The sequence below is a fragment of the Myotis yumanensis genome, unplaced genomic scaffold, assembly GCF_028538775.1.
Source record: "Myotis yumanensis isolate MYYU_CA2020_CCGP unplaced genomic scaffold, mMyoYum1.0.hap1 SCAF_2, whole genome shotgun sequence".
In the NCBI taxonomy this organism is placed as follows: domain Eukaryota; kingdom Metazoa; phylum Chordata; class Mammalia; order Chiroptera; family Vespertilionidae; genus Myotis; species Myotis yumanensis.
Genome location: NW_027223753.1, coordinates 215,078,294 through 215,219,798, shown reverse-complemented (window position 1 = coordinate 215,219,798; position 141,505 = coordinate 215,078,294). Strand labels below are relative to the sequence as shown.

General features: G+C 51.9%; 2 protein-coding genes across 3 annotated transcripts; both read left to right on the top strand.

The window, feature by feature from the left end:
* The first annotated feature begins 74,707 nt into the window (after positions 1 to 74,707).
* Positions 74,708 to 109,393, top strand: SLC5A3 (solute carrier family 5 member 3). Of its 2 annotated transcripts, none has more exons than XM_070407241.1 (2): positions 74,708 to 74,794; positions 97,512 to 108,897. In XM_070407241.1, the coding sequence occupies exon 2, from the start codon at positions 97,840 to 97,842 to the stop codon at positions 99,994 to 99,996; it is 2,157 nt and encodes a 718-aa protein (XP_070263342.1). In that variant the 5' UTR covers positions 74,708 to 74,794; positions 97,512 to 97,839; the 3' UTR covers positions 99,997 to 108,897. The 2 variants fall into 2 exon arrangements, with proteins under 2 accessions (XP_070263342.1, XP_070263343.1); XM_070407242.1 differs by lacking the exon at positions 74,708 to 74,794 and adding an exon at positions 96,000 to 96,161 and having other exon boundaries at positions 97,512 to 109,393.
* MRPS6 (mitochondrial ribosomal protein S6) lies at positions 74,710 to 131,957 on the top strand. Its single transcript, XM_070407243.1, has 3 exons — positions 74,710 to 74,794; positions 117,748 to 117,887; positions 131,405 to 131,957. The coding sequence occupies exons 1-3, from the start codon at positions 74,750 to 74,752 to the stop codon at positions 131,592 to 131,594; spliced, it is 375 nt and encodes a 124-aa protein (XP_070263344.1). The 5' UTR covers positions 74,710 to 74,749; the 3' UTR covers positions 131,595 to 131,957.
* Positions 131,958 to 141,505: the final 9,548 nt, after the last annotated feature.

The following is a 141,505-nucleotide window of genomic DNA, read 5'->3' as shown; positions in this document are numbered from 1 at the left end:
GCCAGCAAGGATCAGAGGATTGTCCGATTGACAAACCACATGCTCCAATCAGATGCCCCAACCCAGGCTCCTTGCGTTTCGGGGCCACACAGGTTGGGTTTCTCGTTCCTGCTACACAGACACCACTGCCCCCTTCTCACCCCCAAGTTGCAACATTCTTCCATCGCCCTGGGCTCAGCCCTCGCCCTGCCCCTGCCCGCAGCCAGGTGGGCAGCCACCGCCTTGGGCTTTGGCCGCAGGCTCCGTGGGGACCGCTCCGTTGTGGGGGGCAGGGGGGGAGCGGACCTCAGCTTTCCCTGCCCGAGGCCCCCTTCCTGGGCCTGGCAGTTCTGGGAGAAGCCATGCCCAAGTGGGCGCCCTGCCCGGGAGATGGGCGAAGCGGGAAGGGCGGATGCGCAGGACAGAGCCTCCGGGGCTGCTGGTTAGATCCACGTGCTGACTGTAAACTGAGGACAGTCACAGCCTTTCCCGGGCCCTGGGCCTGGCTCCTGGGCACCGGCCCCTCCTGGGCGCCCGGGGTCTGGGGGCCTGCGGGGGGTAGGGGGTGGGGGTGGGGAGAAGACGCGTGGGGGGGGTGCGGGGGGGGGGGGGTCATGACCGGCTTCCCTGCAGAGAGGAGCGGCCTTGCGGCCCAGCTCCGGTTAGAGTCCCAGCCCCGGTTAGAGTCCCAGCCTGCCCTCGCCAGCTGTGTGGCTTGGGGGAGTTCCCGACGCCCCGTGCCTCAGTTTCCCCGCTGGGAACAGAACTGGGGCAGTAGACCACGTGTTAACACCTGCAGGGGCTCAGCTCGGTGCTGGCTCCAGCCCGGGGTGAACGAGCTGTCCTTTCCACTCGGACGGTGGGTCCCTCCACCGTGAGGCACGGTGAGCCCCGGCCATGCTTCCTGTGGGGTTTGGTTCTGGCTCCCACTCCTTGCTGAGCGGCTCGGAGCCTGCAGGGAGCTTCGTCGGCCTCCGGAAGGTTCTGGTCCGCACCAGCCGTTTCCGGGGCACGAGCTGCAGGGGGACCGGGGGGGGGGGGCGGCCCCATCTGGAACTTGACTGAGGAAGACAGTGGTGACGTCGGAGCAGTCAGCTCCCAGGACGCACCGGCAGCAGCAAGCACTGAGCACCGTCCACTTAGAAATAAATGAAGTGCGGCCGGCGGGGCTCAGCTGTGAGCATCGACCTAGGAACCAGGAGGTCACGTTCGATTCCCGGTCAGGGCACAGGCCTGGGTTGCGGGCTCCATCCCCAGTTGGGGGCGTGCAGGAGGCAGCCGATCAGTGACTCTCTCTCATCATTGATGTTTCTATCTCTCTCCCTCTCCCTTCCTCTCTGAAATCAGTAAAAATACATTTAAAAAAATAAAAAAGGGAGCACAGTAAAGGTTGTAGAGGAGTTTGGTGGGAAAAGGAAATTAAGTGGTAAAAAAGGGAGAAGGAAATGATACATTTTTCTCTTTTATACAATTATTTGGTTTTAGCAAAGGCAAAAGCAACAGACAGGACAGGGGGCGCTCCCAGAGCGTGGGGAGCATGTGAAGCGTGGGAAATGTCCCACGGAGCCAGGGGCCCCACAGAGGGGGCACCGAGAATCACCTAGAATGTCTGGGGCCGAGCCCGCCTTCCGTTGTTTCCATCAGCGGGGAAATGGAGAGAGGCACCTGCCTGGAGGCCCCTGGTGACCCGCTGGGCTCTGTTTGGGGCGCCGCAGGCCAGTGCGGGGAAGATGGGGGGGGCAGCGGGGACCCAGTGGCCCAGCCCACAGGGCAGAGCCCAAAGGCTGGCCCAGAGGGGACAGGGGACTTGAGAATAAAGGAGGCTCTTTCGACCCAAGTTTACAAGCAGCCCCAGCCTCTGTAGCAAATGCACTTGTGTGACCTTGAAGACGGCCTGGTGACCTCACAGACGGCCCTGGTGACCTCGAAGATGGCCTGGTGACCTCACAGACGGCCTGGTGACCTCGCAGACGGCCTGGTGACCTCGCAGACGGCCCTGGTGACCTCGCAGACGGCCTGGTGACCTCGCAGACGGCCCTGGTGACCTCGCAGATGGCCTGGTGACCTCACAGACGGCCTGGTGACCTCATAGACGGCCTGGTGACCTCGGAGACGGCCTGGTGACCTCACAGACGGCCTGGTGACCTCATAGATGGCCCTGGTGACCCAAAATCGAGGAACCCAGGCCTTTCGTTTTGCTGAGCGCTCATGGGGAGATGGCTGTGGCATTTCTCACATAGGATTGCAAGGCCGGAGAAAACCCGATTTTGCGTTTTTAATCAAAGAGGAGTTCTGCGCGAGGTGGTCCCGGGAGACTGAGGCCACATCTGCGGGAAGCCGAATAGCTTAGACCCTGCGCATCGCATGGCTCGCCAGGGGACGGATGGCCACCCCTTGTTCGTCCCTGGGGCACCCAGTCCCTTAGCTCACACCCGTGTCGGACACCGCGCTGGCCGCCGCAGGAGGGACCGGTCCCTCCGAATCAGGCTTTAACTTTCAAACATCACTTTCCTTTGCTCGGTTCACAGAGAATGTTGGCTCATCTAAAAAGTCAACTAGGTTGCACGCAGTTCTCTAAACCCGGGGCTCTCTCTGATCTCCAAAGCTTTACATTTGTAGGAACTGCTTCTACCTCTGAGCCCCAAAGGGAGAGACAGTTCGCTCCTCCGTCCTGTCTCGCAGCTGATTGCGACGACGAAAGGGACAGAGATGAGCAGGGAACTCCCGCCGCGGCAGAGCGTTGCTGTATGGAAAGAGGGTGGTGTCCTATGGATTTCATTCAGAAGCATTTGAATAAAAATGTGAGTAATTTTACATCAGAAAACATTCTGTGAAATACAAACTTTTTTCCCACAGAATGTTTTCTGTTGTGAGATTATTATTTAACTTCAACCTTCTAAGCAGCGTCCTTCATGGTCCCAGCCAGCACAAAGTTAACACGGTTGATAAAATGCGTCAAACACGCCGGCCGCTGGTTCCGACCACGGTGTCAGCCAGGCCACGTTCTCCCGAAACACGCCTCCTGGGGGCAAAGCGGTTAGAGAGCTTCCCCCGCCGCCGGGGCCCGGCCCGCTGACCCGGGACGTGGGGCACTCAGGAGGCCGCCGGGCAGTGGGGGCGCGGAGGCTTCCGAGAAGCTGGCCGGGGCCTGGGTGCCAGGAACTTACACCTTTTTTGCTCAGTAGCAACACTCATGTCAGAAAGAAAACCTACCTTGTTTTCTTCTCTCTCTCTCTCTCTCTCTCTCTCTCTCTCTCTCTGTAATACGATGATCTCCTATTATTATTTCCATTTTTAAAATGTTATTGAGCTATAATTCATATACCACAAAGTTCATGTCCCCCTTTAAAAATACATTTCCGTGGTTTGTAGTACAGCCTCCATTGTCAGCACTGTCTAATTCAAGAACATGTTCATCAGCCGGCCGGTGTGGCTCAGTGGTTAAGCATCCACGTATCAACCAGGAGGTCACAGTTCAATTCCCAGTCAGGGCACGTGCCCGGGTTTTGGGCTCGATGTCCGGTAGGGGGCATGTAGAAGGCAGCGACCAATCATTCTCTCTCATCATTGATGTTTCTATCTCTCTCTCCCACTCCATACCTCTCTGAAATCAATCAATCTATCTATCTATCTATCTATCTATCATCTATCTATCTATCTATCTATCTATTTTTTTAAAAGAACATTTTCATCAGACCAAAAAGGAACTCCACGCCCACTGGCAGTCACTCCCATTCTCCCCCACCCCACAGCCCCGGCAAGTTGGGACGATGTTCACTGGCCCCATCTTCTCTGTGATTAGACTCCTGGAGCCCATGACACCCCGCCCTCTCCTGCAGACAGTGGGTGCGCGGTGAACGGTTCGTCTGGTGACTAAGCTCTCAAGCTGAAGGCCCCGATTCCTTCCTGGTCAGTTTGATGATTTAAAAATTATCTTCAAGGACGGGAAGGAGGAAGCACGCATCTGAGTCCCCCCGCCCCGCCCCGCCCCCCGCCCCCTTAGGAAGACTGGCTGCAGGGAGTCACCTCAGCAGATACACGGTGCTTTTTAAACTTCCGTTTTCTTTCTTTTTTAAAAAATATATTTTATTGATTTCAGAGAAGAAGGGAGAGGGAGAGAGAGATAGATTCACCAACTATGAGAATCATGGATGGGCTGCCTCCTGCACGCCCCACACTGGGGATGGAGCCCACAACCCGGGCCTGTGCCCTGACCGGGAGTCGAACCTTGACCTCACCCGCGGAGCCACGCTGGCCGGGCCAGAAAAATGTTGTGTTAACCTTGTTTCTAATTCAGTTTGGTTTTGGGGAAGACGGGGGCAGCTTGGGTCTGACAGGGTCACCGGAACGTGGACAGTGCAGGGACCTCTCCCAGCCCAGGAGGCGACGGTGAGGAAATCTCCTGGTGGACGGGGGAAAGCAGGCGCGGTGCCGGGACCGACACGCGTGGGGGGTCTGAGTCGGCTGCTTACCGAGGGCAAGGCGGGCCCCACGGCTCAGCCTGGGAATCTGCGACCTCCATCCCTTCTCTTGGCAGGACCTGAAAGCAGGACAGTTCCCCAATCCTGCGGCCTTTCTTAATCCCGGACGGGCTCTGCAGCGCAACGTTTCTCACTGGGCATCACACACACACCCCGCCCCTGGGAAATAGATGCACATATTTTGCTCCTGAGAGTCTGTCCGTGGAAAAGCTTGTTGGGAGAATGTCCCCCGTGGCTGCCGCCGAGGAGGACAGCTTGGTGCCCACATGCCCACGTTTCCTCCACCCCATGTCCACTTATTTTTATTATTTTAAAAAATACATGTTTTCATCATTGATTTCAGTGCAGAAGGAAGAGGGGGAGAGAGAAACATCAACGATGAGAGAGAATTACTGATCGGCTGCCTCCTGCATGCCCCCACTGGGGATCAAGCCCACAACCCGGGCATGTTCCCTGATTGGGAATTGAACCGTGACCTCCTGGTTCATAGGTCGATCTCAACCACTGAGCCACACCGGCCGGGCTTCAAAGCGTCCTTTTAAATGTGGAAGTCAGGTCGCCAATCTGCTGAGATCTGGGGACAAAAGCCACAGGCGGCGCTGCGAGGACTCTCAGGGCACAAGCTCTGCCCGGCTCCACGGAGGCCCCCGCGTCCCCTGCGGTTCTGGGCAGAGTGGCCCCGGGCCCTGGAACCCACGGGCCCGTAAGTACGTGGAGGCCAGGGAGGACCTGGGCAGACTCCCCGGAGCTGCCCCGGGAAGGAGGCGGCAGCACAGGCCGCACCTGAGCTCCCGGGGACGGCTGATGTTCCGGTGGCGGGCGGGGCCCCTCCAGGCCCAGGGCCTCCCAGTCTCGTCCGCTGAAGCTGGTCAGAGGAAACACAGAGAATGTGCTGGAAAACAAACACAATGCCCACAGAGAGGCAAAGCCCGCGACGGAAAGCAGATTAGTGGTTGCCAAGGGCTGGGGGGCGGGGGCGGGGGGGGGGAGAAAGGGGAGAGAGGGGAGAGACTGCTCATGGTGCAGGGGGTGATGAGAACATTCAGGAATGAGACAGTGGTGGTGGCTGCACAGCTTGGAGAATACGCGAAACCCCGCCGAGTTGAGTGCCTTAAAGGGCCAGTGTTATGGGACACGAGCATGATCTCAGGGGAGAAGAAGGCTTGCCGCCAAGCCCCCCGAGGGGTTAAAATCAGATGCCAGGTCCTGCTGACAAGGGCGGTGCTGTCGCTCGGTCCCCAGGGAGGCGGTCGCTGGAGTGAGACCATCCCTGTTCCCACCACGGCCACGGCCATGGCCACACGTGGTTTCAGGCCTTCGTCCTTCTTGCCTGGATCCAGGCACTAAAGAATGTTGGCAACTGGAAGGGACGTTAGCGGTTCCAGCCCAGCCCTCTCATTGGTCAGGTGAGGAGCGGAGTCCAGGGAGAAGCCATGTGTTCAAAGCTGCCCGGTGTGTAGCCAGGCCAGAAACCCCGTTTTCACTGGACATTTTCGGCCCAAGCTCCCCTCCGTTCTCTCCCTCTTCTCTCCCTCTCCTCCACCCCTCCCTCTTCTCCACCCCTCCCTCCCTCTCCTCTGCCTCTCCCTCTCCTCCACCCCTCCCTCTCCACCCCTCCCTCCCTCTCCTCTGCCTCTCCCTCTCCTCCACCCCTCCCTCTCCACCCCTCCCTCCCTCTCCTCTGCCTCTCCCTCTCCTCCACCCCTCCCTCTCCACCCCTCCCTCCCTCTCCTCTGCCTCTCCCTCTCCTCCACCCCTCCCTCTCCACCCCTCCCTCCCTCTCCTCTGCCTCTCCCTCTCCTCTGCCTTTCCCTGCCCACAGTCCACGTGTCCTGAAAGGGATCAGGCGTCACCTCCTGCTGAAGCCTCCGTGGCCCGGTCTCCTAGCTGCCACGCTGACGCACAGCGGACTTCGCCGCATCACGCCCTGGCGCGTTTGTTGCTAAGCTTGGTATATGTTGTGCCTTCCCTCCTCGGCGAACCCCCGGTTCTGGAAGACCGAGATCACATCCTGCCGCACCTTTGGCCTTGGGTGGGGACACAGGGCCGTCCTTGAACTTGACAGGGCTCCGGACATATCTGTAGACCCGTTGATTCCATTCAAGGCTATAGCTGGCCTTTGACCGGATGATTCCAAGGAATAGCCTAGTTGTGGCTGTTTTGTGCCTCATCTGTTGGAAGTCGAGGGTTAAATTTGGGGTGGAATCTGGACAAGAAGATCCTAGAAACCTCTCGAGATTAGATTTAACCTCAAAAAGGCACAGCTTTGGGAGGAAGGTGGTCAGTAGGTTCACACGTCCAGTTCTGAGGTGAATAAGATCTCGGGACGTGGTGTGCCACGTGCTGGCCACAGGCAACTGCCGGGGGGGACGGAGAGACGTCGCAAAGAGGTGAATCCTGAGGTCTCATTGCACGGAGGAACATTCTCTCTTTCTTCCCCTTCTCTGTGCCTGTGGGAGATGATGGGTGTTAGCGGGACCTACTGTGACAATCGCCTCGCAGATATGTAAAGCTTTTTAATATATATATATATATATATATATATATATATATATATATATAATTGATTTCAGAGAGGAAGGGAGAGGGAGAGAGGGAGACAGAAACATCAATGATGAGAGAGAATCACTGATCAGCTGCCTCCTGCACACCCCCGACTGGGGATCGAGCCCTCAAGCTGGGCATGTGCCCTGACCGGGAATTGAACCGTGACCTCCTGGTTCCTAGGTCACTCTACCATTGAGCCACACCGGCCGGGCAAGATATGTAAGTTTTAAACGTATACAGTGATGCATGTTGATTATGCCTCAATAAAACTGGAAAAACAAGACAAAACAAAACGGCAAAACTCACTGACTCAAAAACAAAGAACCGAACACTATTTTTGAAATAACCTTCTTACTTATTACAGAAGTAATTTGGGTTCGTTGTAGGAGCGTCAGGAAATTCTGAGAAAGTTCCAGGAACACGAAGAAGAAGAAGAAAATCGCCCACTGTCCCGGCCCTGGCCCTCGGTGTCTGCGGGCCTCTGTGCAGCCACGGTCCCGTGCACATGCAGCTGTGGTCCCGCGCACAGGCGGCCACAGACGCCGGGTGCAGAAGGGGCTCCTCTGCTGCTTCGGAACCTGCGTTTCCATGAACCGAGAAGCGAAAACTCCCAGCCCTGCATCAGGCGGGAAGAAGCCATGGCCTCCGCTGCGTGACTCATGCTGACGACACGGGAAGAGCAGCTCGTGTTTGTTCTGCTGCTTTGCTTTTCTGGGTGCAGGAAAGGGGGGAGCAGGCGAGGAGGAAGAGTTCTGAGAGCGAAGGCACACGCCTTCCGGCCCCCACTCTCGGGGGTGGCGTGGGGGCCGCAGCTCGGCGTGCTGGGTCTGGCTCCTCACCTGCCCCAGGGGGGTTGAGGGGTCGCAGAGGCGTCCATTCCTGTCCGTCCCCAGCCCTGGAGTTTTGTGAGCTTTGTTGGAAGGCGCTCCCTGTCCCTCCCTTGTCCTTGGGTGTTTCCGAGCCCTCCTCGTGCCCACGAAGGCAGAGGCTGTGGCGCCTTGCCCTGGGGTATGCCCGCACACCGCCCGGCAAGGAGCTGCCATCCCCCGGCCGGCCTGGCTCAGTGGGTGAGCGTCGACCTATGAACCAGGAGGTCACGGTTTGATTCCCGGTCAGGGCACATGCCCCGGTTGTGGGCTCCATCCCCAGTGTGGCAGGTGCAGGAGGCAGCTGATCCATGATTCTCTCTCACCATGGATGTTTCTACCTCTCTCTCCCTCTCCATTCCTCCCTGAAATTAAAACAACAACATTTTTAAAAAAGAATTGGCATTCAATCAATATTTGCTAGTGAATGAATGGATGAGACGCATCGGATAGGAATTCTCCGTGGAGGTGCTGGGACTGGGATAAAAACACAAGGAAGTGACATGGAGCATTGATGGGTGAATGGCAGTGTTTCCCACCCTCAGGCTCTCATCCGGGTCTTTCTGTGGCCGTGAGGGAGGTCTTCCCAGTTTGGGTTCCGCAGGTAACGGACGGCCAGGCCCCACTCTGGCCTGGCTCCAGGTCCTGGTCCCTCCGCTGCGGCTCCCCACTATCCGGTTATGTCAGACACCCCGTTTTCTCCCTGGTTGGGCCAGTCCCCGCACAACCAGCCAGGCGAGCCTGCAGCAGTTCCCAGACCTCAGTGCTCTTCAGAGCTGCCTGGGGCTCAGCGACCGCCGCTGTAAGTCATCATCAGGGCGATTTTGCTGCAGGTGGTCTGACAGGCAACGTGGAGGAACATCAGCTTAAAACATCCCAAGTTCCGTATTTTGTTAAGCAGAGGAGGTGGCCCGGGAAGGCCACTGGGCATCGCCAAGCATCCGCTTGCCCAAGCTTCGGTTTCCAAGGAGACCAGGGGCTGCCAATACACAGTCCGTGCTCATCGCGGTTTCCCGGGCGGGAGCTCTTCCCGAGCTTCACATACATTGTCTTCTTTTTTTAAAAAAAAAATTTAAATTGATTTCAGAGAGGCAGGGAGAGGGAGAGACAGAAACATCAGTGATGAGAGAGGATCATGGATCGGCTGCCTCCTGCACGCCCCTCACTGGGGATGGAGCCCACAACCAAGGCATGTGCCCTGACCGGGAACTGAACTGTGACCTCCTGGTTCATAGGTCGATGCTCAGCCACTGAGCCACGCTAGCCGGGCTACATTATCTTCTTTTTTTTAAAGTATATTTTATTGGTTTTTGACAGAGAGGAAGGGAGAGGGATAGAGAGTTAGAAACATTGATGAGAAAGAAACATTGATCAGCTGCCTCCTGCACACCCCCTACTGGGGATGTGCCCACAACCAAGGTACATGCCCTTGACGGGAATCGAACCTGGGACCCTTCAGTCCGCAGGCCGACGCTCTATCCACTGAGCCAACCTGGTTAGTCTACGTTATCTTCTTTAGTTCTCCTCGGAGCCGATGGGGTAGGTCCCACTGTTGCCTCCACTGCACAAGGAAACCGAGTCTCAGGCAGGTCGGCGTGGCTTATCTACAACCAGACGAGGTGGCCAGTGGGGTTAGGCCATCAAGTCCGACCCCTGCCGGGGAGGAAACCGCTGGGGAAGCCAGTGGGTGCCCTTGGCCGATAGGAAGAGGCATTCATCTTTCGGCTTCTCCACGCATGTCCGCCGCTGCCACGTGTGAATTGCGCTTGGCAGTTATCAAACTGGAAACCAAAACAGTGAGACGGCGACGTTCACGTGCTGGCCCCTCTCCCCCGGGTGGGTCAGCCATGTACAATCTCAGGTTATGTCACGTCCACGCCGAGCGGTGCTGTCGGGAAATTGGAACCCTGGCGACTGACCGGATGTTTGATGACATGAACGAGGTGTTGTGTTTTTTGTTTTGTTTTGACTTTAGGGATGATGCTGATGTTATGGTGATGTTTAAAATAAGTGTTCAGACCCACCGGCCGGCATGGCTTAGTGGTTGAGTATTGACCTATGAACCAGGAGGTCACTGCCCGGGTTGCGGGCTCGATATCCAGTAGGGGGCGTGCAGGAGGCAGCCAGTCCATGATTCTCTCTCATCATTGAGGTTTCTGTCTCTCTCTCCCTCTCCTTTCTTTTCTGAAATCAATAAAAATAAATTGTAAAATAAAAAGTGTTCATATTTTAGAGCTACGCTCTAAAATAGGCACAAATGAGATACTAGGAGGTTTTGGATTTACTTCAAAATCACCCAGCTTGGGGGGAGGGGTGGGCGGAGAGGAGGTGACCGCTGAGCGGCTGACGGGCACAGGGTTATTGTCCGAGCGCCTCCGGTTCTGCATGTTGGGACATTTAATCCCTGTCTCGTGTCCCCTCCACTGTCCGTGGGTTTAATATATTCACCTGAAGCTCCGAGGTGCACGACGGGCGAGCATGGGGCTCAGGGAGCATTCCCTTTCTCAGCAGCATCTTCCCTGTCTTAACCCAGAGAGTCACGCACTGTGGAAGTTCAGGCTCCCCCATCGACAGGGGACGCGTTCCTGTCGGCTCACACTGTCTCCTGCCCCGGTTACCCACGTACAGAATTGGTCCTAATTCCTGACTTTGGGGACACTTTTTTTTTAAAACAAGCAGCCTAATTTTACTTATTTTTTAAAATTGATTTTTATTGATTTCAGAGAGGAAGGGAGAGGGAGAGAGAGACAGAAACATCAATGATGAGAGAGAATCATTGATTGGCTGCCTCCTGCATGCCCTCTACTGGGGATCGAGCCCACAACCTAGGCATGTGCCCTTGACCAGAATCCAACCCGGGACCCTTCAGTCCACAGGCAGACGCTCTATCCACTGAGCCACACCGGCCAGGGCCCTTTGGGGATGCTTTTGGTCGTCGCCACCTTCCCTGGAGTAAAGCTTTATAATCTAACCCAACCTAAAAGGCCTTGCAAAGGGAGGGGACCAGTGAGAACAGCTGTTCGGGGGCCTGGAACGGGCCGGAGCCCAAGTAGACACAGGCCCGGGGCTGGGCGAGGACGGGGGAGCAGCGGCGTCTGCGGGGCAGATAAGGGGCCACCGTGACGCTCGTTCTGAGCGGTGTTTGTACTTCCCTCTCCCTGTCGTCAGTGCCGTCCTCACAACAGCCTCCTGTTATCTCTGCAAAAGCCCTCACGGTTGCCGAGGCCCCTCCGGAGGTCAGTCTGCCCCGCTCTCCGCGCCGAGGTTTGAGGAGAGGACGTGCCCGCGGCTCCTGGGACGGCAGCTCCGGCTCCATGTGGAAGCGTCTCCGCTCACAGCGACTGTTCCCAGCGAAGGCGCCGGTTGCGGAACATCCCGCCCCCGTGAGGGCAGCTCCCAGCCCTTCGCTCCTGTCCTGGGAGGGGGCAGGCCTGGTGCTCAGTGTGGGGACCGGGCTGAGCTGTTGGGCTGGGTAAGGGGCTCTCACTTACCCACTCCCCGCAGACAGGCAGCCCGCATTGAGCGCCGGCTGGCTACCTGATGCGCTGCTGACATGCACGGAGGGGCCTGCCGTGGGGGCGCTCACGCTGCAGGGGGGACACAGAGGCCGAGGTCGTGAAGGGAACCAGCGTCCTCCCCCTCCCCCGCTGCCTTTCGGGAAGATATGGATTCTAAGCTGTTTATTAAGAAACAGCCCGGCCGGCATGGCTCAGTGGTTGAGCATCAACCTGTGGACTCAAGGGTCCCGGGTTTCGGGCTCAATCCCCAGTAGGAGGCGTGCAGGAGGCAGCCGATCCATGATTCTCTCTCATGGATGTTTCTCTCTCTTTCCCTCTCCCATCCTCTCTCTCTAAACAAAGCAATAAATAATAATAATAAAAAGAAACAAAGGATTCCGAGCCTCTGGCCCACCCCCTTTCCTGCTGAGAGCGTCAGAGAAAAACCCGCCCGGGAAGGGGAGCGGAGGACGAGCCTCAGCCTGACTCGAAGGCCTGCTCACCAGAGGCCTCTGCACAGGGCCTGGGGTGGGCCCCGCGCCCAAGGTCTCTGAGTTGCGACCCGGGAAGGGGTTCCAGTGGTTAGTGCTCCCTCCCCAGCTCCCTGGAAACCGCCGCTCTCACTTCTGGATGTAATGCCCCGGCCCCACCCCTTCGCCCTTGTCCAAAAAGTCTCCCAGGCCCCATGCTGCCTCTGGCCTCTGGGATTTGGGTGCTAATGCGGATTCCCTGGGCGCATGCCTTGAAGCTTTCATCTCTTCTTGTCAATCTGTGAACCTGATGCGTGGCCACAGGAGAACTCGGGGTGGGAGGAAAGGACGAAGACATTTCAGAGTAAGTCGGAGAGGTGGAGGGTTTCGGGGAGAGGGAGAGACCCGTGGGGATCACGCAGGACAAGAGAGGTTAACCTCCCCGCCGCCCCTGTCTCAATGTCAGAATCAGGACCCGACCCGGACATCTGGGTCCGCCACGGTCTGGGCCGGCCCAATGTCTGTGTTGCAACTGCCTCTTGCATGCGCCCCCGCTCCCCCCCGCCCCCAATAATTTTAAAAATTATCTTTAAAAAAAAATTTATTTCAGAGAGGAAGGGAGAGATAGAAACATCAACGATGAGTCATTGATTGGCTGCCTCCTGCACACCCCCCACTGGGGATGGAGCCTGCAACCTGGGCAGGTGCCCTGACTGGAAACCTCCAGGTTCATAGGTCGACATTCAACCACTGAGCCACACGGCTGGGCTCCGTTTGCATCTAAATCTGTTTCCTGTGCTCCTTCTGATGCCCTGGGTTTTTCTTCCAGCCCCACACGGACATGGCTCTCTATGCTGCCGGAATGGAGCGGACTTCTCCGTCGGGGATGCGGGCAGTTGGGAAAGCCTGGGTGGGGGCAGAATGGGGACCAGGCTCCGTCCTCCCGGGGTACAGCCCAGGGCGCGTCCCTTCCTGCGGGCCACCGGTGACGGTGACGGTGACGGCCCCACACCCTCACCCGCGGGGTGACTGCCCGAAGAGCCCCCCTCTCGGTGTACCTGTTCCCGCAGCCGTGACTCAGGGGGCCCCACACCCCCGCACTGGCTCACAAAGCCACAGAGCGACTGAAAAATGTTTTTAAGAACCTGCCCCCTCCCTGTTTTGAAATGTCAAGCGCCTCAGCATTGAGAAGAGAAAAGCGTGACTCATGGCGGCTGACAAACAGCTCGGGAGGCACGGAGCGCCCAGGTCCGCCTCCCGGTTGGGAAGGGGCCGGGACCGAAGGAAAATTCCACTCCTCCCCGCCGCCCCCCGGGAATGCGGCAGCCTGGGCGCTTTCCAGGCCGGCCGGCGCGGGCTCTGGGTCCCCTCCACGCGTGCTGGTCTCGACAGGAAATCGGGGCGAATGATGATTAATAACTGGAATAAAACCATTGTCTCCCCGTGCCCGGTGCCATGCTCAGCCAGCCCTGCCCGCTCTGCCCGCCAGCCCGGCTGCTGGTTTTCTTGAAGGGTGTTGGGTTGCTAAGCAACAGGGCTGGCAGCATCCATCAGGCCCCGCAATGTCAGCGCCAGAGTGTGGCCTGTGAGCACACTCGCTTCCCTCCCCCGTCCCCCTCCCCTCTCCCCCACGAAGCAAGGTCATTTGCATCTTGGGGACCAGGAGCCGGGTCAGGTGACTCTGTGTATGAAACATCACCGAGCAGCCCACGGAACACACGTGTTGTTTTTGTTGTTTTTGCTTATTGCAGAGCAGGGCATGTGACGTCGCTGAAAACACAGAGCCGTCTGTGCGCCTCCTCACGGAGCGGGAGCGGCCACCGTTCTCAGGCGGCGTCCCGCCGCTCTGCCCGCGATCAGCTTCCTCCTGCCTCACAGCGTCCTGCTCATCCGCTGTCTGTCCAGGGCCACCCTCTCCCTTGGTCTGTGGTCTCCGGGCGATGGAGTTCTGGTTTGGGTGGGGACAAAGGGAGCCTGTTTCCAGGTGGGGTGTGGCCCTGGGGGGACGGCTGGGGGCCGCTGTTTGCCAGGCCTGTCCCTGCGGCGGTTCTGCCCTGGCAGCGCCCGTCTTCGGGCTCCACCTGGGCCCCCAGGCTGCGCCAGCTGATCAGGGGCCGGCGGCGGAGTGGAGGGCAGGGGGAACCTCAGCTCTGGGGATAGACAGACCCAGATCCACATCCTTTCTCTTCTCCAAGCAGCTCCGGCATCTTGGCAAGTCCTCTCCCATTTCTGAGGGGGACGCACAGGAAACCGCCTCCCGGGTTATGGGGGGTGGGGGGTTGGGGGTGGAGGGGGACCACGGGTGACCCTGCGCTCATGTCGCCCACGATGTCCAGTAAGGGGCAGGTATTTCAGAGCCAGAGGGAGCCACTGCTGACCCTCGGTTGGAAGAGCACTTAAGGTGTCCCCTGACCTTGACCGGTATGGCTCAGTGGGTGGAGCATCCGCCTGCAGACTGAAGGGTCACGGGTTCGATTCCAGTCGGGAGCACATGCCCCAGTTGTGGGTTCAATCGCCAGTGCGGGGTGTGCGAGAGGCAGCCGGTCAATGATTCTCTCTCATCACTGATGTCTCTCTCTCCCTCTCCCGTCCTCTCTGAAATCAATACAAATATATATTTTTAAAAAAGATGTCACCTGGCTCAGCCAGCACCCAGGGCTGAGGGGATTCTAGCTCCTCCCTCTCCCAGGGGAGAAGCAGAGCCAGAGGTCACTCCGCAGCGGCCCTCGGGCCGGGAGGGTCCGACCTCTCAGACTCCCGGCCCAGTGGCTTCCTTCCTGCCCCCATGTAGCTACTGCCTTCCTTGGAGCTATCTCTGGGCTTTAGGGCTTCGCAGGGGGCCAGTGTCCCTCACTGTGGAACAAGGCCACGTCATGAAAAAGAATGGTCTTTCCCTCCTTGTCACCTTTGCCCTAAATGAAGTGATGTGGATGGATTGGCCAATTTCCTGATTCTCTATCCTGTCCCGCCGTCTGTTCACCCCGGTGTCAATAGCACCTTGCGCACTGTCACCAGCTTTACATGAGCCTTGTTGTCAGGTAGGCACAGTCCCCCCGCTTCTCCGACTTTGTCTTGGTTCTTCTTACCCGCTGGGTTTTGTTAGGATTCTGTGGAGTCTAGATAGGCCACGATGTATATGGTGGCAGAGCCCTAGTCCACAAGTTCTGTGACACAATCCCCAGGCATTTCGTGGTTATGCTCTGTAAGTTCCTCATGTAGGTTGTGTGGACGAAAGGGGCCACATGCTGACCTGACCAGCGCAGGGGAGGCCTGCATGGTGGTCTTGCAAACTCAGAGACCTGAAGTCACCCCAAGGATGGCCTGAAATTAAACTTTAACTAAAAGCAGTGATGGTGGGTGGTCACCTCCTAGGCTGGTATCTTCCCTGACAAGGTCAACCTTTACCTTCACTGAGCCTGTTGTCCTTTTGCATCTACGATAACATATCATTGAAATGTCAGGGTAACTTGTAACTCCCCCACCGCCCCCCCCCCCCCCCCACCCCACCCATCAGGGCACAACCAAATGCCCTGGGCGCCAGGACAGAGATCACAAATTCCTTCATTGTTGTTGTTATCATGTTAATTGTTGACTGTTAACTACCCTGCACCCACCTAAGTAAACAAAGTGTGTGTCTATCATTTTACTCTTTACCCAATCCCAGAGGTTCCCCCTCCCCCCCTTTGCTTGCTCCCGCCTCCCTAATCTATCACCGATAGATTCCATGTAACTCACCTCCGTCCCCTCCTTTGATTGCAATGTATTAAAACAGGTGAAAAACCGCTGTTCTCTGGAGCATCATCCCAAGTCGGTTGAGATTCTGCTTCCTGGCAATTGTCAACAGTTTGGCTCAAATAAACTCACAAAAATTCTTCACAGGTTTGAATGTTTTTATGTTAACAGTTCAAGGTTCAAATGTACATTGCCCTTTTGAATTGGGAATTCCCACGCTGAGAAACTAATTTAAAAGTGGATCTAAGCAGTGATACTATCCCTGCGATGTCTATCAGAAACAAATAGAAATCCAGGCAGCTGGAGATGGACACAAATAGAGGCATACCAAATGAGTTCACCACACAAAATGTCAAATCCTACAATGAACCAGTCCCCGCGAGCAGGAGTCAGCAAGTGATACAAATGCCAGAGTAGGTCCCGGCAACTTCCGCTACTAGAACTAACAAATAAATATATTTAAATGATTGAAGACTGAAAAGAAGGCATGGTAATGTAGAAAGAGGTCAAGGCATTATTTAAAAGAATGAAGTGGATTTAGAAAGAAACCTAATACTAATAAAAATAAAAATCTAGTCATAAAATTAAAAACTCAATGGAGAGACCAGACCAAGCCGGAGAAGAACTGGGGAATTGGAAGGGAGAGCAGAGGGAATTGCACAGACACAGCTCAGGAAGATGACAGCTGGAAATCTGAGTGAAGGGACAAGTAGGAGAGGACGGGAAGTCCCAGCAGACACACGAGGGGCTTTCCAGAGGGCGAGAGGATAAATAATGGGGAGAAGCAGCACTCAAAGCGACCATGGCCAAGACATTTTTAGAATTGATCGAAGACTGGAATCCTAAAAAGCAAGAAGCCCTCCAGAAAGAGCTGAGCAGAATTAAAACCTCTGTGGTCGAGAGGGAAAGGGAGAATCAATAGAACTCAAACAACCCAACAAAGAAAAAGAAACAAACAAACAAAGTAGAAAAGTACAAAATAGGTCAATATGATAGGAGAAAAAATAATACACACAAATAGGAAAAGTTATTCAGTTATAAGATAGAGATGTATGAATAGGCTACAGGGGTGGGCAAACTTTTTGACTCGAGGGCCACAATGGGTTCTTAAACTGGACCGGAGGCCGGAACAAAAGCATGGATGGAGTGTTTGTGTGAACTAATATAAATTCAAAGTAAACATCATTACATAAAAGGGTACGGTCTTTTTTTTTTTTTAGTTTTATTCATTTCAAACGGGCCGGATCCGGCCGCGGGCCGTAGTTTGCCCAACGGCTGGGCTACACACACGTGTGTGCGTGTGCACACACACAACCCAGTGTGCCACTTGTTTGCAAGACTAAAGCAGAAAGGTTGAAAACAAGGTAATGTGGAAATACACACCCAGAGATGCCAACCAAAAGAAAGCGAGTGCAGTTATCATAACATCAGACAAAACAGGCTTCAAGTGTGAAAGCGTCATTAGGGAGAAAACTCATCGCTGTCTGATAAAAGGAACTGTCCATTAAGATACAGCCGCCTGAGTTGCATCTAGCAAGGCTACCTTAAAAAAAGTCTATAAAGCAAAAATGTAATAATAACAGGGAAAGACTGAGGAACCCACAGCCATAGTGGGAGATTCTCACATACCTCAGAGTAACTGAAAAACCAGGCAGACAGCAAAGGAGGAAGATTATAGAAGATTGGCACAGCACAACGGATAGCCTCGAGCAATAATCACAATGTGGTTCTATATTCAGGAATAGAGCACATATGTTCTTTCTAAACAAACAGGAAAACAACATAGGAGTTGATTATATACTAGATTTTATGAGGTCATTTTATGTAAAGTTTAAAAACATATAAAACTATACTGTATAATATTTGTGGAGCAATTAGGCCCCACATGCAGGCGGTGGGTTCGTCTGCGTGTGGACGGAGGGAAAGGGGACGAGAGGGGCAGGTTAAGACTCTCAGGTGCATTTTAGTATCTGAAGTGCGTTTGAAAAAGAACTTAAGTGAAAGGAAAGGTCAGCTTCCTGTCCGGGTCCAGAGGGAGTCGCCAACCGTGGTCCGTGAGGCTCGTCCCTCCCACGGGTCACAGCGAAGTCTGCACAGGCCTGGCGGGCGGACTGGAGCAGGGAGCCGAGACCTGAAGAGCGATCCATTCAGGGGCAAGTTACTGCTTTCTCCTCTTCTCTGTCCCAACTCTGATTGGAGAGCAGGCTGGTGGAACTAAAATTCTGAGGGAAACCCTATATTTTGGCCAGAAGACAGAGAAAAGGGGTCCTTGGGAGCTCATGGGTATGAGGCATCGAGGAGAGACGTGGAGACAGGGGATCCCAAATGCTGTGTGTGAACCACCTCAAACCTGGGCTCAGCCTGGCGTTGCTTGTGCCGGGACAGGCCAGTTTGTGACGCTTGGAAGCCACAGACTGAAGAGAAGGCAGAGCTAATGGCCTGAACCCCATGGGTTGATTGCCTGCTAAAACCAAACAAGACAAAATCAACACCTTCTAGAGCAGCGGCCGCCAACCATGGTCCGTGAGGTCCGTCCGAAAGGTGGGCGACTGCTGTTTCAGAGCTTGCTTTTAAAAAAAATGGGACCTAGCCCTCGCCGGTGTGGCTCAGTGGATAGAGTGTTGGCCTGTCGACTGAGGGGTCCTGGGTTTGATTCCAGTCAAGGTCACCTGCCCAGGTTGCCGGCTCAATCCCCAGTAGGGGGCGTGCTGGAGGCAGCTGATCCATGATTCTCTCTCATCATGGATATTTCTGTCTCTCTCTCTCTCCCTCTACCTTCCTCTCTGAAATCAGCAAAAAATATATATTTTAAAAAGGGATCTAAAGTCTTACAGTATAATATTTAAAATATGCAAGATACAATTAAACTTACTTGACATGGGAGAACCAGGGAAATGGGACCTATTCTCAAAGGAAAAGGGAATCAATGATGGTAACCCTGAGCTGGCCCAGAGGTTGGAAATTACCCAACAAATACTTTATGGCAGTGATTAGAATCATGCCTGCGGGTAAAGGAAACACCCTCAGATGGAAAGAAAGAAGTGGTCAACAGGGAAATAGAAACAATATAAAACCCCACACACAATGGAAATTTTATGATATGAAATAAAAATGATAATATCTTAAAAAATTCTTTGAACAGATTCAATAGCAGAATGGAGATGACAGAGGAGTCAGCGAATTTCACATTTAAAAATTCCAAACTGAAGGACAGAGAGAAAAATAATTGAAGAAAAAACAAGACAAAACAGTCTCGGGAGCGTGTGGGACAAGATCAAAGGTGTAACGTTCCGGTCCTGGGAGCAGCCGTGGGGGAGGAAAGAGATTGGAGCAGAAAATATATTTGAGGAATTGCTCCCTGAAAGTGTCCCAAATTTGGTTAAAAAGCATGTATTTGTACATTCAAGAAACTCAGCAAATCTCAAACAGGATGAACGAAAAGTGTAGCCTGCCCAGACGCATCATAAATGTTCTCTGTTGAAAACAAAATATAACGGAAAGATCTTGAGAGCACCCAAGATAAGCAACATTATGTCTAGGGGAACAATGACTCACGTGACAGAGGATCACAAACCAGAGAGGCCAGAAGACAGGGGAAGGACATCTTTTAAGAGCTGAAAGGAAAGAGCTGTTGATTCAGAATCCTATATCCAGAGAAAAGAAGCCTCAGAAATGAAGGTGAAATAAAGACATGCTCAGGTGAGGGAAAAGTAAGAGAATTCGTTGCCAGCAGAGCTGTCCTATATAATAAAAGGGGAATATGCAAGTTGACCCTAACGGCAGAACGACTGCTGGACCAGTCGCTATGAGGCGCACTGACCACCTCTTGGTCCCTTCCCTCAGCAATCAGGCTCCGATCACCCGATGGTGAACAGGGAACCGGGATGGGTGGTACGGGGGTGGGGCTGGCTGCAGGCAGCTGGGGAAGATGGTTCTGATCGCAGACCAGGCCTCGGGACCATACCCACACACGAATTTCGTGCACCAGGCCTCTAGTTTTAACATAAATGCTCAAGGGAGCCCTACAGGCTGAAGGTAACTGATACCAGAGGGAAACTCGGAACTTGAGGAATGAAGGAAGGGCAACAGAAATGGTCAATAACTCAGTAAACCTAACAGACTCTTTTCTTTCTCCTCTTAAGTTTTTAAAATAATGTCTAAAGCAAAGATGGTGACATTAATAGTGTCCTCAATAGATTTAGGAATGATACAGTTATGACAAAACAGAAACAGGAGGAGAGTAAAAGGATTTATATGGTTGTAAGGCTTCTGTGTTTTACATAAAGTGGTAAAAGAGTAACTTGACTGTGAAAGCTTAGAAATGTATATTGTAATCTCTAGAACAGCCACTCAAAATATAATACAAGGAAATATAACCAAAAAGCCAACAGATACATTAAGATGAATACTTAAAAAATTCAAGGAACTCAAAGAAGACAGAAAAGAGTGAACATAAACAGAAAACAAATACTAAAACGATAGTCCTAAATCCAACCATACCCAAAATTACATGAAATGTAAATGATCTAAACACACCAATTAAAAAACAGAGATTGTCAGATTGGATAAAAAAAGAAGAGCCAAATATTAGATTTAAAAAAAGGACCCAAGCTATCTACATATAACATAGGTTAAAAAGGCAAATACAATAAAATGATAAAACCAGGTGGTAGGTACCCATGAGTTAATTATATTACTAGTTATTATACTCAATATGTTTGAAATTGTTATAATAATTATTAATAATAATAAAAGGAGCTTGGAAAAAGAAATTTTCTCCAAAAACCTCCCATAATTTCCTTTTGCACCTGAGATAAAATCATATAAGATCTTAAGATGCCTGGCCCCTCAAGTCCCCTATATAGCTAGACAGTGTGGGAGCCAGGGCCAAGATAAGGAATCAGGCGGCCAGACTTCAAGTTTTACTGCTTCCCTGTTGAGCAGGGTCAAAGAACTTACCCTCTTTCAACCTCAGAAGGCTTCAACTGTCACACAGACATAACAGCACTTAACCCTAGGGGTTTATTTTGAGAATTAAAGGAGATAATGTGGAAAAAACACTCGTTACTTGGCACATGCCTCACATTTATTTTGTTTGATACTAGAGGCCCGGTGCACAAAATCCGTGCACGGGTGCGATCCCTGGGCCTGGCCAGCGATTGAAGCGCGAGCATCTGGAGTGGAAGGGCAGGTCCCAGCTGACCTTTGGGCCTGGGCAGCACCTGGGCCCCCGCACGCCCCTCTCTGCCTGAGTCACAGAGCCCGAGTCCCCACGCGAGATGCGGTGAGTGCGGCTGGACGCCACGGGCTGGGGTGCAGTGTGGGCCTCTGGGACACCCAGCGGCGCCACATGGAAGCCGGGCGGGCAGCGTGTTCTCTCCCGGCCGGCTGGCCTTGCAGACCGGCTCCTGTGTGAACCCATGGGGAGCCCGACGGCCCCTGCAGTCCTGGCGGCTGCGGCCCAGCTCACCCGGAAGAGGCCATGCAGGTGCCGGGTGGGTTCCTCATGGGTGCCTGGCACCTGAGCATGGGGGCTTCCCCGGTGCACGAGCCCTGGCATCCTGGGGAAGGGTAGCAGTGGGAGAAAGCCCCCATCCCCAGGTAGCTGGTCAGAGGTCAGGGCGCATTGCCTACGCCTGCCATGTTCCGCACCGCCCCCTGGTGGTCAGCGAGTGGTAGAACTCCCTGTCTCCAGGTCGAATGACCGCCTGAGGGGACAATTTTCATATTGGGCTTTTATTATATAGGATACTTTTTATTGTTGATAGTATTACAGATATCTCCTATTCCCCCCCCCCCCCCCCCCCCCATTTCCCCCTCCTCCCAGCCCCTATCCACCTCCATGCCTCACATTTAAATATATACTGGTATATATATTTGTATTGATTTTAGAGAGGAATGGAGAGGGAGAGAGAGAGAGAGAAACATCAGTGATGAGAAAGAATCATTGATCAGATGCCTCATGCACACCCCCCTACTGCGGATTGAGCCCTCAACCCAGGCATGTGCCCTTGACCAGAATCTAACCCTTGACTCTTCAGTCCACAGGCCGATACTCTATCCACTGAGTCAAACCCGCTAGGGCATGCCTCACATTTTATATGCTCAGAATAAACGCTACTGATTTCGGCTGTGGGGAGGGGCCTGGTGGGGCCCCAGGGCTTGCTTGTAGATTGTCAGGCGTAGCGGCTGCAAGGAAGAGATTGCCAAGTACATGCCTTAGCAAGATGGGAATCGCTCTCTTCCAATCATGTAACAGCCCAGAGGTCACCCCTCCGGCCTGGCTCTCTGTCCTCAATGTGGTTTACATCTCTGTGCTCAAGGAGATGGTTCCATTCTCGTCCTCTCCTTCCAAGCGGAAAGGGGGAAGGAGATTGGGGGTGGGGAGAGGGTTATACTCTAATTCTTTGAGGGGCAAGATCAAGATGTAAGCCCCATCACTTCTGCTAACATTACCTAGTCACATGACCACACCCCCTGCAAAGCAGGCTGGGAAATGTAGTCTTCGCCAGATGGCCATGTTGCCCGCTAAAACGTTGCAAGGTGGAAGAACAGAAGTCGGGGGGCAACCAGCAGCCTCCTGTCACTACCACGGACCTCAGAGAAGGGCAGGCGTGAGAGTTGCTTCTCCGAAGGGCCCTTTGCCAGGTTCCCACAGCAGCAAAGCGTTCGCAGAGCCAAGCTCCCCACGAACCGGAGGGGGTTTAGGAAATGATTCAGGCAGCCTGGCTGACTCAGGCGTGGAGCGTCCTGGAGAGAGAAGTGGCCACACAGGCCTCTGGGGCTGGGGGCCTAGTTAATAATAATGATGATGACTTTGGCCCAGAGAGCTTCCTGAGGCTAATGAATGCCTGGCGGGTCGCCGCCCGCGGTCTATCAGTGCCTCCCAGCCTCACATCCACCTACAGGAAGTCCCTGGTACGCCCGCCTATTACTGCCCGAATCTCACAAAATGAAAATGAATGGGCGCTTCAGTGGAACTTGGAGGAAAACGCGGTGACCATTGTGTGTGGCCACCGGGCCATCATGGTTTTTTTCCAGGCACATTTCCTGCGTTTTCTTTGGTTCTCTTTCTGGCCTCCCTCTGCTCATGGCGGTGCGGGCAGCGCAGCTGGCCCTGAAGATTAGCTCTAATCCCCTGGCTATTTATAGCCGCTCTGTCACCATGCATGTGATTCCCTGTTTAAATGTGTCCTCCCAGCCCAGCCAGTGTGGCTCAGTGGTTGAGCTTCAACCTATGAACCAGGAGGTCATGGTTTCGATTCCCGGTCAGGGCACGTGCCTGGGTGGCAGGCTCGATCCCCAGTGTGGGGTGTGCAGGAGGCAGCTGATTGATGACTCTCTCTCATATTTGATGTTACTCTCTCTCTCTTTCCCTCTCCCTTTCTCTCTCTGAGTTCAATAAAAATATATATTAAAGCCCTAGCCAGTTTGGCTCAGTGATAGAGCATTGGCCTGCAGACTAAAGGGTCCCGGGTTCGATTCCGGTCAGGGGCACATGCCCGGGTTGCTGTCTCAATCCCCAATAGGGGGCGTGTAGGAGGCAGCCAATCAATGATTCTCTCTCATCATTGATGTTTCTTTCTCTCTCTCCCTCTCCCTTCTTTCTGAAATCAATAAAAAAAAAATATTTTAAAAAAATTTGATCAGTTTCCCAAGAGAACAGCTGGAAGCAGAAAGGCAGGGTATAGACGTGGTTGTAGAGAGGAGTCTAACAGCGCTGACCTGTGGACGGTGGAGAGAACCCCGGGGCGGGCTCAGGTCACCGGGGACTCCTTGCCTGTGGGGCCTCCCACTGCTCGCCTGGCCCCAGCTCTGGGCCAGTAGATGTAACTGACAAAATAAGCATGTTTTCCTCAGCCACGAGCCCTGCTCCAGGGAACTGGCGTTTATCGATGGCTCCAGATTTGCTGTCCTGCTACTTACACTCCTCCCTTCTTGTCTGGCTTGTGATTGGCATCTGGGAGGACTTGCCAAGCGAAAGGTACAAGCCCTGAGCCCAGGTCTCCCAAGCATCTCTCATCTGAGGGTGCCCGGCATCGGCAGGACCCTGCCCCGTGGAGGTGGCACCTGGGCCATCAGAAACCTTCCACCTGATTCTACACGGGACCCCCAGGTGGGCTTCAGACAGCACCCCGCCCCCGAATTAAAACAAGTGGAGGGGACAGCTAGAGAAACGCCCTGGCAACCAGGGAGGTGCTGGCGGCTGCTACACCAGGGGCGGAGGTGGAGATAGAGAAACGGAAGCCTGGCCCGGGAGCAGGTAGGTGGGAGCAGGATTAAGGACTTAGAAATGCTCGCTTCCTCCTGTTGTCCCTATGAGAGCTGATAAGGGCAGTTGAGGGTTTTGGGGGGCGACGTGGAAAAGAATGAGGGACTTTAATCACCCAGGGACCTTTCCAGCTTCTGTTTCCCAGAGTTCCGCGCACGGCCCGTTTGCCTCAGAAGTTCAGGGTGCCAAAGGCAGGGGGGAGCCCCGGGGAGCGAGCAGCGCCCTCCCTGAACCTCCCTGGGCCTCGGAGGAGCTCAAACTGAAAAAGAAAAGGCCACGTGTGCCGGGGAGCGCGGTCTCGGGTGGGCGACCAGTGTGCACAGTGCATGACACGCCCACCTGGGCCCACTGGGCTCCCGGGCCTTCGGAACCAGCGCCCTGGGCTGAGTCTGTCCTGCTCCACGGTTACCTGTCGGGATGTGCAGGGATGGGGCCTCTGCTTTCACCACATACACACATGAACATGGACACATGCAGACACACATGTGCACACGCAGAGATACAGATGCGCGCACGCGAACACACACACACACACACACACACACACACACACACCTTACCTAACCTGTTTCCGGGTGACTTTGCCCCTAACTGCGCCCCGAAGAGCAGCGTGGTCTAAGGGAAGGAATGGAGGCTGGAAGCCAAGGGCCCGCTGTCCCGCCGGCGGTGAGGCGAGCCGCAGGAAGCTCTGGGCCCGCGTTCGTTCCTTCCCATCGCGGCTCCGTGTCACCAACACTGGCCAGCCGAGTAGCGTGGTTTGCTGAGCGTCACTTTGTTGTGTGTTGATGAGGGAACAGCGGGTCCCGGTCAGGCCGTCTGCGTGCAGAGGGTGGTGCCCCTGGTCTCCGACTCAGAGCTGCACGTGGGGGGAGCTGGTGTGTCCATTGTCCCGCCCGAGTGAGTGTGGGCATGGGAGAGTGGCCCTGAGATGGGAGGGCAGCCTGTGCAGGGGGGTCCCCCCTTGTACCCCGAGTCCCTGGGACGGGCTCCTACCACCTGAGATCCTGCAGTGGAATAAGTGGGTTGAGAATCATTCTCTTACTTGTTCCAGTTCATCTTTCTTAAATGTCTGTGCGGCTCACACGTACCGCTCGTGTGACAGTGGGTGTGTCTGTGCGGCTCACACTTACGGCCCGTGTGACGGCGGGTGTGTCTGTGCGGCTCACACTTACCGCCCGTGTGACGGCGGGTGGGTCTGTGCGGCTCACACTTACTGCCCCTGTGATGGCGGGCACGCTTTGGGCCTTTGTTTAGGAGTTTGGTGGCGCTTTGACCAGAGAGACGCTGCAGGAACCTGGCCCTTGTTGACCTCAATGACCTCTGGCCCAGCTGTGTCTGTGATACGTCCTTTCACTTACAGTCAGTTTCCAAGGACGATCCAGAGTCACGATGCATCTGTAGCACGAACATCGCCTCCTCGTCCTTGAGCAGAGCTGACGCACCTGGCAGTCCCGACGGCATCGGGAGAGGACAGACAGCTGCTGCCCGCTCCCCAGGAGGCCGCGCGGCCGGTGCCCAGGGCCTTACTCTGCACGCACTCCCTCTTCCCAGAACATCTTCTTATCCTGGGAAGTGACCAATCCCGGCTTCCTGGGGGCTGGGAGGGCATGGCCTCCCTCTGTCCGGGGAGAGTGCCCAGTGCCCAGTGCCCGGGGTGGGAAGTAAACTGGACCCCACCTCGGAGAGGCGGGGAGGGAGGAGCTCCCGGCCGGTCTCTGAGGGCAGCTCCGGGCAGGAGAAGCCAGGAGACGGCCGGGCCCAGAGAGGGGCTCCCCCGAGGAGCACTACCCCCACGTCCAGCCACAGGATGAGGACTTGCCGCCGGGCTTGCTCCTGCGCCGGTGGACACACCTCGGAGGGCGGTGCAGCTGCCATTTGCTTAACTGCCTGTGCCCCTTGGTGCCCTCGGTCGCTGTGAGCGAGAGGCTGGAGGCGGTGATCACACTCGCCCGTGTGGCTCTCCTCGCCTTTCCAGTGGCTTCTGGAGACTTCCTCCTCCATCCTGCTCACCACAAGTGGGTGAGATGTAACCACAGGCGCCAGGCCCAGAGCGGCGGGTGATGTCTCAGATCACACAGCACGGCTCTGCTCAGGGCCCGAGAGCAGGACGCGCCTGCCCGGCCCTCTTGGATGGAGGGTCTGTCCTGAAGATAGTGTTTCTCGTCCGCCAGGGCCTCCTGTTGAGGTGCAGTGTGTCAGCCTTCCCAGTGTACTCAGGACCCCGATTTCCAATTCTAAGACTGGGTATAGCCCGGCCGCGTGGCTCAGTGGTTGAGCGTTGACCTATGAACCAAGAGGTCACAGTTTGATTCCCGGTCAGGGCACATGCCCGGGTTGTGGGCTCAATCCCCAGTGTGCGATGTGCAGGAGGCAGCCGAACCATGATTCTCTCTCATCATTGATGTTTCTCTCTCTCTCTCTCTCTCTCTCTCTCTCTCTCTCTTCCCCTCTGAAATCAATAAATATATTTAAAAATAATCTATAATAGTAACAGGGTAATATACTAATTAGACCAAACATCTTCCGGACGTCATTCTGGACGTCCTTCCTGATGAAGCAGGGGCCGGAGGGAAGCCAGCCAGTCCCAGGTGCCTGTGGGCATCCAGAGGTGGGAAGCCCAGGTCCTGGGTGCCAGAGGGAAGCCGGTGCTGGCAGCCGGGGGAAGGAAGGCCTACTCTTGCACGAATTTTCATGCATCGGGCCTCTAGTAAAGAAATAAAAATGAAGCTGGGTACATGCTGGCCAACTGGGGCAAGCAGGTCACCGTGGGCCCCACCTGTGCAGAGGGGACGTGGGGAGCGGCCACACGGGGCCTGCGTCTCCAGCAGCCGCGGGCCCTTGTCCACCTGGGAAAACTCAAGGCCCTTCAAGCATTAAAACACAATGCAGGGAGCTGGTGGGAGGACTCAGATGCCAAACCATGACAAACACCCCAAGATGAACAATGGCAGACACCGTGGCCACCCCTTGGCCACAGAGACGAAGGGAAGGGGTAGAGCTGTGGGATGCAGAGGCCGGGCCCCCAGGGAACTGCAGCCAGGAAAGCCTGGCCTCAGGCAGAGGGGCCGCCGCTGGCTCCTCCCTGCCCCTCGCCCTCGGACTCCCACCAGGACTTTCTCCTCTTTTGGACCCTCTGGGGGTGGGCACTGTAAGCCAGTGCTGGGCTCACCCACCAGGAGGAGGGCTCCCTCCCTGGTCCGTGCAGGGAGCTCTGGGCTCCCTCACACGGTGGCCTCAGTGCTGACACAGGCGTGGACTCATCCCCTGACATCAGCTCCCTCGATCAGAGCTCAGCATCATCAGACATGTGAGCCGAATGGGAGCTCCCAGATCATCTGCTCAGAGAAGGACAGAGCCCGGCTGCTGACGGAGGGATGGGGGTGCCGGCGCCAGGACCAGGACAGGGTCTGCCTCTGAGCTCAGGGCCCTGGGCCGGAGGCTGTGGTCCCGCTGCATTGGTGCTGAGCAGGGACCAGACCCCGCCGTCCCCTAGCGACAGGCGGACAGGAGCCCCAGACACCTGCAGGTGCTTATTGATGAGAAAGCAACTTCCACGGGAAAGCGAGTGTGGCTGCCGGTCTCACCCACCTCTGTGCAGAGCTGTGCCTGGAGGGGACACCAAGAAGCCAAGCCTTCATTTCACGGAATAATGGGATTTAGATGAATTTAAAAATTTCCTATTTTGTTCCTCAGTCACATGATGTTGCTTTAATAGACTGCATGTATCATCCTATAGAATAAAGAGCTAATATGCTAATTAGACTGACCAGCAGAACGACCTTCTGACGTCCTTTCGGACAACCTTCTGGATGAAGCCAGGGCTGTGAGGGCCGAGCCCCTTGCAGAATTTCATGCATCGGGCCTCTAGTCTGTATAATATGTAGGTTTATTCAACCAATACTTAGTGTGTCCCTACCATTCAGTCCTTCTGCAAGCGTTTACTGGGTGCTTAGTATCCAGCGTGGCCAGGCCGGCGGGGAGAGAAGCGGGGCTGGCGTCTCTCCCTCCGTCCTCACCTCCCCCTCCCCCTCCCGTCTCCCGCACCCACACCCTGGGAAGCAGCGCTGGGCTGGGAATATGCTGGGTGGCAACCCTCCCACTTTTGTCAGAATCTGCTCTTGCAGAATCTCTACAAAGCCCACCGCCAAGCACTTGTTTATTCACGTATCACACGAAGTAACTCCATTCTGAGCCGTTTCTCCAGGTCATTTTCAGCTTCCCGCATTTTCCCGGGGGTTGCGTGTACATTCCAGGGGCTTTAACCACGATAGGATATGTGTGGACGCATGGGTTCTGGCCCATGTCCTTGACCCCTAGGCTGCGGGGGTTCCCCGCCCGGAAGCCCTGTGCACAGCCCCCTGTCCCTGCTGCTGCCCCACGGGGCCGGCCAAGGCCCCTTCTCTGCTAGTTTTCCCTGGGGTCTGGGCCCCTTTTTGGGCGCGACCTGGGCAAAGAGGCCCAGGACACCCCTGCCGTCAGATTCCCCGGGGGCTTGTCCGGCAGCTGCCTGAGCTGGGGGTGGGGCCCTCACATGGGGCCCACCGGCGTCTGAGGCCCATGCCTTCCTCCTTAGATCGGGGTGCTTGCTCCCACCCCTCGGAGGGGCCGTAGGTCTTTTCCAGGCCCTGGGAATCTCAGACGCTGCGAAGTGGTGTACACTTCCCCTGGCCGAGGCGACGGCATCAGGAGACACGGTGGAGGAAGGAGAGAGGGCCCAGGGCACCAGGAGATTGTGGCGAGACCATTGTTCCTCCGCTCAGTAACCTGATCCCGCCACCGGATACAAACGCGTGGGAATAATTAAAACTCCAGACGCCCGCAGCAGCTCATTAGAAAGGAGGATCTCTGTGGATAGATGGTGGGTGATTCTTTCTTCATCATTATCTATATTGAAAGATTATGCGCATCATTTTGTTATTTGTCAGATGATTGCATCCGTGTCAGTGTCTGAGATACCACATGCGTGCGCCGACACCGCTGGCCAGAGCAGCACGGGTGTGAACGGCGCCGGCCCATTTACATGCAGATTATTTTTTCCAATAAAGGAAGTGAGTGTACTTTCTCTCCCTTATGGTTTTCTTAATAACACTTTCTTGGCCCTCGCTTCCTTCGTGGTAGGGATGCAGTCTGTGAGTCACATCACATACAAAATGTGTTCATCGACCGTTTATGCTGCTGGCAAGGCCTCTGGCATTACAGGCTGTGAGTGGTTAAGTTTTGGGGAGTCAAATGTTATATGAGGATTTGTGACTGTGTGTGTGGGGGGTGAGTACCCCTAACCTGTGGGCTGTTCAAAGGTCCATTGTAGTTTCATCTTTATGTCTGTGGCCTAAACCCCATCTCTGGGCTCCAATCACAGACGTGGTGTCTCCACGTCTCATAGGTGTCAGCAACTTAAAAATCTAAAATGGAAGTATTTTTTAAAATTTTTTATTATTTTTATTTATTTTTTATTGATGTCAGAGAGGAAGGGAGAGGGGGAGATAGATAGAAACATCAATGGTGAGAGAGAATCGTTGATCGGCTGCCTCCTTTGGATCGAGCCCACAGACCAGGCATGTGCCCTGACGTGGAATCGAACCGTATCCTCCTGGTTCATAGGTCAGTGCTCAGCCACGGAGCCACGCCGGCCGGGCTGAAATGGAAATCTTGAAATTGCATTCTTCCCACTCCTGTTCAAAAATGTTTAAAATGCTCTTTTCTGGCCCTGGCTGGTGCTCTCGCAGCGTGGGTGAGGAGGAGGCACCCGAGGACGTGGCCCCCCAGCCAAGGGGTTCCCCAGAGGACGGTCCCCTCACTGCCGCCCCCACGGCTGCCGCCGGAAACCTCGATGCTGTTTCCAGATGAGGCCAAGCCCTCACCAGGCTGGGGGCCGCGCCGTTAGTGCCGTGGGTCAGGTTTCTGTTCAAGAAATCAAGTTTCATGACCGAGGAAGGTTGCCGGATGCCTTCGTCGCCCCTGGTCTGGTACGATGAACCACGGCGTGCGCCTCGTCATTGTAACCATCTCCACGCGCACAGCTCAGTGGCTGAAGAACCTTCTCACCCCCGAGTCTTACCACCAGCCCGGAGCCTGGACGGCGAGCATCCCTCCCGTCTCGCCCTCGGCCCCCGGCGGCGCGGACCTGCTGCCGTCGCTGCGGGTTTGCCGATTTGGACATTTCCCGTGACGGACCCTACGGGTGCGGCCTCGTGTCCGGCCCCTTCACTCGGCATGTTTCTGGGGTCACCGTGTTGCCGCGGACCATTCTTCGTGCCTTTTCGGGCCGAACGACACTGCGCTGCGTGGAGGCGCCACGTGCTGCTCACCCTTCGTCTGTGACGGGCCTTTGGGGGAGCCCCACCTTCTGGCCGCCGGGAGCAGGGCCGCTACGATCAGCCTGTGCACATGTTTAAAATGTGTTTTCATTGATTTCTTTAGGGAGAGGCAGGGAGGGGGGGGGGGGCATCTCAGTGGCTCCTCCTAGGGCGGTGGTCAGCAAACGGCTGCTCGCCAGCCACATGCGGCTCTTTGGCCCCTTGAGTGTGGCTCTTCCACAAAATACTGACTTCTGCGCATGGGCCACAAAGTTTCAATCGCACTGTACGTGTGCGCCCGTACGTTGTATTTTGTGGAAGAGCCACACTCAAGGGGCCAAAGAGCCGCATGTGGCTCCCGAGCCGCAGTTTGCCGACCACTGTCTAGGGGGTACAGTGCTGACCCCGGCAGAAAGGTCAAGGGGATGCAGGTGACCAGAACCTGGGGGCAGGTGCGGGGGCAGAGGACAGCCCTGGCCAGCGGGGGACAGTCCCGGGGCCCCACCGCTCCCAGTGCCTCCTCCTCGCGGCCTCTCACCAGCACTGCCGCTGAGGAGTGAGCCGGGAGGCGTGTTCTCCTGGCATCTCCTCCCCCGCTGCAGGGGGACTGCTGGGCCCTCGGTTTGCTCTCGACAAAGAACAGTCCATTGTCTCTTTTTTTTAATCCCCACCCGACGGTATTTTCCCATTGATCTTTAGAGAGAGAGGGAGAGACAGAGAGAAACATCGATGTGGAGAAACACATTGATTGGTGGCGTCCTGCACACACCCTGACCAGGGCTGGGGCCAGGGAGGAGCCTGCAATCAAGGTAAGTGTCCTTGACGGGAATCGAACCCGGGACCCTTTGGTCCACGGGCTGACGCTCTATCCATTGAGCCACACCGTCAGGGCAGTCCACTGTCTCAGGGAAGAAGAGGTGCCCCCTTTACATTCAGACACACGACCGTGAACTCATAATAACACACAAAACCCACAGCAACTCATTCCCATGGGCCCCTGGGCTGAGTTATCTAAGTCAGCGTGCTGCTTACTGTCTGTTCTGGAGACAGGGAGAGTGTGGGCTCGGAGAGGCCTCAGTCAGCGGTGTGACCTTGGGGGTGACCTTGGGCCGGAGGCTCCGTGTCCTCTCCTAACCCTCTCATGTGAAGGTCATTGAAGGCCAATGGGAACACATGCCTGGGTGCCGCCTCCCGTGGCAGCATTTTACTCCACGGTCGCCTCGGGTGACCACACCGCCCACTGCCCTTCGTGGGGGGGTCCGTGGAGGAGCCCCCACTCTGAGTGGCCCCGGCCCTGAGCGCCCGGGTCACCGGGATGGAGGAATGTGGCAGTGGGGCCTGGCGCGGCACGCATTCCATCTTCGCTGTTCGGTTCCTCACGAGCTGTTACAGGAAACGATGTTTCAGAAACAGCTGCCCGTGCCCGGCGGCCCCAGGTCAGTCCACGCGCACGTCCCCCGCGGCCGGGGAGGCCCAGCACATGCGGCTCATGAGCGCCGGCCCGTGCGGCTGCATAACTTTCCCGGCTCCGCCCGGCGTCCTGCTGGGAGCTGGTCTGTCCAGGAGCCGGGTGCCACCCGCCCGCCCCCCCCGCCTCAGCTGGGCCCCAGCCTCCCCCGTGGGCTCGTGCTGGGCTCGGATTCGCAGCCAGTGCCACTCTGATGCCCGGTGCTCGCGCCCGTTTCCAGGGAAATCTGTTCCCACCCGGGCGCTGTCGGCCTGGTGGGCCCCGGGGTGTTTATATGTGGGGTGTCGATCTGGGGGGCACATGTGGTGGAGGGTCCGACACTCCCGGGCTTTCCCTCTAGTTGTGTGGGCTGGTCTTGCCAACTGTATTTTGAAGCCAGCGGGAAAGACAGGAGCCTGCTTCCTGCTGTGGGGATGGGGCTGCGCGGCTCGCTGAGCCCACGTCGGCTCCCTCAGTCCTCAAGGCTGCTGCTGGGCACTGAGTCCCAGGGCCAGGGGGAGAGGAGATGGGAGAGGGCGAGTGCGAGGTGAGCCTCCTCGCGGGGCCATGGGGAAGGCTGTTTGTCTGGAAAAGCCCTCCGAGCGCACCGGGCCTGCTGGGAAGTGAGGGGGCGTCCGGGGTCAGCACAGGCCGCTTCGGTGTGGAGGAGGCTTCGTGGTGTTGGCTTCACCAGAAGGTCCCAGAGGCGGAGTGATCTGGGCGATGGCCAGGGGGCGTCTGGAGTGGGTCTCCCTTTGGATGGAGCTGAACGTCAATGCCATCAAGTCGGAACCGTGTGCCAGCTCCGTGCCAAGCGCTGTGTTCGGTGCTGGGACAGGAGGCTGCGGTCCCTGTCCTCCTGGGCCTTGTGATCAGTGGGCCATGCAAACAAGAGTCACGGCAGCGTGATGACGGGGGTGGGAGGGTGGGGGGGGGGAGGTGCTGCCTCTTTCTAGCTGGACCTGAGGAGTTGGAGTTTCAAGATCCAGCTCAAGTTTACAACCCCCAACCTCTAGCCATTGACTTTGGGCCAGTTAATATTTTTAAAATATTTTTATTGATTTCAGAGAGGAAGGGAGAGGGGGAGAGAGACAAAAACATCAACATTGAGAGAGAATCATTGATCCGCTGCCTCCTGCATGCCCCACACTGGGGATGGAGCCCACAACCCAGGCATGTGTTCTGACCAGGAATCGAACCCTGACCTCCTGGTTCCTAGATCAATGCCCAACCACTGGGCCACGCCAGCCGGGCTAATATTTTTAAGCCCTGGTTTTCTGAGCTATAATTCGAGGAGAGGACGTCGGCCCTGCCTACGTCGTGGGTGTCGCGAGGGTCCGATGAAATAGTCTCTCTGAAAGCCTGTGAGCTCAGAAGGAGGCCTGTGAGTTGCTATTGGGACACGGGGAGACCTTGGTTTGGAGTTTTCGATGAAAATCTCTGCTCACTGGGACCCTAGTTATCAATGGGCCATGAAAATGCGAGGAAGGCTGTAGACACGCCATGGCCCATAGGGAGGCCCCGGCCACGGGCGGCGGGTGAGCACCTGGAACAGGCTGAGTCTGAACGTCAATTTAGTAGAAGAAAAGCAAACTCGTAAAGCCCCTCACCGGCAATGTTTATGTTGATTAGGTGGTCATATTTTCTAACGACAGGTTCAAAGGAGAGTAATCTTGGAAATTTTGGGTTAAACAAAATACGTTATTAGAATCAGTTGAATTACTTTGTAAGTGTGGCTTCTAGAAAGTTCTAGGTTACGGGGAGCGAGGGAACTGGATGCACGGCTTCCCTGACCGGTCCGTCTCCCACGCGGGGCTGCCCGAGGCCGAGGGCAGGAGGCAGGGGAGCGAGCACCCAGGAGGGCAGACCTGGTTCGCCCACCGCCTGCCTTCTGCTTCATGAGCAGGAAACTGGGGGTTTGCTGGTGGGAGCACCCCGGCCCGGCTGCGGTGCTTCCTGTGGTTCTTGGGGAGCCCTCCCTCCTGCTTCCAGCAAAGCCACCCCGAAACCAGCCCTGAAACAGACTCCGCCCCGGCCTCTGGACGTCGTGCTGTTGGGGTGAAAGGTGGTTCTTGCCCACGGGGGCTGGTGACACGGCCCTACCCACCCACAGAAGGTGGGCTGACCGCGTCCACCCTTGAGCGCGGCTCTCCGAGGGCTGGGCTCCATGGACGGAGAGCGAGTGGGACTCGGGTGGGCCGCCGCAGGCCCTGTGCGTGGGCCCGGCCCAGCAGGAGCAGCGGATCTCCCCCAGGACCGCGAGCAGGACGGCGGTGGCAATGGCGGTGGCAATAGGAGGGCGATCAAGCAAGAAGGCCTTCTCCCCAGGAAGGCCCGTGGCCGTGAGGCGGAAAGTGCGCCAGGAGCCATAACCGGCCTTTCCTTGGCGAATGAAGTGCCTGTCGCTGGACCATCGCGGGGCGGCCAGGAACCCTGCGTGGAGGTTTGGGTTAATCCCCCTCCTCCCGGCTCCTTCGGCTGGACGAGGAGACAGGGGACAGGGGTCCTGGGAGAGGAGCTGCGGGGAGTCTGTGCTAAGTAAACACGGGGAAGGTGAAGCGTCCGGGAGGCGGTGCCTGCGTTTCTCAGGTTTGTCCCCGGTTTAGTGAATGTAGAGAGAGAATCATTGATCGGCTGCCTCTTACAACCCCCCCCCCCGCAACTGGGGATAGAGCCCGAAACCTGGGCATGTGCCCTGACTGGGAATCAAACCGTGACCTCCTGGTTCAAAGGTCAACGCTCAACCACTGAGCCACACTGGCCAGGCAAGGGCACCTGTTTCAATTGCAAATGTTTGGGCTCCTAATCACCTCCCACATATGTGGGAGCCAGTGCCAGGAATCTGCGTTGTGTCCGCCTCCAGGGCAACCCTGACCCGCCCGAGGGCGTGGGCCACATGCCGTGAGAACCCCTCCTGTTTCCAGGCGCTCACACCCCTGTGGAGCGGAGAGGGAGGCCCTCGTTGCGTTGACTCCCGTGTGAGGCTGTGTAATTGTGAGTCTGTTTCAGGGGAAGTCTGCACCACAGGACGCAGGGTCTCCTTCACGTTCTGCTGCTGCTGATGGATCTGTGCGTCCTGTCCTTTTGCACTTCCGGCCCCTCATTGGCCCAAGAACAACACGGAGTTGGTGCTGTGCGTCTTCTGGGAAGAATTTGGCCTTCACTCTGTGCGATTGCAGCACGCTGATAAAAGCTAAAGAAAAGCAACAAAAACGCTCTTGTTGAATTTCTCATTTTTCTGAAGCAAACAGCTTCTAAGTGATAAAGAAGCAGCTGGGCGGGACTTCCTGTTCAGGTTCTGACACGCGGAATGCGCGTAGACTTGCGTGTTTGTGCGCGAACCCGGGCACCCGCGGTCGCCGAGCCCGAGGGGCCTGGTCCCCCGAGAACGCCGCTCTGGCGTGTGCGCTGTCCCGGGGCCTACACTGACATGTGGCCAATGCCGCACGGGGGCCAGTGGAACACGGGTCCATTTCAGAGATGTTGGGGTGGATCTAGATGGCGTATTTTAGGACAAAGTGAGCTTTTTAAACTTTTACATTTTAACCAGCGGTTCTCAACCTGTGGGTCGCGACCCCTTTGGCGGTCGAACGACCCTTTCACAGGGGCCGCCTAAGACCACCCTGCATATCAGATATTTACATGACGATTCATCACAGTAGCAACATGACAGTGATGAAGTAGCAACGAAAATAACGTTATGGTTGGGCCACAACATGAGGAATGTGTTTAAAGGGCCAGAAGGTTGAGAACCGCTGTTAAAATGATCCGGTTCACTCCGCGAAGTCTGCTCCGTCGGACAGCAGTGACACCCCCCGAACACAAACGGCCCTGCAGCCACACAGCCTCCTCGGGAGCCGGGAGACGCCGGGAACGAACTCTCCCTTGGGTTCGGGTACCCAGGGGCCTCCAGATGGAGCCTTAAGTGGAGGTGGTGGTGATGTCTCCTGCATCCCGAGGGAGGGTGTGGCAGCCCCATTTGGCGTTTTTCCTTTACCGAGAAGCATCTGGAACAGTGATTCTCCAGGTGTGGCCCCCAAGCCGCTACAGTAGCAGCCCGGAGGCAGGAAACTTCTTAGAAATGCAAATTCTTGGGCCCCATCCCAGACCTTCTGAATCAGACACCCCGAGGCAGGCGGCAGGCGAGGCGCGCCCTGCCCCCCTCCCTGCCCGCTGCAGCACTGTCTCCGGTGAGTCAGAGGCTGGTAAAGTTCCCGACCATCGCTCACAGGGACGCGGGTGCCCCAAAACTTTCCACCTGCAACCTCACCTTCAGGTATTGCGAACTGTCTTGTGAGCAACGTCAGTTCGGAGCACGTCAGCTGTGTACTGGGTGAACGCTTTAAAGACGTGCTGGAGGATGAAGCTGACATTCAGGACGCAGACAGCACCAAGTGCTGGCGAGGGTGCGGAGCCGCAGGAGGCCTGGGCCATCGCTGGCGGGGATGCGGACCGAGCCGCCTCTTGGAAGTCACGTGGCCGCTCCTTGGAGCAGGAAACGTCCTCTCATGCCGCGGGCGGCTGCCACCCTCCTCGGCAGGTACCCGAAGGCGCCGAGATCTGACGTCCACACAGAAGCCTGCCCGAGGGTCACAGCGCTGTCTTCGTCGCTGCCCAACACGGGGCAGCGCTGTCCTCCAGCAGGCGATGGTCCACCCAGAGCTGGGGAACCGCTCCGCGGACACAGAAATGGGTATCAAGCCCTAAAAAGCCGTGGAGGAATCTTCAGGGCATGTTTCTACGCGACAGAAACCAGCGTGGAAAGGCTGTGGACCGTGTGATGCTGACGGTGTGACCTCCGGGAAAAGGCAAAACCTATGGAGGCACTGAAAGCATCAGTGGTTGTTAGGGTTCAGGGGGCAACGGAGGCTCTGAGGCCGAACAGCATGTTTCTCAGGGAGGCCATGGACCCAGCTAACATGCTCTAGTTTAGCTAGAGGTGGCGCCAGGGTGTGGGGCAGGGCTTCCCCGAAAGCTCTGGGAAAGGGGACAGAGAAAAGAAGGTGGAGCAGGAGGAATAAACTGGCACCTTCGTCCTCGGTCCTCGGCCTGGAATGCGGGCTCCGTGCTGGAGGCAGAGCTGCCACCTGTGACGGTGAGGGGACCAGGAGTGTGAAGGCCACAGCGTGGGGTCGGGGTGCGGACAGCGAGAGGGAACACGGTTCTAGCAGGGGTGTGGGGCTGCCATCCGGTCCTGGGCGGCTCGCCGCTGGCCTTTTTATTATTATTATTATTATTATTATATATGTATATTTTTATTGATTTCAGAGAGGAAGGGAGAGGAAGAGGAGACAGAAACATCAATGATGAGAGAATCATTGACCGGCTGCCTCCTGCACGCCCCACACTGGGGACCGAGCCTACAGCCTGGGCCTGTGCCCTGACCGGGAATGGAACCATGACCTCCTGGTTCATAGGTTGACACTCAACCCCTGAGCCATGCTGGCTGGGCTCCCACTGGTCTTCTTTTTTTTTTTTTTTAATATATTTTATTGATTTTTTACAGAGAGGAATGGAGAGAGATAGAGAGTTAGAAACATCGATGAGAGAGAAACATCGATCAGCCGCCTCCTGCACATCTCCTACTGGGGATGTGCCCGCAACCCAGGTACATGCCCTTGACCGGAATCGAACCTGGGACCCTTCAGTCCGCAGGCCAACGCTCTATCCACTGAGCCAAACCGGTTTCGGCTCACTGGTCTTCTTAATGTGGGAACGAACACCCCTCATTGGTCGAAGCTGGGGTGTCGGGAGCTTCTGTTACTTGCCGTCTAACTAAACCTGATGTGCTTTCAGGCCACCTCAGAGGAGCGAGCCCAGAGGTCGGACAGGGCCTGGTGGTCTGGAATTGGAGTGTCCTCCGCACAATGGTGTCATGCAGTGTGCGTGCCGCCAGCACAGTGCCTGGCACGTGATAAGGACTGAATAGAAGGTGGCACCAACCTGGAGTCGCCCCCCACATTGCCATGCACGAGACCTTTAAAAATAGAGCAGCGTCTGGCAGCCTGGGTCTCAGACACGGAATATGATAGAATTTCTGGTTCATTGTCATGTGAAAAGCCACACTTACCTGATACCAAGTGGGTCTTCCCAGGCCTGGCCTCAGACCGTTACTCACTCATTCGCTCCCTCCCCACCTTCGGGGTGTTGCTGCCCACAGATCATTCCAGGGCAGGGGTGGGGAACGTCCGGCCCGCGGGTCCTGTAGACCCTGAAATCATGTGGTCTGGCCCTGCCAAGGCATGAGGGGTGAGATAATTCAATGTTGACCAAAGCTAGCAGGCTAATTTCTCAGTTGATAATTTTGCATGGCCCACAGATGATGCTATAAATATCCAAATGGCCTTGGCAGAAAACAGGGTCCCCAGCCCTGATCTAGGGAAACACGCCCCCCCCCCTCCCCCCGCAGCATTCAGTTACACAGAGACCAGGCCCTAAGGATGCCCCCTCGGGCTCAGGTGACTGCTGAGTGGACGCCCAACCTAAAGCGACACCCGTGGCTGGTCAGAGGCTGAGCCAGGGTCTCCGTGGAAAGTTCTTCCCACAGGGCAGTGGCCCGAGAAGAGCACAGCCTGCTGGCTGGTCTCCCTCACCAGGGGCCTCAGAGCTGCCCGGCGAGCTGATCCATGTCACTGGTCCAGGCACCCTCCCCTGCTGACATGGCCATTCTGAACGTCCTTCTCTCTCTTCAGAACGTCTTCCCCTCCTCGTTCGCATCTGACGATCCTGCGGCTGAGTTTAATGATGCAATAGAAACAGTCCGAAGAGAGCATCCTGCACGGAGAAAGCCTGTGGGCCCTGATTCCGAGCATTGTTTCAGTTTCCACGCTGCGGGCACGCAGATCTGGCCACAGGGCATCCCGGAGAGGAAGTGACTGGCGCGATCACGTGATCTCTCTCGCCCACGATCTGTGGTCGGGGCCGGGAAGAACTCTCCCTAGTGTGCGGGGGTGGGGGGGGCAAAGAAGTTGAAGAAAAAGAAACTTTCCCTTATTAATAGGGAAAAAGTCCCTGGGCGATCAAGTTATTTATTTATGTTTATTCTTAATATATATATTTATTGATTTCAGAGAGGAAGGGAGAGGGGAGGGAGATAGAAACATCAATGAGAGAATCATGGATTGGCAGCCTCCTGCATGTCCCCCAACTGGGGATCAAGCCCGCAATCTGGGCATGGGCCCTGACCGGGAATGTAGCTGTGACCTCCTGGTTCATAGGTCGACACTCAACCACGGAGCCTCGCCAGCCAGGCCCTGGGCAATCATTTTTTTTTAATATATATATTTCTTTATTGATTTCAGAAAGGAAGGGAGAGGGAGGGAGAGAGAGAAACATCAATGATGAGAGAGAATCATTGATCAGCCACACGCCCCCTACTGGGGATCGACTCCGCAGCCCAGGCATGTGCCTGACTGGAATTGAACCTGGGGCTCTTCAGTCCGCAGCCAACGCTCTATCCACTGAGCCACACCAGCCAGGGCCTGGGCGATCATTTTATACCACGTGCTCTGCATCTTTATTTCACACTGAAGTATCAGAAGGGGGTCGTCAGTGCTGCCGCCTGAGATAGCCCCTGGCCCAGGTACAGGAATGGTGGCTGCGAACACACCCGGGACATGTGATGGCGTGTGTGCTCTGTCCTCGGCCGTCCCACCCACCCGGGAAACGCAGGCCCGGGAGGACTGACCCCTTGCTCAGGTCCCATGGCCTTGGGGGCGGGGAGTCGGGACCGGGCCTGGTAGTCCGTCTGGCTCCAGGCTCTGCTCCGTCCTGCCCGACCACAACGTGTGATGGGCCCTCGGTGGGTAGCCCTGAGCTCCTGGGCTTGACCCTGAATCTCCTGACTCGCAGCCCAGCGCCTCTGCCTCTGGCCCGCAGCGACCACCCTGATGGTCCAGAGGGGTGTGCGGTGCTTGGCTCAGAGCACAGCTGGCGAGGAGGGAGAGCCCTGGCCGTCCGACTGGCTTCCGCAGAAATGACTAGAACGTGTCAGGATTCACTCTCCCTCTGCCTGCAATGTCTCTCTCTCTCTCTCTCGGGACACGGACCGTTCCCCTGGGGAAACTGCAGTTCCAGTAACGATGCCCCCATCTGTCTGTAGACAAACGAATCGTTTGCAGAGAAACGTCAGGAGAAAACAGAACCTCTCCTCTCCAGCAGGTTGCCCGCCAGCTTGCCGAAGCCACCTCCTGGCACAGCCCTGCCTTCAGGCTGGACTCAGGCACCAAACACAGTCTCCGGCCGGTGTGCAGACTTCGGCTTTCCCGTGTGAAAGTTGCTTTACCTGAAAAACAGGATTTCAACCCAGCCAGCATGGCTCAGCGGTTGAGTGTCCACCTATGAACTGGGAGGTCACGGTTCAATTCCTGGTCAGGGCACAAGCCTGGGTTGTGGGCTCGGTCCCCAGTGTGGGGCGTACAAGAGGCAGCCAATCAATGATTCTCTCTCACCATTGATGTTTCTGTCTCTCTCTGCCTTCCTCTCTGAAATCAATAACAAAATATTAAAAAAACACCACACCCACGGGATTTGAACTATTTGTATGTTTCAAAGCCAGATAGAACCATTATAACTGTGTGCACACGTGGCCATTTCCTAGGACCAGGGCAGGGCTAGTGGAGAAAGGAGGTACTCTGCTTCGGAGGCACGTCTTCAATTTTCTGGTTGAGGGAAAGGAAAAAGTGGGATCTCTCCGACTGCTCTGGGGTCTGGGAAGTCCGAGGTCCAGGCGCCGGCATTCAGTTCCTGGGGAGGGCTCTCTTTCTGGCTTGCAGACGGCCGCCTTCTGACTGTCCTCACGTGGCCTCACACTGACCTTGAGCTTGGGGAAAGAGATCTCATTCTCTCGTTCTTGCAAGTCCGCCGATCCTATCAGATTCAGACCCCATCTTTATGACCCCATTTAACCTTAACTACCTCCTGAAAGCTCCATCTCCAAATACAACCACACTGGGGGGTAGGACTTCCACCTATGGGTTTGGGGAGGACAACATCCAGCCCCAGCACTTTCTCCCCGTCCCTGAGCACCGCGCCGTGCGACCGGACACCATGACAGGGTGTGAGATGATTGTGGGTGCCAGATCCTGCTCAAGGGGGTTGTGAGCACTCCAGGCACACTGCCGTGTGGGTGCCCCGCGCGCTGTGGGCGTCGAGGCTGCACACTTGTGTTGCACGGCCGTGAATCATTTTTGCTGACTCTTCCATCTGGTGATAATAATGGCCGCTCCCTTTTAACAAGTGCTTAAAGCAGCGGTTCTCAACCTTGGCTGCGCATTAGGATCACCTGGGAATCTTTTTTAAAACCTGATTTCTGGGCCTCATCCTCCGGAAATTCTGTTTCTTTGTTATGGGGTGGGGCCACAACATGAGTAACAAAGAAACAGAATTTCCGGAGGATGAGGCCCAGAAATCAGGATTTTAAAAAGATTCCCAGGTGATTCTAATGCGCAGCCAAGGTTGAGAACCGCTGGCTTAAAGGGTTCCAGCTGCCAAGCCAAGCGTTTTATTTATTTTATCCTTTAGCCTCCACAGGCCGAGATGGATGAGGCAGTCGTGTTGCTGCGCCCCGTTCACAGAGGAGGACTCTCAGCGTCGAGGGGCTGAGGACCTGCCCAGGGCACCCACGGGGGAGTGACCAGTCGGATCTGAACCCAGCGCAGCCCCGAGGCGCCCTCCCGCCACGCACCACACCTCCCAGTCGGTGAGGCAGGCGGTACCTCCGTGGCCTCCAACCCTTCATCACCAGGAGCCGGGCCCAGCCTTTGGAGGCAGCTGACAGGGAAGGGATTCACGTGGGTCCAGTTCTCTCTCTCCTACGCCGTTGTTCTTGTTGGTCACCACGGGGGTGAAGGGGCGCCTTTCTGAAAAGCCCCTCACAGTTTAAAAGCATCTGGCTCTTGTGAGACGTTTGGAAGTTTCTGGGAAGACACGCTGAGAAGCAGCAGCGGGGTCTGCGGGCCCCTCCGCTCCGTGGTTCCTTTCAGCGGCCCTATTCTCTCGTCCACGCGCAGGACAGTTCTCTGGCCGTTTCTAATGGAAAGTCCCCTCGCTTTTCAGAAACCCGAAGGGAAAACGCTCACAGCAAACGCTTCTCTTCTCTGTCCGCTCGGCTGGCAGCCGTGTGTCTTTGTCCTGATGAAGGTCGTCTTTGCAGAGGCGCCCAGTTCGGGGCCCGTCTGAACCCCAGTGTGGAGGGGCTGGAGGGCTGCTCCTCCCTCCCGAGAGGAGTGGGGACAGGACTGGGCTGCACACCCGCCAGGGACGAGCCCTGGTCCCCGGTGGCCAGAATGAGGGGGCTGGCCCTCACCCCGAAGTGTTCACACTTAGCGGTTTTCCGGCTCCTGAGAAAACCATTTTCCCAGGAAAGACCCGTGCTCATCCTCGCCGGCCTCGCTGGCAACGCAGCTCACTCTCCGGCCGCGCTCCCCTCTGTACTGGGTCTGCTCTTCCCGCAGACTGTCTGCTGGAGTGACATCCCCCGCACCCCAGTGAGAATGGGGGGGTGGAGGGGACGGCAGCACCGCCTCTGGCCAGTTGGCCCGGCTCGAGGTGCCCATGCAGAGCGGAGCCCAGGAAAACAAGGGAACAGTATGTGCACTCCTCACCTCGCCGCCACATGCCACGGGGCTGTGGGTGTCATCTGCAGCGTGCAAGTTCCCCCAGTGGGAGTCTGCGTGGGCCAGTGACAAAGGACCAAAGAGGGCGAGAGCGCCTGAGCGGCGAGTGGAAAACCACCAGGGCGGCCCCCCCTCCGCTCGCGGCCCCTCCCTGACCTGCGGGGGCTTCGCTGCACTTCTCCGCCCTGGGACCCCGTGACCCTGCGACCCTGCGAGGCTCTCAGGGGCCAGCCCCGCTCTCGGGGTGGCCAGCCCCCCTCCCCTGGGTGGACAGTGTTGTTCAGCAGTGAGTGCTCTGGCCAGCCCCCTTCTCCTTGCTCTGGTCCCAGGGGCGGGACACTTCATTGCTGGGGGGTCAGGGATGACTGCCTCCCCCCACCCGCTTTCTCTTGCTGACGGCCCCTCTCCTCCTGCCGGATGTGACCCAGTCTGAACGGGGGTGCGTGTGCTTAAGGCCCACTGCCGCCACACCCAGCCCACGAGTTCCGTGGTCCAGCCGCACAGACGCTTGTATTTCCCTCAGTGAGTCAGTGGCTCCCTCACGGGCAGACTCGGACCCAGCTCCTTCCACCTGGTGATGCGGCCAGAGCGGTTCTGGTGGAAGGTACTGAGAGGGTGGGCCACGCACGGGCTAGGCTCATCCCTTCGGTCCACGTCCCCGCAGCCAGAATCCATTCACATGCCCTCAACTACCAGCAAGGCGGGCTGGGGCGGGCGGTCCTCCTGGGTGCCCAGGTAGAAGAATGAGCCTGGCCCGCACCCAGAGCGCCCGCCTCCGGGAGTGACGGCTGGGTGATGGCGGCTGGGGTGCCCGCAGGAGGACAGCGAGTCCGCCTGGGGAGGAGGGACTCGGGGACGGTGCCGGGCCTGGCCCTCGCTGCCGGCAGTGAGCAGCCGATGGAATCAGCCCGGACTGTGCTTCCTCTAGATTTCCTTTTTGAATGAGAGATAATAAACTTTTCTTCTTACCAAAGGCCTTTGAATCGGCGAGTTGGGTTTTTGTGTGACTTCCACCCCAAATATCCCCATTCAGAAACCATGAATTTAATCACACCGTGTAAACCAGTGGTTACGGTTAGGTTATTATATTTCATTTTAGGCAAAGAGGCGACACACACAACCGGTTCAGAGACTCCGCCTCGCTAGAACTCTTTGGCAGCCGCGTTGGGAAGTGGGGCTCAGAACACTTTGTCTCAGAGTTAGAATAGGACAATATTGGCAAGAAATTCACATTCCCTGAGACGCAATCAAGAATGTGGCTACTCCGGTGGGTGTCTTCCACAGCCAGCCTGACCGGCTACACCAGTGGTCGGCAAACTGCGTCTCGCGAGCCACATGCGGCTCTTTGGCCCCTTGAGTGTGGCTCTTCCTAAGCCTTAGGAGTACCCTAATTAAGTTAATAACAATGTACCTACCTATATAGTTTAAGTTTAAAAAATTTGGCTCCCAAAAGAAATTTCAATCGTTGTCCTGTTGGTATTTGGCTCTGTTGACTAATGAGTTTGCCGACCACTGGGCTACACAGATGCAAGGAAGGCGTCACCGACCACGAGGCTCCTCCCTCCCTCAGCAGACGCTGCGTAGGACCTACTGTGTGTGATTGGCTTCGATCTTCACCTGCTGGATTGTGCACTATCCAGGAATGATATTTCTCTCATTTATTTTTATACCCTTGTTCCCTAGCAAACAGGATTTGATACGTAGATGGCACATAAATAGAGATTTTTTTGAGCCCTGGCAGGTTGCTCAATGGTTAGAGTGCCAATCCTCAGACCAAAGGGTTGTGGGTTTGTTCTCAGTCAAGGGCACATTCCTTGGTTGCAGGTTCCCCAGCCCTGGTAGCAACAATTGATGGGTCTCTCATGTTGATGTTTCTCTCTCTCTCTCTCTCTCTCTCTCTCTCTCTCCTTCCTCTCTCCCTTTCATCTTTCTCTCCTCACTCCCTCCATTCTCTCTAGAAATTAATGGGAAAAAAATATCCTTGAGTGAGGATTTAAAAAAAAAAGATGTGTTGAATAAAATGCGACCTGATTTTCCCGTGGAGTTGACCACACGTGGGCCCCGCCTCAGGCGGGCTGTGGAGTCCGGACTTGGACGCGGTCCTTGGGTGGCCTCGGGGAAGGGCATGCAGCGCGCCCTGGTCCCCGCCTGTCGGGGTGAGTCCACGGGAGGCTGTAAGTTTATTCCTGACACAAACGGGCGCATGCAAACGGCTGCTCTCCTCCTCCTCCTCCTAGGACCTTATCGACGAAGCTCCTTTCCATTTCCCGATTGAAGAATATTCCAGAAACTCAAGTGATGGTAAACACAATTAAAGGGTGAATCTGCTGCCGGAAAATCATGGAAAGCATTGCAACTTATTTTTAGTTTCTTTCTTTTCTTTCTTTCTTTTTTTTTTTAATCCTCACCTGAGGATATTTTTATCCATTGATTTTTAGAGAGAGTGGGAGGGGAGGAGGGAGAGAGAGAGAGAGAGAGAGAGAGAGAGAGGCCCCGATGTAAGAGAAACACGTGGATTGATGCCTCCCACATGCACCTGTCCTGGCCGGGATAGAACCTGCAACCCAGATGGAATACGTACCTGGGAATGGAATTGTTGGGCCTAGAGTAGGTGTGTAACTTTATAAGACACTTCGTTTACCTGCAGTTGTACCATTTTACACATCTATTCTCTTAATTGCTCTGGCAGCATCACCAGGTGCCCTTGACCGAGAATCGAACCCGAGACCCTCCAGTGCCCAGGCTGGCGCTCTAACCACTGGGCGCACTGGCCAGGGCCACTCGTTTTGTTTCTATTTGTCTGCTCCATGTCAGGGCTTCCTGCTGTTAGGATGGGTAACTGAGGGCCAACAACTTCCACGTTAACAGCCACGTGCTCAGAGCTTCTCCCAGACGCACAGGCGCCAAGAACATCCCCTCCTGGTTTCCGGGTGAAGTGCTGCTCCTCTTGGATGAATGACGGGGAAGCCCACACTCTCACGCTGTGCCCGCATCACAGGCTCCGACCAGCCGCCTCTCCTGCGTAAGTCCTCCCCAGGGGCCCCGGGGGGCACAGGCCAGGCAGGCGACAGCTGTCCCTGTGGGTGCGGGCCGTGCAGGTGAGCAGAGGGTGCCGCTGGGCTCACGGGTGAGGGACACGCAGCCGCTCTGGGCCGGAAGCCCTGGGTTCGAGTCTCAACCCTGCGACTCGGCTGCGGTGTGCACTGGCCTCGCTTTCCTGTCTGAAAGGCAAGGGTTCGATGTTCACCTGATAATCCTGGAGGCCCCGGAGCGCCCAGTGCTGTGCTCAGGGTTTCCGGGCTGCTTCCGGCTCCTCTTCTTGGTTTCTTATTTCAATCTCCACTTCCTAAATAATTCAACACGGGAGCAGAGCCAGCCGGCGCGCCATTCTCTTTCCACGGGGAAAAAAGATGACGCGGCCCACGTGTCCATTAAGAGGGACAGGCTGAGGGAGTGACGATGAGCCCACGCCCGCGGTGGAATGGGACCCCACGAGCACGAAGCCTCTTCGCACACAGCGGGGCATGTTCCCTATGCCCTTCCCTGAGCGCGGGGGACAAATGGTCCCGGGCCATGGCGACAGCGGCCTCGAAAGTGAGCCGGCCCGTGTGCAATGCTGGGGGGAAGTGAGAACAACTGATACATAAACACATGCTCCTTTCGCACTTCTTGTGAGAGAGGAGACATGTTCAATGGCATTCAGGGTTTTTAAAAGAATATGTTTATTGATTTTTATAGAGAAAGAGAGAGGAACATTGATGCGAGGGTGAAACATTGCTTGGCTGCCTCCTGCGCGCCCCTGGGCCCTCGAATGGCCTGTTGCCAAAAGGGCTTTGCAGGTGTGACTGAGCTCACCTCTCGAGATGAGACGGGAGGAGGAGCCTGGGTATCCAGGTGGGGCCTAGAGGCAGGCACAGGTGAGGGGGGAGGGGGATTGGCTCACAGAAGAGGAGGTGGCAGCGTGACCACAGATCAAAGCGGAGCCGGTTGAAAAGCCGCCCGACGCTGGAGGAGCCGAGGCCACGAGGCCACGAGGCCATGTGGCCACGTTCTCTCCCGGAGCCTTCAGGAGGAGCCAGCCCCACCCCACCTTGACCTCCCAGCAACACCAAGATTGACTTCTGACCTCAGAACTGTAAGAGAAGCAATTCCTGTTGTTTCAAGCCCCTGAGTTTGTGGTAATTTGTGCCGGCGGCAGTAGGGAACAAATACAGTTCCGTTGTATGGGTATACCACGGTGTGTGTGTCCATTTACCTCTCGATGCTTTGTTGCTGTTTGGATTATTCTGAATAAAGCTGCCAGGGCCCAGCCTGTGTGGCTCAGTGGTTGAGCGTCGGCCTAGGAACCAGGAGGTCACGGTTCGATCCCCAGTCAGGGCACATGCCCGGTTTGCGGGCTCCATCCCCAGTTGGGGGCCTGCGGAGGCAGCCCATCGATGATTCTCTCACATCATTGATGTTTCTTTCTCCCTCTCCCTTCCTCTCCAAAATCATGCTTGAAATGATTTTGCGTGGACATATGCTTTCATTTCTCTGGAGTAAGTGTACCTGGGAATGGAATGGTTGGGCCTAGAGCAATGGTCGGCAAACCGTGGCTTGTGAGCCACATGCGGCTCTTTGGCCCCTTGAGTGTGGCTCTTCCACAAAATACCACGTGCGGGCACGCACATGCAGTGAGATTGAAACTTTGTGGCCCATGAGCAGAAGTCGGTTTTCGGCTGGGCGAGTCTATTTTGAAGAAGTGGCGTGAGAAGAAATGGGGGTACTTTCACTGAGGTCAACCCCTAAGATTGGGGACGTGTTTAGCAAAGGCCAGCTTAGGAGGACCCTAATTAAGTTAATAACAATGTACCTACCTATATAGTTTACGTTTAAAAAATTTGGCTCTCAAAAGAAATTTCAATTGTACTGTTGATATTTGGCTCTGTTGACTAATGAGTTTGCTGACCACTGGCCTCGAGCAGGTGTGTTTAACTTTATAAGACACTTGGTTCACCTGCAGCTGTACCATCTTACACATCTATCCTCTTAAAGACAAACAAACAAGCCAGAAGCCTGGGCCATTCACCCCGAAGGCTAAGGGGTGGGTGGGAGTCTTTCCGGACGGTTCCGGACCCTGATTACTTCCAGAGTCCTCAGCGTGAGCTCGAGGACAGACTTGTGCCTGGATGTTTTTCCTTTCTCTTCTTTTCTTGGAAAAGAAGCGGTTCACCTGCCTCATCGCCCCCTCCTCCTTCTCCCCCTCCGGCGCTGTGTTCCCCATCAGCACCCACTCTTCCTCCCTGTGGGCGTGAGTCACAGCCCCAGAGGCCGGATGCACAGCCCGGGGCAGACCTCAGGGTCCTGAGAGGGAGGCAGAGGCGAGGAGGCAGCGCCTGAATGGCTTTCCAGTGGGGGCAGTCGACCATGTTCTTCACTTAATGGAATCTTCCTGCTCCTGTAATTAGGAAAACACCGGTAGCCCGGCTGCCGCCACTGCTGTCGCTGATAAAACCCAAGAAAAGGGGTTGGGGGGGGGGGGGGCACGGGGGTGGAAGGACTGCGTGGTTAGTTTTGCTTTGGTTTTTTTCACCTAAAAGAAATTTGCCAGGGCCACTCCGCCCCGGACCCCCAGTGTCCAGAGCCTCTGAGCCTCAGGTCAAGGATAAAGCGGTGGTTACTTTCCAGATGTGATCTTGGGGAGCAGAGTTTATTGTTGTTTTTTAACATATTTTTTTAAATTGATTTCAGAGAGGAAGGGAGAGGGGGAGAGATAGAAACATCAATGATGAGAGAGAATCATGGATCGGCTGCTTCCTGCACGCTCCACACTGGGGATGGAGCCCGCAGCCTGGGCATGTGCCCTGACCGGGAATCACACCGTGACCTCCTGGTTCCTAGGTTGACACTCAACCACTGAGCTACGCGGGCCGGGCTGGGGAGCGAAGTTGTGACCCCGGAAAGCGGATCTGGGATCTGGGATCTGGGATCAGGGATCTGGGATCAGCTGGTTTATCCCCTGATTCTCAAACTTGTTCAGGCCGTGGGTGTTTGAGAAGTGGGTCACCCGCTTGCACACTTCCCCACCTCTTTCCCTTTCAACCATCGGCGAAGGAATGCACAGCACAGAAACAGCCAAGCACACGCCTTCCCTGGGAGCACCGTGGGGAGCGGCTGAGTTTGCACGAGTATGACCCCTGGTGTGTGCTGGGCCTGCGGGCTGTTCTGAGAATGATGGGAACTCAATCCCCGGCTGCCTCCTGTGACCCTGGGGGCCGAGGAGAGCCTACAGCAACACCAGCGAGGCTGGCCCAGGCGGGTTCAGTCCCGGAGCTCAGCATGGTCCCTTGGCAGCGACCGAATGGGGCGCCCCTGCCAGGCCCGGCGGATGTTGGCCCGGGAGCCCCACTGCACGTGGTGCGACAAGTCCTCCCCCGCCGAGCAGTGGGCCCAGCTCTGCCCGTGAGCGGGATGTGAGGCGGGCACGAGTTCACACGCGGTGGAGGCGCCTGGGGGTGCGGTGCGTGGCCTAAGGCCCTTGGACAGGTCCCCAGCGGAATGCGGAGTGAGAGGGGGAGCCGCTCAGGGGACTCGCTGTGGCGGGGACAGTGCTGCCAGGTGGAGGCGAGACTCCCCCAGGCATCTTCTTTTAAAAAATATATATATTTTTATTGACTTCAGAGAAGAAGGGAGAGGGAGAGAGAGAGAGAGAGAAGCATAAATGATGAGAGAGGATCGTTGATCAGCTGCCTCCTGCACGCCCTCCAACCCGGGCCTGTGCCCTGACAGGAATCGAACTCGGGACCCTGCAGTCCGCAGGCCGAGCTCTGTCCACTGAGCCACACGGGCTCCAGGGCATCTCCTGTACTGAACGCACACCACTAGCCGTTTGTTGTTCCCGCCGTGACAGTGTGGGCGTGACCTCCATCACCTCTTTGTCTTCTCACACCCCTGGAAGGTCAGGGGGAAACAGGGGCGGCTCCTCCCGGTGCCCCCTTTCCCCATCTCCCTTGGCCTGGGCTCTGGGTGTGGGAGCAGCGAGGGCACCGCCCATCCTGACTCTCCAGGTGGGAGCCCCGCACAGGTGCAGCCGGGGGACAGCACAGGCCGGGGTTTCAGCCACAGTGAGGGGGTCATCCTGTGGAGGAGGGTGTGGGGGGGTGAGCGGGACAAGGATGGGGTGCGGAAGGGGATCCTTGCCTTCAGTTCTGGGAAGTAAATGGGTGACATCTCAAAACTGAAGAATGAGCGAGGGACCATACAAACACGTTGTTCTGAGCTGAGTTGAAGGGGGTGGTTGCCTGGGAGGAGCGAGTACAGCTCTTCCCAACAAGCCCCAGCGCATGTGCCTCTCTGAGCTTCGGGGTGAGAAGGCGACAGGAAAGCAGGCGAAATTAAAAAAGTTAAACTGTAAGATTTGCATGTATTGGCCGGGAAACAGTTCTATGAAAAAGCAAATTTCAGAGCAATGTGAGTGATATGCTGCAATATTCATTCTTTTACAATGACCAGAAAAGAAAAAATCATGAATATGTGCCTACACCTGCATGTTCACATTAGCTTAGAGCAGGGGTCCTCAAACTACAGCCCGCGGGCCACATGCAAATACAAATATTGTATTTGTTCCCGTTTTGTTTTTTTACTTCAAAATAAGATATGTGCAGTGTGCATAGGAATTTGTTCATAGTTTTTTTTTTAAACTATAGTCTGGCCCTCCAACGGTCTGAGGGACAGTGAACTGGCCCCCTGTTTAAAAAGTTTGAGGACCTCTGGCTTAGAGGATGGTGTATGTGACCCTGGCCTGGTTGGTTGGTTGGTTACGGCCTCGTCCTGATGCACCAAGGTTATGGGCTAGCTCCTGGTCAGGACACATACCAGGAGCAATCGATGCATACACAGGCGGAATAACACATCGATGCTTCTCTCTCTCTCTCTCAAATAAATCAATAAAGAAATTAAAAAAAGAATGTGTTCAGATTCACACTAAACCTTAAATAGTACTTGTGTCAGGAGATGAAATAGGAGAGAGGAGAGAGAATTATCATGGCCTTTGTGTCTTTTGCATTTTTGACTTGCTATTAGGACTACAAGTTACTTTTGTAATAAAAATTAAAAGTGGCCCCTTCTGCCCTGGCTGGTTGCTCAGTGGTTAGAGCCTTGGCCCTTGGACCAAAGGGTCTCAGGTTTGACTCCCGGCTAAGGGCACACACCTGGGTTGCGGGTTCGATCCCAGGGCACCGTCGGGGGCATGCAGAAGGCAACCAATCAATGTGTCTCTCTCACATCGATGTTTCTCTTCCCCCCCTCCTCTCTTTCCCTTCCACTCTCTCTAAAAAAACCAATGGTCTCTTCTTTGCAACTTGACAATGTGGTTCTAAACGCCTTTGGTTTTCTAGACCCATGGGACCATTTAAGAAAATAATTTGAAAAATTGGTGTCAAAATTAAGTACTTTTCCATCAGATATGAAAGTACTTTCTCAATTAAAACAACAAGAAAACAGGGATCGCAGTCCAAAGACGAGGCCGTGAATGGAGCCCTTGACTCCCGCCGAGCCTCACTTCCTTGTCTGTGGGACGGAGGAGGCTCTCGCTTCCTCCCAGGGCGAGTGAGCCCACGTAGACCCGCGATGAGTGTTCTTGGTGGGGAGGTGACACTCAGTCTGGCAGCCTGAGCCAGCGCTTGTCTTTGGCAGGAAATGACCGCCAGTGCGGAGATGAGCACCCGGGAGGGGGTGGTTCCCTGGGGGGAGGATGATACCCTGAGGGGACGGAGGGGAGGCCCGAGGGGAGGCCGGACCCAGTGGGACCCTGGAGACACTTGTCACCTGGTTTGACCTGGAAAAAGACATCCTGGCAGAGGTCGGTGTGCTGGAGAGAGCCAGCAGGGGAAGCCTTCGCCTTTGAATAAGAGGCAGCCGTCCCAGACCGCCAGGGCTCGGCCGCGGTGGGGTGCTTTAGAACATCCCCTTGTCCACATGGTGTTAGGTTTCTGCCCAAGGAACACGAGTTAAAATTAAAGTCAACATCGCGGGGATCAGACAGCTCTCCTATTTCTCCTGCCTGGAAATACCTGCAATTCCTGAAAACAATGTTCAATTCACCCAGGTCCAGCGGCATTTTCAAGTGTAATAACCCCCCTTTCCTGCCTCCCACTCCTGTGATTTGGAGACGGCAGCCACACGGACTATCCATCGGGAGGGGGGCGGGGCGGCTCGCCCTGTGCTGTGTGCGCCTCCGCGTTGCCAAGCAAGCGCTGCCCTCACCTGCTGGCAGTCAGGTCAGATCCTGGGAAGGAGATGGGCAGCTCATAATGACTTTGTGATGTGCCTTTTTAAAAAAAAATAATTACTTATTGTTGAAGGTATTACCTATGTCTCCTTTTCCCCCACTGACCTCTCCCTGGCCGCCGCCCCCAGCCCCCCCTCAGCATATGCCCTCCTCCCTCCTGTCTGTGTCCATGGGTTATGCTCAAAGGCATGCATACAAGTCCTTTGGTTGATCTCTTACTGCCCCTCTCCCCTCCCCTCCCTTCCCTCTGAGGTTTGACAGTCTGATCGATGCTTCCATGTCTCTGGATCTACTTTTGTTCATCAGTTTATGTTGTTCATTAGATTCCACAGATGAGTGAGGTCATGTGCTACGCATCCTTCTCCAACTGGCTCGTTTTGCCCCGCATCATGCTCTCCAGGTCCCTCCATGCCATTGTGAATGGTAAGAGTTCTTTTGTCCAGCAGCGCAGCGTTCTGGCGTGTAGGTGTGCCACAGCTTGTTGACTGTGATGTGTCTTCATACCCACCTGACATGTCCTTGAGTTCGAGGGACCATTCGGCCACTGGGATGTGGCGCCATCCCTTTGGCCCACGTGCACCTGCACTTGCCCCTGTGGTCAGGGCCTGGATTTGGCAGGAACATTTGTCTGTTAAATACTGGGCCACTTTCACGCTGGTTCCCAGATCGCCATTGTCTGGCTGCTTCCCAACCTCGCCGAGGGCCTGTGTCCATTCTTGCTGGTTGAGACCTGTTACTACACTGATTGTGAAATAATTGCCCCCCCCCCCCCCCCCCCGCTTATGGGACAGTTGAAACAATCCCCCCCGCGTGGGTGTGGATGGTGCCGTGCCGTCCCTTGTCACGAGTCTCCGTGGTTCTCCTCAGGGAACGGGGGCCCTAACAGCATCTTTGTTTAAGTGATGGCACAAACTGAGTTCGGAGCAGACACTCCACCGACAAGGACCAGAATGAGTGTCTGCTGGCTGGCCAGCTGGTTTGTGGTCCTGGGAAGGCCCCTGGATCACTCACCAGATGAAATCAGCAGACACGTGGCCTTAAGAAAGATGACGCTTGCCCGGCAGGCGTGGTTCCGTGGTCGAGCATCAACCCATGAACCAAGAGGTCACCGGACCAATTCCCAGTCAGGGCACAGCCCGGGGTTATGGGCTCAATCCCCAGTAGGGGGCGTGTAGGAGGCAGCCAATCAGTGATGTTTCTCTCTCATCGATGTTTCTGTTCCTCTCCCGTCCTCTCTCTCTAAAGTCAATAAAAACATATTTAAACAAACAAACAAACAAACAAACAAACAAAAGGTGATGTTTGTACAGCGAGGCCGACGGCGTCCGGTCGGCAGGGTCCCTGTGCAGGTGGGGTGACTCTCTCCAGCGTCACAGCCACCAGGCTGGTGTCTGTGTGGAGTCGGGCACTGGAGGCAACATTCCGAAAGCAGTTCCAATTCGGAGCTTCGATCCTGAGCTGCAGTTGCTCCCACACATCACGTTTAAGCTGGCAATCTCGCGTTAATGTCCGTAGTGTATTCCCCGCCCCGCCAGCATATATGATCGCTGTAAAATAATGCCGCTGCCTGACAGTGCACGTCCCCCTCTCAGCTCCTGCCCTCTCTTCCCTTCGCCCTCCCTGAAGAGTTGCTACAAGCGATTTGATGTGTATCTTGACTAACCTTCCTAATGCCTGTATATAAACTTACGTTTTCATGCTTGACGTGAGCCATCCTATACAGCAAACAGCCTCTCTAGTGCCTGGGCGGGTGCCCCAGGTCCCACTCCCAACTCGCATTCCTCTTCCCGCTGCCAGGACGCTGGTTGGTGACATCTCAGCTAAGCCTGTCCCCAGAACTGCTCTTGGCCAAAGTGACCCCTTCCCCCCAGGGACAGCTGTGTCCAGGGGCCGGTCAGCGTAGGGCCTCACGGCTCAGCCTTGACCCTGAAGAGCCCTCCAGGTCTGGAGTCTCTCACTCGCTGAGGACCTTCCCGGTGAAGCCCCCCTGCAGGCCTCCGCTCGGACTCTGCTCCCAGGAGCAGCCCCAGGCCATGCCCACGTTCTCAGCACCTGCGGAGCAGCCTCCCATCACCCAGAATCCGACACACACGGGCGCTGCCTTTCATCAGGCTTTATATTTTCTGTTTGTTATTCGTTCTTGCTGTTTCCTTCTAATTTTTAATGGATTTTATTTGATCTTTCCAGGCTAACAGTTTTCATTCTACTTTCTTCCTTCCAGACAAACACTGTCCAGTGGAAATATAAAGAGAGCCGTGTATGTAATGTAAAATCTCCTGCCCTAGCTGGAGTGAGTAGAGCGTCGGCCTGCAGACTGAAGGGTCCCGGCTTCAATTCCAGTCAAGGGCACATGGTTGCGGGCTCCATCCCCAGTAGGGGGCGTGCAGGAGGCAGCCGATCAGTGATTCTCTCTCATCATTGGTGTTTCTATTTCTCTCTCCCTCTCCCTTTCTCTTTCTCTCTCTCTAAAAAAAAGATCCAAATCTTCTAGCGGTCACAACAGCAGGACTCATTGGGATCATTGTAGATTCTGATTACCACACACATGAAAAAAGTTCAAAAAGGTGAAATTAATTTTACTACTCTTATTTAATCCAATATGGTCAAAATATCATCGTTACAACATGTATTCGAAGTAAAAGCTGTTACAACGTTTCGACTCTCTTTTCGTTGTATTCTTTGAACGCCAGCGTGTGTGTGACATTCACAGCTGAATTCGCAGGAGCCACGCCTCAAGGACGTGACCGCCACACGTGGCGGGAGGACACGGCACTGACCGGGCGCTCCCAGAGGTTGAGCGTCTCCATCAGAACTATGTTCTCGGACGTCAGCCCTCCCAGCCTCCACGCCTCCAAAAACGTCCTCTTCCACACCGGCCCCGAGAACCCTGGCCAAAAAAGGTCAGAAGCAACGTTTTCGGAATCTGGAGATTACCGGAAGGCTGGCCGTCTGGGGGCACTGCTCCCAGAAAAGCAGCTGAGAGTGGGTAAGAACAGAGCTTTGTGTCCTGTTACCTGCCAGGCCCGCGTCCCCTCCTCCAGCAGCAGCCGCTCCTCGGGGGGCAGAGCGGGCGGGAGCTCAGAGCCTGTTCCCAGGGAACTGCCTCACTCCATCTGCCTCCTGAGGGACTCGGAGCTCACCTAGTGCGTGAGCGTTTCCCCGGGTGAGCGTGGAAGTCATCGTCATCGGAAGCGATGCAATTACGGAGTCTCACGGCTGCCCGCGGTGGTGCGGACCTGTTGGAACAAACCATAGGCTAATCGACCTTTAAAAGGAAAAGCTGGGGCTAGCTGTCCATCTGTCCATCGAGGCTTTGAAGGTCTCTGACGCATTCCTGGGAATTTGGAAGGCCACGCGCACAGGCAGGGCTGTGTGCCTGCCCAGGCTATGTGTGTGTTTAGGGAAGACTCAAGAAGGCTCTGGCTCTCACAACCGGATGAGATGAAGTTGTCACGTGCATGCCTGAATTTCTGTCAAAACAGAAATTCCCGGCGAAGACTGGGAGCCTGATTGGTTCCAATGATCTAAGGAAGTCTCTGTTGCATCACTAGCTGACCACCACGCTAACGGGCCAGAGACTTCCGTGGCCTCATGCAGCAAAGAATATACGCTTTGCAGAATGAGCTCAGAAAAGTGAATATACAGACCAACAAACATAGAGCAACAGCAAACGACAACAGGCCTGGGCTGGGCTCGGTTTCCAGCGTTGCTGCATTCTTTTATTTTAAATGTCCGGTCTTCAACAAACAATTATGAGACATGCAAATAAACAAGAAAACATGTCCCATAGAGGGGAAAAGCAGCCAGCAGAAGCGGTCTCTGAGGAAGCAGCCGCTGTATCCACCAGACAAAGTTAGAGTTATGTTAAATCTGTTGCGAAAACAGCAACAAGGAAACCATGGCTCAAGGACCGAAGGGGGAAGAAAGCCTTGCATATAGAAAATCCCGAGGAATCCACAAATATGCAAGCTCAATATATAAAAATTATCAATGAGCAATCCAAAAATGAAATTAAGAATACAATTCCAGCCAAAGCCGGTTTGGCTCAGTGGATAGAGCGTCAGCCCGTGGACTGAGGGGTCCCGGGTTTGATTCCGGTCAGGGGCATGTGCCTGGGTTGTGGGCACATCCCCAGTGGGAGATGTGCAGGAGGCAGCTGATCGATGTTTCTCTCTCATTGATGTTTCTAGCTCTCTGTCTCTCTCCCTTCCTCTCTGTAAAAAATCAATAAAATATATTTTTAAAAAAAGAATACAATTCCATTTATAATAACATCCGTAAAATACTGAGGAATCGATTTAATAAGAAAGTACAAGACTTGTACATTGAAAACTAGGAGACATTGGAGAAAGAAACCAAAGAAGACCTCCTTAAGTGGAAAGACATCCGGTGTTCATGGTTTGGAAGGTGGCCATACTTCCCAAATTGATTTTCAGGTTGTACACAATCCTTATCAAAATCCCAGCTGCTGCTCTTCCCCAGAAACTGGCAAACTGATCCTAAAATCCAAATGGAAATGCAAGAGAGCCATAACAGCTAAAACAATTTTGAAAAGAAAGAAGTTGGCGGACTCACATTTCCCAATTTCAAAACTCGAGCTGCAGTAATCAAGATTGGGCGACGCTGACCTAAGGTAGACTACGGACAATGGAATAGAATTGAGAATCCAGAAATAAGCCCATACATTTGTGGCCGATTGCTTTTTCAGTAAGACTCTAAAAAAAAAAAAAAAATTCAATGGGAAAAATAATTTCCACAGATGGTGCTGGGACAACCGGATATCCACATGTAAAAGAATGAAGTTGGATCCCTACCTCACACCATATTCAAAATGTAACTCAAAACGGATCAAAGACCTAAATGTAAGTGCTAAATCTATAAGTCTCTTAGAAGAAAACATAGGTGTAGATCTTTATAACCTTGGGTCAGGGTGCAGTTTCTTAGACATGACAACAAAACCACAAGCAGCTAAAGAAAAAAAATAGATAAATTGGATTTCATTAAAATTTTAAGAATTTGTGCTTCCAAGTGCGTTGTCAAAAAAGTAGGAAGACAAGCCACAGAATGGGAGAAGATATTTGGAAATCAGATATCTGATAAAAGTCTAGTATCCAGAATATATAAAGAACTATTACAATTCAACAATAAAAGACAAGTAACCCAACTTAAAAATGGACTAAGAATTGAATAGACATTTTTTCAATGAAGATATATAATTAGCTAATGAGCACATGGGAAAATGCTTAATATTATTAGTCATTAGGGAAAGGCAAATCGAAACCACAGTGAGATACTACTTCACACCCACCAGGATGGCTAGAATCACAGACAGCCAACATGTGCTGACAGGGATGGGGAGAAATGGAATCCTGCATACGTTCCCAGTAGAAATATAAAAGTGTGCAGTTGCTTTGAAAAAGTTTAACAGTTCCTCATAAAGTAAATATGGAGTTTCCATATGATCCAGAAACCCCACTCCCAGGTACATACTCAAGAGCAACGGTCACAGAGGACTTGTACAGAAACGCCCACAGCAGCAGTATTCACAGTATCCAGAAACTGAAAACTTCCCACAGGTCCATCAACTGATACAGGGATAGACAAAATGTGGTATGTCCATACAGATTATTATTCAGCTGTTAAAAGGAATGAAGTACTTATTCATGCTATGTGATAACCCACGTCCTGCGTGGTTCAGGGTTCAGGCTCTGGAGAAGGGCCACATGCAAATCACAGAAAAGAGACAAGAAATAATAGTTTGGAAGTTGGGGGGCCAGGCGGGAGCCCGACACAAGAGGAAGGACTCTACTTGTGCTCAGGCCTTGCCATCCTTTTATTCAGTTTGGGATCCACCTACAGCCCTTAGGCAGGCAAGTTCCAGTAACAGGCAGACTATCTTATCAGTGAGGATTTACATGACTGTCTGGTGGGGAAGGTGCTTCAGCTACCATTGTCTCGACTAAACAGTGGGTGCCTAGCCCTGACCTTTGCCAGGGCTCAAGGGTCACCAGCCTTCCGGGTCCCTTGTCCACACCTCTCTGCTAGTGAATACAATGGGTGGCTTCCCACACTGCTACAATATGGATGAGCCTTAAAAACAGGCTAAGAGAAAGAAGTCAGGCATCGAAGACCACAAGATCCCAATACTATGAGACATCTGGAATAGGCAAATCCATAGAGACAAGAAGCAGATCAGTGGTTGCCAGGGCCTGCAGAGGAGGAAAAATGGGACGTGGTTGTTAATGGGTATGGGATTTCCTTGTGTGGTGATTAAAGAAGATAGTGGTAATGGTTGCACAACTCTGTGACTATGCTAAAACATACTACACTGTACACTTTGTTTGTTTAATCCTCACCCGAGGATATTTTCCCATTGATTTTAGAGAGAGTGGAAGAGAGAGAGAGAGAGAGAAACATCGATGTGAGAGAAACACATGGATTGGTTGCCTCCTGCACGAGCCCTGACCAGGGCCTGGGCCAGGGAGGAGCCTGCAACCCAGGTACGTGCCCTGGACCAGAATCAAACCCGGGAACCTTTGGTCCACAGGTGATGCTCTATCCACTGAGCCAAACCGGCTAGAGCTAAACTGTACAGTTTTAAAAGATGAATTCAATGGTATGTGAATTATATCTCAATTTAAAAAATAATTTTTAAAAACATGGGAAATAAGTTTTATTCTATGCTCTTAAGTTTTTCTCTATTTTTGCTCAATTCCCCCCATAACCCAGCCTCCACCCTTCCCCCCGCTACACACACACACAGCTGTCAGCCTGCTCTCTCTGAGTCTGTCTCTATTTTGATTGTTAGTTTATTTTGTTCATTAGATTCCACATATGAATGAAATCATATGGCACTTGTCTTTCTCTGACTGGCTTATTTTACTTAGCATAATGCTCTCCAGGTCCCTCCATGCTGTTGCAAAAGGTAAGATTTTCTTGCTTTTTATGGCCGAGTAATATTCCATTGTGTAAAATGTACCACAGCTTTTTTATCCACTCATCTGCTGATGGGCACTTGGGCTGCTTCCAAATCTTGGCTATTGTAAATGATGCTGCCATGAACATAGGAGTGCATATGTTCTTTCAAATTTCTTCAGATAAATCCTCAGGAGTGGAATCGCTGGGTCATAAGGCAGCTCCATTTCTAATTTTTGAGTTAACTCCCTACTGCTTTCCACAGCGGCTGCACCAGCTGCATTCCCACCAACAGTGCACGGGGTTCCCTTTTCTCCACATGCTCGCATGCACTCTTAACATTTTACCAAACCTACTTTAGCCCACACTTACCTCTCAACATCAAGAATGAAATAGCAACCTAAAAGCCCCCTCCTTCCCAGATCGTGTTGGACCCCTAGTAAGAGCCCGATGGATGTTACCTATTCTATGAGGATACACAAAACCCTTCCCTTCCTTCTTATCCTTGTGCTGATCCATTTTGATCAGATTACGTGACTTCTTCGGAAAGAATATGGGGTGGTATGTAATTTGCATCTTTGCAAATGTCCAAACCTGTCTTCTTCTTATGATCACCCATGATTCATCCTTCGGCTGAGAGCAGAGTTCTAGGTTCCCTCACAATCCGGTCAATCGAGCGTTTGGGAATGTTAGTCCTCGAGGCACAGTCTTTTGTTTTTGTTTGAAAGTGTGTAGGATTTTTTCTTCATCTTTGTGACAAATTGGAGGGAAGGGACCTGGAGGACACTGTGCTAAGTGCAATAGGCCAGACACAGAAAGAACCACTCTGTGACCTCACTTACATGTGGAATTTTTAAAAAGTTGGATTCACAGAAACAGAGAGTAGAATGGTGGTTGACAGGGGCTGGCAGGTGGGGGGAACAAGCTCTCAGGTGTAAGATGAATGAGCTCTGGGCATCTCGTGTGGTTAGTAACGCTGCATTGCACGCTGAACTTTGCTAGGAGAGTGGATCTTAGTGTTCTCGCGAAAAACAAGCAGGTAAGAGAAGGTGAGGTGATGGATATGTCAATCAGTAGATTGTGGTGTCATTTCACCATACAGACAGCTATCACACCATCACGTTATATACCTTAGATACATACACTTTTCATTTGTTAATTATATCTCAATAAAACTGGGGGAAAGGAAAGAAATTTCACCAGGGCCGGTTTAGTTGACTGTCTTCTTTATAAATATTCCTGCCCAATATTTGGAGGGTCATTCAGATGTAAAGATTCGAGTCTTTCTTTAGCAAAGGAACATTTTTTTTTTTATTATTTATTGGATTGGATTATGGGTTCTCGCCCAAGTGAATTATTGTCTCCTGGGACGCATTTGAGTGTCTGACTCTCTTAGGTCTCTCCTCATATTGTCTATCTTATGAAAGTTGGAGACACGCATGCATTGTGACCCTACAATCCCACTCCCATTTCTATGCCCAGTAGAAATGCATGCGCAAGAATGTCCAAGGAAAATTCCCAACAATTTCAAACCTTAAACAGCCCCGATGCCCATCCAACACTAGCGTGGATAAATAAATTGTGGCATATTCATGACATAAAATAAGGCAACAGTGAAAATGAATGAACGTCAGCTGCATGGAACAAGGCGGGTTGATGCCGAAAGTGTAACATTGAAGGAACGAACCAAATGTAGAAGAACGCAGATGGCAAGATTCCATCACGATTCCATGGAATTCAGAAAGCAAGGGAAACCAAACTGTAGTCTTTAGGGATACAAGCTTTGGTGGTAAAACTAAAAAAAAAAATAAGGGAAGTGACTTGCATAAAAACCAGGAAGTGGCTGCTTTTATCAAAGAGGGGTGGTGCCTGAGATAGACAGGAGGCCTCTGGGGCACTGGTAATATTCCACGTCTTGAACTGGGTATATGGGTGTGCACGTTGGCATAAACCATTGAGCTATACATTTTTGTTTTTTCCCTGTCTGTAGTTGGGCTCTCTCTCTCTCCCCCCGCCCCTCCACTCTCCCCTCTCTTTCTTTCTCTCTCTCTCTCTCTCTCTCTCTTTCTCTCCCTCTCACATCTCTCTCTCTCTCTCTCACACACACACACACAGTTACGAAAAGAAAAAAGGGGATGATTAAATGCACTGCCATGCATTTAACTGTGGCATGTGAGATGCGGAGGAGCAGTGTTTAAGAAAGAAGTGGATTTATGCGTAGTGACGGGAGAGTTTGTGAAGACATCGTTACCACTGAGTGGGCCAGCATTCGAAGGCAGTATGGAAATCCCACCCTAATAACATTCAGAAACTTCACCAACAACAGGTAGATCATGTTTATAAGAATGTGTCCATCCCTAGCTTGGCTCCGTGGATAGAACATCAGCCTGGGGACTGAAGGGTCCCGGGTTCGATTCCGGTCAAGGACACGTACCTGGGTTGCGGGCTTGTGCAGGAGGCGACCAATCACTGTGTTTCTCTCACATCGTTAGTTCTCCCGGTCTCTCCCTCTCTCGTCCACTCTCTCTAAAAACCAATGGAGAAATATCCTTGGGTGAGGAGTAAAGAAAAAAGGACTGTGTCCGTTCCCGAGTGTTTCGTTACCTGATCTAAGAATTGTACGGGTTCTTATTTGTTTGGTTCGTCAAATCTTTAAGTCTTAAAAGCACGGCAGTGGCAGAGCAGCTGCTGGGAGCCGGGACGCGGCGGGAGACGTGCTGATGAGACCGTGAGGAGGGAAATAGGTGGAGGGAAGGAAAGGAAACCCCGAAAGACGCCGAGGACCCGCAGGAAGGGAGAGGCACGGGCACCGGAGCCAGATGTGAGCGACGCCCAGGTGTGCCCGTCCCGGGAGCACTGGACGCGGGAGGCACAGGCACGGCCTCACGCATCCCAGCGGCTCCACGTGCGTCCTGCCCAGGAAGCTTGCCTTCCACGCGGGTGTCGCTAAATCTCGGGACACGGGACGGAGCTACAGGAAGTCGGCTCCATCGTTCCATCGAGACCCGTCCTGACCATCCACCCCACCCGCAGGAATGAGGCCCCCCTTGCCCTGGCTTCGAACCCGCCATAGGACAATTCTGATGAAACGCCCCCGCTCCATCCACATCTTCTCAAGTAGCCCTCCAAGGGCCCCGGTACCGGGGCTGCTCTCGGGACTCCCGGCTCACCGGTGAGGAAGGCGAGAGCCGACAGGCCCTCCCTCGCCCCCGGCTCACGTGGAGGGCCCTTCCCTTCGCGGCCTCCCTACGGCTCTCTCCCAGGTGTCTGTGTGTTTATCCGATTTGCCTTTGTGTTTACGGTCACCTTCCCCCTAGAACACAAGCTCCGTGAGCAGAGGGACTCGAACCGCTCACTGTCACAGCCCCAGTGCCAAACCCATGCCTGGCACGCAGTAGGCACTCAACAAAATGTGCGCAGTGGCACCGAACAGACAAACTTAATGCTGGTCTCTCGCAAGTTTATTTAATGTTGCACCCAAAGTGGCCAACGTAGTTACTTGCATTTATAATGAATTATATAAATAAATATATTAAATATGATATTAACACCAAGAATGATGTACGTTATCTTTATATAGCTTATTTATCACATGCTGACTATGTACCATGCATTGCTGGGCACGAGTGATAAAAATTACTCTTATCTTTGTGTGTGTGTGTGTGTGTGTGTGTAAGAGAATACAGGCAAGTACAGTGTCACCGACTGTGTAATAAAGAGTGGTAGCGGTCACACAGGTGCTGGTGGCCTGGAAGAGGGCAGGTAATCTGAGGGGGGGTGGGGTGGGGGCTGGGGAAAGCTTTCAAGAGGAACTGAGAGCCTGGCTGGGGTAGGAAGAACATAACTACAAAGAAAAGGGGAACCACGCATCAAAGGCAGGGAAGCGGGGTGCTGTGGGGATGGCTGTATGGTGCAGGCAGGGGTGCACTGAGAGATAAGCAGGGTACGTATGGGAAAGAGCCATTCTCGGATGACCTTGACTTTCACTGAGTGTCCTATCCCTGTGCCTGCTCTGGCCCCCAGTGTGTACTCCTGCACAGTGCCGGCCAACAGCAGGGCCTCCGTGAGCGTTGGCTGAGTGAGTGAGTGAGTGAGCGGATGGATGGATGGATGGATGAATGGGTGTCACCCTGCGACAGTCCTTGCTCCGGGAGCCAGTGAGAGCTTTCCGTAGGGAAGGAGCTGGTGGGGTTGACGTGGGAGGAGGCCCACGCTGGGAGCCACGTCAGTGAGGGGAGTTGTGGGAGTCACGGAAGGACCCTGCAGTGAGGTGGCTCAGAAGGAGGGGTGGGCTTGAGATCTGCCTGGTGCCTGACTGCATGGGAGCTGAGAAGTGAGATCGGGCCCAGGAGGGCTGCCAATTCCTGGTGTAAAGCCTGGGTGTCTGCCAGGTGGCTCACAGGCCCGGGGCTGGGCGAGGCGTGACCCACACGGCGGGCCTGGGCTCGGCTGTGTGCGGGACCTGAGCTGCGTTTGGGACATCCTGGGAGAGATGCCTGACGGTTGGCTGAGGTGTGGGCCTGGAGCCGGAGAGAGGCCTGGCTGCAGAGTCGGAAGCAGCAGGGCCTGGGGCGTGCATGGACCCACGCGTGAACTGGCAGCTCAGGGCGGGAGCCTCCGGGCTGGACCTGGAGGCGGTGAGAGGAGGAAGCACTGCGGGCCATGGTGGAGGGGCCAGAGTGAATGGTATGAGGCCCGAGAAATCACTCGGCCTGGCCCTGCCAGGGCATTAGAGATGAGTTAAATGTTGGACCAAACATATCAGGCTCATTTTTAAGTTGATAATGTTGCATGGCCCGCGAATGATGTTATAAATATCCAAATGGCCTCGGGCCAGAAACACATCCCCCACCCCTGGTTCAAGGAACCCCTGCCACACGAGAGAGGACCTTGCCATTGAGCGTGATGGCGGCGTGAAAGGCTGCCCACGGGACTGAGACGCGGAAGGGTAACCGGGACGGGCAGAGGTGGGCCTGTGCTGAGGCAGCGGCGGGAGCGGCAGGGGTGGTGCTGGACTCCCTTCCCAGAGGCCGCCCTCGCCGGGGTGAGACGCGGGAGGGGGGCTTCTGGGAACCACGGGAGGGGCAGTTCCCGTCTTTCACTAACTTCCCACACCGCCTGCCACGAACCGGGAGGCCCGGGTGCCGGCTTCTCCTGCACCTCTGCTATCACTCTCCCCGCCCGCCCTGCCTGCCAACGGGCACTTCGCCATCAGCTGTGCGGGGCGGGTGGCAGGAGGGGCCGCACCATCACCTGGCCGTGGGCGGGCACCTGTCTAGACACAGCACACACCGTGTTTGGCACAGGTTCCCACAGATCGGCCTTCCCATCACTCCCGTTCCTCTTCCTAGGGCAGTGATGGCGAACCTTTTGAGCTCGGCGTGTCAGCATTTTGAAAAACCCTAACTTAACTCTGGTGCCGTGTTACATACAGAAATTTTTTGATATTTGCAACCATAGTAAAACAAAGACTTATATTTTTGATATTTATTTTATATATTTAAATGCCATTTAACAAAGAAAAATCAACCAAAAAAATGAGTTCGCGTGTCACCTCTGACACGTGGGTCATAGGTTCGCCATCACTGGCCTAGAGCCTCTGACCTCTCGCCCGGCCCTGGAAGATCTGCTCACATCTGGGTCCTGAGAACACAGGGTCCCTGCTGCTGGGTCTCAGTTTCCCTGGTTCTGATTCTATTCTGAGGCCTGCTCAGCACGGAGGGTGCCCCCTGGGAAAAACTGTGCGGAGACCTAAGAGCCAGAAACGATTTGGACGTTCGGTGTCGGGGGCTGAGGGGAGGGCGAGTTCCTAAGCGCAGGGCAAGGCGATGCGCACACGCTCCTCTGGCCTTAAGGAAGGAGAGTGAGAAGGTGTGAACCGAACCATCCAGGACGAGAGGCCAGCAGCCCTTCCTGGGGTGGACAGAGCCAGAGGCTTTAGTGAGGGTTCCGAGACTCGGGAAGCACAGGGAAGTGCTGCTGGTTTGATTTTAAGGGAGAAGGTAGGACACGGAACGACACGCACGGTGATCACAGCCGTGTCAGTGAGCACACGAGGAGGGCTAGAGCGAGGCCCGAGGTGTCGCCGGGGCTGTTGGGACTGTGGGATTATGGGCCTTGTTTCTGTTTCCCTCGTTCTCTGTGATGAAGTTTCACAGCAGAAAAGGCAGAGAATGACATTTGAAAACCCTGAAACCTCATTTGACAGCCCCTTGTCCTCAGGGATCCCCCAGTGGCTGTGTCGCTCGCCCGCCTCACCCTCTGTGGCCGTGGCCGTGGCCGTGGCCGTGGCCGGGGTCTTTCTATTGATCAGGGAGGTTCCCAGGCCAGAGCCTCCAGGCGGGGCCTCCACTGGGAACCCCTCCCTGGGGGGGGGGCAGGCAGGTGCTGTTCTGGGTTGTTGGCCTTTAAAATGTACAAAATACCATTCAATCCAGGCTTACAGCTCAGCATGCAGAGGGAAGCTACCAGAGCTCCAGCGGCGCTGACACTGGTCCCCACGGCCCGGGAGGGGCTCGCATGGGGACCACGGGGCTGGGCACGGCGCCAGGAGTGGACTTCAGGCCACAGGGTGTCCTCTCGGGACACAGCAGCGGCCACTGGCAGGTGGCTGGCCGATGCACAGCAGCCGTGGCAGGTGACCTTCCTCCCTGAGTCGGGCCTGTCTCCCATGCCCAGGAGGCGCCCACAGGGGCAGGGGTGGGGGACCCAGGGGGGAGGTGCTGGCACACAGTGCAGGGACTCAGCTACGGGACGCCAGCCAGCGTGGGTATCGGGCGCTCTGCAGGCTGAAGCCTGGGGGACATACACCAGCGACGAGGCGTGTCCTGTGCTGCACGGCTGTGGCCCCGGCAGGGAGATGCCGCCTCCTTCTGCCCGGGCCAGGAGGGGGGGCCCCATCGACCCGAGGTCTGCGCTACCTTCCCTTCCCCCTGAATGTTTCTTGTTCAGGCCCCTGAGGGGACCCGGGGGAGGGCACGTGGGGACAGAAAGAGCAGAGACCTGTGTCCCAGATGGAACCCAAGCCCAGTGTGAGGCTTCATGTAGGACCCACAGGTGCACACCACACCCCACCCTCCAGACAAGAGCCCTCCCCTGTCCTGCCAACCAGCAGCCAGCTTCCTCGGTCTTCCAGGCATCGGGCATCGTATCAGGGCCAGGAGCCCAAGGCCATGAGACCCAGCCCCTCCCCCAGCCCCTCCCCCAGCCCCTCCCACTCCCCCTCACCCACCCCCTCACCCAGCCCCTCACCCAGCCCGCCCGGCAGGGGATGATGTGCTGTCAAAGGTGCCTCTGGTCTGTGGTCAGTTCTGATCCATCTCACTGTGTCTGCAGCATCAGAGCCTGTTTCTGCTGCTCGGAGCTGGAACCCTGACTCCACTCTGGATCCTAGTGCTTTGGTTTCCAGCCAGAAACACCTCACTCAGCTCACCCCTGGCGCCCACGGAGCAGCCTCCCCCTCCCACGGGCTCTTCCTCCCTGAGATAGCGCCCGGCCACGCTAGCCCTCTCCTCCCCGAGCCCAGGTGCCCAGGCCTGTGGGCACTTCTCATCTCCCTGGGCCGATGGCTTCACCAGCCTGGACACTCTCCATGCAGACGCCGAGTGGACCCTGTGTTCTATCGGACGGACACCGGGTGCTGCCGCCACTGATGCTCTCAGAGCCGCGCATCTGTGGCCGGTGGCTCGGGGCTCAGAGGGGTTTGCCCTTTCGGGACGTTACCTCCATGTCCTCATACTGCTCCCATGCTCCTTGCTGAGTGATCGATCGCAGAAATAGAGGTCTTGCTGCCTGCTTTTTTTTAGAGAGAGAGTGGAAGGGAAGGGGGGGGGAACAGAGAGAGAGAAACCACGATGTGAGAGAGACACATTGATTGCTTGCTCCCTGCACAAGCCCCCGATCAGGGCCAGGGATCGAGCCTGCAACCTACGTACGTGCCCTTGGCCGGAATCGAACCCTGGACCCTTCAGTCCGCAGGCTGTGCTCTATCCACCGAGCCAAACTGGCTGGGTCAAGTCTCACTGCCTTCTCCGAGGTAAGAGGAAATGCAGGCTGGGAGTTTAAACTCTCTGCCTACTCACCACCCTCCAACTCCAGCCCCACCTTGGTCGAGTTAATCCCTGTGATTCTTTGCAGAAATTTTTCTTTCCATCAAACTTAGTCCCTGAAGGTCGCCATTGTCGACCCCACCAAACGACTTGTGTTTATTCTCGGGCCCCCTTCCGTTTACCTCAACGTGACCCACTCTTTACCCTCCAGCTCCAACCCCACCTTCCACAGGAGGCATCCCCCAGCAGTGCCCGCCCAGAGGACGTTCTCTGCGGGGATTGTTTTCTGAACCTTTACTAGGCCTTTAATCACTGTCATTCTACACGTTTTCTGTTTTTGAAATCCTGTGAGTCGATAAAAAAGTATTTAAAAAAAATACAGGGGTGGGTGGTGGTGGTGGAGACTAGAAGGAGGCTGGGAACAGGAAGTGGAGTGCGCTCCGGGCAGAGGGCAGAGGGCAGGAGGGAAATGCTTGCAGAGCTCAGGGACCTGCAGACGGGACGGTGTGTGTGCTGAGGAGTGGCCAGGGGTGGAGGCAGACAGGGGCCCCTACCAGGGAGGAAGGGCCCTCCTCCCCAACTCCTGGGCCGAGTCTGGACTTGACCCTGAGGGCGATGAGGAGCCAGGGGAGCACTGGGGCTGTGGAGAGAGGGATTTGCATTTGCATTTGCATTGGTCCTGGCTGTTCCCTCGGAGGCTCTAACCATCTCTGGCTCTAACCATGGGCCCAGCTGCCGCCCAGGCCCACAGCTCTGCTCTCCACGCAGGAGCTGGTCTTCTCAGCCGCAGACAAACCGGCTGCCGCTGCACCGGCTCATTCCCAACCGCGTAATCATCGGTACCAAGAGGAATTCTCGTAGCGGGTTGTCTCCAACGTCACCGGGCACATGGCTGATGACCGAGGAGAGGGGGTCCTGCTCGGGCCCGGGGCCGCCTCCCGGAGCCTCTAAACAATGTGGAGCGGAGGGGAGAAGAGAAACAACAAAAAGCTTCGTAAGGATCGATCACTGCCAATGCCAGCCCTCTGCAGGCGGAAGGTACAGGACGTGCTGTCCCAGCCAGAGGGGCCTGGGTCCGTTGCTTAGTAATGTTTCCTTCAGTTTAACATTAAGTCTACCAGACCTGAGGCCCTGAACCTAACTGTCCCCTGTACCTGGGCTCCTGAGCATTAAAGAGAAAAAACCAACATGATATAGAAAAATGTTAGTTACATGCAAACAAGTGGTTAGAATAAGATGGAACTTGGAGACATTGTAGAAAATAGGTCTACCTTTCATCTAGCGCCAATATTCCACCTTTGTGTGGAAATTACCTAAAAATCGGTACAGCGGTCTGGTTAAGGTCGGGAGCTAAACTCCCAAGTATTTCCGCAGTCTCCTCAGGTCTCGGGAAACTCAGGCTGGAAAAGTGCAAGGTTTATTGTGGGAGGTCTCACCTAATAGTCCCAATTATCTTGTAATTTTAATTGCATGTAAGAAATCTTTTTATTCTTCTTTTTTTGAAAAACATTTTTATTGATTTCAGAGAGGAAGAGAGAAGGAGAGAGAGGTAGAAATATCAATGATGAGAGAGAATCATTGATCAGCTGCCTCCTGCAGGACCCTCACCGGGGATGGAGCCAGCAGCCTGGGCATGTGCCCTGACCCGTATGAACTGGGGACACTTCAGTCCACAGGCTGACACTCTACCCACTGAGATAACCCAGCTAGGGCGGGAATCTTTTTTTATTTTTTGCAGCATAAGCATAGATAGATGCTGCTATTGTTGCCATTATGTTTATTTAAAACAACGATGGGCCATTTGAAAAAATAGATATCCAATGACATAATATGACATCCTGATTTGCTACGCCCTCATAGCTGCTCTTGAGGGCTTTGGCCCTCACCGTCTCCACTGCCGAAGGTCGCATGCTTCCTGAGTGTTCTTGGCTGGTATCCCCTTGGCCCCCTGCACGCTCTACCTTCCTGCCACCTTCTTTCTCAACGAAGGGACAGCCCGGCCAAGTTCAGGTCCATAGAGGCCACAGCTCTGTCTGCTGGAGGCGGACTTGCCCAGAGCTGATGGAGGCTGCATAGCTATTGGGCGTAATCCACGCCTATGGGCTTCGTTCCTTTCTCTAAATGTCTATTCAGCCCCGTCTGGTTGTCAGGAGGGCATGTCCCCGTGGGAATCGACAGCCCGGCCACGTGGGTGGGACGACCGCACAGAGGGGGAGCTTTGTCATGATGCTTGTATGTTGACCTTCCTGGGAAGTGCTGACCGGGGGTGTCGTGACACTCACCCCTCGACATTCCTTCCTTAGGTGGCAGGTCACCTGGGTGGTGGATGCCACACAGACCTCAGGACTTCCGCCTTTCACCTGTTGGTTCAAGTCCCGAATAGGGAGGTTAGAGCAACCTTCTTCAGAAGATGATCATCTTGCGGTGAAAACGTATGAAGAAAAAACATCTGGAGAAAAAAACAATGAATGCATTGGGTGGTCCTGCAGCTTGATGAATCAGCAGCTGAGGAAATGCCAGCCAGGGTGTGACCAGAACAAAAGAAATGTTGTTTCTGGAGAAGACACCGGGAGCCACCTCTGACATCTGCCCCTGAGCTCCCTCCACCATCCAGTCACCAGATCCTGCAGACTCCATCTCCTGACCATGGTCCTTCAGTCTCAGGAGTCCCGCCCCTCTGTGGCCTTTGCAATGCCCGGGAGGCTGGTCCCTGCCTGCAAGCAGCCCCTTGGAATCTGCTGGGGCTGGTGGTGCACCCTTAGCTCCCCCCCCCCGCCCCCCCCCCCCCCCCCCCGCCCCCGCAGGGAATGCCTTCCTGGTTTGTTTGGCCGCCTGCTCCCACCGCCTGGTTTAGCCCTGGGGAGCCTGGCCCCCAGCAGCCCCCTGCAGATGCCGTTTCCTCCTCCTGACCCCCCGCCAGCCCCTGGCCTGTGTTCCCTTGTGGAGAAAACACATGAAGCTGTTAAATGCCGCCAACATAATGGACATTGAACATTAAGAACTCTTGTGAGGCCACAGCAGGCTGCTGGGGACACTTTATAATAATGTTAAAAGGAAAACAAACCGACCCCTCCAACAGAGGAGGTGCAGGAAGTATTTTGTCTTTTTAAAGTTATAAAGTTACAAAACATATTAGGCATTCCTTTCCTTAAAACGGTACAGTGGTAAGGAGAACATCTCCTACAAACATCCCATAATTTTTTTTGCAAGGGAGGGTAGACAAGGGTGAAGGTCCGGAATATCCTATTTACGCAAGGTCTGCGTTACCTTTTTTCTTTCTTTCTTATGAGTAGAGCACAAATTCGAGCCCCCCACACCCCCCAAAAAACATTTTTAATTGATCAAAATTAGATTTCTGGGTAATCAAATCTTAAACATAACCATGTTAATTTGGAGACCCTAAGTTACAGAGTAATTTTTTTCATGTATAACTGAAACTTTATACTCTTTGACCAATACCTCCCACTTCTTTCCCCCAGCTCCTGCCAACCACCATTCTACCCTCTGCTTCTCTGCGTTGGACTATTCTAGATGCCGCCTGTAAGTGGACAGATATACACACACATACACACATATGTCATATATAAGCACGATGTGTATGTTATATCCAGGCATCCTCTGTGTCTGGCTCATTTCACTGACACAGTGTCCTCCAGGTTTATCCATGTTGTCACACGTGGCAAGATTTCCTTCTTTTTAAAGGTTGAGTAATACTCCATTGTGCCACATTTTAAGACTAGATTTTCTTTATTTGCCCATGAACATTGATTGCTTCATGTCTTGGCTATTATGAATAATGCTTCAATGAACATGGGAGTGCAGATACCACTTCGAGATCGTGATTTCAATTCTCTTAGATCTATAGCCAGAAGGGGAATCGCTGGATCATGAGGTAGTTGGGTTTTTAATTTTTTCAGGAGCCTCTACACTGTTTTGCGTGGCGGCTGCACCAATTTACATTCCCAGTGACAATGCACGAGGGTTCCTTTTCTCCGTATCTTCACCAATACTTAGTATTCCTTGACTTTTTGATAATGATGATCTTAACAGGTGTGAGATGACAAATTATTGTGGTTTTGATTTGCATTTTCCAGAAGATTGGTGACGTTGAACATCTTTGCCTTCTTGGGAGAAATTCCGTTCCTTTGCCCATTTTAAAATCAGGCTATTTATTTATTTAGCTGGAAAATTGTCTGAGTTGCTTATATGTTTTGGAAATTATCCCTTCTCAGACACATGGTTTGCAAACATTTTCTCCCATCCTGTAGGTTGTCTTTTCATTGTGTTGGTCTTTTCCATTGCAAAGCAGCTTTTTAGTCTGATACAATCCCACTTTTTGTTTTTGCGTTGGCTGCCTATGCCCCTGGTGTTAGATAAAGACAACTGCTATCAAGGCCAATGTGAAGCAGCGTTTCCCTTTTTTTCTTTTTCTTTTTCTGGGAGTTTTATGGTTTCAGGTCTTATGTGTAAGTCTTTAATCCATCTTGAGTTGCTTTTGCCTGTGGTCTATGATAAAGTTTCATTCTTTTGCATGTGGATATCCCGTTCTCCCAACACCATGTATCGATTCCTCATTGTGTATTCTCAGCAACCTTGTCAAAGAACAGTTGACTGTCTGTGCTCGAGTTCATTTCTGGGCTCTCTATTCTGTTCCATCGGTCTATAGGCCTGCTTTTATGCCAGTGCTATACTCTTTTGATTACTATAGCTTTGTAATATAGTTTGAAATCAGGAGGTGTGATGCCTCCAGCCTTGATCTTCTCATTCAAAATTGCTTTGGCTATTCTGGGTCTTTTGTGATCCCATATGAATTTTATGACTTTTTTCCCATTTGTGTAAAATATACCATTGGGATTTGGATAGGAATTGCATTGGATCTGTAGATTGCTTTGGGTACTATGGGCATTTTAACAATATTAATTCTTCCTATCCATGAACATGGGATACCTTTCCATTTATTTGTGTCTGCTTTAATTTCTTTCATCAATGTTTTATAGTTTTCAGTGTACAGATCTTTCACTGCCTTGGTTAACTTATTCCTAAGTATCAGAATTATTTTTTTAAATTAATACATTAAATACAGCAGTAATGTCTTATATTTCTAAGTGCTGAGTATGCATAGTATAAAATTTAAAAATCTTTTTGGTGACGTTTGTGGTTCCAGTAGGAAAATACTAAATTTGCAGCAGCATTGCTTGTGAATTTATTACTGATTTTTAATGGCTCCACCAGCATTCTGTGGCTGTGCTTTAAAAAGAAATGTCAACAAATCAACAAACAACAAGTGTTGGCGAGGATGTGGAGAAAAAGGAACCCTTCTGCACTGCTGGTGGGAATGCAGACTGGTGCAGCCACTGTGGAGAACAGTATGGAGCTTCCTCAAAAAACTAAAAATGGAACTGCCATTTGACCCAGTGATCCCACTTCTAGGAATATATCCCAAGAAACCAGAAACACCAATCAGAAAGGATATATACACCCCTAGGTTCATAGCAGCACAATTCACCATAGCTAAGATTTGGAAACAGCCTAAGTGCCCATCATCAGATGAGTGGATTAGAAAACTGTGGTACATCTACACGATGGAATACTACGCTGCTGTAAAAAAAAAAGGAACTCTTACCATTTGCAACGGCATGGATGGAACTGGAGAGCATTATGCTAAGTGAAATAAGCCAGTCAGAGAAAGATAAATACCACATGATCTCACTCATTTGTGGATTATAGAAAACAACATAGACTGATGAACAGGGACAGATCCAAAGACAGAGAAACAGTGATCAGACTGTCAATCCCCAGAGGGAAAGTAGGGGAGGGTGGGGGTAAGGGGGAGAGATCAACCAAAGCACTTGTATGCGTGCATATAAGCCAAACCAATGGACATGGACAACAGGGGGATGAGAGCATGAGTGGGGGGGTGGGAGATGAGGGTTAATGGGGGGGGGGGGATGAGGACACATTTGTAATACCTTAACTAGTAAAGAATTTTTAAAAAAAAGGTCAATGGGGGCAAATCAGCGGAGCTGCCCTCTCTCTCCCTTTCAGGAGAAATGGAACGAGCCAGTGGGTACATACCGGGTTGGGAGGGTTAGCGGTGCCGAGGTGTTACGCAATCAGGCTAATTTCCTTATGCCACCTGCCAGGTTCGAGGGCGTAGAGGGAGGTCAGATCCTCACTCATGGATGGGAGTTAGGGACGAGGCGTGGCAGGCATATTATTTCTGGGTCCGTATCTTCTCTTTCCCAAACTGGGATGTGGTTGGTAACACGGGGGACAGCTGCAGTGGGGACCACCCTGGGAAACTTGAAACTCCTTTTCCAGGTCCAGGACTGCCTTGCTTTCCTCTGTGACTGATAGTATTCCACTCTTAACTGAGGGCAAACGTAGTTCAGACTAACAGGTCACTCGCATTAGTACCTGTATTGTTTCTCTTTGGAAGAATGGGGTATGCAGAAGTCCAAGAATGGAAAGCATTAGAAGCCAGATATCACAGAAAAGGTTACCGCCTTACCTTCTGTGGGGATGGAAAGTAGATGAGAAATGGTGAGTACCGGATAAGGTGACAAAGGGGACTCTATTCTTGTTTTATTTGGCAGGCCACAGAATAATATCAACACCTTTAAACTGTGCGGTAGGAGAAGTGGAGGCTGGACTGAGCTTTCGGATAGTCCGGGTCCATATTTTGTTTCCATTAATGTTTGACCTGGGGCAGTTGCATAACCTTTGCCTATACTTCGGGGTCCCTAAAGTGGGGTTACTAACAGTTGCTTGGAGCATCGTGAAGTACTCCAAAAGTCTGCGGGTTCAATGACCAGTCAGGGCACACACCCAGGTTGTGAGTTCGATCCCTGGTCCAGGTGCATACGGGAGGCAACGGATTGATGTCTCTCTCTCGCATCAATGTTTCTCTCTCTCCCTATCTGGCTTCCTCCCTTTAAAAATCAATAAAACCATATGCTTGGGTAAGGGCTAAATAATAATAATAGGTACTTGCTTCATACCGCTGTTGAGAATTTTATGACACGGAAAAGCCTTAGCGTGGTGCCTGATTCACAGTGAGCGCTGCGTAAATAAGTTGCGCCTCTTGTGAGGACTGCACCTGCGAGGTGACAGACAGTCCACTTAGAGACCCTGTGCATGGGGAGGCCCGGCGGGGCGGCAGCTGCAGGGGCCTCCTCCATGGAGCGGGCTGGAGAAGGTGCACGTGGTGCAGCTGCAGGCCCACGGCCCCCGCGGCCGGCGGGAGCGGCGAGGCCGCTGCAGGAGGGCGGGCAGGGCGGGCGCGCGCTGACCCAGGACCCGCAGGCTCGCGGCGCTCGGCGGGCCCCCAGGTGCACGCCCGGCACTAGGCACGCGGGTTGGAGCCAAAGCGTTCGCCTGCCCTTGACAACACGCGGGTCACGCCGGCCGCGGGTGCAGGCACGGCTCTCAGCGGCGGACGTGCCCGGCTCCCTCAAAGGCATCGCTGCCCCGGGAAGGAGGTGCCCTCCCCGTCCCCTTTCCGCGGGGCCCTGGCAAGGTCAGGCGGCCGGCGAGGGCGGGCCCGACCTGCCCCCGCGCCCCTGCGCCAGGGGAGGGCCCGGGAGGCCGCGTGCAGCCCCGCGAGGGCAGTGTGTGTGTGTGTGGCGGGGTGGGGGGTGGGGGGGGCCTGGACGGGGGCGGGAGCTGCAGGGCGCCCAGCGAGGGGCGCGCGGCCCCAGCGGGAACGTTCCGGAACCTCCGTGCGCTTCCGGGGGCGGGGACAGCCCGATCCCGCCGCCGCCCAGCCCGGAGGAGGGGAGCGTGGCTGCGGAGACGGTTCCTTCGGGCGGGAGTCGTGGGCGAGGGGCGCGCGCGCGGGGAGAGCCCGCAGCGCACGCGCACTCGGGGCGCATGCCCGCCACCCAGGATGAGACGGAGGGCATGGAAAGTTCCAGCGGCTTCCAGAGCCGGAGGGAGCAGGCGCGGCGGTGGCGGCGGCGGCGACAAGACCTGAGGGGCGTAGGGCCTCCGTGGGCCGCGCCGGCCGAGCCCACTGTGCTGTCCCAGCGCCACGGCGTCGGACCCGCCGGCCCCGTGGGACCGCTCGCGGGGGGGGAGCCCGGCTTCCGAGGGGCGGCGGCCGCTTTAAGAAGGGGCGTGGCGTGGCGTGCGCGGGGGGCGTGGCGTGCGCCGGCAGGGGCGCGCGGTGTGCGCAGCCGCCGAGCCTTTAAACCCGGGCTCGCGCGGCCGGAGCGTGCCTTCCCGCTGCCGCCTCCCGCCCGCCGCTCGCCGACCCGCGCCGCCCGCCCGCCCTCTTCAGCGCCGGGAGCCGGCGGTCCAGCCGCGCGTCGGCCATGCCCCGCTACGAGCTGGCCCTGATCCTCAAAGTCATGCAGCGGGTGAGTGACCTTCCCCTCAGCACCCGCCTTCCCGTGCGGGCGCCTCGCGGCCGCTGGGCCGCCGCCCCTCGCCCTTCCCGCGGGGCCGGGAGGAGGCCGGGGCCGGGACCGGGGCCGGGGCGCGGGCGGGGGGCGGGCGTCCGCCGCGAGGGCTCGTGGGCCGGCCGGCTCGGCGAGGCCGCGTGCGCGCGGGAGGCGGGGGTGTGCCCGCGGGCGCGCGGCGCGGGAGGGTGTGCCCTGCTCACGGCCGGCCCGCTGGCGGGGGACGGGGGGCGGGGGGCAGGGGCCGGGCGGGCCGCGGGGTCCAGTGGAAGGTCCGCGGGAGAACACGCGCGAGCGCCCGGCCCCGCTCCCGTCGTCGATCGCGAAGCCGCCTTGTGCCCGCCGCCGCCTCCGCTCCGCCTCCGCCGGCCGGAACCGTCCGCGCCCGTAGAACGGTCTCCAGCGTGTGGTGCAGCCCGGACCTCGGCCGCCCGCCCGCCGCCGCGCTCCCGCTCCCGACTTCTCTTTCCGACGCAGCGACGGCGGTCCCGGCGCCTTTAGCCCCGGTTCAGGCGCCTCCGGAGGGAACTGTCCCCGCGGGGCTGGGGCTGGAGGTAGGGCTTGCAGGTTCGCCGGCGAGGACCGACCTGCCGCGTCCCGCAGGAGGCAGCTCCTCGTCCCCGCGCCGGGCAGGGACGCCGCCGGCGCCGAAATCCTCCTGCGAGACGAGGGTAACGTGGTGCGGTGCGTGGTGCGTGGTGCGTGGCCTGTGTGTGCTTTCTTCCAGGGATAATAAAAATAAAAATAGAAATACTACCGCTCCGTCTGAACGGCCTGCGCCTGGCTCCCCCCCGCTAGGGACCTGGCACCTTCAGGCGTGGGTCCCGCTCTGGGTCACTTTTGAGAAGTAGCTGTTTGGAAGTTTGGGGTGAAATGGAGCCCGGAGCCCGGTCCCGGCGCTAGGAACGGACCGAGCACCGAGCCCGGGGCGGCTGCACCCGGTCAGGGAGGAAAGGAAGGGCCCGCTGCCTCCTGGTCGGGTCTGGCGGCCCCAAGCGGGCTGTCCCTGAAGGCGGGGAAACACGATGGTGGCGAGGAGCCCCCCTTTCTCTCCCCCCGCCCCCCCCCCAAGAGCTACTGCATAGAGAGAACAGGGGCGGCGAAGAGAAAACATTTCTAAACACATGGAAACTGTTTAAGCCTCTGGTGTTTTGCCCGTGCTTTTAGGGGACACCACAGAACCTGGGAAAGGCAGTTACCGAAGTTTCCTTCGTTTACCTTGTTTTGGGGGGAAATGTCCCTGAAGAGTCCGGGTGCAGGCACACGTGTCCCGTCCACCTTGGAAGTGAGGACTCGGACTCTGCCTTGAGGTGGCTGATCCCTCACCAGGCTGCGTGTGGGGGTGTAAGCTCCGGTGGGGCAGGCGCTGTGTTGCCCTGCGCTAGGTCAGCCACAGTGCAGTTCGTTTACAACAGCAGTTCCTGCTTTCCTGGACGCCCTGGGGGGGGGGGGCGGGGGTGAAAAGCCTTGATGCATAACACGGGGAGCCCCCCCCCGGGCGGGCGGAGGAGGCCAGGACTACAGATAGGACATTGTAACACGGCGGCCTCGTGGCGAAGAGTTCCTTGGCCTAAATAAAGATTAAACAACAAAACTCATTTTTCCTTCACAAAACTTCTTTTTAAGTTGGTGGTAAATGTTTGACACACACAAAGACTCGCTGCTTTTGAACAATTTTGCTTTTCAATTTAGGAAAATAGGATTCTGAAATTGGATCAATACTGGGAGGAGAATGGATGGAAAAGTTCACCCTGCGGTGCATTCACTGCGGGTGCCGCTGTGAGCGGGGCGCCTGGGGAGGCAGGAGGCTCTGCTCACTCGGCAGCACTTGGCGGCCCCCCGGGAAGCCTGGGGCAGCGCCTCCATTCGAAGCTGGTACGTTTCACATTTTTAGATTCTGAAATCTACCTCTTCACAGTATCACCCTTCAAGGTGATGGCTTATTCCCACCACCTTCCCCAGACTGTTTCTGCCTGCGATGTGGAAGTTGGGAGACTGGAGTGTTTCTGGTCCTTCTCTGTGCTCTGTGCCTGAAGAGCATCCCGGGTCCCTGGAGTGTAGACTCCTCCCTGCCCATTTCTCGTTTCCTTGGACCTGTACCGGACCCCTCCACAGCCAGCACCTGCTAGCAGTTTAAATGTAAGCTGGTTGCGGTGTGAGGCGCTCCCACATCCCGTGGATTGGAGACTCGCTGTGTGTGCAGGCACCGGGGGTCCCGTGGCCTGACCAGGGGAGTGCAGACGATCCTGGTGGCTGCAGCGGTGCCGGCCACTGAGAAGCCCATGGCAGTCTTTCCTCGGCTTCTGCGGCTGCCCTTCCTCCACCTCCTGCGTTTGGATGTAGAGACCAGTCCTCCCGAGGAGAGCTGTATTTGCAGGTGCCATTGAGCTTAACTTTCATCGTAACGTGTGGATGTAAACATGTCCTTTCCATTTCCCCCAACTTTTAATTCAGCGTGAAGAGTAAGTAAAGTGGGGTTAAATTCTGAAATTGAACGCAGTGAAGTAATAGGTGCTGGGAGGGTGCCTTTAGAGGGAAAGACTGCAGCCATTTGAAAAGATGGTTGCTTAGGCCATATTTACAGAGGAGTCTCCAGGAAAAAACACTTTAAAAGTGGTGTTCTAGCTGTACCAGCATCACAGAGCGTCACTTACTCCTGGGAGCCTTCACCTGTGGGAGGACACAGCTGAGGACAAGCACAGGCTGCAGCTCCCGGGGAGTCCAGTCCAGCGGCGGGAGACGCTTTCTAACCGCAGAAAGGGGTGGCCGGTGAGAGGCGCGTTCCCTCCACCCCGTCCCGTCCTGGCGCGGGGCCTTTAGCAGACGGGGAGCGTCACGCATTGATTGGGCGGCCGAGGGCTGAGGAAAGGACTGACGTCCATAGATGTCACTTTGAAATTAGCTTTAAAGGTTGGTATTTAATTTGTGTGTAACAGATGAATTGCCCCTACTGTGTAGAGAACTTAGGAAAAGCTGTGTAAACTGTAGGCAGTTCTCGGGCTCGGGATGGGCTCCGGAAGAGGGCCTGTGAGGTGCAGACGCTCCTGCAGAGCACTTCGTCTCCGGCTGCCGGAGGACGCTCTAATGATCCTGTCTGTGACGTTTGCCCAGAGCTGGCGTTTGTAGGGTCGTGAAAGCCCTGGGAACATGCTCTCTCCTGGCCTTCCTGAGCTACTCAGGCATTTTTACAGGAAGAATTACAGGTTAATGGTTTAAGGAATAACTAGCTTAGTTGCCAAATGAATGCATGTGTATACAGTGAAACAGCTTTATATACCCTCTGGTACATGTTTTCCTAGTAGGAAAACAAGAGCAGCTACCTACTTTGGCAATCTTAAGTTCTTTTTTCTTTAAAACATTTCACAAGTTAGGGTTAATACCCCTCATTTTTAATTTTATTGAAAAGCAGGTTATATTTTAAATTTTAAGATAACTCATTGAAATAGTTCTTTGTAGGCAAAGAATTTTATGATATAATCTGAGTTTAACTTACCACCTGGGTCTTATGTGTTTAAAAATTGAAGTGTAGTGATAGTCCAGTTCCCAAAATGTAGCAAGCAGTAAGCTTTCTGATTGTGTGGGCAAGAGTCCCTTCCATTTCTCTTCACTCAAGCCTTTTTGATTAGAAAAGCTGGCAGAAGTTTTGTATTTGCTCTAGAGTTATATCCAGGTTAGGGTCTTCTGAAAGTAACGCCTACAAAATGTTGGCATTTTAGACACCTGCCTAGGGTGCTGATGAATTCATGTGGGACTGACCAGCCCTACTCATTGGAGCCCTAGCTCATTGGAGCTTGGCTGCTTGGCAACATTTGATGACTAGGAAATGGACACATTTCTGCTCCCAGGTGGTGGCAGACAAAAATTCAAATGGGAACGCCTTTGTTCTATCTGTCAGACGGCTGAGTTGGTCTTTTTTTCCCTCTTATGGGCCCCCCTCAAATAGCTTAGCTTGTATCTTTACTAATTACCCTTTGTGTTTTGTCTGCTTGAAACTGGACAACTTAAAATACTTGCCCAGTAATGAGAGACGAGCCTGGCGCATTGAGTGTCCTTGGGATTAGAGTGTTCTTGGGTTACAGCTCATTGCCGGCAAGTGATTGAAGAAGGCGCCTGCTCCTGCCCCTGAGCTTGCTAAGGTCCGAGGAGTGGCTGGGGGGTAAGGAGTCCCTCCTCGCCAGACATGGTTTGTGTTTCTGAAGAAAGCCTGTCAGAAGGGACATTCCACCCTGTGTTTTCTTGTTCATGCCTCACATTCAACACTGACGTTTATAGGTGTTTAAGTCTAGTATTGACATGCAGACGATTATAAAATCACTTTTGAGAAAACAATTTGGAAGAAATGAGGGACAAATTCTAAAGTATTTTCCATCTAGTGCCTGCACTGTAATTGTACAGGTGTGATTTTTCTGTTCAAGACAAAGAATACCTCTTTATCTTTTGCTTAAGAAGGCAGTATTCTTAAGCACCAGGGATTATTATCAACACATAATTATCTCTTAGGGGAATAAAAATTAAGAAATTAGTAAAAAATTTTTTAAGTCCTCATTCGAGGATATGTCTTATATAGATTTTAGAGAGGGGGTTGGGGGAAAAACATTGATGTGAGAAACATCCATGTGAGCCCTGACCAGAATTGAACCTGCAGCCTTTTGGTGTAAGGGACAATGCTCCAACCACCTGAGCCACCTGGCCAGGGCAGGAATTAGTCAAATAAAGAAAATCATGCAAATTTAATGAATGTCTGGTAAGTTGTTAATTTACCTAAAGGAAAAATACCTCAGAAATTTGGAAAGGGATAATTACTCCAGTTCTCTTATTCTCGTTGCTCTAACTTAGAGTAGGAGTTGGCAAACTATGGCTCACGCCAGATCTCACTGGCTACCTGTAGTTGTACGGCCTGTGAGCTGAGAAAGGATTTTACATTTTCAAGTAGTTGGGGTAGGGGGAGAGGAGGAATAAAAAAAAGTATTTTATGACATGAAAATGATGTGAAATTCAAATGTCGGAGTTCATGAACACAGGTGTCTTGGAACATCACCCTGTTCATTTGTTTGTATTTACTCTCTGGTCCTTTATGGAAATTTGCTGACCGTAGTTCAGAGTGTAAGACAATTTCCCAGGTTCAGCATGTCTCAGCTTTTAGGGTCCTGTTTCTGACATTTCTGCCTTCATTCCTTCCTTTTCCTCCTCTGTGTGTACTATGCCTTTGACCTCCATATGGATGACTTGCCTTTGTTGGTAACAAGCTAAGAATTCTGGCATTTTGTACTTGAACTGTGCTGGTCAGAGCCTCCTGGATGTCCTGTTGGCACTGCAAACTCAGTGTGGTTCAGATTTGATGAGTTGTCTACCCTAAGCTTGTCTTACTTCTGTTCTTGGGTTCTCTGTCTCTGTCCCCTGGAGCTGAACAGTCTTGGTGTCCTCCACCTCAGTCCCATCTCGTCTCCCCTCTGCCCCAGATGGCCACTCCTAGTTCCTGCTTGAGTCCTGCAGTTTCTTACTCAGCTGGTCTCTAACCTGCTCAGGGGTTCATTGTAAATACCATCTGAGTGCAAGAAGGTAAGTTGTTGAGCTACTTGAAAAGAATCCAATGGAAATGCATTTTTAACAAGGAGATAATGCAGAGCATTGTATGGATTATGTCATTGCTTTCGCACATCCGTTGATTGTGTCCCTAATGCCAAGTCACAGCACCTCTCTTTTAAAAAAAAGAGACATTCAGATCAATCCCGGCATCCAAGGCTGTCTGAGAGGACTCCAACCTTTTTTTTTTTTAAACTCCCGCTCCCCTTCTAAAGTTCTGCCATCTCTACACCAAGTAGACCAGGCTGCCCTGAGCCGTCACCTCCCTTCGCTCTCATTTTCTCGGGTGCTGGTGTCTCACTGCTTTTCTTGGAATGCCCTCCCTTTCCACGTTGCCCCGTCATCCGCGAGCGCCTGCCTCAGTTCACTTTAAACAGCTGTCGAGGGAAGACCTGCCCTGTGAGGACACGGATCTTCCTTTGGGTTTGCACGGGGCTTTCTGTTGTCACCTGGAGCGCCTCTTACTCTGTATCACTGAATTGGTGAGTTTCCTACCTCCTTGGTTGGATGACAGATTCCTGAGGGTCAGGTCTGTCTCCTCTCTGTCCTCTGCTCGCACAGCAGGTGGGTGCTCGCTCAGCTGCCTCACCAGGGTGCCGACTGCTCTGTGTGAGCTGGTTCTTGGGTCTGAGAGGGCATCTGACCTCTGCTAGGCAGTTGCTGTCCGGTCGGAGCACTGGGCTTGCACTGGGTGAGCTGAATGCTTGCCAGACATTACGCTGGCTTCTAATACTATTTCCTGGCAGGTAACCTTGTTTCCACAATAATAATTTAATTATGTCAATTGTTAAAATGAGAGCAAATTACCCTCCCCCCAACCGCCTCCCCCGAAAACCGAGTTGGGTTCTTTGGAAAGATTTGATAAAGGTGAGTCACTGAGATAATGGCTGTAGAATTTAGATGTGGCTGCAAATAATTAAAAGTTGGAGAGGAAAAATAAAAATAGTCCAAGACTCTATGTAGATTGCTTTACAAGGATTTCTTACTAAAAACGGAAGTTGGCCATGATGCATTTATAGATGTGGTGTAGACCAAGCAGAAGGAATGTTACTCTGCAAGGAACTTCATCATCGCTCCTATTCGCCAAGTGCTTTGGCTCATAGTAAAATGGGCAGATAGATGAGTGCACATTTATGTGTTAAACTTACGTAAAATGTTTAAGGTACGTATGTACGGTTTTTTTATTTTGCACTCGAGCTTTAATCTCTTTTTTCCTGTGACTTTGGATATGATTGTTTTGGGTATGAAAGCTGCTCCAGTGAGTGCTCCGAATTGCGTTATCTAAATGATCGGAGGAACACGAGGTCCCGAGGGCAGATGCCAGGTATAAACAGAGCTGGCCATCCTAGAAAGAGCTTCCGAGCTGGATCACACCTGCTTTTGGGTCCTGGCACCTGCCTCCTAGGGATGTCACCTGTTGGTAACGTGACATTGGAGGTAGTAGGTGTTCAGTATGTTGTTAAAGTTAGCTTTGGGATCTCAGGCAAGTTTTTGAACTTTATTGCTTAGTTTTCCATTTATACTTGATTGACGAAGAGACTCCTGAAGATAAATTTCTTTTATGTAAGTTATTTTACCAGAATCTGAGACTGAGTCAAACCCGGAATATAGTACTTCCTCAATACATATTTGAATTAGGGTTGTAAGCCACTCTACATAAGAGCTTGCATGCTAAGTAAGCAAGGGCGAGCTTTGCATATTTGATGTAGAGTGTGAGGGAGCCTATGAACTCTACCAACTTAGAACAACTTTGTCAGACAGAGATGAGTCATTTACTCAGCAGCCACTGGCCTTTGCGGCACTGTGCCTGGGCCTCCTCTTCCAGGCTTTTGTTCATCTCCTGCCCCGCTTTATTTTTTTTAAATATATTTTTATTGACTTCAGAGAGGGAGAGAGGGAGAGAAACATCAATGATGAGAGAATCATTGATCGGCTGCCTCCTGCACACCCCCTACTGGGGACTGAGCCCACAACCCAGTCATGTGCCCTTGACCGGAATCAAACCTGGGACCCTTCAGTTTGCAGGCTGATGCTCTATCCACTGAGCCAAGCCAGCGAGGGCACCTGCTCTACTTTCTGTAACCAGTACTTACAAGACTTAAATGTGTTTTTTAGGTGAGGAGGTTGGGGACAGTGAAGGATAGAGAAAATCTAAAGCACTGAGTTATGTACTTTAGATAGGCTAAGTGCTAAGGTGATCAGAGGCAGGTATGGGAAAAAATCAGTATTTTATTATTTTATTTTATTTTATTTTATTTTTAAAATATATTTTATTGATTTTTTTACAGAGAGGAAGGGAGAGAGATAGAGAGTTAGAAACATCGATGAGCGAGAAACACCGATTAGCTGCCTCCTGCACATCTCCTACTGGGGAAGTGCCCGCAACCCAGGTACATGCCCTTGACCGGAATCGAACCTGGGACCTTTCAGTCCGCAGGCCGACACTCTATCCACTGAGCCAAACCGGTTTCGGTGAAAATCAGTATTTTAAACAGTATTCGGTAAATGTTTGATTCCAGCTGTCGTCCTACTAACACTATAAGGACGACCGCTTTTCAATAGCATCAACAGATGGAGCAGCTGATAGAACCTGGCTGATTTCTGTTGCTACGTGGTATTTTCAGTTAATATTTTACTTTTCATTTTTGATACAGTATTATAAAACTACATTTTTCCTTTTAATTGGTGATTTTAAGAGATTTGTTTTATTCCTATTGATTCAGATTTTATTTTTATAAAGGAATTAAAACAGTATTTTACATTATAACACATGTTTCTGGAATGTATATATTTCATTAACATACTTAATTGATTTTTTAAGTAAGTACCTGTGATCCAACAAGTTTCAAATAAGACCTTTTCCAAGAGAATATGCATTTTTGATATATATACTTCACTGTCATTTTTTAAAATCCAATTTTATTTCCAATTTAATTTGTGACTTTTTCTGCACCTAATTATTTTACTCTGCAGCTGTATAATGGGATGTTGGGTGGCAGAGGGTACTGGGACCATGTGAAGCAGACTGAGAAGTGTGTGTGTGTGAGTGTGTAAAAGATGAAGACACAAGCATGCGACCAAGAAGAATAGTAATGCTTTTAATGTTTAAACCACTTCATTGTCCTTGGGAGCTGGCATAGTGCAGTGTAAATGTGTTCATGAGTTAATAAAAACTGTTCAACAAAGCTGCCTGAGGAATAGATTGTGTTAATTCTTTTTAACTATCATGTTTTAAACTGGGTAAGTATGAATGGTTGTCCTCAGCCTTAGATCACTTGGTCATGGTTTGCGATGTGTTAAATCAAGGTGGGAAGTGTCGGGTGGGCCAGTGGCTAGGGAAATGGGTGTGTGGGCGCTGGTGCTTACCACTCCAGTCTGTCACTTCCATGGGAACGTGGTCCTGGTTTTGCCAGCTCCTCCTTTTCTAACCTATTCCTAAGCATAACTCCAGGTTTTACAGGAAATTGATTTTTAAGATGTTGGCAACTAATTAAAAGACATTTAAACACCATGGATCAAATGTAATGTATTTGTTTAGATAGAGCTAAGTTCTGATTTAGATAATAGGTTTTGGTTCTTTAAAGATGCCCTTAACTGTCTTCGACCTCTGGCAGTGTGACTTGGTGTCAGCTGTCGGACTGCCACTTTTTCTCTGGGTGTCCGGGTGATTCTGGGCAAAGACAGCTTTGGCTGGAAAGTGGTGTTTTATTTTGCTCAGGGTGTATCTATGAAGTTCACATCAGAGTGTATGACCCATGGTCTTGGAAAAGTATGACCATGGAAAAAGCTAGGTGCTCTTCTATACAGGCTATGGCACAAAGGGATGACAAAATGCTTTTGTTTTTTTTAAAATACATTTTTATTGATTTCAGAGAGGGAGGGAGGGAGAGAGAAACATCAATGATGAGAATCATTGATCGGCTGCCTCCTGCACACCCCCTACTGGGGATTGAGCCCGCAACCCCAGTGTGTGCCCTGACCAGAATAGAACCCAGGACCTTACAGTCCGCAGGCTGATGCTCTATCCACTGAGCCAAACACGCCAGGGCAGATGCTTTTGTTTTTGACCAGGCTTCACGTTTTCATAGAATGGAAGCCAAGTTTTCCATTTTGTCTTTTTCACTTTTCCACTCAGTCTAGATACGTAACAGCAGATCACAGATAAACGCACAGGTCCACTTGTTCATCCACCTTCAAGTCCAAGGACAATTAGTCACCTAGTCCCCCTACCATTTTTCTGAGGTTACAGGTCCCTAGTTCCTACCCACTTTGGGAAAACTTTGTAGAGGTTGGTGTGGATGAGAGCTTCACAATGAAATTGCAAGAGAAAGCATGGCCCCAACAACAAAATCTTCACCTGGAACCCTCAGTGCTCATCAACTGGCGTTTGTCTGCGTCTACCCCAGAATGAATCCCTGGTTTTGTCTGTGTTTGGAGTTAAGTTTTTAAAGCGCTCTCCTCGACCCTCCCCTGGCTGTTAAAACACTTTAAGTTTGTCAGGTGAGGAATCCCAGGCACAGCTGTAAGGGGGCGGGGGGGGGGGGGGGGGGGGGGGGGGGAGGCCAGACATCTGCCTGCTTTCAGTTTGTGTTCAGGTGCCCTATGTGCAAATTGTGAATATAAAACATCATTCAGTACTGGTTTAGGTTCATGTTCAAAGGTGAGTTTCTGTTGAGTGAAAAGCTAAATTTGGGGATAGGATCTTTGCCAGGCAAATGGTACAGGAAAGATGTACTTCAGTGTCCTTCTAAAAAATTACTTGAACCCGTTAAGGAAATACATGACCCAGCAGTAGACGGTTTTGTTTTTCTTTCGCTCGTGCACTATTACCTTCTGTTCTGTTAGCATTTTCATGTGAAAGTGGTGTCAAGTATGCTGTCTTGCTAACCTTTGGTACCAAGTTTCCATCAGGAACGGTCTTAAGTCTGCAGACACTGGTGGCGCTTTGGTCTCAGGAATGTGTTCTCACCTGTGAACTAACAGCCAGGAGCTTTTGCAAATTCAGGTTAAGAAGATTAACATGAAGAAAAGAAATTCCTCTTAATACCATTTCTTTATTAAATATTTTATCTGATTAGGATGGAATAATTAGAAGCTGTAATTTCAAGGTCTTCTACCTTTGACATCCAATGGAAGCGGTTCTGATCCTTGGGAAAATTAGAAAGTTTAAAAATATTCCAACCAAAAGTGTTTGCCTGAGGAAATATCCCAATTGTAGGATCTTTTATTATGACTTGGCCTCCTTGGAGAATTAGAGTTGGTCCACCAGGAAAACTCTTGTGTTTACATGTTCTGGCCTCAGTCACATGGAAAAGTCAAAATTGGTATCTGGTTTAGAAATGGTTTTTCTAGGGACGTGAAGTTGGAACCCTTACGGTCTAAACCTGGTTCTCAGGGGCTGTGTGTTCTGCCGGCTGAATCAGGGTTAGAGAGAGTGGTCTCCCTTTTATAGAAGAAAAAACAACAGGGTGTCACAGCAGCCCAGGAAGCGCTCAGCAAGGGCTCTACAGGCCGTCTCCACCCGGCAGCTGTCCGCTGATGACAGCATCTGCAGAGGAGCCACTGCGATGGAGGAGGTTTCACAGGACTGGAGTGCCTACCAGGTGCCAGCTCTGGCATGTGTTAGGGAATGCGGGGTAACCAGACAGCCTCAGTTGGGGGGAGGTTACATTCTAGGAAGGGAGACAAACCAAATGCTACGAAGAGAAACAGCCAGCTGAAGGGGCAGAAAGGGCAGATTTCCTTTTCATTGGAGTGCTCGGGCGAGGCAGAGACTCGGTGCGGGGAGGGCGCAGGGTGCTGTTCACTGGGGCTGAGCGGAACGGTGCGGGCCTGGGCTGGGAGCTGTACCGACCATGCGGTTCAGCAGGCGTGGCTCTAAGCCTTTGGCCAGCCTTCCCGAAAGAGCCAGTGTGGGAGGGTTCAGTGCTGTTTGCCCTTCGGCTTTTTTTCTTTTGGTTAAGCCTCACCTGAGGCTATTGTTTCCATTGCCTTTCAGAGAGTGGAAGGGAGGGAGGGATGGGGAGTGAGAGATGTCGATGTGAGAGAACACATCCACTGGTTGCCTCCTGCACACCCTAACCCGGGTGGGGAGCAAACCTGAAACCCAGGTAAGTGCTCTTGACCGGGAATTGATCCCGAGACCCTTCACCCAGTGTAAACAGTTAATCAACTTTACCAATCTTTCTTCACCTCCGCTCTCCCCTCCCCATTTTTTGCTGGATTATTTTATATATTTTTAACTTTACCTATTACTTACTTATTTTTAGTGTCCAATCTCTTTTAGTACAGAAAGGGTGCAGTGAAAACGTATCCACATGCCCAGGCCATTGGGGGGGCCCGGAGCAGTCAGTCCCTCTGCAGGTTCTTGAGCCCTTCCTCCAGGTCTGCGGCGGCATCCGGCGGGCGGAGGCTGTGCCTCTGCTTCCCCCCACGGGCAGCCACACTGGGGGAGCCCCCGGTGGGGAGGGTGGGCAGCTCACCTGGCAGGCTCTGTCCCAGCGCATCTAGGGCCTGGGACACAATGGCACCACTCCCTCTTCATCCTCCTCAACTTTGCTTTTTATTTGTTATTTTTTAAAATATATTGATTTTTTACAGAGAGGAAGGGAGAGGGATAGAGAGTTAGAAACATTGATGAGAGAGAAACATCAATTAGCTGTCTCCTGCACCCTCCCTACTGGGGATGTGCCCGCAACCAAGGTACATGCTCTTGTCTGGAATCGAACCTGGGACCCTTCAGTCCGCAGGCCGACGCTCTATCCACTGAGCCAAACCTGTTAGGGCTCAACTTTGTTTTTTAAATGTAAACCTTTGGAGGATTTGCAAGAATGGTTCAATGAACACCTGTAAACTTTTTGCCTGGGTCACTATTTGTTAGAATTATCCATATTTTAGCTGCACCATTTGAAAAGCGTAGGCATGTTGACATGCCTTTCTTAGCAATAAGGGCTTTCTTTTTTTTTTTTTTTTTTTTTTTTTTTTTTTTTTTTTAAGCACATTACATTTATTGTGTTTTTTTTTTTTTTTTTTTTTTTTTTAATTAAATCTTTATTGTTCAGATTATTACATTTGTTCCTCTTTTTTCCCCCCATAACTCCCCTCCTTCCAGCTCCCACCCCACCCTCCACCCTCACTCCCCACCCACTGTGTTCATCCATAGGTGCACGATTTTTGTCCAGTCACTTTCCGCATCTCCCACACCCCTTTTCCCCCCAAGAATAGTCATTCTATTCCCTTTCTATGTCCCTGATTCTATTATAATCACCAGTTCATTCTGTACATCAGGTTATTTATTCACTTGATTCTTAGATTCATTTGTTGATAGATGCATGTTTGTTGTTCATAATTTGTATCTTTACCTTTTTCTTCTTCTTCCTCTTCTTAAAGGATACCTTTCAGCATTTCATATAATACTGGTTTGGCGGTGATGAACTCCTTTAGCTTTTCCTTATCTGTGAAGCTCTTTATCTGACCTTCAATTCTGAATGATAGCTTTGCTGGATAAAGTAATCTTGGTTGTAGGTTCTTGGTATTCAGCACTTTGAATATTTCTTGCCATTCCCTTCTGGCCTGCAAAGTTTCTGTTGAGAAATCAGCTGACAGTCGTATGGGTATTCCCTTGTAGGTAATTGAGCCTCTTTCTCTTGCTGCTTTTAAGATTTTCTCTTTGTCTTTTGCTCTTGGCATTTTAATGATGATGTGTCTTGGTGTGGTCCTCTTTGGATCCCTTTTGTTTGGGGTTCTCTGCGCTTCTTGGACCTGTAAGTCCATTTCTTTCACCAGGTGGGGGAAGTTTTCTGCCATTATTTCTTGAAATAGGTTTTCAATATCTTGCTGTCTCTCATCTTCTGGCACTCCAATGACTCTGATATTAGACCGCTTAAAGCTGTCCCAGAGGCTCCTTACACTATCTTCACACTTTCGGATTCTTTTTTCATTTTGCTTTTCCAATTGGGTGTTTTTTGTCGAATCTTTGGTTTGATTATTGTACTCCTCTGGTCTGCTATTGGGTATAATATTCTTTATTTCAGTCCGTGTATGCTTACTTTCTAATTTCTTTATCGTAGCATCGAGGGTCTCATTAGTTTTCGTGAGGTTCTGCACAAATTTATGGCAAGCCCTCAAAATTGCGATTCTTAGCTCCATATCCTCCATTTCTGTCATGTTTTTTTGTCTCCGCATCTTTTATGCTTTCTTGTTGCACCCCCTTGTGGTCTCTGTGCGCAGTCTTGTTCTAGCCAAGCCAATAAGGGCTTTCTTAACCAAAACAACCATTGCACAGAAATTGGACATTGATTCAGTATTATTTTTAAATGTTCACTGTACGGTCAAGTTGATCGTTATTTCAGTAATACCCTGTAGTTTTAAAAGCCAGTTTTCACTGAAGGCTTGCGCATCTAGTTGTTTGGCCTCTTTGGTCTAGAACAGTCTCAGGCCTTTGTCATTCACGACAGTGGCCCTCTGAAGAGGACACCCACGGGCTGCAGAGCCCCTCAGTTTGGGTTTGACTGGCTGCTTTCTCACCGCTGGAACATTTGGCAGGAGTACTCCATAGGGTGTCAGTTTGTCCCGCTGTTGGTGTTAGCCAGTCGTTTCATTTAGGCTTTACCCGTCAGATGGTTGCGTGGAAGCGCCCTTTGTGCTTTTGTGATGAGTGGGGCTTATGGAGCGACAGGTGAGATAAGATTCTTTCCTCCAGCTGTCTTCCACTGGCTTCAGCGCCTGTTGAGGATTCCGAAGCCGTTATCAGTGCATTACTGTGAAGCAACTGCAGATATAAAATTTCCCCTGGAAACATCTCATATGTGTCTAAAAGATAAGGCCTTTTGAAAAAGACAGCCATAGTGCCTTTATGCAACCCTTAACGTCTAGTCCAAGTTCAGATTCCCTGATTGTCTCCATTGTTTCTCCATGGTTTAATGGAATCTGAGCCAAACAAGGTCAAGACCAGTGGTCGGCCGACTGCGGCTCACAAGCCACAGGCGGCTCTTTGGGCCCTTGAGTGTGGCTCTTCCTAAGCCTTAGGAGCACCCTAATTAAGTTAATAACAGTGTACCTACCTATATAGTTTAAGTTTAAAAAATCTGGCTCTCAAAAGAAATTTCAATCGTCGTACTGTTGATATTTGGCTCTGTTGACCAATGAGTTTGCCGACCACTGATCTAGACCAATGGCTTCTTAAGTGTTTTACTCGGGCAGTCACGTGCCAGGTAACGACGTCTTGGTCGATGACAGACTGTGTACATGGCAGTGGTACACTAGGCAGCCCAGGTGTGTAGTGGGCAGTGCCAGCTAGGAGTGTCTCTGTGGTGATTGCACAAAGACACAGTGCCTTTCTCAATCTCTCCTGCCCTTAAGTGGCGTATGACTGGAATGGCGCCCCCTCCCTTCTCGTTTTCTGAGTTTGGTTAGTCCTTTGCTGGTGATTTAGTGTTCTGGGTATTTCCTGTAATAGTAGGTAGAAGAACTTGATTAGATTCAGGTTGCTTTGTTTTGCAAGAGTTCATGAGTGTTCCTGGGTGCAGCCTCCCATCAGGGCCCGGATGTCCGCCTTTAAGAGAGAAGGTTCGTTCTCGGTGGTGCGGGCACTTCACCCATCCCTGCTGAAGTCCCCCCTCAGCCTTTCACGGAAGGGCTCGGCACCTGTTGTAATCATTGCCTGGGTTCAGCACCTGGTAGGGTGCAAAGGGTGATTTTCTAATTGCAGCATTCCTTTTGTATTGATGGGCCAGTTTTTCTGACTCGTGTTTATTTCAACTTTTTAATGTGTATCTTTCTGGAAAGTGTTGAAAGGATGTTCCTCATCTTTACTTCACAGAGCATGTTTCTGGATTCCCTTAGTGACCCTGTAATATGTCCTCAATTTTGTCATCTGTAAATTGGTATTAATTACCATGCCTACGTCCTGGGTTTTTGTGAGGCTGAGATGAGCTGACATGTACTGTAAAAACGGTGCCTGGCGCTAATGTTGGTAAATACAGTTATTAAAGTAACTTTCTGTCTCGTGGGGAACATTTAACTTCAGTCTCGTGGGGAGGTGGAGAAAGAGGGTTCTACCTAGGCGACGCCAGCAGAGCGCGGGGACTGTCTGGAGGGAGCTGAGAGGAAGTGCTGCTTGCCCGCACCGACCTGTCCTGACCATGGAAGTGACCATGGACAGAACGCACTGCGCGAGGAGGCCTGCGCTGTCCCTGCACTGAGGTGGACGTGACACTCGCAGTGGTGACATTGGAGCACGTTCAGAAGTGGAGTTAGGACAACAAAGGGAAGTGGGCCCACCTGATGGGGTGGTCGGGATGGATGACGGCGTCAGGCCGGACTTGACTGCATCTCGGCCCAGGAGATGTTTATCTGAACAAGGGCCGTGACCTGCCTCGTAGGCTCCACACGCCCTTCCCAGGGCTGTTGGACGTGCTGAGCCCTCGGTGGGGGGAGATGCCCTCTTCCTGGGCCTGCAGCCTGCCTCCTCTTACTGTTGACTGAGGAGCCCACTGTGCGTGGTAGTAGAGGATGTTGGAAGTTTGACACTGTCCGGCAGGTACTTCGTTGTTAGCATTTGATTCACCCATTGAACAAGCATTTGAGCACCGGCGGTGTGTAAGAGTGTTCCTGACGCAGCCACATCGGTGAACAACACAGACAAGATCCTGCCCTCGGGGAGTTCACATTCTGGTAGTGAGGAGACAGCACAGCGAGTTTTCCAGTAAGTTAGATGGTGTTGAGTGCTATGGAAAAACAAAGCAGGAGAAGGAGGAATTGGGACGGTGAGGAAAGGTACTTTTGAGCAAAGATTTAAATGAGAGGAGCAAGTCTGGTAAATCTGGGAGTGGACTTTGCATAGGAAACAAACAGCCCGTGTCAAGGCCCTGAGGTGTGTTTGGTACTGTGTCCACGGTGACTGAGGTGACAGCTCGCCCTGTCAGTTATTGCCTGTAGTGGGCCAGGGCCGAGCCTTTGAGTGCAGGTTAAGAGGCTGGGCAGTTAGAACTGGATGAGGTGGGATGTGATTGGACTAGGGTGCCAGCAATTGAGCTGATAAGTGGTCTGATTCTGGATATATTTTGGGGGTAGAGTAACAGGCTAAGTAAGGATTGATGTGTGTGGGTGAGAAAAGGTGAGCAAGCTGTTCAAGGACGATTGATACTTTGGCTGGAGCAACAGTGAGGATGGAGTTGTCATTCTCTGAGATGAGGCGGACTGAGAGTAGAACAGGTTTAAGGGGTGGGGGCGAAATTATTTCTACTCCCAAACGAAAGGATAGGTGGTCGCAAATACTTCATGCAGTAAGAACAGTGGTCCGTAGGTTTTACTATGAGAACTCTTAGATCTGTGGACCACATATGCCAGTTCTTTAACCTCGTGTCTTAGGGATGTGGGAGTGGGCGTGAAGGAGGCCTGGCTTGGGTGGGCTCACAGAGCTCATGGTAACAGCCAGGAGTTGAGGAGACTTTGGGACTTGTTTTTTCCCTAAGAGAGAATGAAGGCCGGAGTCTTGGGCTTGAATAGTGAGAACCTGGAGACGCCTGGTCTTGGAGCTGACTCATCAAGGTTCTCCGGTCTTCGGATTTACTTACCTAGGGAGCCTGGACCGGGACTTCTTTTTATTTTGAGTCTCTTTACTTTCCTGCATTCACACATCCATCTACGCATGATCACACACAAACGCCCTCGTTCAGTTTTGCCCTGTGTGCTGTTGGTAGTCTATTTAGTTAACTGTGCTTTTCATTGAAGGTAGGCTTGTGTGGTGACGGCGGGCAGAAGCTATTTAGACAGACGCAATGCCACTGCTGTCGTGAACACAGACACCTGCACCCTGGTGGAAGTTATCTGGCTTCATGGGTTCAGTCTTCTCACCGTAAAATGATCAGCATAACATACTATGCCCTGATGTTATGAGGACTAAGGTGATGCTCACAGCACTAGGCCCAGTGCCTGCAAGGTGTCAGCTTAGGTCAGGAAGTCTCAGGTTTTAATTTTTCATGTCCATTATTTATAACATCTTTGATAACCGCTTTTTCATGAGTGAATAGTGCTGATCCTCTTGAATTCTTCCCATTAAGAGTTAACGTAGCTGTTTAGTCGTTGGGATCATGTGATATGCTGTCAGTGTGCTGTTGCTCTGATATTTCATCTCTCAAAAAAATAGGTTATTGGAGTTTGCTCCACATTCGTGATCCATTATCATCCACAAGGAGCTTCAAAGTTGGCCCCATATACGGCTCTCTGGCCTTCTTTCTCTGAGACTTCTTTAAAAAACAACAAGCCAGCACTGTAAGCCAGACTTGTAGTCAATAGAAGCAGGTTGAATGAGTTGTCTTGGAGAATGTGTATATGTGTATGAAATGATAAATCTGGTGGTTTATGAACTTTTGTAGGTGAATATTTTATTTGAAGAAATGGTTTACTTGGGATGTGGGGACTAGAAATCCTCAGGATTCAGTTTGAATTTCCCGGAGTTCCCGAAGGGTTTCTTAGATTTCTTGGGTTCTCGGTTCTCTTAACAACTGGAAGAGCTGAGGTTGTAGGTGTAATAGAAATGTTTTTTCAAAGAGATGTAAGGGTAGACTCTTCAAATGTTTTAGGGACTTACCTCATATGGTTTCATATTGTCCTCAGCCGCATTTGTGATTGAAATTGGCTGGACTGATACCGGTTGCATTAGGGCTCATTTTGCCTTAGTGTCACTCATGACCCACGCCATGGGACAGTGAGCCGAGGGTGAGGAGGGCCTGGTTGAGCATGTACATGCGCGTCCCAGGCGCCGTTAATCTGCTTCACCAGCAGAACTTGCTTTTCTGGGGCCTCAAATCAAGATGACAAAAGGGAAGCAAAGGGTCTGTAAGTAGAATTCTGTATCAGTTTAATTTTTTTTGGTGTTTTACTTGAATAAGTTGACTTAAATGGGAACTAATAGTTGATGAGTGGTTGGGAGCCTCTTCAAAATATTTGTGAGAGAACTGTATATTTGATACATTATTTTATCTAGTTCTTTTTTTATCTATAATGAGGATCCTAGCATGCCTGGTGTGCAGTTGACAGTTTAATTTGAAAGAAGCTGATGATCATCACTAATAGTTTTTACAAGTGGAAGGTAAAGTGACATTCATTGAGCACCTGCCTGTGTCACTGGGCAGTATTCTGTGCTGTCTACTTGTTAGTTATTCCTTATTAAACCATCAGGAGCGAGGTGGTGGTTTTATTTCACAGGTGAGATGGTTGAGGCTCATAAAGTCAGGAAATGACAGAGCTCGGACCCCAGCCCAGGGCTCACCTGCTCTCTCGCCCAGGCCGCTACTCATGTCAGCTTTCAGAGGTGCCCACAGCCCTTCAAGGAGTCGCTGGTGAAGTGGGTATTGTCACTGGATCAGAAGATGAACAGGACTCGGCAAGCCTGTTTTCCATGGCGCTGGGCTGGGCCTGCGCACATTGTCTCTGGGTGTGTGCTTTTTAAACTCACCTCCAAACTAAAATGTTGCTTGGTCGCTTTTAGGGTCACTGGACTCCAGCCTTAGCCAGCCCATGTGCCTCAATGAGTTTCTGATGACTTGGAGCCTGATGGCTCTTGTTCTCTGTTTGGTTTTAAGATGGTGGCTTTCTCTGTAGAGGGTGGACATCCGGCCTGGATTTTACAGATTGTCCTAGAACAGTGCCCTGGTTCGGAGGAGAAATTGACCTGGATATTAGAAGGAAGATGTTGGATTTGGTCGTTATTACTAATTATAAGTTGAAGGAATTCAATAGCTGATTTAAATTTGGTCTTACCTGTTTTTCTCTTTCTAGCTGTTCAAACATAGCAAATATGTGTATTTCTTTGGATTCTTCTCTGCGAAGGAGGCCTCGGGGGGGTGAGGAGGAGTCTGCTGGTTCAGAACACCCCTGTGTTCAAGATTTGGCTCAGTCTGTTCTGTCCATTGCCGCTAGGGGACCATTTCTTTATACTTTCTACAAATACCACTCTCGCTATAGAAATGATTGTTTTCTTAAAAATGTGCTACCAATGAGCCAACCCACATACTTAGTACGGTACCTACTGTCCCACATTTCTCACTTGAGGTTTACTTGAACTGTGAACCAGCTTAGTCCAAGAAATTCAAAACAAAACAAATATAAAAGCTTCATTTTTAGCTGAAGAAAAAATTTTTCCATGTGCACTCTTTTTAAAAATAAAGGAATGCTGGATAGTGTTCATTGTAGAGTTGGCCCTCTGTAGCCACAGGTTTTGCATTTGCAGATTGAACCAAAAGCAAATCAAAAATATTTTGGGGAGAAAAACATGCCAGAAAGTTTCAAAAGCAAAACTGGGGCCAGCCACACTAGGGAAGAAGTGACATGGAGGCGCTCCCTGCGGAGCCACATGCAGATGTGGGTTATATGCAAACAGGTTTGGGTATTTCGGGGAGCCTGGAACCAATCCCCCTCCACCCCCCACACCCAGGGCAGCTGTTCTGTTGTAGAAATAAATGTTTGCTGTTTTAAACGGAGAGAAAAAATGTGTAGAACTGATACTGTATATTTTATTTGGAGTCACTTTTAAGGATTGCACAATTTTCTCCTAAAGTTCTGAAGTTCAGAATGTGAAATATTAAGGAGTCTCTATTTTTCAACTAAATTGACCTATTTTTGGTTTTGTTTTGTTTTTCCTTTTTCAGTCTTTACCAGGTGCTGGTCTCTGGATGGTTTTTGCTTAAATTGGAAAAACCTTAAACCTGCCCCAGACCTGCATGGCACCCGGCGGGGGCTGGCGGCAGTGGCGTGGGAAGCGTTTGAGGAAGCCTAGGCGGAAAGTAGACTCGGGGTCAGCTCTGTCCCCCCTCCCTCCGCCTGTGGGCCGAGCTGGAGCTGCCCTCCAGCTCACCGCTGTTCTAGAGCAGTTAGAGGGGAGCCCGCGCGTGGGGTGGAGTCAGCACTCAGCAGGGAGCAGCACAGCTCAGGCCTGCGACTGGATGAGTGGGACCTGCGCTGAAGACAGTGTTGACAGCAGTGCCGCATGGCCACGGGGAAGGGCGTGCTTGTGGCATTTCTAATAAAAAGCCGCTGCGGCTGCTGCCACAACACACATCCCCCCTCCCCCTCCAACCCCCCCCCCCCCCCCCCCCAAAACCCACTCTGGGTGTTTGTCCCTTCCCGGAAACACAGGGTCTACTGCTGCCACTGAGAAGAGTGACACCCGAAGGCCCTCTGACCAGTGAGCTGGGCTCCTCTATGTTGAAACAAGAGGCCAAGGGCACGGCCTGCATGTCGGGGCAGGGAGAGCTCTGGAAGGCAGGGTCTCACCTGCCACAGTTCTCATTCTACCTGAGGACCTGACCCTGTTAATAACTCCTGTTTATTGGTCATCTGATTAGACTCTATTAAAAATTAGGTGGTTCTTTCTAAAAACTATCCAAATATTTTTTAAAAACCAGAAAGTTTTTTGTTGAGGGGAAAGTGGACACGGAAATCTGACTGCCTTCAGGATTTGGCAAGTATGACATGATGGAAACCCGCTTCCGCTGTGCCCCAGGCTGTGGGCTATGGCAGTGGCTCCATGCCAGTCATGATTGACACTGGCTTCTAGGAGGAAGGGTTTGACCACTTTTCCTTGTATAATTATTGCTGTGCTTTATCTTAAAAAGGCATCAAGATGGCATGAAGACGTTTGCTATCTGGGCAGCTGTATGAATGAGGCCCTTTCCCAGCGGTGCGAGGTGTGGGTTGCAGTGTTGAGTACTGTGGTCCATGGTGAACAGTTTGGAAAGAGGTAGCTTTAGTGTTATTTCTAGGACTTGAGTTTGTTACTTATTTTAAAAGAAAAATGCCTAGATTCATAAAGAACGTGCTTTGCCAAACATAGAAGAACATTTCACTCTGAGGTTGCTGCTGCATGTGGAAGGCAGGGCTTGTTTATTTTATTTATTTTTTTGAAGGCAGGGTTTGAATAACAATGTTCTTCATGTTGAACTCTGGGCTACAATCATAATTAACTTTGAAGATTCAGAATTTATGTCTTTTCCAGGAGAAAAACCATCAAATGCGTAAACTTGATTTTAAGTACTTCTAAATATGTTTTGCAGAGTGATTTTCTTAATCTAGATTGGAAAATACCTGTCTCACTGACTGAAGATGATTGACAGATGTCTGTTTTGTTGAGATTTGGAAGATATAATAAAAATCGAATTATTTTTCAGTCTTCCAGGAAATTTTCTCCTCTTCCTCCTCTCCTTGCTTTCTATACCTTTCAACAGGAAAGCATTAAAAGAAAAAAAGTATTCAACAAAATCAAGCCTTTGTCGGTGCTTTTATCTGCTCAGAGATTCTCTTGAAAATAATTGTCTGATGAAGAGGAAGGAAAGGAAACGAGCTTCTTGAACTTTTTAAATCATTCAGTGTCTGCTATCGGAAGAATGAAATTTGGGGTTATTTTTTGAGTTGTATATTCCTACTTTTTGTGCGTGTGTGTGTGTCGAGTGCCTTTTTTCCCTTTAGGGCAGGAGTTGCCTCACAGTTTCTAGGTTTCTGTGTGATCATTAGTATAGATGTACATTTGTAGTAGGAATCTAGGAACATTTTAGAGCATTAGATTTGCACAGACTAAGCAGTACTTCTTTTCTGTTTGGGGTAGATGACAGCACCTGGGAAGAACCACCTGTCTATTCTCTCCATGGACTTACCTGGCTGTCACATTTCTCCTGGGATTTATAGTATTTGAAGATTCATTTTGATGCTCTTTATGAATAATTAGTGTTTTTCCCCCTTTTAAGGTGCTTTAAGATCTTGGCGCCTGTTCCAGTCTGAGACACCATAGTAAGAACGAAAGGGCAATGTCACGGCCAACAGTTCTTAGTTGCTAGAGAAGTTAGGCCATTTAATTATGAGGTCAATTAATTTTTATTCTTAGTTCAAAATGATAAATTTTTTCACTGACTTAAGTATCAGCTGTGATAGTATAGATTGTTCTTTCCTGTGGAAATGAAATATATTTTCAGAGTTTTTTTTTTCTTTTTATAAAGAATGTCTTGTTGCGCTGTTTTGCTAGACTGAACATTTCCTCGTCGCGTAGTGAGCGCTTCCTCTAATTCAACCTTTGTCTTTTGTCTTTGCTGCCTTGCAGGGCTGGTACAGTAGGCTTCACTAGACTTAGCTGCAACTCAGAATTCTCCTCCCGCACCTGGGCAAATGCTGACGGTCTGTGAGAGTGGATTAAGAGTACGAGCTAAGTTCTCAATCCCAATTAAGAAGCGGAGGAAAATTTAAACGGTCTCCTTCCGAGTTTATCACTCCACCACCATCAAGACAGCAAACCAAAGGACAAAGACCGCCTGCTCTGTGGCTCTGTAGTCCCGCTCCGTACGGCTTACAGCCCTGGCTGGGTTACTAATGCGTAAATAACAAGTCGGACACTTCCGTTGTTGGACACCGTTATTCACAAAGTGACCAACATGCGGGCTGTGCTGGAGACGGCAGACATTGCCGTAGTGGCCCTCTACTTTGTCCTGGTCCTGTGCATTGGCTTCTTTGCCATGTGGAAGTCTAATAGGAGCACCGTGAGCGGATACTTCCTGGCCGGGCGCTCTATGACCTGGGTAGCGATTGGGGCCTCTCTGTTTGTGAGCAACATTGGGAGTGAGCACTTCATTGGGCTGGCGGGATCTGGAGCGGCGAGTGGATTTGCAGTCGGTGCGTGGGAGTTCAATGCCTTACTGCTGCTGCAGCTTCTGGGATGGGTTTTCGTCCCGATTTACATCCGGTCGGGGGTGTACACCATGCCTGAGTACTTGTCCAAGCGCTTTGGCGGCCATAGGATTCAGGTCTATTTTGCAGCCTTGTCTCTGATTCTCTATATCTTCACCAAGCTCTCGGTGGATCTGTATTCAGGCGCCCTCTTTATCCAGGAGTCTTTGGGTTGGAACCTGTATGTGTCTGTCATCCTGCTCATTGGCATGACTGCCTTGCTGACTGTCACCGGAGGCCTTGTTGCGGTGATCTACACAGACACTCTCCAGGCGCTGCTCATGATCGTTGGGGCCCTCACACTTATGGTTTTTAGCATGATGGAGGTTGGCGGGTTTGAGGAAGTTAAGAGAAGGTACATGTTGGCCTCACCCAATGTCACTTCCATCTTGTTGACATACAACCTTTCCAACACCAATTCTTGTAAAGTCCACCCTAAGAAAAATGCACTGAAAATGTTGCGGAGTGCGACAGATGAAGATGTGCCTTGGCCTGGATTCCTTCTCGGGCAGACCCCAGCCTCCGTGTGGTACTGGTGCGCCGACCAGGTCATCGTGCAGAGGGTCCTGGCAGCTAAAAACATTTCGCACGCCAAAGGCTCCACTCTGATGGCTGGCTTCTTGAAGCTTCTGCCCATGTTCATCATTGTGGTCCCAGGCATGATCTCCAGGATTCTGTTTGCGGATGACATAGCTTGCATCAACCCGGAGCACTGCATGCAGGTGTGCGGCAGCAGGGCCGGGTGCTCGAACATCGCGTACCCGCGCCTGGTCATGAAGCTGGTCCCCGTGGGCCTCCGGGGCCTGATGATGGCGGTGATGATCGCGGCTCTGATGAGTGACTTGGACTCGATCTTTAACAGCGCCAGCACCATCTTCACCCTGGACGTGTACAAACTCATCCGCAAGAACGCCAGCTCCCGGGAACTCATGATCGTGGGGAGGGTATTTGTGGCTTTCATGGTGGTGATCAGCATCGCGTGGGTGCCAATCATCGTGGAGATGCAAGGAGGCCAGATGTACCTTTACATTCAGGAGGTGGCAGATTACCTGACGCCCCCCGTGGCGGCCCTGTTCCTTCTGGCAATTTTCTGGAAGCGCTGCAATGAGCAAGGGGCTTTCTATGGTGGAGTGGCTGGCTTTGTTCTCGGAGCAGTGCGCTTAATACTAGCCTTCACCTACAGGGTCCCGGAATGTGACCAGCCCGATAACAGGCCTGGCTTCATCAAAGACATTCATTACATGTATGTGGCCACTGCGTTGTTTTGGGTCACTGGACTCATTACTGTAATTGTTAGCCTTCTCACGGCACCCCCCACGAAGGAGCAAATTCGTACCACCACCTTTTGGTCTAAGAAGAGCGTGGTGGTGGAGGAGAGCTGCTCCCCAAAAGACGAACCATACAAAATGCAGGAGAAGAGCATCCTGAGAGGCAGTGAGAACAGTGAGCCCATCAACCACATCCTTCCCAATGGGAAGTCTGAAGACAGCATTAAGGGCCTTCAGCCTGAAGATGTTAATCTCTTGGGGACCTGCAGGGAGGAGGGCAACCCCGCGGCTTCCTTAGGTCATTCAGAGGCAGAAACACCAGTAGACGCTTATTCCAATGGGCAAGCAGCACTCATGGGTGAAAAAGAGAGAAAGAAAGAAGCAGAGGATGGAGGCCGCTGCTGCAAGTTAATAGATTGGTTCTGTGGCTTTAAAAGTAAGAGCCTCAGCAAGAGGAGTCTCAGAGACCTGATGGAGGAGGAGGCGGTCTGCTTACAGATGCTGGAAGAGCCTCCACATATTAAACTAATACTAGATATTGGACTTTTTGCTGTGTGTTCACTTGGAATTTTCATGTTTGTTTATTTTTCCTTATGAACTTTTAAGGATATGGTGAGACAGTAACTTAAGAAAATACTGGTCTTTGGAAAAAAAAAAAACTTACATAACTGTTGCATTTTTCAGGCATTGTTTACGCTGTAGGTTTTAGCCAAATTTTACTCAGCAGAACATCATCTATTTGCAAGACTTTATTTTCCCAGAGACGGATGAAAGTAAACTTTCAACCTAAATGAAGCAAAGCTTGTTTAATAGACTGAATTGTGCAAATATGGTTTAAAATTTTTCATACCAAAGTAAGACCAATTATTCTCACAGAACACGTAGAGCAGATATAAGCCGTCACGAAAAAGTGAACTGTCTGCACTGCCAGGTCCTGGTAGGTTTTAGCCTGAAGTAGAAGACTTGCTCATTTCAGAGTTTTTTCCTGTCTCTGTAATCCCTCCTACCATTTAAAAAAAAAAAATTGCACTTGTAGAGATTGTATAATCAATTCCGTACTGAAAATCTAACTTATGTGCTAGTGAGGTACTTGTTCCAGGACAAGTTAGTTAGTTGCCGGGTTCATTTGGTTAGCATGAGCCTGTGGATTCTGATTGCCAAAAGAAAGGAAGAACATCTTTCTGTAGCTATTCTTGTACCACCACTATATGCAGTATTGGGGGAAAGTTTGTTCAGTTCCTTTTTTCCCCACTTTGAATTTTAGTGAACCATACTCAAATGACCACCAAGTCTGTCTTTATAAAGTTATATGCCATTATTGTATTTTTAAGTGGTTATGGGGGGGAAGATGAAGTAAACATTGCTGATGACCTCCACATTCATTGGCCAAATTAAGGTTGTTCATGTTGTTTGGGAGTTTTGCAGCCCCTAAGCAGTGTCGGACCAGCTCCCGCTGAGCAGGTGATTGCTTGTACTCCATGAACTCCCCAGGCACGTGCTTGGCATTTGGTGACGCTCTTGCGTAGCCAGATGCCTTCCCAAGTAGATCCAGTTGGAAGATATGTTCAGAAATTGAAGAAAAATTGACACTGCCTTAGTGCTGGGTTGCCCTGCTTGATCAGATCACGATATATGGAGGTTGTTTAGGCTTTAGAGGGAAAATTTAATTCTGAGATTATATTTATTCTTGATCAGTGTTTTTCTTGATACACCTTTTCAAAAGACTTACCATCCGTACCCGGCCTATACATTTTTGCTTAAAAAGTTAAGTGACTTAGAGCATGAAGATGTTTGAATGCAAACTGGCCATGAGTAACGGGACACTCAGTGCATGTTTTGCTGTGGGTAGATTGTCAGTATCGTCCTTACAGAATGGACAGCATGTGTGAGAGGTGCTGTGAGCAGGAGCTCCTGGTTTAGTAGCGTGCCTCCTGGAGGGTCACAGGACCTGTGTGATCATAGGACCCTTTATCTTGACATGGCTTGGTTCACAGTTGCAACCTCCATAGATGGGATTTGGCGTTCACGGGCTGATGCCCCCTCACGAGGACAAGGCGCACAGAAGGTGGTAGAAGGAAGCTCCGCAGATTCTGGAGTTCGGTGTCTGTGCAGCACCATCCCCTCCCAAACTCCATGACAGATGAAGGACACTGCCTGTGTATCTACTTTCGTTGACTTTTCTGTACTCTGATACTTTTTAAATCGCATGATTTTATTAAGCTTATATTTAGGCAAAATTATTACTTTTTTAGGTACTTTTGTAGGTTTTGAATCAAAACTCAGTCCTAATGACATTAACTCTTTTGTATTCTATAAACCAGTTTCATTAATGATGGACTTGATTAGTCCAAAGTTGATTTAGAAATGATCGGGGACCTTCATGCCTTCCCACCACCAGGAGGCTTTCTGATGGACTGAGGCTGTAGCCGAGAAAACACTTCTTATGTGAATAGCATGGTTGTTGAGAGCTTACAGTGCCTTGCAGAATTTTTTCTCAATTTCACTCTTAAGGTTTATAAGTTGGGGGCCAAATAAATAGGGACCATCCTTTTCTTGCCTGGAGGCTGAGGCTGTGACACGTCCAAGGTTATTACAAACTCCACTGGGAAGAACAGACAACCAGGTGTCCACTCTGGACTCATGATTTGTTCATGGTTCGTCCTTTTCTCAAAGAATGTTCCTCCTCTGAGATAACCTTCCGCATTTGGGAAATAGCAGGCTCTCTGATTTTTCAAAATGCCATTCAGTTGGAGGAATTAGCATTTTCTTTGATGACGTTGCTGATCTCTCAGCAGTGAGGATCGCCATACTGGCTGGGCAGCCTTCTTACCCTTTGTACTTACAGCACAAATGAGTAGGTGGTGTTTATGTAGACTCCCCCTTTATTTTATGTTGTGTCCTCACTTTTGGAGTATTAGGGTCCCCCTGCCTTCTCTGCTGTTGTCAGTATAATAGTGAAATGCATCATCTTGTGTCTGTTCGTGTGTGTATATAGCAATAGGTCAAGTTTAGAGTACTAAAGCCTGTAAATAAGGAATGACTATTAGCATATCCATTAGGTTGTTTATTCTTTGCCGTGTAAACATCACTTTGTTTAGACTGAAGTCCCTGAAGCTTGTCCTAGTTGCTTCCCAGCAGTAGATAACGTGCTTGAAAGGATGTGGATTGCTGAGGGCAACTTCATTTCAGGGGTTCATTCTTCAGTCTAAGGTCATTAGAATGATTGTTCATGGAATGATACGTGGTCTGTCTTAAGCTAGCAAAAATGTTCATTCTTCACACTAATGAAATGAGTCCTAAATGGTATTGATCTCTCTATATAGACATGTATATATTTTTATATTGGTTCAGCTGGTTCAGAATTGACCAAGAGGAATAGTGACTAAAATAGCTGAGAGTCCAAATGAGGTGAGGACTGGTCTTCACAGGGGAGAAGATCCAGTCTGACCTGCGGTGAATGGTAGCCCCAGTCCTTAGATTTGTCCTTCAGGCCTCCTCGTCTCAGGTCTGATGAGAGAGTATCACTCTGGTTTGCAGGATAATTCGTGGCTCTGTTGTGGGCCCTCTGATTCCTCTGTTCAGCTAAGAGCATTTTGTCCTGCCACCCAAGGAAGCCAGCAGCTTTTGAAACACCTGAGCCAGTTTCCTGGCTCTTCCTTCCTGTGAGGTTGTCCCGCCGTCTCTAAGTTAGAGAGGCACCCAGCGGAGCAGCGGGCTGTGTCCTGGGCCAGATCCCGCAGATCCGACCTCCCAGCACTTCCTGTTCACTGGCTGTGAGAGGGTCACAGTAGCCATAGCTTTTAGAGATGGCACCTCCCGTAATGAGCAGGGACCCACCACTTTGTGAAATCCACATTTTGAGGATGAGTGGAAAGGTTAACAGCGCTCTAACCTGAGGCTGAGTGGGGAGGGGAAGCTGAGTGTGTCCTGAGCTGTGGGTGTCAAGTCTGCGCTGTTCTCAGGCACTCCAGTGCCCTCTCCCTATTCTGGGCGTGGGGATCTTACACCCCCCCCCCCCCCCCCCCGAATAACATTTAATGTAGGCGATGGGTTAGTGGCATTCTTTACCACCCTATAGAGTGGCCATATTACCAGCCATTGGAAGATCAGGCCATCAGTGTTCCCACTGGGCGTGTCTGCTCACTGCTTTCCTTGTCCTTCACTCCTCTGTGCGTTTCCATCTGAGATGCGGCGACGGGAACGGACCACCTGGGCGCCAGGCAGTGGCGTCTCCCCATGCCCAGACTGGGGTTGAGGGGTATATACAGACCCTTCCTGTTCCGTCATGTGGCTACAGAGACTTGCAGGACAGGCTTCCCGAGGAACAGGAACACTATTTAGTGTGATGCGGAGAAGTTCCTGGGAGATACAGCGTTAACAAGTCGGTAAAGGACAAACGTGAGCTTAAAAGTGTGTAGGATCACATTCCTTGAATTCTCAGCATCTTGACTCTCAGCTAGTTTAAACCCCTCCCCATATAGGTTAGGGTATCAGTGAATAAGATGCAGCCTGTTAAACCCTGGTTTGATGTTTGATATTGTAAAGTAGGAGTTTATGAACATATTTGAGATTAAAATGACTAATATTTGAATGGTTTTAGGCTTCAGTATTCATAAGGTTTCTTATTAGCAGAATGTTAAATGCTTCATTTCAATGTTGAAGACTTGACTAGTGAGGGTGTGTGTGTCTGTGAGAATAGCCCCCTGTCATCCAGAGAGACTGTCTTCTCCCCGAGTCTCTCCCTTCAGATGCTTTCATTCTCCCCTGGGCTTGGCCTGTTGTCCTCTTAGCTCATTTCCAGGCTGATTGCTATGGTGTTAAAGCGCTGCTCTTGCACCAATGTGAAGACTTGTATCCAAATAATGACCCATTAACTATAGATGTGTCTAAAAACTACCACATTTCTATTAGCTTCAACTGTTAATTCTCAAGAAAGATTTTCTCAGAGTGTGTGTTCACTAATAAGAAAAGCCCTAATTCAGTATTTTATTCTCAAAACTTCTTTTTTAAAAATTAGGGAGACAGCAGTAATTACATTCATGAGACCTTTTGAAAAGACTGTGCCACAGTGCAGAGTGGAATGGTGTTTTGATGTCAGAAAGCCTTGTTACACTAATTAAGGTAAAAAGTTGGAGTAGTCAGTTGGCATCTAGAGAAACCCCTTTGTACTAGTTAGGTATGAAGTTGGACTACACGAGAAGTAATCTTGGTTCCTACACTTGGTTAGACTTGGTTGACTCAACCCCTTTTCCTCCATTAAAGTCCCGTCTCTTCATCTGCTTGCTGTTGGTCTGACTCTGCTACCTTTACTCCTAGAACAGCATTTAGCTACGGCCCCAAATAACTCACAGGCGTGGCCAGTGCTGTGCCCACACTCTGTTCACTTACTCCTCGTGTACCTGTTTTTATTTAAGCTTCTCCCTCCACAGCTGGGAACAAGGCTTTCCACTGCTCATTGACTTCGGAAGGCATGTTGTGTCATCTGTGTTTTTGTTTCCATCTCAAGTCCTTTATGAAGGATAGATTGAGTTTTCTGTTTGGGGTTAAACATTGCATTTATGTGGTAACTGACAGCCCTAACCATTGGCATGTAGTCTTTGATTCAGAAGTAAACTGTGGTGTATCTGTATCATTACTCATGTCACGCACATGACTTTCTAAGAAGCTGTTGACTTAACTCATGAGCCTCACTCTGTAAGGACTTTTGCATTTTGTTGTGGTTACCGGGATGTACGGCGTGTTTGAAGGAAGATGCTGGAGTAAATAACGCAACTGAAGAGCAAGTCAAGGCAAAGCACCATGGCCTCAGTGGAGTGGCAGTGGCTTTGCTCTCCTCAGAAAAGCGCTGTAACTGTTGCCATGACACTCCCCCCCCCGCCCCCAGTTCAAGACATTTTGCAGTCCGAGAACTCTGTAAATAAGGGAAATACATATTTCAGTGGCTTTGGCAATAGCACAAGTTGACAGTAGATAACCACAGCCCTATTGGAGACTTCCTATCTCGGTGAGTTCACCTTCTTGCCCTCGTGCTGGGGAGAAAGGAATGCTTCCTTTTTGTGAATGGCCTCTGGGCTAACTAGTCTGGATAATTGTTCAGTATCATGTAGCCAAGACTTCTTTAAGTGGGATGTTTTTAATAACTCACTTTTTTGTTACAATAGTGGGAAACAAATTAAACTCATTGCTGTTACTGGAATCCCAAGTTGTCAAAGGCCAGCCTATAGTGCGCCTGGAATCGAATCCGCTTCTGAGCTTGGTGCTGTGACTAGTGCCTGTGCTGCCAGTGCTGACTGCCAGTTTGCACCTTTCCTTTTCCTGATTGAAATGGGTTAGTTTCTCTTTTTAAATTTTGTTATAGCTTTAGTGAGGGAAGTAAAAAAAAAAGTACATTTATATTTACGTACCTTATATGCAGCCTTTATTTAGGTTCAAGGAAACCAGGTAGCTCCAATTGGTGTTGCAGCTTAAATGTTATTTATTGCACATGTTTATTTCCTTAATTAAAAAGTAAGGTTCTTATATTAATTTTGTGAGTATATCTTAACTTTATCATTATCCAGTGTAGGTTTGATAGATGTATCTGAGAACCTGTCTGTGACAGCAATTCACATTCCATGATAGGGAAAAGGGCAGAGGCCCATAGAAAGCACAAAATCCTGTCCACACGTGTGTCTCCTCATGTAGAAAGCACAAGAGTAACGGTACTCAGTATCCCACAAGTGCCAGCCATAGAACCCGCCAGGGTTTGGGTTAGGATGGGACCACAGTATTGAAAGCCCTCGACAATGACGTATGGCTTCCAAAGGATAGCAGTTCAGTGTGATCATCTGAGGAAGTTTGTATTTTGGTGGAGGGAGAGCATACAGATGTCAGTAATGCTACAGTTTTATTTGAGGATCACCAGCTACAGTGGGGTCTGTGGGCTCTTTCCCACAATCTGGAAGCAAAGAAGCAAGGACAGACTTGGTTTTTGGTGGGTGGAACGGCTTGACAAACTTGTGCTGTAGAGCTATTGGAGGTTGGATGGTTTATTTGTTTTAATCTTAAAGCTTAATGATATTTAATCTCCCGTGAATACTGCCCTGAAAATGTGGAGAAATTCCCTATTTTAACAGGGCAACTCCCACTTGCCTTTCATCTTTCTGTAGATTTGTGTGGAAGGGGTGACGTTACCTTGACTTTCGCTCTGCTTGATGGCACATCATGTTAATAGAGCAGAATTTCACCCAGGTGTTCTAGCACCAAACTAATTCTGAGAGCTCCCAGATGAGCTCCTTGCTTTTCACAGTGGCTGTGAGGATCTGCAGGGTTCTTTTGCTTGTCCCATTCCCTGCTTCAAGCCCAGATGAGATGCAGTCAGTGAATGAGTGAGCAAAAGAAGAAACGGTGTGTTTGGTTCTGCTTGGCATTGTCCTTACCTTACCCTGACTTTCTCTACCTGAATAGTTCCTGTTTATCAAGAATGAATAAGGAGCCCGGCTGGCGTGGCTCAGTGGTTGAGGGTCGACCTATGAACCAGGAGGTCACGGTTCGATTCCCGGGGAAGGGCACATGCCTGGGTTGTGGGCTCCAGCCCCAGTGTAGGGTGTGCAGGAGGCAGCCGATCCATGATTCTCTCATCATTGTTTCTCTCTCTCTCTTTCTCTCTCACCCTCTCTCCCTCTCTATCTCTGAAGTCAATAAAAATACTTTTTGAAAAAAGAATGAACAAGGATATCTTTGTCTTGGATTTTGCCTATTGTCAAAAGATAAAACTCAGAATGGGGAGAAGTAACTACCATTGCTCCCACTCTGTTTTGTATGTTTGTCTTCTTAGAGAAAGACTTGGTGAACTCTGATACCCTGGAGTGGGATTGAAGCTGGGTACACCAATGTGACGGGTGCTAGGAGGGTTCACCTGATACCTGGAGACCTGGAGGGAGAGATTCTCCTCCCGCAGGAAGTAGCGGGCGTCCCTCCACTTTATCTGGAAGGTAAAGCCTCAGGCTTCGGGCTGAGAGAGGGGAGCATTAGAGAGGCAGGACAGAGGACAGGTCTGAGGAGCACCTTGGCCGGCAGCCAGTGGTCAGGCAAGGCAGCTAGGCCCTGGTCGTCTCTTGTACTATGTGCTCTGCACGTTACATGTTGCTTCTAAACGCAGGTGTGTGTGAGAACTTAATGCTGTGCAAGATTCTTTTGTTTATAATTCCATGAAGATTGCTTTAATTAGTCTAGGTGAAGGAGGCCTCGCTGTGTAAATATGTATAATAGAAACTCCTGATTTCACTGTGAGATCTCTAACTTTTGAGTGGCAAACAGATCAACAAGTCTTTTGCTCATGGATTTTTCTGTGGGGTTATTACAATACAAAAGCTTTATTTTTTTTAATGACATGTTATGTTAGATGATGGTATGGAATCGTTCCCTGCTTCCCCACCAGTACTGCTTCCGTGTGTGGATTGCCAACAGAGTTCAGAAATAGAGCGGGATTTGCCATCCTTTGCTTGGACATCCTGTTTTCTGTTGCCCAGACACAGGTTGGCAATCACATGAACCGTGTTGGCTTCTCAGTGTTTTTTGTTTGTTTGATGAGGTGGATTTCAAACACAGTTGCTGTGCAAAGGTCAGTAGTCTTCTTCAAGAAGAAACCAACTCCTGTTTAGTGTCCAGTGAGATGCTTCCTCCATTTCTTCACTCTCAAGCCAGTGTCAGCGGAGCACTGCTGCTTTGTCTAATGACTTGGATATGTAAGTGTTAACGCGTTTTTAGAAGACGTCCACGTTGAAAATGTCTTCCCAGTGCCCTGCCTTTCTGCTTCCTTCAGACTCCTGTTGAGACCCGCCTGCGCACTGGGGGGTGTAGTGTGTATTGTGTACATGTATCAACTCATCACTTATTCATTGTAGACCAAATGGAATCATAAATGAATGTGCTGAATTATTGGTGAGTTTTTTGAATTGTAAATAGATTTCCAGTGTACCCTTCATTGTCTACAGCTTTTGTTTTTTAAAGGTATATATAACTAGTTGGGTCCATCTCATACAATGTTTTAGTTACAAGCAGAAAGTAGAATTTGATTAAACCAGGTTATTTACATATTGAAAGGAATACAATTGAGATTGTAGATTTAGGATTATTAACCATACATGACAGTTCTAGCTTGACTATTTTAGCCTACTGTATACAATCTGATTTATAAAATTGTAGACATGTATGATCTTGGTTTCATGTGTTTTTAAAAGTGTTATTGTTTAAAAAAAGAAAAAAAAAGCAGATCTGCTAAAGAGCTGTCAGTTCTCATCCCTGACTGTAGAATACACTGTTCTCTGACTGTGTCATTTTGCCAGCTGCTGCGTTCGCCTTCAAAAGTATTTGGAAACTTAAGATGAACTACATTTCTTGCAAAGTATATTCCTTTCTGTGGTATTTTTGTCCTGTAACTGAAGTATAGTAATTATTTTATGGAAATGTTAGCACTTATGTACCAACTTTGAATAAAATGAAAAATTGACATTTCTGTGGCTGCGTGTTTTCAGTGTGAACATGTGTCAGTTTGCAGTGTGTGGTCTCAGAGTGGGGTTTGTACACTGTTCCTCTCCTTGGCCCTGCCTGGCTCCAGTGAGGGCCCGCTGCCGCTGACCTGTGCGAACGCGGGCTCACAGGCCCTGACTGAGAATTGAGGTACATGTAGCTCAGTGAGGAAATAAAAATATCCATCGTGTTCTTGACTTCTAGTTTTGAAATGATTTCAAGGTGTAGGAAAGTTGTAAGAATAGTGTGAAGAAGCCCGGAATCGTCGAGGTTCGCCAGTAGCTGATTGAATGTTTGGCCACATTAGCTCTCGCATTTTCTCTCATCACACACGTTTCTGAACTGTGTGAGCCTAAGGTGCAAACATCATTCCCCTCTCCCACTCAGTACATGGGGGCGTATTTCCTAAGATAAGGACAGTCACTCATCTAAATGCTATACAATTATCCAAATCTGGAAAGTAATAGCGGTGCACTTTTAAAATGTATTCAAACGTTGCTTTTTCAATTATGTCCTTTTATAGCAAAGTTTGGTTGTTGTTTTTAAGTTCAGAGGCCAGTCCGTGGCATTTAGTGTTTGCACCTGTCTCCTGTGGTCTGGGTCGGTTTCTCGACCTGTCCTTGTCTCTCAGGGAGGGAGGTGTTTGACGTTTGAAGGACAGTCATTCTGCGACTGCCCCCTCAGGTGGGATCTGCTTGCTTCCTCATGATTAGAGTCACTGGATTTGGGCAGGAAGACAACAGAAGCACTACATCCTCGCTGCTTCCCGTCGGGGGGCGTGCGACATGTCCCATTATGGTTGACAGCAGGTTGGATACGTGGTTTAGATCAGCGTCGCCAACCTTTCGGACCTCACGGGCCACCAGTGGTTCGCAGACCCCGGTTGGTGACTGCTGGTTTAGATGGTGTCTGCCCGGTTCTCCGCTGTCAACCTACTCTTGCCTTTTGGTAATAAGTAATTTGTGGAGAGATCATTGGAGACTACAAGTGACTTGTTCTTCATTAAACTTGAATCCCTGCCTTCAGCATCCATTGGTAATTCTTGCTTAAGTTATTACTATGATGGTGCAAAACTGATTTTTTAAGGTTTTTTTTGGGTAATTTTGAGGCAATTGATATCCCCTTTTGCTTGTGGCCTCCAAATTGAATGTAGACTCCAGGTGAGGCTGTCGCTCTTAGATTGGGCAAAAGGAGGGCGGCCACACCCTGACTTTCCTCCCAGTTCTGCTTTGCGGGCTCATTGTCATAGCCAGTGGCGGATTCTCCGTGAAGGCCTAGTGTCTCTGCATGGCGCTTGATGACTCCGGTTCCAGAAGTTGTCATCGCTTCCACAGTCCGAGTTTATTGTTGTGATGTTCCCTGCACACTCTAGAAGCTGAACGTCCACTGTTTTATTCTTATTTTTTTATTCTGGCCCAAGAGTCTTGATTTAGATGTTTGGAGGCACCTTTATGAGTTTCCACCATGTCTTTCACCTGTTTACTCCTGGTTCCTTAGCTTGCAGCTGGTTTTGATGAAAAGGCTGTGTTTTAGCTGCCGTGTGCATCTCCCCTCCCCCCCCAGATGTTGCTGTTTTCCTCCGCAGCAGAGTTCTTGTTTGTCCTCAGACCTCATGACTTGGCTTCATCCTGTCTGCCTTGCTGGGTGAGTGAAGTACAGTTAGAGCTCTCACCTCTCACTTCTCCCTTTCCTCGCTGGCTTATGTCTCCATCAGACCTTGATGGTGCTTGTCTGCCTTTGCGTCCCAGCCTGTGGTGAGGTGAGGAGGATGCAGCCTGGAGGGGCCTGGTGGGGGAAGGAGGTGTGCTCCCAAGCAGTCACACTGCAGGACGTGTGGAAGGGAAGGACCCATTGGGGTTGCAGAGGAGGGGACACTAGGAAGGGGCTGCATCTGGAAGGGTGGTGGGTCCCTGTAACCTCTGCTTTTATACCTCCTCCTCCCTGCTCTTCAGAGCAGTGCAGTGCCTTCCGTGCCGCCTCCATCACTGAATGAAGATGTGGCCCAGCCGGCGGACACGCCTTCGGTCTGTCGTGCAGCTCGCATGCCAGTCCGACTCTCTTCAAAGCCCACGTTTCTGATTTTGTCAGTGCCTTTTTAGACCAGTCAGCTAACTGATATTTTCGCCAATCCCATACACACATGTTTAGAAACCTCACCAGATCTGAGTAGAATTTTCTCATAACCCTTTGGTCATAAGAGAGTCAAATCCTTCCCTGGTCTCCCTGTCACTCACTCCGTGTGTCCTCTTCCCTCTCCGAGGAGGTTGAAACATCAGGCGAAGGCAGGGGACTGAATTGTGCATGAAGGAGAGCTGCCAGCAAGACAGGTGGCTAGGATGGCCACCTGATTCCTGCTCTCCCTATCAGTTTCATGAGCTTTGGCATTTCATTTACTCGCTGCCATAGTAACAGGCCTCCTGCCAATCTTTCTGTTCCCATCTCCTTGTATTCATCTGTATGCGCATCTGGAGGGGGCGGGGAGGGTAAGAATGGAAATCTCCCAGGAACAGATTGTGGGTTTTGGAATGTCTTCCGAGGAGGCAGCACGGGCACCTTGGATCTGCTGTTGCCTGCTCTAGAAGTGGTATCAGCAAGCAGTCACCTGTTGGGGTTGTCATTTCACTTTCAAATTCAAGGGGGGGCTCTTCGTTCTGTGAGCCAAGGGGAGCTTTATGACCTTAAATTAGAGCCGGCAGAGATTGTTGCTGAAAATCCTTTATATTCGTTACCTTTGGGGTGATGCGAAGCCAAGCACCTTCCTTCCGGGATGTGGTTCTCACCTTTGTGTGCACCTGGGCGCTTGAAACAATCCTATTGCCCAAGATTTTTTAAATCCAGGCCAACTGAGTAGGAATCTCCGAGGGTGAGAGGCAGACACCTGATTTTTGCAGCTTCGATGATTCGGTGCGTACCGGAGGAAGGCCTTGGTGATGCCACCTTTGTCCTCGGACTTGCCAAGTCATGAGAGGAACCGGCCCCCAGATGTGACCGAAAACGACCTCGAATGACATTCCTAAGCTGGAGCCCTCGGACACAGGTGGATTAAGTATGATCGCCCTACACAGAGGGCTGGTAATCTAGACGCATAGTAACTGGCCGCTGGTGGCTTCATACAAACGCAGTCAGGACTTCCTTCCTGCTCGGGGCTCGTTCTGGAAGTCTCCCTGCTGCTAGCCTTTGGTGTAGTGCAGGCGTCACTGTCTGAGCTCGTGGGGCCAAGGCCCTCGGGTGCCCCTGCGCTGGAGAGTCGGCAAGCCCCTCGTGCTCTTCAGGCGTCGCCTGCCTTGCAGCGGGAGCCACGGCCTGTGTCTGCTGCCTTTGGCCTGCACCCTCAGCCGGGGAGAGTGGGCTGTGCCTCGGCCATGGCGTTGATCTGCGCTGACTCACAGCCACGGGCTCCTGCCCCTCGGGACTCTCTCCTCCCATTCTGCTCTGGGCTCCTGATTTCCATCACTGCCCTCGAGGAGCACAGTTTAAGGTCAGGTGTCCGAGCCTCCAGACGCTCAGTCCTGGCCACGTGGCCTTTGAATGAGCAAGTCCCTCTCACTTCCTCCTCACCCTGTCCCGTTGGCCTGCCTGATTCCAGGGCAGGGGCGTCCAGCCCTGACTCACAGACGCCCGTTTCCCCAATTCCCGAGAGACGGGGCCGCCGCAGGGCAGCTCCTGATGCCAGAAGCTCGGCCGTGAGGCTCAGTGGGCACAGCCAGCGAGGGGGTGCGCGGCGCTGAGCGGACATCCGGGCCCTAACACAGTTCACGTTACGGCATCTGTTGTAAGAGCAGTTGGCATGGGTGGGGCGGGGGGAGCAGTCCTCCTTAAAACAAGACTCAATCTGCCCTCCAGCAGGGGTGTTTCTAAAGCGCCTTCTCCTTGCTCGTTGCAAAATACATCAGGTAAAGTGTTAAAAAAGAATACTTACCTTATTACCTAGAGAAAGCTGATAACGTTTTGCTGTAAGTTCATCCAGACTTGGTGTGTGCACATAATTAACTTTTTTCTTTGGAAAAGAGCTGTAGGTTGACTCCAGGTGCTGATTTCTTTATTATTGAAGTATTTTCATGTCAGTATTCAAGGCTCAACGCCCTGTGTTTTAGTGGCTGCATAGGACTTGTCCAGTCAGTGAAAATAATGCATTGAACCGTCTTCTGTTAATGAGCAACTAACTGTGTTTCCATTTATTCACCGTCCTAGTAACATTTCGGGGAATGTTTCCACAGTTAAATCCTATGCTGGGGAGGTGGCTGCATTCAGAGTACATTCCTAGGAGTGACTGGGATTGAAGGTGCACAAATTTTAAACTAGTCTTTACTGGTAAATTGCCCTCCAGAAAGTGTACGTTTTTACCAGTGTAGGTGAGTGAAGAACCTGAAATTGTAATGTTCTAGTCAAAATACTGCCTTGAGCAGAAAAACCCATGGCTTCTCCCTATACAAGGCCCAGCGAGTGCCCCTGCTGACTCCACCCCAAACAGAACTTCCATCCGGATCTCCTTCCCGGCCCTAGCAGACCCCCTGCACCTCCCCGAGCGGGGGGTGCCCACCGTCGGTCTCAGGTCGGGCTGGCCCGCGGTCCCTGACCCCCATCGGGACAGGGCTCCCCTGAGTCCCGGGAGCGGGGCTGCCTCGGGCTCCAGTGGCGCCTGCTCAGCCGCCTTTTCCTGCTGACGGCTGCTCTGCTCTCATGGCTGTCACACGTTCTTCACAGCAGGGACTGGGTTCGTGGCCCCTCGGCTACCCTGTGGTGGTGGGCCCCGCAGTGAGCAGCTGGGAAGGCCTTGTCCTGAGGAAGCACGTTGAGAGGCGTGTTTCCGGGTGAACCTTCGCTGGAGCCTGAAGAAACATTTCCTCCCGGTGATGGTTTCAGGCCCACCCTGGCCTCATGCCGCAGTGTTGGCGCTGCTCCTGAGAGACATCCGTCGTCACTCGCACGCCCATTGGCAGTGTCAGGAGGTGCAGCCTCCTCTCCTATAGCATCCCCCCACCCCCCAACTTGTAGTCATGCGCTCCTCACTGCCGTGCAGTTTGTAGTTGTTAAAAATCCAGTTTCATTTCAGAACGACTTCAGGAGCATGAGTGGTGGCAGGGTAGTCCTGCAAGTTAGTCTTGGCAGGGACTTCGGGTAGAAGTCAGCAGGGCCCACCTCCTGCCCAGTGAAGGGATGGTCTAGTGGTCTCGTTATAGGAAGGCTCGTGTCTCTGTGGTTCGACCCTTTGATTCCCCTTTAACCCTTGGGAGCCAATACAATACTTTTTGCATAGTAACCCTGCAGATGGTTGAAGTTAGCTACTGGGTTTCCTCCCAGTCTTCTTTTGTGGACTGAATACCAGTAGTTTCAGTAATGAGTAAGATCAAAAATTGGTTTTAATTTTGTCTAGGATGAATTTTCTTTTTTTGTTAATCCTCCCCTGAGGATATTTGTTTTAACATTGATTTTTAGGGAGAGTGGGAGAGAGGGGGAGAGACACAGAGAAACATCAATGTGAGAGAGTGTGAGAGACACATTGATTGGTTGCCTCCCGCATGTGTCCTGACAGGGTTGGGGATTGAGCCTGCAACCGAGGTACGCACCCTTGATGGAAATCGAACCCGGGACCCTTCAGTCCATGGGCTGATGCTCTATCCACTGAGCCAGACTGGCTAGGGCTAAACATTTACTTCAGTGAGGAAAGTTGCAGTTGGCGGCCTGGATTGGTTGGATCACAAGCTTGTTGGGCGGACTGGTGAGTTTGTAGACCCCCTTCCGAATGCTGTGGAGATGTGAACAGTCAGCTGGAGTTCGTTAGGTTGGTGCCCTGCGTTCTGCCTGGGGACCCATCCCGTGGGGAGTTGGCTGTGACTCAGTGGCCCAGGCCATGGTGTTACTCGGGTATATTTAGACGGCGTGGACGGAGACCTGGCCAGCTCCCCTCGAGCCATTGCACTGCAGAGCAGAAGCTGGCCAGGTGGTAGCCAGGTGAGGCTCTGTTGGCCACGTGGTCTCTCCCGGACTTGTAAGCGGGCACTTGGCCGTGGGGCTGCCTGCATGGAGCGCCCCCTCCCGTAAGGCTCTGTCTGCACAGACAGGTGTGAGCCGCACTTGGCCGCGGCCCTGGTTTGCTGACCCTACCTTTACAGTGACGAGGTCAGGTACATGGAAGAAGCTGAGTCCCTAATAGGCAAGAGGTCTTCTTACCCCACCTTCATCTTCCTTTTTAAACTTTCGGGCCATTTGAAATGACAGTGAAATGAGTGTGTCTATTCAAGTAGTTTACAGTTTGACCTTGACATACCAAAGTCAAACAAAACGTGCTTGATATTTTCCAAAGTTACATTCTTATTGGGTAGCTTTCCCCTTTTTTAGACAGAAAATATTTTATCTCACAAGCTCTTCCTTATTTTATACTATAAATAGTTGAGTTGGAATTTAAAAAGACAAGAGGTAATGAGATACATTCCTTTTTAATAGCGCAAACTAAAGCCAAAATGTGTGATTTGGGTAGCTAATCAGAAGACTAGTAGTAATCAACCAAAGTCTGTTTTGTTTTTGTAACTCTTATTTTCTATTTGGATAGAGTGTTTGCCCACCTCATCACAAGGTAATTGATGTGCTTCCAGGTCAAGAAATAGCATTTTTAGTGAAATGAAACATTGCACTGCTGTTAGCAGTGAGGCTCCTGCAACACTGAGCATGTCTGCGTGGTGAGATGTGAGGGAGTTACACCACAGGCAAGTGTGTGCGCAGGCGCAGGAGTAGTCGCCACAGACCTTCCACAATCAGTGTCGGTGTGAAGAGAGTGTTTTTACTGTTTTTAGGAAATTTGTTTTAGCATAAGGTTGGTTCCGTATGGAAACAGCTTCCAGTAGGCGTGTTAAAGTCCCGGGTAGTGTGAGCGGAGTAAACAGTCCGTCTGACCCCACACCAGTCCCTGGTGCGCACACGTTAGCGGTGCTCGTCGGAGAGGAAGGCTGTGGGAGTGCGTTTCCTTGGCTTCCTGGACGCTCACATGGCCCGCAGTTGTCATTCGATGCCGACTGAGCATGGGAGGTGCGTGTTCCGAGGTTCCCCTCTGCACCCCCCGGTGTGCCTGGGCGGGGTGTCCCTTCCCTCCCCTGGGTCCTCGGCCTCCTCCCGACTTTGCTCGGCACTGTGCTCCCCCCGCCTCCTTAGGCCCTCCTGCAGGTCCGCTGCCCTGACCCCAAGCCAGCCTCTCTGAGCCCCCGCCCCCCACGTGTGCGTGTGTGTGTGTGTGTGTGTGTGTGTGTAGATTAAATATGTAACAATAGAACGCCGGGCCGGTTGGGGCATGTGGCAGGGACAGTAAACACAGCTGCCACATGGTTGTCGTCGTTGAAAGCCCTTCCGCCTTTCATTTCATCCGCTCACTGCTGACTCGCCCAGGACTCCTCTCTCCTAACACTCGGCTCACATCCAGCTGCCCCTCGGGCTCTGCACTTCCGTGCTGAGCCCTCTGCCATGGGACCTCTCCGCCGACCCGCTGGCCCCATCTTCCCACGTGACCGTCAGCCTGTGCTGCGGCTTCTCCCTCGTCGCCACCGCTGCCTGTCTTGCTGCGACCAGGCCTGTCTTCCTTCAGCCCTTCGGGCCTTTCCACTTGCCTCTCTGACTCCCGAGTCCTCTAGCCCCCCACGTCTGTGCTCCGAGCTTCTGTGTTGAGCTTTTCTCCTCCTCCTGCCCCCTCCTCAGGGACCCCCTGCTCCTGGGCGTCGGAGGCCTTGCCACAGCGGGGTTCCCGGGGTGTAACTGACCGGTGGTTCGGAGCCTAGGCTACACCCCGAGGTCCCCCCGAGGAGCTGCGGCATCGCAGGCTCGGCGTGTCCTGACACTCAGCTGCTGTCCTCGCACCCTCAGGCTCCCTGTGGCTGTGACAGCAACACCCTCTCCGCCTCCGTCCTCTGGTGCCCTCTTTGCCACTCCTCTCCTCCTCGACCCATTTCACATGAGCTGGGGTTACCTGTACAGCATCTGCCAGACATTCCTGTGTGCACCTGTGCAGAGAGAGACCTGGCAGGAATTCATCCCAGGCAGAAAGTCCTTTATCCCTGGACGATGGGATTATGGCGTGGGAAGGTTTTTGGTGACGGGCATTTATTATTTATATACTTGTACCCACTGTAATCTTACTCTCAACCCTACTATCCTGACCTCCGTCCGTGGAGCACCTGGCTCCTGCCTCGTGCGCCTCGCCCTCCGGCCCTCACCTGCGTGTGAGCCTGGTCGCTCGTCCTCTGCGTCTCCACTGTCAGGAGTGACCCGCCTCCCAGCCTCCGTCCTCTCCCTGCCAGCGCTGCCCATGTGGCTGCCCTGCCGCTGGCCCTGCCGGGTGTGTGCCCACCCCTCTGTTAGAGTGTGTGCTCCGGGGGGCAGAGGTGGGTCTCCATCTTCCCCTTTGGGTTGCGGTCTCCAGCTTTTCTTTGGGGGGAAGCCTTCCCGCGGCTGTGGTTTTGGTGGGATAGGCTGTGTCCTGCCAAGAGGATGCGCTTCCCTGGAGCTGGAGTTTGGAGCCGTGGGACCCAGGCCCGACCGTGACCGGCGCTGCTCCATCCCGGCCACGGCGCTCGGAAGAGCCCCGTGAGCTCCTGCCTCCCGACCTGGAGCTGCTCTGGTCCCTGGACTCCGAGGCGGCTGCTGCAGATTTCCCTTCGCATCTGTGAGCTCTCGCTTTCTTTACAGTGAATGTCAGTCTCTGTCTCTCTGTCTCAGCCAACGTTTCTGTTGCTTCGACCTAAAGGTTTCTCCCAGTAGAGCTGTTCTGAGTAGAGCTGACTCGACTTGGTCATTCCAGTTCTTACATTGAGTCTGATGTGTTTTTTCCTTCTTTTTAAAAACGAAACAAAACAGCCCGAGACTGCTGCTGCGCTGAAGCGGACGATAGAAGCCCTGATGGACCGGGGGGCAGTCGTGAGGAACTTGGAGAACCTGGGGGAGCGGATGCTTCCTTATCGGATCTCTGCCCACAGCCAGCGGCACAACAGAGGCGGGTGAGTCCCTCCCTGGGCCCGCCCGAAGGTGCTGCTCAGTTCCCCTTAGAAATGACTAGTCCCGCGCCTGGCGGTGTGCAGCTGTGTAGCCGAGCAGTGGGCGCTGCAGGTGGGTGGGGTGCTGCCGCCCGTCACTGTGATCTGTACAAACAGGTGGTGCTGGGAGCAACGGGTTTACAAGCTTTCGATTGTGGGAGATGTTTCATTGTCACCCTAAGTCTCGCTTTCCCCGGGCATTTCCTTCACTTTGGCCTTGAAAAGACCTCGTGAGCAGCGTGTCATGCACATGCTCAGTGAGTCCTTCGTGAACATGCGAGCTGCAGACAACAAGCCAGAGGTGCTGCTGACTGCGCCGCCCCAGCGCCTAACCCACGGCATCTGCTCAGCCACGAATCGCAGCTTCTTGTAATGGACTGTTTCTGTCACAGTACAGGGCGTCCCAAAAAATGCAGGCACAGTTGAACAGCGGAGAGCTCCAGTTTGGAAATGAGATGTATGTTAATAAACACGGCCTTTTTAATTACGCAGAGTGTGTGTAGACATTTTTTTGGGACACCCTATATATAACCACTTCCTCAAACGTGCCAAGGATTTGAGTCTGTGGTAAAATAACGGTCCTGTGTAGAAATTCTGAGCCCAGTTGGTTGAGTTGGTACGAAGCTTCTCTAAGCCCTGGCGGTGTCTTCTTTACGCCCTGGTTTCTGGTGGAGGGAGGCCATCTCGAGTCGCTGGGTTCCCTGGAATAGGGGTGGAGAAGGTAGAGGCAGTCGCTCATGCGATGGAGGGTCCAGGAGAAGGCTGGGTCTCCCTCCACTCGGCCGCGCAGTCCAGGGGTAGGCGGGCAGGGCTGCTCATGGCGGCTTCTCACTGCAGTTAACCCTGCTGAGCCAGGGGCCCGGCACGCTCCCCGGTGGCTGCACCTGTGTGTGCTGCGCTCTGCTTCTCGAGGCATCTCTGCGGAGTGCCTGAGGCGTTGCTAGGCAACGTGAGTGCACAGTGGCTATTCCTCTTGCACCGTCATAGTAACAGTGAGGATGGAGGTTGTGCGTGTAGCATTAAAAAAAACCTTAACCGTAAAGGGGTTTGGTTTAATGGCAAGGCTGTGTGTGGGTCCTTTGGCCTTTTTGTTGAAGAGGAGCACATAAATGTGGCGGAGAATGGCGAGCCGGGTTCCCGGGGGGAGGCCCTAACTGGGGGAGTCGGCGCCTCGTGTGCTTTCAGGGGGCGCAGCCGGTGCTCTCCTCTGCCTTTTCTGGGGGAGGACTCGGGGAGGATTTCACGGGGAGGGTCGGTGTGACCCTCTGGAGTGGTGCCTCTCCCGGGTGGGTGGCGCTGCTGCCGTCGAGCACCGCACCTTGGGCAGCCTGTGTCCACGCGGCGCTGCCTCCCTCGTGGGTGGGACAGATTCCGATCCTGGAAAACCCCTGGGCCTGAGCCAGAACCGAGAAGACAGCATCGCCGTCCCTGGTCGTGCGCGGCCACGAGCTCCCGCTGCAGCCCCTCGCTCGTTTCACTTGAGGATTTACTCCTGTTCTCCTTCCGCTCAGCCCGCAGCAGAGGAGCAGCAACATTCTGTGTGCGCTGTACACAGACGCGGGGGGCGGGCGGGCAGAGGAGCCTCTGTTGACGCTTGTTTTCTGGGGTACATTGGTGTCTGGTATTTTGGTTGAACGTGTGGTCTGTGAAGTGCTGGTTACACAGGCCGGCGAGGTGCGATGTCTGCGTCAGGGAGGGTGGGAGCTCGCACGGCCTCACCTTCCCAGAGCCGCTACGCAGTCAGCAGCTCTTCCAGAGCCCGGGCCTGACTCGGCCGAGGCTGCTGTGTGGGAGCCGGTGTTTCGTGGCTAATGCATGAGCCCCGATGCCCCCCGAGACTCGAGACTCACGCTGTGTTGTGGAGCTGCTGGTGTGCGTTTGTCACTTTTACATGTTGTGGAAGAAGGGGTGTGTCCGTGCAGAGTCCTGGGTCTCAGGATGGTTCCTGTGATGGTCGTGGTTGCCGATCTCCAGTCTTCAGTTGCGTTGGGCGCTTACCTACACGTGGCCAACCCGGGCACCAGGCGTCTGTCAGGGACGTCCCGTCCTGTGGGGTGACTGCCTCTGCCATTCCCCGCCCTCCCCTCCCCCCGCATCACACGGCTGCCGCAACGGGCCACGTGGGCCTGACAGGAAAGCAGGTGGACCGGGCTCAGGAGGAGAGATCCCACAGTCAGGCTCAGCCACGGAGGGCGACGGCGGCCACTTGCTTATTATTGCATCAGGTCCAGCATGCAGTTTATGCCAAAAAATAAACATGCAATCGTTATAGTCCAGATATTAATCTGGCCAGCCCTGCGTTAGGAACAGGCAGCGTTCCAGAAAATGTGTCTGTAAGTCTGTTGTTTGTCCTGGGAACCTGTTTCCCATTGGAACAACCTGATGGCCAGCTTCTCAGGAGGATCCACGGAAACGTGTGTAACTCCGTCTCGGGGTGACAGCGCACATTTTAAATGTCGCCGAGGGAGCCTGGGCCAGGCCTCCTCTATCAGGGACGGTGGCATCTCGGGCATCATCTTAATAAAAACTGATGAGACAGCTTTCCAGGGAAGTCACTTCCCACCTCAGCTGTCCCCCTGGCTGTGTGCGTTTAGGAACAGGGAGCAGTTAACGGTTAGGCCAGGCTGGGGTGCGGGGGGAGGGTTGAGTCTTCTGCCCCTGCTGTCCAGGTGGAGGCCGTAGGCCATGTCTGGAGACCACGGAGCAGGCCTTGGAGCGGGTTCTTCGAAGGCCTGGGTTCACTCCCGCTCTGCATTTGCTTCGGCCTCCTGGGGGCCCCTAGATGTTCTCTCCTGTGAACCTTTGCATGCTCCCTGGGGAGCACTCGCCCCCCGCCCCCGAGTGAGACAGGGCCGGCGCCACGGGCAGGAGGGGCAGTGGGAGCGGGTGCTCATCAGTCCTGCAGGGTCTTAGCAGCAGAATCACCTCGGTGCCTCCCCGCTGCGTGTGCTGAGTCAGGCTCTCCCTCCATGGGATGGGGCTGGGCCGAGATCCCCGAGAGCTGGGCTGGGAGGAACAGACACGCCGTGGCCAGCCCCGGGCCGGCCTGCATTGTCTGTAAGGTGCCCGCTTGGCCTTGCCTACCGGCTGCAGCGAAACGCTGACTCGGAGCACAAGCCCCCAGGAGGCTTTCTTCTGTCTGTCCCTCTCTCTCATCTTCTTTAAGACGTGAATAGGTGTGAACAGCAGAGACTTGCGCACGCATAGAGCTGCCCTTCTGTTTACAGTGCGCAGCGATAAAAATAACTGGCTGTGGGGAATCAGTGGAATTTTACTGACTCGCTCCCACATGTGTCTGCAGCCCGCTCCCGGAGAGCTGGCACCAGCCCTGCGGAGATGGACGCCCTGCTGTGGTCTTCCCAGCGGCCAGCGTTCCCATGTTCTTGTGCAATCCCATGTGTTCCCATGTGCCCGTGCATTTCCATGTTCTTGTGCAATCCCATGTGTTCCCGTGTGCCCATGCTTTCCCATGTTCTTCTGCATTCACATGTGTTCCCATGCATTCCCTTGTGTTCCCATGTCTTGTGTGTTCCCATGTCCCATGCCTGCCGGCAGCGTAGTCTGGCCGGTGTGCAGTTCTCCGTGGCTGGCAGGGAGGCCGCAGCGGCCTGGGCTGCCTTAGTGGCGGGGCCCAGGTGTGTACGAGCCTCAGCGGGGTCGTGGCTTTCTGTGTGTGAGCGGCGGATGTGAAAGGAGCGGCTTTTCCAAGCAGAGGCCTGGGTCAGGGGGGCTCACTGCCCGGGGGAGCTGGCTTCAGCGGGTCCGACCACACAGTCCAGGACTGGCATCCAGACAGTCTGTGTTCTGTCTCCAAAAGGCTCCAAGATGCTTTGGCTCCAAACCCCTCCCCTCCCCCTGCCATCCCCCTCCCACCGAGAGCCACGGAGAGTTCAGTGGAAATTTCCACTTGTCGGCTGGGGGCAGGGAGGCTGTGAGTGAGTGTGTGACTGTTTGGTAGACAAAGAACCCAACTCCCATTCAGGCAGGCGCTGGCTCTGGAAACCTGTGAACGCTGAGACAGTGACATGAAAAAGCCTCCACAGCCGGTGTCAGAGCTTTGCGGGAAGACGCCCTCCCTCAGCTCGGGGCGCCGGGCAGGAGGGCTGATGTCCGACCTGGGGCAGGGTGAGGGCCCAGGGAAGGGGCAGAAAGCACCGAGCGGCCGGCTCCGGGAAGCCGCCCAGGGCCGAGTGTTCTCGGTGGCCCTTTCCACTCCGGGCTCATCGGTCCCGGGGAAGCCGATTCTCGGTTGGGGGGGCGCGGGGTGCGGGGATCGGTAGTGAGTCTTGAGAAATACGAAGGTGGGTAGGTTGTCATGGTGACCCGAGGGGCAGGGCCTGCCTGTGAAACAGGGCCTGTCCTGCCCGCAGTGGGCACGGGCATCTGGGGTGAGAAACGCACTGGTGTCCGGAGCCCCTGTCCTTCCCCCAGAACAGCCTCCTGCCTTCCGCTGATGCCGAGGTGCTGCGGCCCGAGCTCAGTGCCTCCACAGCCAGTGTCGCTGCGTGGGTGCAGCAGGGCCAGGGGAACCGCACATGGACAGCGCCCTTCAGTGCGCCGCCGGCGCGGGCAAGGCTTGTATGGGCCCTGCTACCCCGCGCCATGCCCTGCCGGTGCCGCTAGCAGTGGTGAGGGGCTGGGGATGGACAGCAGTAGGTCTTAGGTGCCACGCTGGCCAAGTGGAGAAGCGAGCTGTTGGGAGAACTTGATTTATCACCTTGTTTCTCCTGGAGCGCCAGCTTCAGGGGTGTGGGCAGTGCAGGTCTGTCATAATTGTAGACTGTTTTCCCTGGAGTGAGGGCTTGTGTGAGGACGGAGGTAGGAACGGGTCCACGTGGGCTGTGACTGTGGGTTCTGTGTTGCGATCTGCCTCTCCGTGAGGCGATGAGCACGTGGAGTTTCATGTGGTTGCTGAACCCGGGATCCTCCGCTTCCAGGGGGAGGAAGGGGGCAAAGGGCTCTCCGCAGCCTCTGGAAACACCAGGCCCCTTTGGGCCCCTTGAGCAGCAGCTCCTCTGCATTTCAGAGTGGCTTCTCCATGGCAACCCTCAGCAGCGCCCGGGAGCGGGTGTCAGGGGAGTTTCAAGGTCATTGCTTCACCCTGACTCCTACGGATCTGGATCTGTGCTGCCCTGGGAAGGCAGCAGAAGCTGCTGGACCCCCACCCGCAAGGAGTCCTTTCCAGGCCTCACTCTCCTGTGTGAGAAGGGAAATGCAGGCTGCGCTCGGCCCCCCCCTCAGGCTGGCTGTATGGGAGGCCAGGTGGGGGCCTCGGTGTCCGCCAGCCCAGCACTGGGGCTCCTCTCCCAGCGCCTCAGGTTCCAGGAGGTCGGGGCCCCCTGCATGTGCCTCCGTCTTAGCGCCGTCTGAGGTTTGCTCACAGGAGGGGCGCGCTGACCAGGTCCGTTTGTCCCAGATAAACATGTGACAACAGAGCACGCCCGCCGGCGGCAGCAGGGACGGGCCGCCTCTCCTGCGTGGGAAAGCCCTGTGGGCCACTGAGGCAGGTGGAGACGGACCCGGCCGACGGGTTGTCCTGGACCGTTTGTCCTGGACGTCTGCCTGCTTCTCTCTGGGGGGGGGCGCCCGTGCGGGTGTGACTGGACCTCCTCCCGGCTCTGTGGGTGGCGGTTCCTGGCTGTGGAAATTTCCATGGTGTGATAAGGCCATGGCAGTTCCTGCTCCTCTGCCCACGTGAGTCCCGGGCACAGAGGAGCCGGTGACAGCGTGCAGTGACTGTCCCAGCTGTGGTGTGGGCACAGGCTCCTGTGCGTGTGGCCCTTGCCCTGTTTGGGTTTGGTTGCTTGCGGAGGGCCATGCCTGGTGGGGGAGGCAGGGGGGTTAAGAAAGAGAAGGCTGCAGGGCTGTGTAGTAACAGGAGCTCCCGAAGCCAAGCCTAGGATCCCAGGCCTTTTCCTAGGGCTTCTCTTTATTCCTGAGAAACCTCTGGAAGGCGGCTGCTAGGCACGAGCTGGTTGACAGTGGGCCTGCCTCTCACTCTGTGGCCGGGGCAGACAGTCTCTAAGCAGCACGAGGGTCGCACGGCAGTGTCTGCAGGGTCCTGTCCAGCCTTTACTTCCTGTGATGCTGTGACCCACGGGCCCACGGCTGCCTGCAGCTTCCTATGTCCCCGAGCCAAAGCCCTGCTCTGCTGGCACCTTGGCCATGGCCACTTACAGCCGAGTGACAGCTGAAGGGGGCAGCGGCAGGGAAGACGTGGGAACTGCTGGAGCCACAGCGTCGGGGGGAGAGGCCGCTGGACCCAACCAACCAGCCCCTCACCACTCCGCCTTCCCCTCCCTCAGCCTCTCCCTCGAGCTGATGAGGAGGTAAAGGCACTGTGAACACGGGGAGTCCTGTGTGCACGCTGCCCTTTCAGTCCCTCGCTCAGAGTTCGGGTTCCTTGGCTTCTGGCTTCCCTCCAGGTCTCCTTCTCCTGCTTCTCACTCGGTGTGAGGCGCTGGGTGAGGTCCTCAGCGTGGTGAGGCCGTGTGGGAGCGCGGTCTGGGGGGCTGGCCGAGGACGGACTTGTGGGCTGAGTTGGTTGTTGGCAACTGTGAACACACTTTCTCTTAGAAACCTGGACCCTCCGAGGCTCGCCCGCCAGCAGTGCCTCCGGTGGAGCTGGTGGGGGAAAGGGCTGCCGCCTCCGCTGGCATTCGGACAACTTGAATACTTGACCGAACAGAAGGGGGGCTGACCGCAGGGAGCAGGAGGCCTGTGGGCTTCCTGGAGGGAGAGGCTTGGAGCACGGAGGGCTGGCCGTGGGCACAGCCTGGCTGCATCGGGCCCTTGCTGAGCACTCCCTCCAGGCGGCCTGTGTCCTGTGGTGTTCACCAGCACACTGCCTCAGACGTGTGCCTCAGATGATCCACACCAAGGAGGGAGGCTCTTCTAGAAACAGACCGACGGCAGGGAAGGCAGGAGCGCAGGGAGGAAGCGTGCGCACCCAGGGAAAGCTGCCTGCTATGAGGAAGTGCACGGCAGCGTGGCAGCCGGGAGGCCGCAGCTGTCCTGGTGGTTGGAAAGGACATGTGCATGAGACCGAGGGTGGGAATATGTGGCTGAAACAGGGAGCGGGGCCTGGGCTGTGAGCGAGGGAGTTCCCTGACCTGCCACCAGGCGGCCGTCATTATTTGGGGCCGGGGGGTGGGGCAGTGTGGCTGGGGTTGGCAAGGAGAAGAGAGTTCAAGGTTGATCCTACTTTCTATCTCAGTGCCTTCCTCAGGGCAGGTGTCAATAATTAAATGTTGGTGATTGCAACCCGCTGCCTGCCGTTGAAGTAGAAATAACCAGGTGGAAGGGAGCCGTGGGAAGTCGGGCGGGCGGCGTCTGATGTTCAGAGCAAGCTCCAGTGGCCGTCTCGCCAGTGAGCTTGTGCAAGGCACTGCTTCAGGACGCGGCAGGCCCGGGGGGCAGTTCACACCAAGAAACTCAGAGTCTTCATCAGCTTGATTGCTCCCTTGTCACCGCCCGTCATCACCACAGCCTGCCCATGCAGCTTCTGCGTACCACCTCTCAGTCGTTATGGAAATATAACTACAGTTTAATAAGGTGTGAAATAGGCCCATACCATGAAATCAGCCCCGTCCAGGGTAGGCAGGTCGGCCGCCCTATAGCTTCCTCCTGCCTCTGGTGACTCTCCTGCCACTTCTCATGAGTCCCTAGCAACCGCCAGGCTGCTTTGTCCAGCAGCTTAGTTCCTGTTTTCTAGAATCTGACTCTCGTTTCCTTTACTCAGTAGAATTACCATGAGATTTCTCAGGAGTGCGGATCAGTAGGTCCTTTTTACTCCTGAGGAGCAGGCCGTTGATGGACACACCCGTTGCTTATTGGGTTCCATGTGGATGGACGCTTATGTGGTTTCCAGTTTGGGGTTGTTAGAAGTGAAGCTGCTATGAACACTCACGACCGAGTTGTTATGTGGACACGCACTTTAACCTCTCCTGGGTCAGTGCCTAGGGATGGAGCGGCTCAATCCTCATGGCGGGGCTCTGTTTAACTTTTCAAGAAAGTGCCAAACTGTTTCCCAACGTGGTTGTATCCTCTTGCGTTCCCGCTGGCAGGTGTGAGAGTGAGTGCAGTTCCTCTGTTCCCACAGACACGGTGAGGTCAGTCCTGTTCATTGTAGCCACTCTGAAGGGTGTGTCGGGTTCTAGCTTGTGTTTCTGCAGTGGCTGATGGTAGTAGCATCTCCCATGTGCTTCTTCACCCGTGTATATCTTGGGTGAAATGTCACTTCATATCTTATACCCATTACAATTTTTTTAAATTAAAAATTTTAAGGTCTTTATATTCTAGAAACAAGTCCTTTATTAAACATACGATTTACAGATCCCAGTCTGTGGCTTATCTTTTTGTCAACAGCATCTCTCAGAGCAGTTAAAAGAAAAAAAGCCAAGAGCAGTGTTAATGCTGCTGAAGCCTCACTGATCACTTGTTTCTTGTGTGGGCTGTGCATCTGGTGTGGTGGCTAAGGAATCTTTGCCCACAGCAAGGCCACTAAGGGCTTTTCTTGGGCCCCTTTTACTTTCCTCGCTTCATGTTGTCTGTGTAGCTCCTGTTCCGTTTTGAGTGACCTGTGGCCCCTCCTCCTCAGCGTTGAAGGCTGATTGTTCTGCATGTGGATAGTGGATTGTTGTGGCCACACTTGTCGGAAGGACTGTCCTTCCGCTGCGCCTCTTGTCTGAAACCAGTTGCACATACCTGTATGGGTCCGCCGTGGACTCTTCATTCTGTCCTATTGGTGTGTGTACCTGTATATGAACACGTGCTGCCTCGGTTACCGGCGCTTTAGGATAAGTCTTGAAATCAGATAGTGTTAGGTCTTGCACTAATTCTTTATTAACGTTAGTTTGGCTGTTTTAGGTTCTTTGAATTTCCATATGAACTTTAGAATCAGTTTGCCAATTTCTAACAAAAGAATCTGCTATGGTTTTGATTGGGATTCTTTTGAATCTGTAGATCAGTTTGGGAGAATTGGCATCTAAATAAATTGGAATTTTCCTACCCACGGACAACGTGCACTTCTCCATTATGTAGGTTCCCTTTCATTTCCTTTCACAGCCGCTTGTAGTTTCTAGTGTACAGGTCTTGCTCATCTTTTGTCAGATTAATTCCTAAGTGTTTTATATTTAATTTCAAGGTCTGATTATTTGTTGCTAGTATATAGATATACCATTGATTTTATTTTTGGTATATTAATATCATGTCTTACAAGCTTACTGAGCTCAGTTATTAGTTCATGATTGGATTTATAAAAAATCTGAAGAAATTTACAAAAAAATTTACATCTTTTTTGTAAATTTCTTCAGATTTTTTATAAACCCAATCATGACATCTGCAAATGAAGACCGTCTTGCTTCTTGTTTACCAGGCTGGATGCCTTTTACTTCCTCTTTTCTTGCCTTATCGCGCTGGCAAGACCTTCAGTACAACGTTGAAGTGGTGAGAGCAGACTTGCGGGTTATTCTCAGTCTGAGGAGGAGAGCATTCAGATGTTCACCAGTTAGTGTGTTGTTAGTTGTTCGTTTCTTAAGGATGCTCTTCATGAGGTTGCAGAAGGTCCCTTCTGTAGTTGGCTGAGTCCTTATCAGGAGTGGGTAAGGGGTTTTGTTAAATGCCCATCAATAGGACAGAATTCAGCGTGGTCTTGCGGCAGCCAGCTCAGAGGCGTGCACCCTCTAAAGCAGGGGCCCTGCCACGCTGTGAACTGTGTCTGAGCATCTGTGCTGTCCCTTGACTTATCGCTTGTGTTGTGTATCCATTAGCAAGAAGGGCCCTGAGGCACCAGGAAGGCCTGAGAGAGCTCGTGTGGGAGTCACAGTCAGCATAACACTGAGTGTAATGAAGAGTCTGACTGTGGGAATGAAATGAACACATTGTATGTGCATTACATTTGGGGTCTGGGTCTGGGAATGCTAAATTTTTTTTCCTATAAATTGATGATAATTGCTCCTTCACTTGGCTCCCTTTCGGCTTCCAAAAGATTTCCTAGGCCTGGTCTACAGTGGGAAAGCGAGGAAAACCTGTATTTTCATTTCCGTTATCGCAAGGGATTTTTAAATTTCATTTCTCTTTTAATTTCTTCTTTGACCCATTGGTTCTTCAGTGGCATGTTGTTTAATCTCCACATATTTATGAATTGTCCAGATTTCCTTGTGTAATTTCTAGTTTCATACCATTGTAGTCAGAAAAGATGCTTGACATTATTTTAATCTTTTAAAATTTATTAAGACTTGCTTTGTGCCCTAGCCGGTTTGGCTCAGTGGATAAAGCGTCGGCCTGCAGACTGAAGGGTCCTGGGTTCAATTCCGATCAAGGACACATGCCTGGGTTGCAGGCTTGATCCCCTGTAGGGGGCGTGCAGGAGGCAGCTGATCAGTGATTGATCTCTCATCATTGATGTTCCAATCTCTCTCTCCCTCTCCCTTCATCTCTGAAATTAAAAAAATTTTAAAAAAGACTTGTTTTGTGCCTTAACATATGATGTATCCTGAAAAATATTCCACGTATACTTAACTACAATGTGCGTTTTGTTGCTTTTGGATGTTATGTCCTTTGTATATGTTAAGTCCATTTGGTATTATGTGTCATTTAAGGCAGATGTTTCCTTATTGGTTTTTCTCGGTCTGAATGTTCAATATATTGATGTAAATGGGGTATTAAAATCCCTTACTATTGTATTGCTGTCTATTTCTACCTTTAGGTCTTTGAATGTTTGCTTTATATATTTAGGTGCTCCTATGTTGGGTGCATAAATGTTAACAAGTGTTAGATCCTCTTGGTGGGTTAACCCCTTTATTATGTAACTAGAGGCCCCGTGCATGAAATTCATGCACTCGGGGTCGGGGGTGGTCCCTCAGCCTGGCCTGTGCCTTCTCACAGTCTGGGAGCCCTCAGGGGATGTCCAGCTGATGGCTTAGGCCCACTTCCCATGAGCCTAAGCCAGTGGTTGGCAAACTGCGGCTCGGCAAACTGCGGCTCGCGAGCCACATGCGGCTCTTTGGCCCTTTGAGTGTGGCTCTTCCACAAAATACCGACTTCTGTGCATGGGCCACGAAGTTTCAATAGCACTGTACGTGCGCGCCCATACATGGTATTTTGTGGAAGAGCCACACTCAAGAGGCCAAAGAGCTGCATGTGGCTCGCGAGCCGCAGTTTGCTGACCACTGGCCTAAGCCATCCTTAGCGCTGCCACGGAGGCAGGAGAGGCTCCCACCACCACCGCTGCGCTCAGCAGCCACGAGCCTGGCTTCTGCGTAAGCAGTGCTCCCCCTGTGGGAGCACACTGACCACCAGGGGGCAGCTCCTGCCTTGAGCATCTGCCCCCTGGTGGTCAGTACGCATCATAGCGACCGGTCGTTCTGCTGTTCGGTCGATTTGCATATTAGCTTTTTATTATATAGGATGCCCTTCTCTGTCTCTTATTACTCTCTTCATTTTAACACATTGTATGCGGGAAACGTATTTATACGTTTTACGTTGACTGTAAGTAGTAGAGCCACCTGCTTGCGCGCGATAAAAACTACCCGCAAACAATGTGTTAAAGTCTACTTTGTCTAATATAAGTATAGCTATCTTCACTTTTTTGTTTGTTTGTTTCCATTTGCATGGAATACCTTTTCCCTTCCATCACTTCCAGTCTGTGTGTCCCTACATCTAAAGGGATTTCATGTAGGCAGCATATAAACGGGTTTTATCTTATCCACTCAGCTACTCTGTCTTTGACTGAAGAACTTAGTCCATTGACATTTAAAGTGATTATTGATGGGTGTGCACTGGTGGTCCTTTTGTTAATTGTTTGCGGGCTGTTTTGTAGTTTCTCTGTTCCTTCTTCTCTTGCTCTCTTCCTTGTAGTTGATGACTAGTCAGTGGTTCACTTGCATTCCTCCTCTTCTCTTTTGTGAACTTACTGTAGGTTTTGCTTGGTGGTATAATGAGGCTTGCATGTTACAACTTACATCCATAACCGTCTGTTTTAGGTTGATAACAACTTGTTGGATCCCATTCTACAGCTCAACATTTTTACTCTCTCCCACATCTTATGTCACGGTTTACATCTTTTACCTTGTATATCCCGTAACTAGTTATCGTAATCATAGTTATTTTTACTGTTTCTGTCTTTAACCTTCTTTAGCTTTCTAAGTGATAAATCTACTACCTTTATTATATACCCACATTTCCAGTGAGATTTATTATTTCATGTGTTTTCTTGTTATTAATTAGCACTCTTACTTTTCAGCCAAAAGAAGCACCTTTCTTGTAAGGCTGGTTTAACTACTTCTCCTACAGTTCTGAATGGCAACTTTGCCATAAAGTATTCTTTTTCTTTTGTTTTTTTAAAATCCTCAACTGAGGATGTTTTACTGATTTATTTGTTGTTTTTTATTTTGAGAGAGAGAGAGAGAGATGAGAGAAACATCAATCGGTTGCCTCCTGTACATGCCCTAGCCAGGGATCAAACCCACAACCTAGGTATGTCCGCTGACCAGGAATCAAACCAGCAACCTTTCGGTGCATAGGATGACTCCCCAACCAACTGAGCCACACTGGCCAGTGATGCCGTGGAGTATTCTTGGTTGGAAGTTTTTCTGCATTTTGCCTATATTGTGGCACTCAATTCTGGCTGCAGAATTTCTGCTGAAAAATCTGCTGGTAGTCTTATGGGAGTTCCCTTGTATGTAGTTGTTTTTCCCTTGCTGCTTTTAATATTCTCTCCTTGCCTTTAACTTTTGTCATTTTAATTATAATGTGTCTTGGTGTGGGTCTCTATGGGTTCTTATTCGGAACTCGCTGGGCTTCCTGGATCTGGATGTTTGTTTCCTTTCTCACGATGGGGAAGTAATTTTTTAAGTAATTCTCTTGTTCTTGGTCAGTTTGTGAATGTGCACTTGTCTTAGACAAGCCCCAGGCCTGTCTTGTGAAGTGTAGCCGATGGTCTCACTGTGACTCTGGTGCATTAAGTTACTTGTAAAATCATTTGGAAAATTAGAAGACTACCTAATAGATGTTTTCACAAAATACACCAACTAATGGTTTGTTGAGAAGTTCAGTCTTGTTGAACAGCATATTCTGTTTGAACCCCTAACTTAACCATACTCTCTAGTATTTCCCACTACATGTAACGTCACAAGGCTTTGCATCCCTGCGGCAGCCAGCACAGAGGCGTGCGCACTCTAACGCGGGGGCGGCCCTGCCATGCTGTGACTGTGTGAGCGTCTGTGCTAAAGTTTGTTTGGATTCAAATGTTCACAACAGGGTAATGGGAAAGGACACGGGAAGGGAGGCTGGGCATGCCAGCACACTGGGGTAGCTGGTCAGCTGACGGATGCATGTGTGTAGCTGATGCCTGGAGAGCTGGCCGTATGCATCTGTGTGCAGGTGATGTCTTTGTCTGGGTGGGGCAGAATAAGGCATCGACCGGAGTGGGAGGGTTGGGGTTCAGAGGCAGGCGTTCACGCATTTCTCTCTTATTGCAGGTATTTCTTGGTGGATTTTTATGCACCAACAACAACTGTGGAAAGCATGCTGGACCACTTGTCTCGAGACATTGACGTCATCAGACCTAATATTGTGAAACACCCTCTGACCCAGGAAGTAAAGGCGTGTGAGGGGATTGTCCCGGTCCCACTTGAAGAAAAACTGTACTCCACCAAGAAGAGGAAGTGAGGTGCTCCAGAGCTCAGCCTTCTGTCCAGTCCTCTCACTTCTGAGCATCGCGGATGAGTCATTCACAGCCTGGCCTTTACATAAGTGTGCCGGGTGCCGTGGGAGGGTCTGGGGGTTCTTGGCTCTCGGTCTCCTTTGTGGGGAGAGGTGGGGCATGGCTGGCTGGGAGCTGCTATGTGTCTGCTGCTGCCACTGTCCCAGTCAAATACATTGTTCTTGATTTTGTTAAAGTGAATGTAATTTTTTGCCCTATAACACTTAACACCATTTTGGAGAACAAAACTTATAAAACTATCTTGGATTGTGAGCTAATCATTCATACTGTATAACCATGCGAAATAAAATATTCAGATTGTAAAATCATGTGGTATTGTGTGAGTAATTTTGGATCAGAGTAATAAACAGGGTCATGTGGTGGGTGTGGGCGAGGCTTTTTCTCCGCCTCCTGTTAACCCTGGGGACACCGGGGGCCAGCGCCAGCCCGGGCGCCCGCTCCCTGCTGCTGCAGGCGGCCTGGATCACCTGCCGCTTTGCTCACTCTTAGGCCAGTGATGGCGAACTTTTTGAGCTCGGCGTATCAGCGTTTTGAAAAACCCTAACTTAACTCTGGTGCTGTGTCACATATAGAAATTTTTTGATATTTGCAACCATAGTAAAACAAAGACTTATATTTTTTATATTTATTTTATATATTTAAATGCCATTTAACAAAGAAAAATCAACCAAAAAAATGAGTTCGCGTGTCATAGGTTCGCCATCACTGCTTTAGGGCCGGATCAGCTTCAGTCCTGCAGAGGCAGACGCTGCAGCTCTGGAGAGCAGGCGGGGAGAGGGTCTTAGCACTGGGGGCGGAAGCAGGGGAGAGAGGGAGGTCATCCGGGAGATAGCGGCTTCCTGTTTCCTGAGGAGTTTCCTGGCCACCATGGTTTGGTCCTGCACGCGTTCACCCAGCGCTGCCACCTCTGTGAGAGGAGCAGACAGACAGGACGTGGGTGCGGGGGTTGCTGATGGGCCAGGGGGAGGGACATGGGTGGGAGGGTTGCTGATGGGCCAGGGGAACATGGGTGGGAGGGTTGCTGATGGGCCAGGGGGCATGGGTGGGAGGGTTGCTGATGGGGCAGGAGGGCGTGGATGTGGGGTTTGCTGATGGGCAGGAGGACGTAGGTGGGGTTTGCTGATGGGGCAGGAGGATGTGGGTGGGGGTTTGCTGATGGGGCAGGAGGATGTGGGTGGGGGGTTTGCTGATGGGGCAGGAGGATGTAGGTGGGGGGTTTGCTGATGGGGCAGGAGGATGTAGGTGGGGGTTTGCTGATGGGGCAGGAGGATGTGGGTGGGGGGTGTGCTGATGGGGCAGGAGGATGTGGGTGGGGGGTGTGCTGATGGGGCAGGAGGCTGTGGGTGGGGGGTGTGCTGATGGGCAGGAGGATGTGGGTGGGGGGTGTGCTGATGGGCAGGAGGATGTGGGTGGGGGTTTGCTGATGGGCCAGGAGGATGTAGGTGGGGGGTTGCTGATGGGGCAGGAGGACATGGATGTGGGGTTTGCTGATGGGCCAGGAGGACGTAGGTGGGGGTTTGCTCGTGGGGCAGGAGGATGTAGGTGGGAGGTGTGCTGATGGGGCAGGAGGATGTGGGTGGGGGTTTGCTGATGGGCCAAGAGGATGTAAGTGGGGGTTTGCTGATGGGGCAGGAGGATGTAAGTGGGGGTTTGCTGATGGGGCAGGAGGACGTGGGTGGGGGTTTGCTGATGGGGCAGGAGGATGTAAGTGGGGGTTTGCTGATGGGGCAGGAGGATGTAAGTGGGGGTTTGCTGATGGGGCAGGAGGATGTAAGTGGGGGTTTGCTGATGGGGCAGGAGGATGTAGGTGGGGGTTTGCTGATGGGGCAGGAGGACATAGGTGGGGGGTTTGCTGATGGGGCAGGAGGATGTGGGTGGGGGGTGTGCTGATGGGGCAGGAGGATGTAGGTGGGGGGTTTGCTGATGGGGCAGGAGGATGTAGGTGGGGGTTTGCTGATGGGGCAGGAGGATGTAGGTGGGGGGTTTGCTGATGGGGCAGGAGGATGTAGGTGGGGGTTTGCTGATGGGGCAGGAGGATGTGGGTGGGGGGTGTGCTGATGGGGCAGGAGGATGTGGGTGGGGGGTGTGCTGATGGGGCAGGAGGATGTGGGTGGGGGTTTGCTGATGGGCCAGGAGGATGTAGGTGGGGGGTTGCTGATGGGGCAGGAGGACATGGATGTGGGGTTTGCTGATGGGCCAGGAGGATGTAGGTGGGGGTTTGCTGATGGAGCAGGAGGATGTGGATGTGGGGTTTGCTGATGGGGCAGGAGGACGTGGATGTGGGGTTTGCTGATGGGGCAGGAGGATATAGGTGCGGGTTTGCTAATGGGCAGGAGGACGTAGGTGGGGGTTTGCTCATGGGGCAGGAGGATGTAGGTGGGGGGTGTGCTGATGGAGCAGGAGGATGTAGGTGGGGGGTGTGCTGATGGAGCAGGAGGATATAGGTGGGGGTTTGCTAATGGGCAGGAGGACGTGGATGTGGGGTTTGCTGATGGGCCAGGAGGATGTAGGTGGGGGGTGTGCTAATGGAGCAGGAGGATGTGGGCGGGGGGTGTGCTGATGGGCAGGAGGATGTGGGTGGGGGTTTGCTGATGGGCCAGGAGGATGTAGGTGGGGGGTTGCTGATGGGGCAGGAGGACATGGATGTGGGGTTTGCTGATGGGCCAGGAGGACGTAGGTGGGGGTTTGCTCGTGGGGCAGGAGGATGTAGGTGGGGGGTGTGCTGATGGGGCAGGAGGATGTGGGTGGGGGTTTGCTGATGGGCCAGGAGGATGTAGGTGGGGGGTTGCTGATGGGGCAGGAGGACATGGATGTGGGGTTTGCTGATGGGCCAGGAGGATGTAGGTGGGGGTTTGCTGATGGAGCAGGAGGATGTGGATGTGGGGTTTGCTGATGGGGCAGGAGGACGTGGATGTGGGGTTTGCTGATGGGGCAGGAGGATATAGGTGCGGGTTTGCTAATGGGCAGGAGTACGTAGGTGGGGGTTTGCTCATGGGGCAGGAGGATGTAGGTGGGGGTTTGCTGATGGGGCAGGAGGATGTGGGTGGGGGGTTGCTCATGGGGCGGGGGGAGTGGGCAGCAGGAGCTGGGCATGGCGCACCACTGGCCTCACCATCCGCCTCACCGTTGGGCTCCGGCCTCGGGAGCACGCGGGCTGGGGGCTTGGTTACGGCCGAGGAACCGGTAATTCGGTGAGTATACAGCAGCCCCCTCTCATCTCACGGTGCTTGGTCTCTCTGGGGTTTCACAACACTCTCCACGTCGGTACAGTTTCACTGCCCTTGAGACGTCAGCAAAGGGGTCTTCACAGCGCAAAGCCCCAGGTAACTCAAAGGCCCGACTCCAGCAGGTTAGCAGCCATGACCGACCGGAAATCGTGTGCCTCTTCCGTTTCCTCTTAGCAGATCTAAGTAACGAGAAGAAGTAAGTTACTTAACGTGGACAACGGGATGTGAAGGACACCTCCGTCCGCTCGCGCTCCCTCGTCCCTCCTCGTTGCGAGGCGCTGGTGGTTCAGGCCGTTCTGGGGGGGCGGACGCTGTAACGGTGACCGTCCTCCCTGCGCACTGTCCCGCTCCGCCTCTGTCCTGAACCTGCTCGTCAGTTGATAAACTAGAAACATTCGACTTTTCAAAAAATCCAAGCATACACGGAAGTACAGAAGGTAGGAGAACAGAGTTGAGGGACTTGCCCCTGGATTGAGCAGACATGGTATTTTTTGCTGTTTTCTTTCAGATTTTTAAAAAATCCTCACCTGAGGATATGTTTTTACTGATTTTCAGAGAGAGGAAGGAAAGAGAAACATCGATGTGAGAAACGTTCATCGGCTGCCTCCCGTTCGCACGCCGACCAGGGATTGAACCCGCACCCAGGTATGTGCCGGGGATGGAATTGAACCGCCCAAAATCGTGGAGTCACCCCGGACTCCTTGCTTTCACCTCCATCCCCCATCCAGGCCCCTCTGCCTTCGGAAGGAGTCTGAGAAGTGTCATGCTGGGTGTGTTTTATGTCCTTGTTTGGTAACTGTCATTGCTGGTTTTTTAAAACAATGACCATGTGTGAGCAAAACAACGAAAGAAACAAGCTGAAGGGCCGTCACGTGAGTGTCCCCTGCGATGGGGAGCGGGGCGGCTTTTGTAGGAGAGAGTGGGCTCCCCGAGAGTGGGCCTGGCTGGTGACGTCAGCGCTGGCGGTGGGGAGGGGTGTCTTAGGCTCTTCCTGGCCCAGGGGAGGCCCCGGAGGCTCAGCGAAGCAGAGCTAATAGAATTAAGGAGATGATGACGGCGGCAGCACTGGATTATTTAGCCTAAGAGAAACCGCGGCTTAAAAACGCCTTAAGTAAGTAAAGAGGCTTTTAGTGAAGACACTGATCGATTGTGAACCCTTTTCACAGAGAAGGAGGAGAAACAGCCTTAAACTGATGAAGAGCTTCCGGAAGCGATCCTTGCCTGGCCGACCTGGGCTGGCTCAGTCCTGGGAGCGCTACACACACGAAACACCATCTGTCCTAGGAAGTCCAGGGAGACTTTCCGGAAGGTTCCGTGATGTTCCCATCCCATGAGGTCTTTTTTTTTTTTTTTTTTTTTTTTTTTTATTTATTTATTTATTTATTTATTTTTTATTTTTTTATTTTTTATTTTTTATTTTCCTCTTAAAGTATTACAAAGGGTATTACATAAGTATCCTTTTTCCCCCCCCCCCCGCCCTTGACAAACCACTACCCTCCCTTACCCCCCAGTGTCTTATGTCCATTAGTTATGCTTATATGCATGCATACAAGTCCTTCGGTTGATCTCTTACTCCCCTCCCTCCTGCCCCCCAACTCTCTCTGGCCTTCCCACTGCAGTTTGACAATCAGTTTGAGGCAGCTCTGCCTCTGTATCTATTATTGTTCAAAAGTTTGTAATGGTCTTTATTATCCATGAATGAGTGAGATCATGTGGTATTTTTCCTTCATTGACTGGCTTGTTTCACTTAGCATAATGCTCTCCAGTTCCATCCATGATGTTGCAAATGGTAGGAGTTCCTTCTTTTTAACAGCAGCATAGTATTCCATCGTGTAGATGTACCACAGTTTTCTAATCCATTCATCTACTGATGGGCACTTAGGCTGTTTCCAGATCTTAGCTATGGTGAATTGTGCTGCTATGAACATCTGGGTGCATATATCCTTTCTGATAGGTGTTTCTGGTTTCTTGGGATATATTCCTAGTAGTGGGATCACAGGGTCAAATGGGAGTTCCATTTCCAATTTTTTGAGGAACCTCCATACTGCCTTCCATAGTGGCTGCACCAGTCTGCATTCCCACCAGCAGTGCACAAGTGTTCCTTTTTCTCCACATCCTCTCCAGCACTTGTCGTTTGTTGATTTGTTGATGATGGCCATTCTGACAGGTGTGAGATGGTACCTCATTGTTGTTTTGATTTGCATCTCTCGGATGATTAGTGACTTTGAGCATGTTTTCATATGTCTCTTGGCTTTCTGAATGTCCTCTTTTGAAAGGTGTCTATTTAGATCCTTTGCCCATTTTTTGATTGGATTGTTTATCTTCTTTTTGTTAAGTTGTAAGAGTTCCCTATAAATTTTGGAGATTAAGCCCTTATCCGATATGACGTTGGCAAATATGTTTTCCCACGAGGTGGGTTTTCTTGTTGTTTTGTTGATGGTTTCTTTTGCTGTGCAGAAGCTTTTTATTTTGATGTAGTCCCATTTGTTCAGTTTCTCTTTAGTTTCAACTGCCCTAGGAGCTGTATCAGTGAAGAAATTGTTTTGGCATATGTCTGAGATTTTGTTGCCTTTGTATTCTTCTAGAATTTTTATGGTTTCCTGTCGTACATTTAAGTCCTTTATCCATTTTGAGTTTATTCTTGTGTATGGTGTAAGTTGGTGGTCTAGTTTCATTTTCTTGCATATGTCTGTCCAATTTTCCCAACACCATTTATTGAAGAGACTATCTTGGCTCCATTGTATGTTCATGCCTCCTTTGTCAAAAATTAATTGAGCATATTGGTTCGGGCTAATTTCTGGACTCTCTATTCTATTCCACTGATCTATATGTCTGTTCTTGTGCCAGTACCAGGCAGTTTTGAGAACAGTGGCTTTGTAATACAGCTTGATATCTGGCATTGAGATCCCACCTACTTTGTTCTTTCTCAGGATCGTTGCAGCTATTCGGGGTCTTTTTTTATTCCAGATGAATTTTTGGAGAGTTCGTTCTAGATCTTTGAAGAAGGCCATTGGTATTTTAATGGGAAGTGCGTTGAATGTATAGATTGCTTTGGGTAGTATGGACATTTTAATGATGTTGATTCTACCAATCCAAGAACATGGTATGTTCTTCCATCTGTTTATGTCTTCCTCTATCTCTTTTTTCAACGTCCTGTAGTTTTCTGAGTAGAGGTCTTTAACCTCTTTAGTTAAGTTTATTCCTAGGTATCTTAATTTTTTTGGTGCGATGGTAAATGGGATTGTTTTTCTGATCTCCCTTTCTGAAAGTTCACTGTTGGTGTATAGAAATGCCTCAGATTTCTTGGGGTTAATTTTGTATCCTGCTACATTGCCAAATTCATGTATTAAGTCTAGTAGCTTTTTGATGGAGTCTCTAGGGTTTTGTATGTATAATATCATGTCATCTGCAAATAAGGACAGTTTTACTTCCTCTTTTCCAATTTGGATGCCTTTTATTCCTTCTTCTTGCCTAATTGCAATGGCTAATACTTCCAGTACTATGTTGAACAGGAGTGGTGAGAGTGGGCATCCCTGTCTTGTTCCTGTTCTTAGGGGAAATGGTGTTAGTTTTTGTCCATTGAGTATGATGTTGGCAGTGGGCCTGTCATATATGGCTTTTATTATGTTGAGGTATGATCCTTCTATTCCCACCTTTCTGAGAGTTTTTATCAAAAATGGGTGTTGGATTTTGTCGAATGCTTTTTCTGCATCAATTGATATGACCATGTGGTTTTTTTCTTTCAATTTGTTTATGTGATGTATCACATTTATTGATTTACGGATGTTGTACCATCCTTGCATCTCTGGGATGAATCCTACTTGGTCATGGTGTATGATCCTTCTGATGTACTGCTGGATCCGATTTGCTAAGATTTTGTTGAGGATTTTGGCATCTATGTTCATGAGGGATATTGGCCTGTAATTCTCTTTCATTGTGATGTCTTTACCTGGTTTTGGTATTAGGGTGATGCTGGCTTCATAGAATGAGCTTGGAAGCGTTCCTTCCTCTTGAATTTTTTGTAGTAGTCTGAGGAGGGTAGGTTTTAGTTCTTCCTTGAATGTTTGGTAGAACTCCCCTGTGAAGCCGTCTGGCCCTGGGCTTTTGTTTGCTGGAAGCTTTCTGATGACTGCTTCAATTTCTTCCATAGTTATTGGCCTATTGAGGTTTTTAGATTCTTCCTGATTGAGTTTTGGAATGTTGTATTTTTCTAGGAATTTGTCCATTTCCTCCAGGTTGTCCAGTTTGTTGGAGTAGAGTTGCTCGTAGTATTGTTTAACAATCATTTGTATTTCTGTGGGGTCTGTTGTTATTTCGCCTCTATCATTTCTGATTTGGTTTATTTGGGACCTCTCTCTTTGCTTCTTGGTGAGCCTGGCTAGGGGTTTGTCAATCTTGTTTATCCTTTCAAAGAACCAGCTCTTGGTTTCATTGATTTTCTGTATTGTTTTTTTGGTCTCTATTTCATTGATTTCTGCTCTAATCTTTATTATCTCCTTCCTTCTGCTCACTCTGGGGTGTTCTTGTTGCTCTCTTTCTAATTCTTTGAGTTGTAGAGTTAGATGATTGACTACCATTTTTTCTTGTTTTTTGAGATAGGCCTGTAGAGCTATAAACTTCCCTCTCAGGACTGCTTTCATTGTGTCCCAGAGGTTTTGGATTGTTGTGTTTTCATTGTCATTAGTGTCCAGGATGTTTTTAATTTCTTCTTTGATGTCATCGGTAACCCAATCAATATTTAATAACATGCTATTCAGCTTCCAAGTGTTTGAGTATTTTGGGTTGTTTTTATTGTAGTTTATTTCTAACATTATGCCATCGTGGTCTGTGAAGAAGCTTTTTATGATTTCAATCTTCTTGAATTTGTGGAGACTTTGCTTGTGACCCAATATGTGGTCTATTTTTGAATATGTCCCATGAGCACCTGAGAGGAATGTATATTCCGCAGCTGTGGGGTGAAGTGTTCTGAAGATGTCAATTAAGTCCATCTGATCTAGTGAGTCATTTAGGATTGCTGTTTCTTTGCTGAGTTTTTGTCTAGCGGATTTATCCAGTGATGTCAGTGGTGTATTAAAGTCCCCTACTATGATTGTATTGTTGTCGATCTCTCCCCTGATATCTTCCAGAAGTTTTCTTATGTATGTGGGTGCTCCTGCATTGGGTGCATATATGTTTACCAGGGTTATATCTTCTTGTTGTATTGATCCCTTTAGTATTATGAAGTGGCCTTCCTTATCTCTGGTTATGGCCTTCACTTTGAGATGTACTTTGTCAGATATAAGTATTGCTACCCCAGCTTTCTTTTCCTTTCCATTTGCGTGAAAGATATTTTTCCATCCCTTCACTTTCAGTCTGTGTGAGTCCCTTCTAATGAGGTGGGTCTCTTGTAGACAGCAGATGTATGGGTCATGTTTTTTTATCCATTCAGCCACTCGATGTCTTTTGGTTGGAGCATTTAGTCTATTTACATTTAAAGTTATTATTGAAAGGTATTTGTTTGTAGCCATTTCTTTTTGTGTGTGTGTGTGTGGCTGTTTTCTTTCTGAGCTTGATATTTCTTCTTTTTACACCAGTCCCTTTAGCATTTCTTGCATGGCTGGCTTGGTGGTGATAAACTCCCTTAGCCCTTTTTTGTCTGTGAAGCTTCTTATTTCCCCTTCAATTTTGAATGATAGCCTTGCTGGATAGAGTATTCTTGGATTCAGTCCTTTGCTTTGCATCACTTTGTAGATTTCCGTCCATTCTTTTCTGGCCTGATGTGTTTCTGTTGAGAAATCATTTGATAATCTAATGGGAGATCCCTTGTATGTTACTTTCCGTCTCTCTCTTGCAGCCTGTAAGATTCTCTCTTTATCCTGAACATTTGCCATGGTAATTATGATGTGTCTTGGTGTGGGTCTTTTCGGGTTCACCTTGTTTGGGACTCTCTGGGCTTGTGTGACTTTTTTCTTCCCCACCTCAGGGAAGTTTTCTGATATTATTTCTTCGAATAGGTTTTCTAATCCATGTTCATCTTTCTGTTGTTCTGGCACCCCTATTATTCGTATGTTGTTTCGTTTCATGTTGTCCCAAAGCTCCCTTAGGCTCTCCTCCTGTCTTTTAATTTTTTTCTCCATTTGCCGTACAGTTTGAGTGTGTTTTGCTTCCTTGTCTTCTAATTCACTAATTCGGTCCTCTGCTTCTCCCAGTCTACTGTTGATACTTTCAATGGAGTTTTTTATTGAAGCTATGTCACTCTTCATTTCTTCTTGGGACTTACTTAAGTTGTTGATTTTTTCATCTGTTTCTTCTAGCTTCTTGCATAAGTAGTTGAGTTTTTCATCTGTTTCTTCTTGCTTCTTGAACATGTGGTGCATGTACTCTAGGAACCTTATTCTGAATTCTTTTTCCGTCATGTTGCATATCTCTGTCTCACTTAGCTGCTTTTCTGGCGAGTCCTCCTTTTCTTTCCTTTGGGGGTTTCTTTGCCTACCCATGTTTGATCTCGCTGACATATGTAGGTGTTGAGGTGTTCAGTGGCTGCTCCCTGGGTGGCAGGGGCTCCTTGGGTTGTGGTTGCTGCTCAGACGGTTGCGGTAGCAGCTGCTTTCCAGTTGGCAGCAGCTCCTCTGGTGGGTGTTGTTCACAGC

Excerpts from the sequence above, each read along its gene's own strand:
- SLC5A3 (XM_070407242.1), top strand. The coding sequence starts at position 97,840 with ATGCGGGCTGTGCTGGAGACGGCAGACATTGCCGTAGTGGCCCTCTAC.
- MRPS6 (XM_070407243.1), top strand. The coding sequence starts at position 74,750 with ATGCCCCGCTACGAGCTGGCCCTGATCCTCAAAGTCATGCAGCGG. Across the intron at positions 74,795-117,747 it reads TCCTCAAAGTCATGCAGCGG|CCCGAGACTGCTGCTGCGCT; the intron begins GTGAGTGACCTT and ends GAAACAAAACAG. Across the intron at positions 117,888-131,404 it reads CAGCGGCACAACAGAGGCGG|GTATTTCTTGGTGGATTTTT; the intron begins GTGAGTCCCTCC and ends CTCTTATTGCAG.